This window comes from Astatotilapia calliptera, chromosome 23 (genome assembly GCF_900246225.1).
Source record: "Astatotilapia calliptera chromosome 23, fAstCal1.2, whole genome shotgun sequence".
In the NCBI taxonomy this organism is placed as follows: Eukaryota; Metazoa; Chordata; class Actinopteri; order Cichliformes; family Cichlidae; genus Astatotilapia; species Astatotilapia calliptera.
Window position 1 is genome coordinate 13,881,466 of NC_039323.1, and position 144,179 is coordinate 14,025,644.

The following is a 144,179-nucleotide window of genomic DNA, read 5'->3' on the forward strand; positions in this document are numbered from 1 at the left end:
CTATTTTCATCTAACAGACAAACCCTGTTTAAAATAACTTTAACGCTTCTGCCCATCCATCTACTCATCCAAGTTCACAAACCCATGTGTACTGTACTGTAGCAGTGTAAGAAGGGCTGATCTCCCACTCAAAGTCTGTTGAGTTCCTCTGCTTGAAGCCCGGCCTTTGCTGCTCTCCTGTCTGGCGATCTGCTTCTGACATCTGACAATATCCACTTAATTACTTCCAATAAGAAAGAAAAACTCGAAACAACACTACCTTCCACTGGATAGACCATTATGGACTACATAAGACAATTATGAATGGCTGCTACACCCAGCAGTGCGCGTATGGGAGCCAGTGACCCGGCGAGACTAGTGAAAGAAACAATCTGCTGTATTAAAGCACCTGACAACATCCACGATGCTTATTACAGCATTTTCTTTCACCCCCTTCACTAAAGTTTTTCACAGCGTAGCAGCATCAATGCACCGTGTGCTTTCTGACAACAACACCAATGCGTTTGTGGAGAAGATTTCATGTTTCAGAATATTTTCTGTTTGACGGTGTGCTTTGTGATGATTCTGTGTTCGGGCAGAGACAGAAAATCATTGAGATTTCAGGAACAGGGATATTGGAAGTGGATTTGAGTGAGTGTTACGGCTACATCTCGGCAGCAGCTCCTAACACATACTAAATTACAGCGCGTCCACGCCCATACTCGATATAAATCCATCAAAGGGGATTGTGGTGGTGGTGTGGCAGTTACATGGTTTCATTCAGCCACTGAGGGCATTTAATGAACAATTTGGGCCGTGTCTCTCCAGTGATTTCACACATGAATCCTTTAGGAAAAGCAGATTTTAAATGGGTGTTTACTCAGTAAAAGCGGCGTGTTCTTCACTCCTGTACCGCCGGCTGTCAAATGACAGCACACTGTGCTCTTGAAAAGGGCAGGCGACCCGTGCAGCTCAAAATTTAATGACTTTTAACTCGTCCTGATGGATTGATAGGTACATACAAGTGTTGACATAAGATTTTAAAGAGGAGCTTCACCTATTGAGCAGAGTTGCACTCAAGGAGCATACATTCATGCAAATGTCACCTTGTGTGAGTAGTACTTCCCCCACCGACCCCCAACAACAGCTGCATATTCTATTCAAGAGCAGGGCAACGGGGCATCCATATGAGCATAATATCACCGAGCAGGCGATTCCCTGCATGGACCTGTCGAGCATGATGTACGTAGCAGACCGGTATCTTCCCCAGCAGAGCTCAGATTGTTTTGATATTTTTATTAACATGTCCTCAATCATAAATCACTCTGAGGGGAAGTGAGGCCGATCCCTCCTCTCCACGCGGCATCAGATTACAGGTAGAAGACAAAGCTATCGGACACCTCGCCACGTGTCCTGCGTTTAACACTTCTTCCAGCCGCTGAACACTTAAATTCAGTTTACTTTCAAACATTAGGACGCAGCGGAATACAATATACATAATATTATGTAAATCGACTCTCCAATATAGCGGCCGGGACTCAAAAGCAGCGTTCTATCCTTCATCAGTTTTTATCAAAGCTGGAGACAAAACCAGCCGGACGGGCAGTAAGCACTTCTCGCAGTGTCAGGATGTGATGTCATATCGCTTTAAATAACCTCGCAGGATATCATTTTGTGTTACTGTGCGTCTTCTGATGTTATCTTCACAAATAGGGGACAGATTAATGCATTGTTTAAGCACAATACGGTGTCCATTTGCATCACAATAAGATTCCATTTTTTTTGACTTCTCAGCGAGCGCTCCGTGCCCCTGACTCAGGCCACGTGGCAGCCGTGCTGTTCTGCAGCCACACACATTTTCATGTCATACTAACTTGCCAGTGTGCGCAAAACTGTCACACTCCCTTAGAGGCTCTGGATGCTATGCGTAATTCCTTTAACACAAGGCCGTGCAGATATCCTTATCATTGTTGTAATGGCGTGCTCATGCCACCCTGCATCCTGCGAACTTGCACGAGGCAGCTGGTAATTCATTTAATTTATTCAAGTCGACCCGCGGTGGATCAGACCGCGCTGGGCTCCTGTTGTGTTGATGGCTGGAGTACACGGACGGACACTCAGCAGCCTTCGTCCTTCAGAGGTGATCTCAGGGCCACAGAAACATCATTCAGGACTTTCTATCTGCAGCCACTTGCTCAAATGTGAAACTCTGGAGGCTCGTGGAAAGGTATAGAAGCAGTGCGTCACAACAACAAATCAAAATGTTCTACTTTAAAATGATGAAAGCACTCTCCTGTCATCATCAGAGCAGAGCCTGCCTTTGTTTGCTTAATATGTAAACACCATCTGTATTTTGTTTAATCCTCCTCAACAGGTAGCCAGCTCTAAAGCGGATCCCCTGTCACTTGCAACCTAGGACATTTGGCGCTCTGACACGCTCATTCGAATCCGTGTGTTGGCGCTTCAAAGCAAATATCTTGTTCACATGTGGTCTGAAGCGCTGCGGGTGTGTTTGACTGGATCTCAGTCAGCGAAGAGCGGGAGCTTTATCTCTCCTGATGGATCTGGCCACTCATAATGAGGTGGACTCTTCTAATGAGCTCTGATTTCACAAAGCCCTGGGCTTGAGTTCAATCTAATGAGTGAGGGGCATTAATAAGTTTGGGTTGAGTTTTGCGAATGTGCTCCGTGGAAAATTTTTATTAGGAAACAGAACGATTCGGGTTCCCCGATACGTGACAATATACACATCTTGGATATATTATGGTCTAATTAGACATTTGTAGGTAGCTCTTTTTAACTGCAACACATATTGTATCAGTGTCATAAGGTGATTATAGAGGTGATGCACTTGTTAACAAATCAAATGCCAGTATCAAAGGCAAATCCTCCTTATATTAGTACAAATTTATTGGAGTGAAGAGTCTGTCCTTCTCACGCTGTAATTAGATTGCCTACCTATGCACAAAGGAGTCACAAGAAATGAAATGGCAGGTAATCGAGTCACTTTCTTTCCTCGCTACTGCAGTCAGTGCAAACGCAATATATAGAGTATGCAACATATGTCACACAGAGTAACTATAACAATATATTTTAAAAAATGTATCACATGTAAAAAATCATGTAAAAAAAACCCCTCCAAAATACTGCAATACAACTTCTTCAGATTAGTCAGTCTAAACCCTAAAGACGTTTGATTTGCAATACTGAAAAGCAGCAGCACCAACTGTGTGTAATGTGAAAGACATCCCTAGAAATCATGAACCCACAAATACACTGCACTGCTATTCCTCTCTGTGTTGTGGAGCATTTTAGTGTCATTTGGTTTACAAGCTCAGATAAATCCAATTACACAGCAGCAAATGACACAAAGAAAATAGCAAGTGCACATAGTTGAGCATCCACAAACTAGACCTAGACACATTTTCATGCAATGGTGGAGACCAAAAGTGAGCTCAGTGTAAAATGAATATTGGACACATTAGCTGTTAGCATGCTTTACAATATCAACTTTATAAAGTTGCATTATCCCTTTGCTACTATGGTAATTCAGCAGATTTATGCAATAAATAATAGTTAAATTTGTTGACTAAAGTTTGGAATTGTGCAATTTACTATATTCCATAAAATCTCTTGCTGTGTGTGTGTGTGTGTGTGTGTGTGTGCGCGCGCTCTACACGAAATATATTAAGTCATTAAGTTACTTACCAACCATTTTAGCCTTTATGCATTGTTTCATGCTTATTTCACCACAATAACTTGTAATAATTTGTATCCACGAAGCTTCAGTTACTCATGATACATTATAACGCCAATTAGGTTACCTGGCAACCACCTAACAACAGGCTAGAATGACCTATTTTTAAAAGATTGACGTCTACCACCTCATCTTTTTTTTTTTTTTTTTAACTTTTCTCAGGGTGATTAAGAAAATGAACTCACCAACAGCTCAATCACACAATAATCATTAATTAGATTTAAATTTTTATTAATCTACCAAATTACTGAGTTGTTATTTCAGCAGTGGATTTTCCTAATGCTACACAGCATATTGCTCCCTTACTGTTATCACATGATCTTACTATTTCCACCACTGATAAATACTGAACAATGTGATAATGTGCTGATGGTGGTGGTATGCTCCTACAGTACTATGGGCAGCTGTAGCTCAGGTGGTAGAGTAGGCAGGCCATTAATCATACGAGTGGCAGTCCATTCCCTCTCTCTTTTTGTCCATATGACAAAGTGTCCTTGAGCAAGACACTTTAACCCAAATTATTCCCACTATGTGGATGTGGTGAAATATGTTTTGGACAAAAGCGTCAAACAGAAACAAACTAAGAAAAAAAAAACACAACCTGAAGTCACCTGGAAGCAGCAGAATGCTGATGACACACAGGAAGTTAAGGACAGAAGAGGACACCGGCCAGGATTCGGAAAGGCATTTGTCTTGCAGGATGGTCTCGTAACCTTTCAGTCTGCCATTTGCGGAGATGTCTTGTCGGTGTGTATAGATGTAAGAGAGCCCACTGGAGGTGTGCCCTCCCCATGTGCCCACCTGCCTCTCTTACTGCAGTCTGCTGTGCCATGTGGAGCCCCAGATGTAGCCTACAGAATAATCCACACTTGTACACTCATGAAGGTGTCCATCTGGTCCCACGCACTCAAATTAAGTCCCAGAACCCATACAGGCGTCGGGACACTGTTGTTGTGGCATTTAACAGATTCGAGAGCATGAGATACTGCTGTACTTCTTCTATTCTGTCTGTAGGAATGCCCGAGCTGAGGCGCTGCACAGCTGAGAGTCACTTGGCTGTGACTGGGAGGTGAAACGGAAAGGGACTGAGCAGGATAAGCCTGCAGAGCTCACTGCTAGCAGAGCAGAGCGAGGAGGATCTTTTTACATTAGCTGAGCCTCGGGCACATGCAGATAACAGCAAAGCTCCTGCCTGGCAGGAGAGGCACCAACACTGCAGCCCTGCATCACAGCTGGCAATGTTTATCCAATCAAAATAAAAGAGCGCTTTTTATACTTCAAGGTTTTGTCTTCACATCTGAATAATATCTCATGTCTTTGCTTTTGACTAAATATAGACTGACCTGAAAACAACTGAATACAAACATCAGATAGAGGCCCGCCTCAGTTTATAATAACTCTCATTTACTTTAATCCCCCCCCCCCCCCACACACACACAGTGATTTAACAAAGGACAACACTCACTTATTTGACTGTTTAATATACAAGACAGTTTCCTATGAAACACATTTATACAGGAACACCAATTTACAGCACATTTGAGCGAATACTGAAGGAGAGCTCCACTCAAAACCTGGATGATGTCATCAACGTGTCATCACTCGGGTGACAGCTTGGAGGTTAAGAGTCCTTCTGAGTGCAGGTCTAATTCCCTCCTGGGAACTTCAGTTTCTCCCCCCGTTAAAAACATGTAAACGAATCCCGGACAATCTCCCAAAATTGCAGTATATTTACTTCCAGCAATAACCTTTATATAACCTTTAATTAACCCCCTCCCCCCAAAACCAAATAGTTTCCTATTGCAGGAACTTGCCATAACACTGATGTTGATATTTTTTGTTATCAGTTTGCTGATTATAAGTTATTTGATGCTATAATAAGATTATTTGTCCTCATTACAGATCGCTGTGACTGACAGCTGCTTTGAATAAAGAAGGAGCAACTGCTGATGTCTGAGTGGGTTGTTCTGATGTAAACTATTCAAAGTGAACTATTCAAAGGTTTTGTGGGAAGCTGCTATGGGAAACTTTATTTGAAAGTAATGCAAACGTACACCAAGCAAGGTAATTGTGCAATCAACATGTTAGGTCTCTCCTCCAGAAAAGCAGTTTATTCACCAGGACCCACTGGCTGCAACCATGGCAGATGGGAATCGGTACTATTTAATATTTTACATGATTCATTTAGCAGCTGCAAAGCTGATTGGTAACAGTCATCAGGAGCTGTAGGCTAAAAAGATGCACTTGATAGATTAATGTCTGTCTTACACCATTTTCAACTGCCCACAACGTCAGTTTTGGAAGAGACCAAAGACACAACATATCGGGGGTTGGTGGCGAGCTTCAGAGCTCACCTGGTATGCAGATTTCATCAAAGCCAGGCTCTATGTTCCCAGACTTTGTGCTAAGCTAACCTAACCAGCAATAATTTTATATTTAATAAACAGATGTGTGTTTGATTATCATTCCTCTCATCCATCTCTTTTGCTGCAAATGGCCCAAAATGTTAATTCCAAGCAGTTATAGGTGAAAATAATGTGCAGACAGTGTGATGGTAATATAACATGAGAGCGACTTGTTAGCACGTTTTCTGTCTGTATAATAATGGTTTATGTTTTAAGAACTAGTGTCTCTCTGGGAAGCTTTAGTCTCATTTCTGAAGCAGCAGCGGGACAGACGTTGCTCTCGCCCCCGTCCTCGTCACCACTTCACAGGCTATTCAATTAGCAGAAGAAGCATGGGAGATGGAGCCATAATGGAGCTGATGAGATGCACAAGGACAGGTGACACTAATCAGAGCGGCGCCCCATTGTCTCTGTGTGGGCATCATTAAGGAAAGGGAGTAATTTCAGGCTTTTTTCCCCCTCTCTGAGCCTGAATACACTCATGCTGCCTGCGTGCATTCCCTTCCTTGTTATCAATTTGCAACATGTGTGAATATATCCACTGAAACGAGTGAGAGTGTAAGGAAAACAAGAATATTTGACACCTCAAAAATAGGTTTTAAAGTGTAAGTTCTTATAAATGCCACACTGATATACTGATGTGTTAGCTTCAATGGCTCTCAGACACATCTAATTCCCCAAGGATTTACTCTCACCCTGTAATCTGTAAACTCCTTCTGTTGTTGGTTCAGAAAAGGCTGAGGCATCCACTCTTCAACACATCCACTTTCCTCTCCTCCATGTGAGTGGATGAGGCTGCTGATGAAGCGCGATCTGCCGAGGCGGCCTCAGGCCGATCCCAGAGGCCGGGGTTGCTTCTGTCTTCTGTCGAGTCTCTGGGCTGGACTACGAGGGAGTTCTGCGCCGCCAGCCGGTACCGAGAGCTGAAGTAACTCCACAGACACCTGAGAAAATCCAGCCAAAGCACAAAGATTAGGAAAAGACTCAAGGTTTGACTGCTTCATCCCACATAATTTTGCCGAAAAAGTCCAATTAGCTACATTCGCACTTTGGCAAATCCCAAATAACTTTGTTAGTGTAATAACATAATCCTAATCTCATTACTAAGTCCCTCTCCTCCCATTAACTTAGTCGTTAGAGAGCGTGGAAGCCTGCAGCTGAATTCAGAGGGCCTCCCATACAGCCCAGTCTTAAAATATTCACGAGCTTCACCGTCTCATGCTGACATTAAAATTCTTTTGATGCATCAGTAAACACCGATAAGCCAAACTTTTACGACCACTAACCCAAATATGCTGTGGTCCTCTGCTTGCCGCTAAGCATCTGAATCCAAGCTGAGGCACGATCCCTACACGACTCATCGTTAGCAACAGATTCCTTAAGAGCTTGAGGGGCCGCAGATCATACTTTTTTCATTATATTATATATTATATAAACAGCTTGTGGCTGTTTGTCCCTCCTCACCCTGCGGTTGACCCACAAATTTTTCCACTTTGGAAACAATCAGTCTTAGTCATCAGTCGTTATGTCTGGATTACAGGGATTAACACCTGGTCGTGTCTCCCAAATCCAACATACTGATTACACAAACCAACTGTTCACGTACCCTTTGAACATGCCATGAGCCAATCATCATTACTCACTTCCTCTGCGAGTTCTTGTAATCATTTGGCTAATTTGTGTAAATCAGAACCTGCTACACTGGAGTGAAATTACACATTTTTCTATCCAGCACCATCTCCTGCAAAAACATCTATACAAGACGTCTTTGCTTGGTCAAAAACATGTTGGAAGAAACTGCTCGGATCGTCTAAGCCAGGATGTTTAATACTCCTGCACTGCAGAGAAAAGGTATGAAAGAGGTCAGTGTGGGCAGTTAAGATTCCAAAGAACAGGACTCCACAGAGAGGTCAACAAAGCTGCAAGAGTGTAAATGATTAAATACCGTTTCTGTGAAAGTCCACAAGGAGTGTCCGGATGCTGCTCAATATTTACTGTTGTGAACTTCTTGTAAACAGGCACATGAAGATGGAAATAAGTATTAACAGAACCAGGTCTGTGTGTTTTAGAGTACATCAGGGCCATTAACTCCTTAACATTCACCCTCTTTATTAAACAGGGATAAAAACTTGGAAGCACTTTGTTTGTTGGACTCTTGCATGCAAACAGCACATGTGACCTAATATGACCAAAACCTTTTTGCCCTTGTGTTACAAAAAACTGTTGCTGCTGAACTGAGACCAACTGAACTGTGAGGATGTTTTTTTAAAAAACAAACAAACGATGTACTTCTTTGTGCACAGTAGCTCAAAATGTATCTGAAAAGATCTCACCAACCACTGCGCTCACCTTTTAGTTGCTATGCACAAACAGTTGTTACGAGAGCATTGTTGTATTGTTGTGCGAGCATCTGGTGCCTGTGTTGTCCTGCGGGCGGATTTTGCTTACATGGTTTGAGTCCGCTTATGAACAAAATGAGATACAAGTTGAATTTTGTTTAAATAAAGGTCAGCACAATAAATACTACACTCTTTCCTGAAGGGAGAGATCGCTTCCAGGTTGACAATCTCCTCCGCCCACAGCACAAAACTAGGGTATAAAAGATGGACAGAGCTCGCGGGTCTTAAAGGTGAATCCAGTGAGGAAGTGCTTAAACTTTCATTCTTTTTAATGACCAGTGGGGTCCTTCACTAAAAAAGACTTCCGGTTGCATAAAAGTCTCTGGGATTTCAGCCCTCGGCGCCCCCGTTTTCTGACTTCAGTAAATATAAATTATCCTCATTATTAAAGCTAAAAAGGAGGATTATTTATGGCATGCTAACTAAGTAATAACTCAATGACAACTCTTTAGTCAATACTCCTGCACTGCAGATTGTTGAAGAATTCCTTTGAACAACAATTAAATCCAACCCACCAAGATACTAATGAAAAATAGACTCATAAGAGGTCTTCACTAATATCTCAGTGGCTATGTTCATCTTCTATAATGTCTGTGGACACAACGGGTCACCGAGTGGCTTGATGAGTATAAAAAAAATGATAAAGCTTTTAGATTAACCAACTCTCAACCCAGAGATAACGGGCCAGTGCATTGGACTGTGTTCACCATCAAAACACCAAATTAAGAAATATGCTTTGGTAGAGTGGCATTTATAACTCGAATTGAATTCCAGAAACTCAACAGAGAATCAATGCCAAAGAAGCCATCAGTGGTCTTTTCTTTAATTTTTAATTAATCTGAATATAAAATGTTAATGGGTAAACCTTTGAGGAGTTGGTGATGGGAGCCAGACTAGCTCTTTCCACCTTACCTCCCACCTACACATTAAGCATCAGCGACTCAGAGAATGTTTGACAAGTGAAAAACAAAGTGTCCCATGTCTGTTTTGGAGTGGATGTGGTGGACAACAAATACATACATTCATACATACAACATACATAAAAAGAGAGAAAGAGAAAAAATGCTGAAAATGTAAAATTCTACTGTGACACTGGAAAAAAAGCATGTTTCAGTCTTGGGAGACCTTCCATGAGTGTGTTCTTGTAGGCACAGTGCATACCAACTATCTCAGTAATCAGTTACTGATCATTGGGTTCATGTGACTGATGTAGAAGCTAATCATGATAGCTTGACTCTGACGTGGCCAGGCAGCAACACACTGTATCATTTCCTACAATCAGCAGCCACTTAATATGAAGACATTCACCTTTCAGCGCTGCCTTCAACCTGATCGAAAACTAAGCGAAGACTGCTTATTTCCACCTGGATTTTTTCACCATTAAAAAAAAAACTGTTTTAATTTAGCATTTTACAAAATAATAATAGGTGAACAAAAAAAATCCTTTTCCCAGTACACTGAATGCATAACCTCGGTCCACCACAGTAATTGGGTGCTGAGGCAAATCAATGCCTCAGATCAGAATTGAAGCCTTCGGCTTGTTTACAACATCTATCATTTGTTCTTATCAAGAGTGATCAGAGCAATTTTCCCTCCCTTAATATAGGTTTGATGGGACAAAGAAAAGCTCAATTCTCAGAGAATTGGAAAACACATTTCTTGTGCTTTGTGGTAACTAAACTGTCAACAGATAAGAGAGTCCATGGTATCAACTCGTGGGTAATTCATCTTACAATTGTGCTGTTGTGTTTTCCTTTGGAACGGCTTGCAAATTTGGTTTGAGGCCTTTTGCTCATATGTCAGCGCGAATGCTTCGTCCAAACGTTCACAAAAAACGAGAATGTAAAGCAGAATGTACGCTCAGAGCACTCGTCTCCAAATCTGCTCAACTTACGTGCAGTGGCCACTTAAAAGCAGCACATTTGTAGCCTTGTGTGCACTTCTAAATCTGTAAAAGGGCGATGAGCTATTCGTCCTCAGGCAGCTCTGCAAACTGCTGTAGACAGTAGCGTGAGGTGAGAGAGCAGTGTAGGCCACTTTGTATCATGTCAGTGCTAGCGGTTAGACGCCATCTCCACAGTGTCCCTTGTCACCAATCACATCCTTTTAAACCACCCAGGGAGCTCGACACCCCCCCTCACACACACACATACACACTCCCTTATCTGTCAATGCTGCTTAAATAATGTAATTAATGACTTAATTAACATTTCCATAATCTATTTTAATAAATCTAACACGGCATAATGAGAGTTTCTAACCTCCAGGCAATGGCATATAAAAATTCACAGCGCAGAGCTGCATGGTCAGGGCACTGTCGCAGCGCCGCAAACTCTCACCATGACAGTAAAGGAAGGAGAGAGCGCATACTGTGTGACAGCCCTCTGAAAGGCAGTTCAAGTCTGACAAATATCATGTGACTTCGTGAATGTGTCCAATAACAGACCTGCAGCACGAGGAGGAGGCAAGAAGATTATTTTGGAGGGTCAAAATGCCGGAAGGAGGCCAGAGCATCGCTGAAAGAAGGATTGTTCGAGTTTTTATGAGATGAACAAAAATGTATTCTTGAACTCAACTGTGAAATAAAATTATTATTGTCAAGTTGAGCTAACATGTGGAGCTGGACCTGCTGCGTGGTTTCGTCTAAATAAATCTTACACAACAAAAGATGCTGTAGCTGACACACAACAACTACACAGATCTGGGTGATTAATCAGATTTTAATCTCAGTTCCATTTTGCTTCCCAGTGATTATCCTGTTTTCCTTCTCTCACCCCAACCGGTCGCAGCAGATGGCCCCGCCCCTCCCTGAGCCTGGTTCTGCTGGAGGTTTCTTCCTGCTAAAAGGGAGTTTTTCCTTCCCACTGTCGCCAAAGTGCTTGCTCATAGGGGGTCATATGATTGTTGGGTTTTTCATTCTATGGGCAGTAAAACTTTTTGTCGTTCAACATCTGGCGAGTCCGTCCGCAGCTGCCTTTGTCTCTGGATCATCCGGGGTCTGTCACTTTTGGTAGCAGGCAACAAATAGCTTCTGCCTTTTGTTGTTCACCCTGTAGCTACTGAGTAGGACCCTCAAGATGTGCAAGTCCACTCACCCTTGAGTCTCTCATTGGTGTCATAATCTACCAGGGACTGACTGGTGGATTTTCTTGCAAGACGAGGTTTTATGGTCAAATACACCCCCTAATTAGCACTTAACCCCATAGAAGATGAACCTGTGTCCTGCACTTATTTTCTCCCATTGGTTTTTTGTTGTGAACTCAAATTAAGCAAATGAGTTCACAACAAGGATCCAACATGATGCAGACAATAAAAGGTCATTCTGAGCGGTTTGCTTGTTTATCTTCATCTTATCCCTGTCTGTCAGACTAACGGGCAGAGTCGTGGGTGGGGGTGAGTTGGGGTCGTTCCTTACTAGAGCTCCCACCCTTGGGGCTGAAGTGTGACTGAGATGCACACTGACAAGGGGCAGCAGGACACTGGCACATCCCAGGCAGCACAAGCACAATGAGACACAAGGTCTGTGTAGACCACCAATCCTAATGAGGGCTCCCATTAACCTTCTTACTGTACCAGTAATAATGTACAGTTAGGTCATTAACTATTTAGACAATAACAACTTTTGCAGTTTTACCTCTGTACACCACCACGTGGATTTTAACATTCACTTTTAATTAATTCAAAGGGTTTTTAAAAAGTATTTTATTAGCTTTCTTTTTTATACACAGTGCCCCATTTCCAGAGGCTCAACTGAAAACTCGATGACTGAAAAGTTGATCCATTGGGTTGAGATCTTATGACTGACTTGTCCATTGAAGAATTTTTAAATTCTTTGCTTTGAGAAGCTCTTGGGTTGTTTTTGAGGTTTGCTTTGGATTATTATCTATTTGCACTATGAGTGCCGTCCCACCAGTTTTCCAGCACTGGGGTGAACGTGAGCAGAGAGTGCTGCCCTGTACCCCTCACAATTCATCCTGCTCCTTTTATCAGCAGTGACATCATCAATAAAAACATTACTGACCCAGTTCCACTAGCAGCCATACATGCCCATGCCATAACATTACATCATGTTTTACAGATGATGTAGTATGCTTCAGGTCCCAAACTGTTCCTTTTCTTCTCCATGTTTTTCTCTTCCCATCATTCTGGTACATCTTTCAGTGCCAGTTTCATCTTGGCTTCTGTCCAAAGGCTGTTTTACAGAACTGTGCAGGCACTTTTAGATGTTTGTCTAATCTTACCTTCTTTTTCCTGGGTGTAACAAGTTGTTTGCACTTTCTTGGTTGTAGGCTTTCAATCAAAGCAGAAAAATATAACTAGTAGTTCAACTTTAATCGAACTGAGTTTTTTCACACCTGTTGGTGTTACTGAGCCGGTCAGCACAGGCCTCTTTTTAAGAAGGACCCAGATTGTTGATTTGGACACTCATGACGTTTTTACTAAATCTATGATAGTTCAAATGCCTTCCTCACTAGCACTGATATTTCTTTAGGCCTCAATTTCAACACTTGAAATCAACTACAGATTGTTTATCTGCATACTTTGTCATGAAAATACAAGGCAAGCAGGCTCACTTGGATATCAAACTGCTTGTCCATCAACAGTTTAATTTTTTTTTTTAAACCTTGGAAAGTGGTTTGGCTGTGTGTAAAAATGACTATGATTGTTAAACCACTTGAGTTAAAGTTGAAAGTCTGAACTTCAGTCTTATTTTTGATTGATTTTTAATTTAACATCCACTGACTGTAGCTCTGTACAGGGGCGAGAATTACAAAAAAAGACAATGCATCATTGTCCAAATACTTATGGACATTATGGACCTAAACAGATCATCTGTTTAACTTGTTATGTAGACACATGGGAACATGAATAGCACAAAGGAGATGCTCCAATGTGCTACTCACTGAAAACCACATGTCAGCATGAATGGTTCCTGTAAGAGTGTGAGCATTTGAACTAAAACATATTTGAACCTCTTTTGACTTAATTATCGAGCAAATACCTGCAGCTGAGATCTGCTGAGAACGCAGCCCATCTGACGCTGCCAAACATGCTGTAAACAAACCAACTTCCTGTCATAAAATTACAGCTCATTACTAGTGTGGATAAGGGCTTCAACAACATAATGATGCAGAAGCACATTACCACCACTATATTTATTAATTACCAGTTGAGTAGCCACATTCCTTGCAAGGGCGGTTAATGGAGAGAGAGGAAGGGGAAAAAAACGTTAGAAGCCTTGTTGAGTTAATTACAAACAGCCTGCCTTTTTTTTCCCTCCAAGTTAAAACAAATACTAGAGGAAGGACACATGTAGAACACAAAGTTTTAATTTTGCTACTGGCACAGAAAGCTGTTTAGGGTGATTGGAGGGTCACTTCCACTGCCACCATCATATTTTAGAAAGTATGTTATTAAGCAGGGGAGCTTGTCTGAATCCCAGCATCCAGTTTAATTAAGCAAAGTCGGCAAAGCCACATTAAAAACATAGCTTGATTTTCAAAAATATTATTAGGAAATATAATTCGAAGTAACCCATTATATATTTATCACTAATTTAGGCAATTACAGGTTACATAACCTGTATCTGTAATCTGATTACAGGACCTGCCATATGCTGCTTTCTAATCAGAGAGTAGTTATTGTTTATGCCAGAAATCTAATGCATTATTTACAAGTAAGATGTTAATAAAAACAGACTGTTCATTTACTAATGGTTTACAGTACCGCAGGCATCGTTCCAATTAGCAATATAGAGATGGAAAAGGAGACTAAGTGAAAACAAGAGAGGTGGGAGGGTGCTGTGGGTCAGACAACAACATGTTTTCAGAGATGATTATTTGGATGACACAGGCACTCGCTGCTTCTTGTTTTTAAACTCACATAAAAATGAAATGTTACTTGATAATATTGTTTTATGCATTTAGCAGAACAGAATGTGGAAAGAGTGCGGAAAGAATGTTATCACCATTTTAATCATTAATCATTCTGACCGTGTTAGACTGAGTTCAGCCCAAGGGCACTCCATGGTGGGAAAAAAACAGTACACATATGAGTTAGTTAATAAATGCACAGTAAAACAGAACACACTCACTTGATGAACAGGGTCTCTGTCAGTATACCGAAGAAAATTGCTGCCACTTTAAAGGTGCTGGGAGGAGGAGGGCTGGTGAAGGCCGTCATCATGCAGTAAACAGCGTAGGGCACCAGACTCATCAAAACGGTCGCTGTGATCAGCACGAGCCACGTCTGCCACTGGAAGCTCACCGACCGCCACGGGGAACTCCTCTGCAGCTGGTACTGGACGACACAAAAGAGGAAGCCTCGTGACAACGTTCATTCTACATGTAGAAACGCAGAAATGTTTTTGATTCTGACCTCCGTGATCACGTTTGGATGAACCCACTTTAAATGCTCAAAGCAGTAAAAAAAGCTCAAGTTGCGTAAACTTCATATTTAATGCTACAATAACGTTCCTGCGACACTTTCATTTTTTAATTTAGCACCCTGATTATTTCGGAACAACTTCAACTACAGTGTGGATGAAAAGCACCACTTAAAAGTACAATTACCCTGTGCTCATTTCGACTGAATGTGAGCTTGTGTGTGCGTGACATCAACATATTCATGCTATTGGTGAGGGATAAAACGAAAGCATTAAAATGAGTCCTGTCAAGCTGAGAGTATTATGCAAGAAAGACAGGAGAACATGAAGTAAAAGCAAAGACTAACCGTCAACCTGTCTGTCAGCGTCACTCTGTTTATTAATAATGTCCAGACTGCCCGCCTGGAAAGTGAAGGGTGTGCATATTATGCATGCGTTATGTCCTTCTAAGTGGTTTGGTAAATTATATTTTTTAGTCAGTAGCTCAGGTTGTTTTGTTTACCTGAATATGAGCTCAGCAAATCTATGACACGAAGAGTTAAGTGAGCTGAGCCGATGACTATCGCCACGTTAGCGCAGACAGGTAAGTGCAGAGCGCTCTGGCTCAGTGTGAAATCCTCCAAAGTCAAATTCAAGCTGTTTCTCTGAAGTTTGCAAGATTGCATAAATAGAGACTCACAATTTTGAAACACAATAACATGATCTGCATTCTTATCTTATTGTTTGTAATTTAAATTTTTGTCATTTAATAATGTATACTTTATTGATCCCTGTGGGGAAATTACTTTCTCTGAGTTTACATGAAATGTTTGACTTGAGTCCATAAATTCTGGAGAGCACCTAAACAACACTGTACTTTCTTTATTCTCCAAAAGAGGAAATAAAATACCCACATTTAGCATACTTTAGACATCAAACATCATTCAAGCTAATTTCATCTATTGGTTAATTTCAAGAGCCAATAAAGGCAAAACGAACGTTGAAACATGTCTTAATAAGGTGTTATAACAGCAGGAGCGCTGTGAAAGGACATGATATTAAAAAGAATATTATTAGCATAAAAAATGGCATAAAAAACAGGTTCAGGCACTCCACAGATTTGGATTAGTTTGTTTTTAATTTCTCTAGCTGACTAAAATAATGGCCTGTTACTGCTTGTCCAAACCTAACTTAAGTGCCTGGAGTGTGCTGACTGATTCACTGGAGAACATACTTCATGTTAAAACTACCAGCTGTGGTTAACGCATTAATATTAAAACACGAACAGGAACAGTGAAATCCCAACAAAACTAAGAGACGGACCTTTAATTGTCTGAAGATAGATATCCTTTCATTATTTCTTATGTTTAACATGGAAACACTGGCAGATTTTTGTCATTTCAATCTCCTCCCATTCTGTTAACTTCATGGATTAAAACAACCCAACCTTTCCTGTGCAAATTCACATCAAAAGCTCTCAGAGAAAACACTTGTATTGTGAAAAGTTTGCAGTAACTTGTGTAAAAACAGATTTAAGAAAAACTGCGCATAACATTGTTGACATCTAGCGACTGATTTATGTGTCATTTGACCACAACAGAGAATAAGTGAGAGAGCAATACCATCCCGAAGGGAAAGAATGAAGGATAAATCATCATTAGACGATAGGGAACGGTCTCAAGATAGCACTGCGCGCCACTTCTGCAGCCCACATGGAAATACCTAAATGCAGCCAATGCTTACTCAGCTGTGATTGGTCAATACAACTTGGACTACAAATGGAAGTACAAAAATGTTGACCCGATCGCCACAGATCTGGTATATCCATACAAAGATCTCAGTTTATAGAGATTAATAGCTGTCCACCTCGTAGAAATTAGAGGCACTCTAGCTTGTAAATGTGTCCCCAGCTTAAAGCAGTCAGCATACACTGAGCAGCAGAACAAAGTTTCTTCATATCCAAATCCTAGTACAGTAACTGCACTTTGACCCTGTAATAGAGATTAAACAAAACCTCCTAATATTGGAAGAAACTCAAACTAATGCTTTAACCTCACACCTGCTCTACACATTCAGTGCTTCATTACTTCAGGCTTGGCATGGTTGTACATAACACCTGAAAGCAAGATAAAGCACACACACACACACACACAACACACACATATAAGCACTAAAAAATGCATGCAGTCATTAAGTGTGCATGCAAACAGTGCCTTAAGTCCTGTCCAAATATTGCCTCGCTCTGGAGACAAACCAAACCACTTAAACAGTGTTTGATTAGCGTCTGGAATTCATCTGCAAATGCACACTTGCCTTGTCCTCTTTCATGGCTGTTATTCATTAATTAGATTCTTTGTGCAACTGAGCTATCCTCAATGTTTAAGGTTACATCAGGCCCCAGTAAGTGGCTGGCTGATAACAGAATGCATCCATCTTCATTACTCAGCCCTTTCTGTCGAGGCTTGCTCCTCCACAAGTGAGCAATGTCAGTAGGTTCTAAGAAGCTGATACATTTCATTGCATTCAAATCCTGAACTTTTGCCTCCTTTGATTTCGGTTGATCTGATTAAATTACTGGGTTATGGTTTCCACTCGTGTTCTCTCGTGGTTCTTTTGTGGTGTTTTTTTTTCCTTGTCAAGGTCGAGCAGTGTCGCAGCCAAATGAAAACCAATCACCTTTTGGGGTTTATATGTATATATATATGTATATATATACATATATATATATATATATATATATATATATATATATATATATATACACACATATATATATATATATATATATATATATAGTCAGTGAATTTAGTTATTCAGAAATGACTTCTTCTGAAATTGAATTTTCTTAAATATCTGTTGGTGAAAATGTTTTTATTAATACAAATAAAAAAAGAAAATACTGCGAGCCATCGTTCTTGCCAAAGAAACTCCAGACGTTGAGATAAATGTCTGCATAAACCGAGACATGACTGTACTCCCAAGGCTATCTTCTTTTATTTTGGGAACCTTATAAGGAAAGCTATTAAAAAAAAAACCCCAGTTGTGGTGGTCAGTCCTTAATGTTTGCGAGACTGAAAGCATTTGAACACAATCCTAAAAAGGCAGACTGAAATGAAGCTGTTAGCGTCATATCCATCAACCGGGCTGCAGCTTTTAGTCACATCAAGGCCAAACCAGTCTTAGTGTGTTTTATTGTAAGCTCTCCGTCAAATTAATTATCTGTGAAGACGCTGAGTAAGGCGACAATAAGGAGACAGCCAGTCACATCTGTCTCACCTCCACGTAACTCTGCATAGAATGAAAGCAGGTTTTGAGTATTTTGGGGAGGAGAGAGAAAGGAGACGCAGCGGTGCATCGTCTTCGTGAAGGGAACTGATTACAAACACAGTACATAAAGGATATCTACCCCCAGGTCTGCCCCTTTATGGAGAGGAACGCCGTCTTGCCAGAAATTACATTTGCTCTGCAGCCAATCCCAAATTCAAATAACACGTGGTAATCCAAACACTACACTGAGAAGCAATAATTTAAAAACCCAACAAGCAATACATTAAAAAAAAATCAGTCTGTTATTTACTCCTGATGTTTTATGACTATGACCTTTAAACACTATACTAATCAATCAATACAGGAGGGAAGAAGCCTATTGGGAATATTTAGATTCTACAGATTGTGAAAGTAGGGCACTATTTATCCAAACACAATCATTATTAATAGCCCGACTGTCAACCCAAATACATTTTCTACATATTTTCCACATTAGCCCCTCTCCCTCCAGAAGTACTCATACACAATGTCCAGCAAAGGAGATAATTAATGAACCACAGCTGTCACGTCAGTGTTATACAAAAATATGTTAGAATCCTCATAAAGTCATGGTCAGAATGTTTGGCCCATCATTTAAAGGACTGTCATGGCGATATTACATCACATAACTCCAATAATAACATCAAAGTTTTAATATAACGTGTTGGAGAGGAACAAACCGCTACAGGTGATGTAATATGGCAGAAGATAATCTGATCCAGGTCTGTATGTTTTTCTGTTTCATCGAGGTTTTTACGCAGCGTTTACATTCAGAAAGAGGACAAGAAGCGAAATGAAGTCTTTGATTTCACTTACAAGTAGAAAAACAAAAAAACTTACAGCCTTAGAGCTGCTCTAGCAATATTGCAATTTTTCATGTTTTCAGTAAAATCACATAAAGATTAAAAAAATGTAAAGTGCACTTCTAGTTGTTAAATACTGCAGAAAATGTCATGATGTGTTGGTTAGCTGAATGCTAAAAGTACAGGAATGAGTATCCATAAAATGCTAAATACATTATAAAGTGTTTTGTTTTTTTTATACTGTTGAAACTTTTTGTGAGGAATCAAATTTTTTCAAGTTCTAATGTGTTTCTAAGGAATCAGAGATTTTTTGGGCAAAAACCTTAATATTAGGAAACTGACTGTCAAACACACATAAAAAAAGGCTTATGCAGCTAGTTTTTTACTGGTGTCTGGAACGATACAACGAGCTACTACTGCCAGAACTACAAGATGTTTGCTGACAGCCATTAGACAACAAAAATCAAACGACATGCTTTCACCTACCAGACACTGGGCTGTTAAATACGTTACACAGAGAGATGGGATGGTATTATACAGTCAGGAGTAATATGTTACAGTTATTTTGCTTGGAAAGGCCAGTGTCTAATTAACATTAAGATCCATTACTCTTGCCACAGTAGATATCTAGATTGGGTTCCCCAAGCTGCGTCAGTATTTAGTAACCTTTAACTGGCCTTTATAGGTGTATCGACAAACTCTAGTTAGATCTCCTAATTTCAGGTGTGACACAAATTAACTCTGTAACATGGAAATGCCAAGCAGCTCCTGAGACCGTCTCCCGTGTAAGTGCTGCTTGTTTGCAAGCAACAAGGATGAAGTTCTACTTAGCATGACCAAACTCGAAAGTCTATTAACTTATTGAGATTAAAAGCCTGATGCCTTCCCTCCCCACTCACCCACCCCTCCGTGGCCCCATCCCCCGGCCGACATCACACATCCAAAGGAGAAAGGTGATTGATGAGAGCCATCAGGCTGCTTGGAATCTCTTCTCTCATTAGACTCCTTATGCATCTGGGCCTTTTCAACACACACTGGGAGAGCAGGGGAGGGGGATGGGAGCAAAGGGGGTGTAGATCCTCTGACTTTTTAGAAGATAACTACTTATACTAAAATATTTACCTTGTACATTAATCTCTGGGAAATTAATTTGCCATTATACTTTCTCTCTGGGAAAAAAAGAGACTTTTTTAATTGAGAAGTTTGAATCCCGACTCCCTAATCTTCATGCTTAGTGAGCGCTGTCTCTTTTGACTCACTCATTGGACTGGCTGGAAATTAATGTCCCAGAGGGAGCAGTGTTTGGACAGTCAGGGTGGATCCTATCATCGACCACTGAGGTTCTCCTGAGGAGGGTTAGCTAAAGAGCCGAAAAGGGAAGCAAAGACTGTTATGTATGCATATCCCCAACAGACACGATCAATCACATTAATGCAAGTGCAGCACATTATTATGTACTTAATTTCCAATGGATAGTAACATTACTATAATGTGCTGGTGATTGCACTGCAGTAAACCAACTGGGGTCCATTCTGTCCAGACAAATAATCTCATTACATCAAAGACAACAACCAAGATAAACAGTGAGAATCAGAGCCTTCAATTTAAACTGCAGCTGACTCTTTTCAACTTTTATGTTGCAGATATTTTAGGTTTATAAAGCAGCACTTGTAATGAATTAAAAAGGAGTGTAATTCTTTAAATAACAGGAAAAAGTATGAATTTTACTCATTAATCTTTATTCATTTTATTTTCTGATTTTTAATCAAGTTAAATTTTTGGTTGCTTTTTTCAATAGTTTCAGTTCTATATTAATAACAATATGTGTATTTGTCATGTGCAAAACAAGTTCAGACCAGGTGCTACAGTACAAACAGTTTGTGAACACAGTTTACTCACAGTCATCCCAGTACCAACAAATATATACACCAAAGCCTTCTTAGGCAGGCAGATAGATTTTTCTTAAATTTCCTAACAAAGTGTTTTTTTTATTTCTACGCTACAGGGTTTTAACTGGCTCAAGATTAGCCTTTAGGAGGTGCACGGAAGCAGGACTGATGCACGCATAGTTTAGCCACTGATTCTGTGCAGACATACTTCTTTCTAGTAATTAGATAAACAAAATGCATTTTATTCCCAAGTAAATTAAACCCTACAATGTTAAAGATAATTATTATCACAGTCCTGGTGATTTTCCTTCAGCGTGAGGTCACCACCTCTTCAGTGTTAAATTAAAAGTACGGCAGTTGACAATAATGATAGAATCACTACACTTGTAGGATATTCACTCGGCTCTTTTATTTTGTAGGAAACAATTAGATCAAAGAAAACTATTTTTATTTTATTGATGAACATCCTGGCTTAATCTAACATTCCTGAATCAATTTAAATTAAATTATTGTAATTCAGAAATCTTTTCTAGATCACATGAAGGGAAAAAAATACTGAATCACTCAGTGTTGAGGAAAAAAATGACAGCGTTACATTGAAATGTGTTTTTCTAATCTAAATACCTGAATGTATATATGATAATCTCAGAGACCTTAACATGATTTTGCACCAGACTGAAACAATGGAAAGGGTTACACAACTCCTTCAAGAAGGAAATCCAACACAAAGTGTGGCAAAAAACTCAAACTTAAAGCGACATGCCTATAAAAAACAAGCACATTTACCCGCTCGTTTATGATATGGGTTGGATGTCAAGTGAAAAACCAGGAGAGATGGCAATCATTCGCTCACACTGTTGCTATGCCAGCGATAGAAGTTGGTCTCAAGCAAAGAGTGTTAAAGCTGATAGTGATGTCTTTCTTGATGATTCCATAATTTTTCCTCTACTTAATCTGTAAAACCAATCATACCATTAATTGAAATATTATAATTGAATTTGTTTGAAGTCCCAAATAGCTTTGTGTCATTTCCTATGAAGCAAAAAAAGTTGAATGAACATCCTCCAAATTTTTTGCCAGGGGTTGTAGTACGATCACTGTGTGAGAGCCAGAACTGCAATGCAACCTGGTCTTTTTACCTCCTCCTGTACTTGTTACCTGAGATTCGAACCCGACTGTCTGGTTCTTTAAGCCTTTTCTCTTGTATTGTGTAAACCCGACACGTACTGTGTGAGAATGCGAGCAACAATGCATAAATCTAACCATGCAGTTTGTACAGATCAGCCAAACGGCATCACGTTACAATGATCTGACATTTCTTTCCCATATTATAATAGCAGGGTTAATTAGGCCCAGCTTTCAACAAACCCACTAATGTATTTCCCTTTCTTTTACCTCAGCAGCGCAGTATCATGCATATTTAACACCCTTTCATAGACTTGGTGTGTTAAAATGAGTAGAGAGAGACATTGTTTTCAAACAATTCATCGAACGAGCTTTAGCTTAATTATGGTATTGGCTCAGGTTGATGAAGCCTGTCTGTGATATTGGTCATATAAGTCTCCAAAAAAAAAAAAGATGTTGCCTGCCTCTGTCTGTTTCTCATATTCATTTCAAAATGCCCTTGCTAGTCTCAAACTACTGATGAGTAACTTGGAGACTGGTTGATTGTGGCTGAATGTGCGTCCTTGTGGGGAAGTGTAAGCCACCGCATGTGAGTGGGAAAACAGAGGATGCATTGTGTGGAACAGATTGTGTGTCAGAGAGACAGAAAGAGGGAGAGTTTGTCTATGAAGGGTGGGGTTTTGGTCATCTGCCATCGGATAAGATATCCTGACAAGGCAATCAGAGAGAAACAAATTCTGCAGCCACACGGGTTCAACTCTCTCGTTCTTCACCCTGATGAGCTTTTGAAAAATGGAGCTCAGTTGAAATTGGTTTTGTATGAGAGGCTTCAGATCTGTCGCTTGTCAGGATTATTGCCACCTGTCTTCATTGGCTGCAAAGGTCTGTTAATTAATCTGCCTCTCCTTCTTAGTGGCCAGAGAGGACGGGGTGAGCACTGTGCTGTCTTCCCTTCTCAGCACTGATGTGTCAGATGTGGTATTGCAAACAAGCCTGATTTAGCATAAGACTGCTGCGATGTTAAGCAGCAATCCTAATCAGTATCATTAAAGTACTGCATCATGTCCCCTTCCTCCCAATTTTATCGGGGAGGCTCGTTAATTGCATATTTAATTTAATTTGGTTAATGAAAGTCATGAGAAAATTTATTTGATCGATAGTAATATCTCTTGTGATCAATGAAGCTGCAAACAGAGCTCTTCATACATTCTCTCCTGACTGATCATGTTAAACCAAAATGAAGTGCAAAAACATCTATTTGGTGCCAAAGAAATTAACGCAATGTGCTCTGTTCTATTAAAAGTAACATCCTGATATCAGTAAATGTAAGTGGAAGCCTGCAGCTAAGAGCATCAACATGTAATCCAGCATTGATTAATTGGACATGGACAGATTAATATGCCAGTGGATACTCATGCCAAGCTTATCAGAGTAAAAGTGTTATTACACAACCATCAGCTGTGTGGCTGTAAATGAGCAGAAGAGTGGAGATGGATTCAACCAGCCAGGTTACTGCACAAATACAGGGAAGGGTTGGGGGGGCATCAGTGGACTTGTTTCCTTTGTTACGTGGGCCCCAATCACACTCCCACAGGAACTTGCCACTGGCCCTGGCCCTGCAAAGTGTCAAACTGATCAAGTGTTGGCTGTGATTGTCTGCTGCTGAGTGTCTGCACCTGTGCATTCCTCTAAGTGTTGAGATCCCAGTGATTTCTTTGAGTGAAGTTTGAACTTGGCCTGCATTTTGCAGTCCGGGCGTACCCAGACTTGCCTGGCTGCGAGCGGTTTGTATTGTACACACACTTCTGTCACTCTCTGCCGTTCCTTTGGAATGCAAACCGCCAGTGTCACAGCAGAGCCATATATTGGGGCTGCGTGTTTTTGTTGCGGTGCAGGTGCAGTTTGGGATGCAGGGCCGAAAGGCTTTGCCAAGTCACGGCGTGCAACTGATTGGAAAGAGCAACAGTTGGAGTTAACCGCATACACAATGAAGTTTCTGTTTCAATAACAAGTCTGAACAAAGAAAAAAAATCATTAAGTAATGTTCATTATACATTTCCCCTCTGAATACATGCCACTGTATCCATAATCAACAGTACTTTTACATATGTTTGATTAAACTAAAAATGAGCTGCTGTTTCTCCAAGGACATATTTTCATGTGAAGAATACTTTTTCATTTAGCAGATGCTTATATGCAGAACAGCGTTGTTGCCGCCCACAGGTATAATCAACCAGAAAATTAATAATCCTACTGCAGGACTACAATAAATCATTATGCTTTGGACAATTAATAACGGAGGCGAAGCTTGGGGTGTCTGATTACAATAGTTACGATGCATATCATCAAGATTTAAATTTAACATTTCACAATGGAATTTCAGACACCAGTGCACATTACTGATGTTTAAATTTGGCATTAGGGCGGGTCATGGGGGCTGAGGGATGGTGTGTGTCTTCATCCATTACTAACCAAAGTGCTGCAAAATTACAGTGCAGCACTTTTTATAGCTATAAATTTACACTTAGTGCACAGTGATTAAAGGGAAAAGTAGGAAAAAAGTGCTCTGCTCCATAATTGGGAATAAACAAGTTGAACACCAAATCTTTAATTTAATTCAAAGATTTAAATTTAATTTAATTCATTCATATTCCAGCAGAGTTTCAATTAATGTAATCAGTAGTTAACGGGTCAGACCTCGCTTTCTTTATTGAACTTGAGAAACTAATTATATGATGGAACACGACCTTTAACTTTTTTGCTTTTCTGAGTGAAGTATGCTACAGTATGGTGTTCCACAGGGAAGTTGTCTGGGGCCACAGTTTTTCTCATTTTTCTTTTAGGATGAAATCCCTCTTAATGCAACATCACCTTGAAAAACCAAAAGGATGAAAACAAAATGAGGTTACTGAGTTTTAATTCTGTAAACTTTTTTGTTTCAAGTGTTTGGACATTGAAAACACTGGAGGGTCGTTTTTTTGTATGACCCTCCAGAGCTTCTCATGGCTCCAAATGGGCCTTTGATAGGTTACTATGCACATACGAATATTAAGATTGGTCCATATATGGTTAAGGGGAATGAGTCTTTGCTACCTCACATAAGAGAAGTTTGTGCATTTTACCGTTAATCCTGTTTTGTTGAACAAGAATAGATTTTATGCTCAAACAAAATGCTTTAGGCTTTATTTCAATTTAAATTCCCTTAGGGTAAAAGCTATTGTTTACAGGAAAAAGATATCTTTCTATTTTATAAAATCAAAACCTACTTTAAAAAGTACTTATTTCAAAAGAACTAGGTTTTTTAAAAAACTCTGATTAAATAATTCATCAAAAAGAGGACAATTTCATATTTTCTAACCCTAACTGGCATCTGTAAATGATCCTCATCTACCAGTCCACTATTTTTTTCCCCAGTGACCTCATAATCCAGGTGTGTAGACATCTGACACACTGGAGGCAAAGGAACACGGGCTCCTCTCAGTTTTGACATCGAGCTTTCAAGAGTCGAAGAAGAAACAGAGAGGGGGAAAAAAACACCAGGGTCCAATACCTGAGCAGGGTAGTCAGCTCATTGAGTGGACATAAACTTCCTCCACCTGACATGTGGTGGGAAGAGGATTAGTTACACAAGCTCAGCCTTGGCTGACTCACAGTTTGTGGAATCACAAAGTAATCTTGAGGCACATTCACTTAAGAGGCAGCTTGATGATCCCAGGCCAGTGATTTATACATCTTAGGAACGTTGCGAGGCTGTAAGAATTTGTCAAGTTAGAATCCTAATTAAAACTGTTAATCACAGATTCCTGTTTGTTCAGCACTCGGGCGAGATGAAAAATGTGATCAAATTATTCATTGCTCCCTTTTAGACAGGTAAAGCTAGCATAGCCTTGAGCTCCAGAAGTTTTTTTTTCCTTCTTTTTTTTTTGCTTCTCCTGAGTTTTTTCAATTAATTTGATTTACATCAAAATTAAAGGTTTACATTAGCAACTTTCCCATCTGGTCAATTCGGACTTACCCGTTCATGAATATTGGCATACATTGAGAAATTCCGAAAATTCACTCAGGGCAGGTTTTCAGTTGACTGGATCAGAGGGCATACTTAAAACTCACAGCAGTATATTGCTCCTCTTAAGAGTGAAGCTTGGTGCTACACTGCACTAAGTCAATGTGTTTGAGTGAATTATGTTTAATTTTCTTAGCCCTAAGATTTCATACTAATCACTATGCGTTTTCATTCTATTGCAATTAAATTACAATTCGAATTTAACAATTACCTGTTGACCCACAAAATGCTTTTAAGGGCCACTTCACCGATTTTCCTCTTGTTTCATATCAAGAAGGGACAGCTATGCATGCAAATGATAAATATACTATATTTACCTGCACTGTAAACTGGGAATTATCTATACTGGCTGCAAATAAAAAAAGCTTTTTATTATTAACAAAAACAAGTATTGTATGTGTTGTGATCAAGTAATTAAAAAATAATCTACAAAAAGTTCAAAATAAAGCCCATTTCTGACTGGCCACAGCTATAACATCTCATCCAGAAATTGTTTTGCACTTCCTGTCACTGTTATGTACTGAGAGCTGAAAACGTGGAATGGTTTATCATCAGAAATTACCAAGAAATACAAACACATACCAACGCATGCTGCAGACTCTTTTATTTTTGTCTCTTCAAGGCTCAAAACCAACCACAGGTACTTGTGTTATAGTTTTGTTACATTGTTTCCATTCATCCATCCATTCTCTTCCGTTTATCCAATTCAGGGTCACGGGTGGGCTGAAGCCAATCCCAGCTACATAAGGGTAAGAGGTAGGTACAGATATGGGTGCACCCTGGACAGGTTGCCAATCTGACCCAGTGCTAACACAGAGACAGAGGTAACCATTCCCACACACATTCACACCTATGGGTAAGAATCAAAAACTAACCCACCCCACTGATTGCATCTCTTTGAACAGTGGGACAAAGTCAAAGTGCGTGGGGATAGCACGCAAACCCCACACAGAAAGGCCACAGCTAAATGGTGGCGTTGAACTCAAGACCTTCTTGCTATGATGCAGCAGTGCTAACCACCGTGTCATCATGCTGCCCATTTCAATGCTTCCTTATTGTATATTTCTGCTTTGGACTTTATCAAAACCCCCATAACTATTTACTATTAACTATACAGTTTGTTTTGCTTTGATGTAACAGACATGAACAAGACTCCTGATCAAATGGACTAACGCAGCCCTCTAGTAGGAAAACCTCTGTATTCTTTCAGTTTTAGTTACAGACACAGAACACAGGAAGCATCAGGGAGTCGAGGAGAAGGGCCGAGAAACACAAACGGTAGTATTGCTGCCCGCTGCGAAGAACCTATTAAAAACAATGTGGACACCAGCAGGCAGTCAATCTAAAGACCAGTAGTGGCCCCCTTTGATGTACTCTAGCCGCTTGATAACAGCATCAGAAATGTATGAAATATTACATCAAATAGTTTGACCACAAGATACTCCTTGGTATGTGGACAGAGTGAAGATGATCTGAGACCACAGTGCTGTTTTACTGTATTCCAATTTTAAAAATGCGAGTTTCAGTTTGAAAACATATTTAATTCTCAAAGAAATGCTATACCAAGAACTGTCAATCATTATGATTTATTGTCCTGTAACAGCACAAATGGGAGCCACAGGGCAGTGAGGGCTGTACAGGGGCAGCTCTGCTTTGACTCTAAGTGAAACCTTAGAAAATGATGAAGAAATAAATCTTATCACTGTTATGAGAAGTTACAACCCGTTAACCTGGATTCCCATTCCCATTTTCTTCACATATAAAGAAATGATATGTTATGTTAACCTTAAAAGTAGACTAGGAAAGACGTGACACCCTGGGTGAGTTGGGTAGTTGGTATGATGACCATATATTTATACACAGAAATTCGTTGCTCTTATAAAAAAAAAAAGTTTCATGCACAGGCCGACGCATCTTTTCAATTTCTAATCTAAAAGAGCTAAAGGAGGTGTATCAGAGTGAGGCTTTCTACTTAACCATGTCCATTTATTCCAATCAATGAAATGGACTTAAAAGCCTGCCTCTCATACAAACCTGGTTCAAATAAAGGTCAGCTGCTTTCTGAAGTTGAGGTGAATAAAGGCCAAACTTCATGAAAAATTATCCACATAGGTCAACATTTCATAAAACATAGTACACATACATTTAAAGCTTGCTGCATGTGTAAAGCACAGCCTAGGTGATGTTAAAGCATAATGTGTTCATAATGGGACGTATTCAGTGTAAATTACAGGTGAGACAAAAAGTGATGTCCGATGGCAAGTTCCACGTCCAAGCATCTAAAATTCATACACGATGGATGTCTAATATTTAGATGTTTATTTTATGTGTTTAAATTTGGCTGGTATCATATAAACGTAAACATATATTTTTCAAACAGTGCACAGATATCGGTTTCGAGTACCAGTGAGAAAGCAAACAAATGTTTACGCTGAGTATAATTTCAAATAGATCAAATGTACAGCCCTGGGCAAATGTAATTACTGAGATTATATCCCGAATTAGCAGCATTTTTGTTTGTGGCTGGGCTTACAATGTTTATTATGATGTAAAATAAGACCAATCTGTTACATGAAAATATATATATATATATATATATATATATATATATATATATATATATATATATATATATATATATATATATATATATATATATATATATTCGAACCCTGAAACTGTTTGGTTGAGGGTTTGGACAGGAGACAGCACTAGAACTCATACATGCCTCAAACCAGCGCATCAGGATCCTCCCCCCAAGCAAACAGCCACTACAAACTCTCCAGGGATTCCACTTTGAGAAACTCCTGGTTAGTGGGTAACAGTGAAAAATGTGGTGGTGGGTTCTGGAGATTAATTGGCCTACTTCCTCTAGTGTGACACCCCACTTCTCATACTTCCACCAATGAAACAAGGAAACTGTAAAACTGTACATGATAAGGCTTGTTGGAGGTAACACTGCCTCATCACCACAATCTGTAATGAAGCCAAACACACACAGTACAGGACACAAGGGGCCTCATGCTGTACACTAAGTGCCTATGATAAGACAGAAAACATGACATCATGCCGTGGTATATCTCTGTGCACTATCACTATGCAGGTTAATGCCTCTAAGCTAACAGCTGTTTTTGATCTCTCCCTGGATGAGCTAAAAGCCATTCCAGTGAAACGCTAAACTACAGAAAAGGATAGATTGACATAACTAGGTAAACCTATCTAGGCCATAGCATCCAGACCTATAGAGCATGGAAATATGAAACTAAATACAATGACATCAGGCCTATTGATGCTACTTGTGTCTAAAAAGCTTCTTAGATCTACTGCAGAAACAATAAAGTGCTAAAGTTATCCTGTGAATACCACTGTATATAGCAAAAAGGCATTGTTTGTTGAATTCATATGAAATACAGAAAATGCATTGCTTCTAAGAACTAATGATAATGACTTGTAGTCATTCTGAATGACAACAATAGATGTTGATATACCGGCAATGACAAAGAGTGTTCAAAATGTGGATAACGCTGCACATTATCGATGGGAACGATCTGGGACACTGCTTCAGTTCACTTGCATACTAATTCTGATTCATTCACCAACGTGTTCAGTGTGTATACCACACAAGTAGAGGATAAGGTTTTTCTTTTCCCTGTCTACACGTTCTGACTTGTCTCCATTCCCAGTCTTATTCCCATATCCCTATGTTTATTCCGAGGCATAGATAGTTTAAAAGATGGGCATAGCTTCTGGGTCTGAAGTGAAACCAAATCAGAAATGCTTAAATTTGAAATTATTTAATGGTCAGTAGGGGGAGACTCTTGTGGTTGGAAAAAGACTTAGAGAGAACTTAAGGGAAAACAGCCCAAAGGGTTTCTTCCTCCATAAGCATTTTACTGATCACTTTATGGTCTTAATTATGGGCTATGCTCATTAGCCAATGGGCATGCTTTTAAAAACTCATCAGTTCCCCCCCTGCACGTCATGTCTGGTTTCAAAACACCATGATGGTGACAGCAAAAATGCTCAAGGGGTAGCAGGGAGAAGCAAAAAAGGCCAAAATCCAAATCTTTAATCATAAAATAGGCCAAGGCTATCAGGCAGTAGGGCAAACAAATCCAGTAAAGTACAGGCAGAAGGCAAAATCCACAAGAAGTCCGAAAAGTCAAACACAGAGAGATAAATAATATCACAAAGGAAAAGCCAAAGTATGCGAAAAAGACGATCTTGGAGAGCAAAGCTGATTATGACTGAAACAGCACAAAAGAACAAAGTATGGAATTTCAGCTAACTGAAGTATACGAGAAATGGAGATTTCTAAATAAAAAACGAAGGGACTAAGACGAGGATAGAGAACTAGAAAAAAGTAACTAACTAAAATAACTAAAACTCCACATTGTGGCATATATATTACCTTTAAGAGTCTTGTACATGAACACTGCCACACATTTCAGGCAGCTTTCTGAGGCGATGATAATAATGTAGCACACAAGTGCCACAAATAGTAGAGCAACAAATGTAAAACGTAAGAAGTGGGGGGAAAAGGAAAGTTCAGTTCATTGCTAACTACAGTTCATGCCAATGCCAATTCCCATTCCCCAAAACTACAGATACTTTTTGATACAAACAAACTAGCATGGCTTACAATGTCTCCTTTTTTATTTTTGTGGTGGTTCTACAAACACTTACAAGGTCCTGCTGCTCACCTACAAGGCTTTAAATAGTTTGGCACCTCTCTGATCTTTTGCAACCTTATGTTCCATCCCGTGCTCTCCGATCCCAGGATTCTGGCCTTTTAAAGATTCCTAGAGCCAGAAAAAAAATATATCGGGGAACGTGCTTCTTCTTTTCGTGCCCCGTTTTTGTGGAACAACCTCCCTCAAGATATTAGGCAGGCATGCTCTGTGGAGGTTTTTAAAGCTAAGTTGAACATCCACTTGTTCACCCTATCGTACATGTCTTAATTCTTTGCCTTTTAGTTTTTTTTAAATCCTTTTTATCGTTTTTGTATTGCTATGCATCACTTTTATTTATTTATCTCCTTATTTTCAAATAGCTGTACAGCACTTTGTCTGAAAGCGCTTTATAAATAAATGTATTATTATTATTATTATTATTATTAATATTACAAAGTATTTGGCCCTGCATCAATGTGAATTACATATACATACAGTCTCTCTTTGTGAAAACTTAGCCACAAAGAAAGAATGCAGTGAAATACAGTACAGGAGTATCTGGAGGAAATGAGTTATTGCTGGAAGTTTGGTTATTTTTCTAAACGCAGAGAAACACCAGACATTTTTAACTGCATGTACTATAGAGAGGATCAAAACCACAGTCGAAAATCGCTGCTGATTACTGCAAAAGACTGCCAGTCTTCCTTTTCATGCATGTGACTTTATGAGTCAAAACACTATGCCATCTTGGAATGATGTGGTGTTGGTCCATTATGTTCTGCTAAAACGGCTGCCAGCAGCTGAGGCATGGGCTCTACGAGACCTTTGACCTTGTGGTATCTGGCAACAAAACATTAACAGCACATCTGTTAAATTCTAATTTGTGAGTTTGAGTTTAAGCTATTGTAGAACAAACCTGCTCCAGCACATGTTCAACCATACTGCCACAGGTTCATGGTTTGTCAGACTGCTGCTCACAAAATCAAGCCCACAAGCCTTGATATTTAGCAAATTCCCAAACCTGGAGATACACATTTTGGCATTGCCATAGTTGCTCAAGTTTAACCCCCCCTTCCCCCCCACATCTGATATTCTGATGGAGAGAACTGACTGTTCATTTAATGTCCAATAATGTAGATATTCCAGGTCTCGAGATGAACCACTGTTAGGAGACAATCTTAATACTTTGGGTCTGGACATCTGGAAAAAGGTTTCCTTGGAGATCAAGTATAAATAAATATCACATCTTGCTACAGGAAAGGGACATCAGATTTAAGGATGAACTCTTGTATTGTTGTTCCTTTAAATTCTGCTTATCATATTTTGATGCGACACACTTTTGCAGTGTCATTGCCGAAAAAAATAACAGTGACCCTGTTGCTTACCATTTTCACTCTTTCCTGGGCCCCCTTATCAGATGATTGGATAACATACATTCTGTTCATCAATAGCAAAAAGCAATCAACAAACAAATCTGTGATTACCAGAAATGATCAGGTAAATTGCTTCTATTGCCTCCTTAGCTTTATTTATTGCATTGGTTCTGTGTTAATGTGATGTTAGTGATGCATTTCAACCTAATGAGCTGAGACAACGGTAAATTAGCAGCTAGTAAATTGATACATTGCTGTTGTTTTCAGTGAATTTCCCTATGGGAAGCTGCTGCTAGGCCCTGGTGGGCATTTGTGTCACTTCAGTACAAAACAAATGGAGGCAGTTATTTTCTGTGGAAACTTATATGCTCTTAAAAATAACTTAACAGTTTAATTAGTGTTTAGGACATTTTTTCTTATTATTTCAAGTATGTAAGTGGTTCTTGTAGTTCGTAACAGGGGTTTCAAACATATGCCCAGGGGGCCATAATGTCCCTGCCAAAGGTTCCAATCAGGCTGTTTTCCAAAGCACATGCTATTACATCATGATAGTATAAAACCTGTCTGTTTCATAATCATCTGCTTCATCATCACACTTACATGCTTCTTACTATCAAAGACGGTGCTCATGGCCTCACATGCCACACAAAAATAAGGACCAGTAGCATTTCTTCGTAATCCGAGAATGTGCGTAGCAGACCTCAAACACACTGTTCAAATTTCTCTTGTTCTTAAGACATCTCACTGTGTTCATCTGCCTCTAAATGGATGCTTCATTAAATATGAACATTTTTAGAATGTGCTGTTTAGCACAATCGCCTCACAGCAAAAAGGTCCTGGGTTTGAATCCACCAGCCTGTTTAGGCCTTTCTGGGAAGAGTTTGCAAGTTCTCACCATGCCTGTGTGGGTTCTCTCCAGATACTCTGGCTTCCTCCCTCACCCCAAAGACAAGGATGTTAGCTTAATTAGTGAACCTAACTACAACTTGGCCAGAAGTGTGAACATGAGCGTGAACCACTGTGACCCTGAACTGAATAAGTGAAAGACAATGGATTGCCTACATGTGACTCATGAACTAATATGAGTTTGACACCCCTGGTTTACGACATTCTAAGATAAACATTGTATAATATGTGTTAATTACTGATTCTCAGTTATAGCCAGTTATAATAAAAACACATTTTTTGTTAACTAGACTATTATTTCCTGGAAAAAAAATCTATCCTACTTCCTGTAATCAACTGTCTCGCCCTGTGACTGAATAAGATGATCCATCAAACTTTATGCTGCACTTACATTTACACTAAATACTGACCAGTGGAAACTGTTTGAATGACGTATATATATTTCTTGTCTCTGAAATTAGGAATTTAAAGGCAAGTAAATGAAACTGAAAGGTTTGTAAAATTATGTATAACTACAATATTTTTTAGATGCCAGTGAGGGTGAAAAAAACATAATTCACCAGTTGCAAAAACGCTCATGAGACAAACATCTCTCTGAACTTCACCATCCTATTAACCATACTGGGACCCCAAATATTAATCTTGGACCCCCGGAAGGGATCCCAACCTGCATGTTGGACAGCGCAGTGTAATAACTATGTCCTCTTATATGTTTAATGAGGCTGAAAAATCAGTGACATTTTAAAATAAGTATGGTAATGTTAGTCAGGTATTGTAATAAAGTTCAAGCCATATTGAAATTCTGAACAAAGTGTTTAATGGTTGGAATAATTTTTAAATGGAAGGTGTGGTTCAACATGGGGTGCGCTTATGAATTAGGCACAGCAGCTGTCACTCAAGTCCTCATCTGTTGCAAATACCCTCGTCCTCCAAGCCATCTCAAGGTGTTCATTCTACCATGTGACAGCCCCCTTTGTGAGTGGGCCCCACTCTAAAAGCCCATCCAGACATAGATGCGCAGCACTGGTGACCTTTAATTTCATTCAGACTGTGTACAAATGACTGCAGCATAGCCCACTTAGGAAAAAAAGCCTGTGAAAGAAAGTCTTTGCGAGATTGTAGCTACTCTGGGTTTCGGCTCACTGGCATTATCTACTCCCTTGCTTTAATGACTTCCCGCCGAGAGGAGCCACGGTGAGAGCCTTGGCAGTCAGACTAAGAATAGCATTAGACACAAGGTTATCTGGGCATTACACTCACTGTAACATGCAATTAACTCTACTCGTCCATTTTCATTATACAATTATTCATTAATGTCAATTTAATTTTATGCATTGTTCTACATGACCAAGGCCTGATTACGAGGCCCTTGCACTCCAATATCCCAAGTTAACTGGTGCCAGCCTCACTTGCAGGCCGACTAATTGCAATTTAGCCCTAGACAGCACCTCCCTCTTTAGGCCCTCCATAATGGAGCAACTGATTCACAGACAGGTAACGATTGGAAAGACAAAGTGCTTCTCTCGCTGAATGGGAAAACAAATGCACTGCTGCTAAGCTGTTTTCTTTGTGATAGCACTGAGGTCTGCCCTTTGTATTCAGAGAGGGACAAGAGGTAATATGTTTCCTTAAATCCTATTTGTCTTCCAATTCTATCTCCATATAGAAATAAGACCCTATTAAATCACACAGGAATGTCTATACTGCGACTGCAACAGAATTAAATTTCTAGACAGATAATTTGCAATCCCCATGTCAAGACTAAGAGGCCCATATGTAGGTTTTTCATTCTAAACCAGTCAAAATAGTGATGCGGAAAAGAAAGTATTTCTGAAACATTTATTGGTTCTTTGGGCTGTTTGCAACATACTGCATGCCAGAAGAACAGCCAGAGAAAACTACTGTCACCGTGTCAAAGCCCGAATCAAAGAAGCAGAAACGTACAGTAGATAGACCAAAGCAGGTAAATCTGAGGGTGAGTTTATTTCCTGTTGCTTAAAACTTGTGGCACAAAGTTAGATAAAACAGGATCAAATGCTCTGAAGAACACAGAGAGCAATGAGGGCTAATACTTTGTTGTTTGTTGTGCTACAGAACTAGAGTGCCTTCACTGCAAGAGTTTCTATCATTATTCCAACTGTAGCTAAGTTCAGCCCAATTGTTCTTTGACAAACTAAAATTGCAGCAATTTTATTTTGGAATTTCGAATTGTTTCTTACTGCGTTGAAGGAGTTGGTGTGTCAGATATTTTTGGTACAGCGTTGTTGATAACTGATTAGGGAGACTGATTGGGGAGGTTAACCAGACCAGCGCATGCTGATTTGTTTACTTGTGTGAGCTGCAGATTTGGATTTTATACCCTGGTTACCCTGCGACTCAATTCTTATGGAGGTCGGGAAATAGTGTAAGTAGTGGGCCTGAGTTGCCAACAGTTTGGATGACTTCCTGGAAAAACTTTCTGCACTTAGCTCATTAGGTAGCTTAATAGCGTTGCTGATTCGGGATGTGCACAACAAGCTGAAAATATCTCAGAAAAGCAAGACCCCTGCGGGAGCCTGGGGTTGCCTTCCTAGGAAAAGTTGTTGAGGTCTTGTTTTGGCCAATCGCTTTACTCAATATATTACCGACAATGATTTATGTGTTGCATGGCAGTGAAACCCCAGACCCAAACACAAGTGGCTCCAATGCACATTTAGTGAGCTGTACGTGAAGCTGGACATCAAGGGAGAAGATAACACAGGTATGTCCAGATGACATGGAGAGTTATGGAGATGTCCAGTTGAAAAGGCAGTGAACTTTTTACCTGGACTGTTTAACATAGTCTTAGAGAGTGAGAGGATGCCTGAAGAATGGAGAAAAATGTGTACCGGTACAGAGCTATAATGTAGTAAGTGGGATAAAGCTGTAGAGACATAGCATGAAGATATGGGAGAGAGTTGTTAAACTTGGTTAGGTAAAGAGGTGACAATCAGTGAGCAGCAATATGGCTTCATGCTGATAAAAAGCATGAAGCCATATTGCTTTGAGAGTGTTAACAGAGATGTATAGAGAAGGTCAAAAGGAGTTGAATGATGCCTTTGTTGATCCAAAGAAAGCATGTGATAAGTGATAGGTGCCTAGAGTGGATTTGTGGTATTGCACGAAGCAGTCAGAAGTGGTAGAGAAGTATGTGAGAGTGGTGCAGGACATGTATGCTTCTTAGTTTTAAACTAGTCAGTTAGTCTAATTTTTTTCATGGTTAGTCAGCTAAGAAAAATCGCCAGGAACATCCCTAGTTATGATTTTGATTCCTTATGGTGAACCCTAAAGGGAGTAGCTGAAAGAAAAGTGTCAATCCATGATGCTGAAGGACAGGTAGCCAATGGATGCAACAGCAAAAATAATAGTCCAAAGCATGATTGTAGAGCAGGAATGGGAACGTCACACAGCTGGGGCTTTTTCTTAGCCTTCCACATCTCCTCCCCTGTCCCCTGGCATCGGGAGAAACCAAGGACTGGAAGCCTGGCACCCACAGCAAACTAAAATCATATAGATTCTCAGAGGACAACCATGCAAAATTGCCTTCTGGATCATTTATATACTGTTAAATATCTATCAGAATAGTGGTTGCTTTGATATTTATGTGTCAACATGTTCTGGAGAAATTCAAGGAAATCAAGGTAAGAAACAAAAATAGCACCACTTTGAATTCAGTGTGGCCTCTGTGTCCCTGCTGCCAAAAACCAGCAAACCCCTATAGAGCAAAGTATTCAGCATGATGCACCTTTGAAGTACACTGTAAAGCAGCATTTTTATTTTTCACATGGGTGGGAGAAGGTGAAGAGTTTCAAGGACACTATAAAAAAATGGCCCTTTTGAGGCCAGAAAAGGTTTGTCAAACTTTAGCTTCAGCCGCACTCTGATTATTTTAGCTGTGCTTTCTTTGGAAGTGCGTCAATGTTGCTGCCGTTGCTAATTTTGAGCATAAATGGCCACATCTGAGTTTTGAATGTGTGTAGCATTTACCTCCTTTCTTTGCCTGGAAGATATCACCTTGCTGCTATATGTGTGTTTTTCTTCAGGTTGAGCGTTTTATTAAAAATGATCAGCACATCACTAAACAACAGTATTATCAAACTCAAAATACAAATGAGATGATGCACACTCCAACCTGCTGGAAGCTTAAGAAGAAACATCAGGAAGAAAAGAAATTAGAATTTATTCTCTGTGGACTGTGAATGCCTAAACAAATATCACAGAAATCTTTCCACATTGTTGAGAGACTTTAATGTGGACTAAAAAACTGGACTGAGAGACGGACAGACCAACATCGAAGTCCCTAGAGCTGCCTCGGTTGTGTAGCTAAAAAAGGCTATGACTGACCTTTCAGTTCCATCCATCTGATGGTAATTAGGTGCAGCGATCCCAGTGTTTATGAAGGTATTAACACAACAACTGTTTGGGCTTTTCCTCCCATCTTGTCTCTGTCCTCTTTAATGTCTTTCACAGCACGCAGAGCTTTGTGCAATAGCTAAAACCATATTTAAGGCCAGCAAATGCTTTCGCACTCGTCTGACAGGAAATTTGCCTCATGCAATAATGGTAAAAAGGAAAAATCATAAACCACGAGGGGCTTTTTTTCTTTTTTTCATACACCTGACATAGAACACATGATTAAAGAGTGCAAATTTGAGGGTGACCCCAGGCCAATTGGACCTGTCTTTCATGCACTGATTCACATCAAAGACTCTCAGGCAAGACTCCTCAAGGCATACAGTATGTGATCAAAGCGCTCTCCTCTTTGTAAATTCTATTTTATGCTTGTTGTTCATATTACGTTTCAGAGTGACCATACAAATCTCACGTGTAATTGAGAGGGTAAAAGACATTTTAATTCTTACAGAGCCATGTTTCAGGCACAAAACAAGAAACTGTAATGCAAGATAATGATTAATGTACTTCTTTGCTGATTGACCATTGAAAAGACTACTCTTTTATTCTTCTGTTCGGCAGACTTTGTAAGCAGTAGGGCAGCAATTATTGTTCATTTTCAGACGGGGAATAATCAAGGCCTTCAAAAGAAAATTAGATAATAAGCATATAAAATATGAAAGGAAAGAAACAGCCAACTCGAGTCTTCAGTTGGAATAAAAGAAGATGTGATTAGCGTCGCCAAAGGTTTACAACATTTTGTTTGAATATAGCTGATATAATTACTTTCATGTTGAACTGAATTCACTTCATAACAATATATCAGAATGAGGTGAAATATGTCTGGATTAAAAGAGGGATAGTTTTTTTTCCCCTTCTGTCTGGATGAGGATAATGTTGCAGTCTATTCTTTTAATTTATACAGCTATAGTCATTACAATTAGAAATTAGAAAAGACAATTTTGTGCACTTTAATTAAGTCAGTTCAATTCCATTCAATTCAGGCAATTCGGGTTTATTAATAAATATATACACATTATGTGGGCTCTGCAAAATGATTCAATATCTGTGATGCATGTAAAGACTTTCACTGACTTAACAAAAGCTTCAGAGCTACTTAACAGTAGTGCTCAGCTTTTCAGCACTTTTTTGTGGCTGCAGCAAGGCAGGGAGTGTAAGCACAAGCATGTATACACACAAAAGGACCAGATCCCATGTAAAGACAGCACAGAGGCACTAATCACGGCTGCACAGGAACAAGCTCTGAGCACAAGATCCATAAAGGCGGGGGGGTCTACCACACCAGGCAAGACCCCAGGTGCAGGCTGTGTAAAGATGCCCCTGAGACAATCCAGGATGGTTGAGAATGATCGAGCTAAGATCCTGTGAAACTTCCAGATACGGACAAAGTGGTGATGGCTAACCAACCGGACATAGTAGTGGTGGACACGCAGAAAAAGATGACCATAACGATAGATGTAGGTCAACATCAGGAAAAAGGAACACGAGAAGCTTGAGAAGTACCAAGAGCTCAGAGAGGAAGTTGAAAAGATGTGGAGGGTGAAGATAACAGTGGGCGCGAGGCTCCAGCAGATCCCAGGAACAACATTCAAGGTCTTTGTCGAGAAGAGAGGAGTCCTAGGAACAGCAAAGGCACTGCGCAGGACCCTCAAGATCCCAGGCCTCTGGTAGAGATCCCGCAGGGCGAGACAGGATTTCTTAATATTCACTCAAGCATAAAGCACTATGTGACTGACACACAATTTGATAAAATCACTTTTTAAAGTAAGAACAAATTTTACACTTTAAAATATATTCATTCAGAGCCCTCTCTTTCCATAAGAATGGAATTCAGCAGCATTTCATTGGCTCTAAATCTAGTTTCAAATCTGTTTATTGAATCAGAATCGTTTGGAATCCCTCCTCCCATCTATGAGCAAAGTAGCAAAGAAGAAGAAGAAGATTCTATATGGGATGCAGGAATGAATAAATCTGTGAATTTTACCAACTTGGAACTGAATCCATGCTGCATTAACTCACCTGGAAGAGCATGGTAGCTATGTGCGGATGCTCTTCGTGGATTACTGCTCAGCTTTTAACACCATCCTTCCACACAAACTGGTGGCCAAGCTACAAGACCTGGGGCTTCCATACAGCACCTGCATGTGGATCAATAGCTTCCTCTCGGGCCGTAGACAGAGAGTCAGAGTTGGCCATCACACATCCTCAGCCCTGAGTCTCAGCACTGGCTCACCCCAGGGCTGTGTGCTCAGTCCACTGCTCTACTCTCTCTACACACACGACTGCACTCCTCGCCACCACAGCAACATCTTTGTGAAATTTGCAGATGACACCACAGTGGTGGGGCTCATTTCCAAGGGATACGAGTCTACGTACAGAGACGAGGTGGAGCAGCTGACGTCATGGTGTAAGGCCAATAACCTCCTCCTCAACACTTCAAAAACCAAAGAACTCATAATAGACTTCAGAAGGAAAAAGGCAGAGATCCAACCACTATTCATAAATGGGGACTGTGTAGAAAGGGTGGCAAGCTTCCGCTTCCTGGGAGTCAATATAGAGGAGAACCTTTCCTGGAGTGTGAACACCTCCGAGCTGCTGAAAAAGGCCCAACAGAGACTGTACTTCCTGAGAATTCTCAGGAGGAATAACATCACACAGAGACTGCTGGTGTCCTTCTACAGAGCCACCATTGAGAGTGTTCTAACTTACTGCATATGCATCTGGTACACTAGCTGCACAGGGGCTCAGAGGAAAGCACTCCAAGGGATCATTAACACCGCCCAAAAGATCACTGGCTGCCCTCTCCCCACACTGGAAGTTCTACACAACGCCCACTGTTTTAAAAAGGCCCAAAACATCATAAAAGACACCTCACATCCTGGCCACTCCCTGTTCGAACTGTTGCCCTCAGGCAGACGGTACAGGGCAATCAGAGCAAGGACTAATAGACTCAAACACAGCTGTTATCCAACTGCAATAACACATCTGAATACTACAAAAAAATGTCCATCACGCCACTCTTGTGTTAATCTATGCACGGTCTGAAGCATGTGTGTGGGAATGTATGTGAATGTTTTACTGTTATATCTTATTAGTATTTTAAGTATTCTATCTATTTTATTTATTGAATTTTATTGTTTTATTTATATTTTGATATTGCTAGGGATGATGCAATGATCGGGGACCATTCTTAATTTCGTTGTTCTCATGACAATGACAATAAAGTTTCTGATTCTGATTCTGAATGAAACCAGTAATCAGAATCCATTCCACAGTACAAGCTTAAGGTAAAACAAGAATCCCAGTGGGAATTACTGCTCCACTGTCCATAATTAAGTCGATGCCAGTGATTTCCAGATGCTGGTCTTCATCACAAAATATATACAAACTCTATTTTTGAGGGATGTTGCTTCAAGCTGCAAAGAGGAGTTGAAGAAGTCAAAATAAGAGTCCATGGAGACACAATACCGTTCTTCTGAAATGATTATGGTAAAAACAACTACAGCACCAACATGGTATTCCTGCATTTATTGAATGCATCTTTTAAGAGTTCATTTTCTTTAACGTTAAATTAAAGAAAGTGAAATGAAAAACAAATACCACACAGATTTAGGAGTGGAGATCTAGGAACATAAGATGATGTGGAGCCAAAGGAAGATGTGGCCAGTGAAAAACCATTCCATTGTTTCAGCTATGCCTTTTACTTCTACATCGATCGTGTTGACCAAAGGCTCTCTTTTACTCGTCTTGGCTCGAGTGAGTTTGAGCTTCTAAGGGAATAAAAACATTTCAATATAAAGGAAAAGCTATCACTGGAAGAAAAATGAGAGCTTTCTAGGGAAAATGAATGCAAAAGAGTTTCTTTTTTCTGAGTAATCGCCCAGCAGCAACCACCAACACTCTTTTTTCTCAAATGGTGCTGGGTGAAATAGCTAGCTAAGTGAACAACCGCCCATCCAGCAGATCACACAAACCCCCTGGTGTACGAAACGTAGCTTGTTGCGCTTAGTGATTTAAAATATCAAATCCAATTTCAAACAGATGATTGTAGATCAAATATTTAACAGTTTCCTATGTTTAAAAGGCCGTTTGAATTTCAAATGAAAAGTGACAGCCCTAGTGTCCATATTAATGTCAATAAAGAAACATGTCACTCAGTGCAATGGTGTGGTTCACTGGTGTGTTTGTAATAGTTTTGGGACCACAATAGAGCTCTGCAGCACAGAGGAACAATCTCAAATACAGCAGGCTTTAGTTTTTAGAAGCAATTCAACTGTAGTTCAAGTCCTTCACACAATTTCTTCTAAAAACAACTACAGACTATAACTGGTGCTCTCTCTTCAACTTGATGCAACTTTTAACATTTTACAAGAGCCATGTCTGTGACAGGAACATCTGTAATATAATGAGCGCAGTGTATTTAGAGAAAAGGCCTAATTTAGGAAAATAAAAGCTTTAATAACAGAATGCATGCAAGTAAAAAGAAAAAACAGTTATCAATCATGATCGTGGCTGATTGGTGGGGACTGATTAACAGCTTTTTGCACCCCCTGCTTCTGTTTCTTTTTTTGTCTTTTAATTAATCCTTGTTCACTTCACCTCTGGGTGTACTGTGCATCAGTATAACAAAATCGAATGAAGTGCATCCCTAGGGGGGTAAGAGCAATCCTCATAAGATTATAATTGTCAAGATGAAACTGTCCAAAATAAGCTGGAGAAAAACAAATGTTCAAACATGAATTAGATAGTGAGTTCCCTTGTACAGTGAATACATGCATAATATTTTTGTTATTGTTGCATTATTAATCCATGCTTTTAAATCATAAATGCCACAGTAAGTGTCTTTGGAGAATGAGACATTTTTCAGTTTTTTTCTCTCCTTCTTTCATAATTTACAGTATTTGGCAGAAAGGAGGTCCGCCACAAAAAAAAAAAATCTTGCGCTAAAAATCATCTCAGATTGGTTGCTTTTTAAAAATGTGACATTTTTGAGATGGAAAGCTCTCGTATAACCGAGCTGAGTGATTTTCTGGGTAATCATGACAATAGGATAATTACAGCTTGAAGAAAACATGCTGCATTTAACGTGCGGCATATCAGCCTGTCTCAGCATGCAATTAAAGGACATATGGGAATACATTAGGGTGGTAACGAGAGACCGAACCCTCTCTGTCCTCGGCTCTCTGGTCGGGAGTGTTGAGATGGGCCCTCCGATTGTCCACTGAGAGTTGTTTACATTTCCTCAAAGGCTCCATTTAGTTTCCCCTGACAAGGTGGAATAAGTGACTTGGCCATGATGGATGGAGGCACCTGTCCTAATGGTGGCTCAAACTGTGCCCACTAGTGCACGATACATTGATAAATTGACAACAGTTGGGACATGCTCTGCTAGCAGGGAGAATGAGGCTACTAGGACATCCGACTGCTCACCATGCTTCCACGTCAGTGCAAGCGACCCTCACAATGTGGAGGTCCCCAAACAACTGCAACACAGGAATGAGTATTCAGAGTAGGGGGCTGACGACTAATGCTTGATCTTTGCCAAAAAACAAAAAAGCAATAAAAATAGTCTTGGTTACATTTTTAACTATTGCTGAATTGTTTTGTTTGAAGAACAAAAGTATTTTTGATTAAAAGTTAGAGTAGATCAGTCTTGCTTAGAGCCAATTTCACTTTTTTTATTTGTCTTTAAAGTGCTACGAGTATTCCTTTAACTTGAGCTTGAGCATGGATTTCTTCACAAATAAAACTGGAGAAAAAAATATTAACAGTTGTATCACAGACATATAATTAAGTACAGTAACCCTAATAACTCCTGATATTTACTTACAGTTTCTGTCCTATCAATCTTTCCAAACTACAATAATTTCTCCTTCGTCTCTTCCATCATAAACATATCAGCGTGTCTTTAAGATCCCACTGCTGCAAGACTGTTTAAGGAACTCTCACCATTAATAAAGACAACAATTCCAAATACGATCAGTTACATCTACCAAAAGGATATGTACCACAGGCTTTTGAGGTGGCTGTCTTTGTCTTAGCTAATTATAGACCAATCTCCAACCTTCCTCTTATTTTAAAAACACTTGAAAATAGTTGTCAAACAGCTAACTGATCATTTGAATAGAAATGGTTTATATGAAGAGTTTCAGTCAGGATATAGCGTTCATCAGAGCACTGAAGTATCACGAGTGCAGGTTACTAATGATCTTCTGTTCACCTCTGACACTGGTCTCATCTCTGTGCTTGTCCTGTTAGACTTCAGTGCAGCATTTGAAACACTGATCATAACATTTTAATAGAGACACTAGAACGCACTGGTGGTATTGAAGGACTTGCACTGCAGTTACACTGGTTTTAATCAGATCCATCTGATGAACTCCAATTTGTGCATGCAAATGGGGAGTCTTCTTCACACAAAAAAAGTTAGTCTCACTGTTCCACAAGGTTCTGTGATAGGATCAATAATTTTTGCATTATACATGCTTTCCTTAGGTAATAGTATTAAAAAAAACTGCATGCATTCTCACTGATATGCCGTGGATATCCTGCTTTATTTATAATGGAGCCAGATGATGCAAACCAATTAGTTCAACTACAGACATGCCTTAAAAACATGTATTAACTCTAATTTTCTATTTCTTGCAGCAAACTAAAATGATAATACACAGCACTAAAAATCTGAGAAAATCTCAGAAACATGGTGTCTTTGTGTGGCATTACCTTGGCCGACAGCAGCACTTTTGATCAGCACATTTTTGATGCACTTTTGATGTATCCTTCAACGTGCACAAATGACTGCTTTCTTTTATCCATGCAATATCTCTAAAATTAGAAATCTCCTGTCTCAATGTGATGCTGAAAGACTAGTTCTTGCTTTTATTACTTGTAGTTTCGGACCATTGCAATTATTTTTTATCAAGTTGTTCTAAAAGTCCCCTAAAAAACACAGTTAATCCACATCACTGCAGCCAGACTAATAACAGGGATGAGAAAGAGAGATCATACTTGCTCCCATTCTGGCTTCTCTTCACTTCTACTTGTTAAATCCAGGATTCAATTAAAAATTTTCTCCTCATGCACGCAGTCTTGAATAATCAGGTTTCATCATATTTTAAATACCTCATAGTATAAAATATTATCCCAACAGAGCACTTCTCTCTTTGCAGGCTTTCCTATAGTTTTAAAGAGTAGAATGGGAGGCAGCCCCTTTAGCTATCAGACCCCTCTCCCACGGAACCAGCTCCCACCTAGATTCAGGAGACAGACACAGTCTCTACTTTTAAAGTTACACTCAAAACTTTCCTTTCTGATAAAGCTCATTCTTTGAGCTGGATCAGGAGACCCTGAATCCTCCCTTTATTTATGCTGCTATATGCTCAGGCTGCTCCCGATGTTCCTCTGTTGCAATGAACACTTTTCCTCCTTCTTTCTTCTACCTATGTGTTTATACACCACTGCAGCATTTCCGATTTGTATCTTCTCCACCATAGTCTTTGCTTTGTCTTATCTCCCTATGCACTGTTTTCTTTCTTTTCCATAACCCCCTCTGGTCATGGCAGAAGGCTGTCCTTCCCTAAACCTTGTTATGAAGAAGATTTCTTCCTGTCAAAAGGGAGTTTTTCCTTCACACTGTCACAAAGTGCTTGCTGTAAAGGATTGATTGTCAGGTTTCTTTCTAGAACAATGTAGGGTCTTTCCCTTACAGTATGAAGCAGCTTGAGGTGACTTGTGTTGTGATTTGACGCCACATAAATAAACCTGAATTGAATTAAACTGAATTACCAAAGCCAACTTTGCAGTTCATCTCAGCTTTGTACCAATTCTATAGACTCCTAAGTCAGCTAAATACATCTCTGTTGAGTTATGTTTGCTTCACTTCTGCTTTTTATGCAATACATTACATTTTGTCTTTGAGTTCTTTTTACTGCTCTGCAGTTTTCTACATTTAATTAAAACACTGAATTGCTTTAGATCATTTCTGTGAAGCACTTTGTGACCCCTTCCTGTGAAAAGCTCTATACAAATAAATACTGCTTGTTATATGAAAGACTTTTTTTCCCTCTTTTAAACAGTCTCTAACTTTGTATGAGACCAATTTGCATGGTTACACAATAACATGGAAACATATTCAGTCAAAACAACCTCCGCTTACATGACCATAAGTTCCAATATTATCTGGAAAATAAGCTTATAAAGCTTTAAGGTCTGCTAGGGGAATTAGTTCCCTGAAGTATTTAAGACAAATCAGGTAGTATTAGTAATAAGTTGGTAACATAGCAGAGCACTGTCAACCATTTGTGGAATACACACTTTTGTGTAAAAATGACCAGTGTTTTTATTTTTACTGACTGTTTTCCAGGGCTGATTGAATGGGACTTTAGCAATCTATTTCACAGCAGCTCCTAGCAACCTCCAGCAAACCAGTCGGGGAACAACAAGTGCTTACCAGATGTTCACCAAGGTCACCAGGTCTCTAGGCCTGTGTCACTGGGGCCTTACTTTAGTTCCACCATTTTTACAATTTTCACTGATTTTATGCACTATTATTGTTCTCATCAACCTTTTTTACATATCAAAAGCAGCATGGAGGGAAAATTCTGTGTGGCTGGCAAAGTTACCAACCGTCTGCTGAAAATAATAGTGCATTTAGCAGTTAGCTAGAGATGGGGGAGCAGGTCACATTGAGCATTTTAGATCTATCCTGCAATTATTCATATGTAAATACTGTTAAATATCTTTATGGGAAGATTGTCAAGTTTTATGCCACATTTTAAACTATATACTCAGAGTACTGTAAAGAATTTTAATCTTGGGACATTCTGTCTGATCTTAAGTAGGTAGTAAGTCGCTGCTAGCATACATGGCTTAAATTACTTTGCATATGACGACTCTCTCCTGACTCACAGGAACCTCTCTGTGTTCCAGTGGCAGCAGACCTTTACTCTCCTGCTCAACAGAAAATGCATTTTGGCAGTGTGGAACGACACTGCATGTCTTTGCATTTTGCAAGAGATTTTTTGAGGCTCATATACACAGAAAATGCAGGAAATGGCTGAAGATTGCGGTTCAGATTTATTTGATTATTTTTAAGTTGTATTGCAAAAACTCAAAATGTAAAGGTTTCCCACATAGCAAAATAGGTATGGCCCGGATCTGGCCCACACAATGTCGTTACACATTGCCCACATCCCGCAAAGAATGACGGCCCTTTGGTGGCCCAGACAGAGGTGGCCCACACATGGGCCAGCAGCAGACACACTGGTGGTCCTGTGTCGGCCCAGAACAGTTTCAGCTCTGGCCCCAGATGTCAGCCTATTGTGTACCTTAATCAATCCATGTAATAACAACATATGCCGGAACATAATAGTGCAAAAGTAACTTGAGGAAACTCTGTTCAGACAGTGAATGGATTGATTCTTGTATAGCGCTTTTCTACTCTCCCAGAGTACTCAAAGTACAACATTTACTCATTCACACACTTTCTCTAAACCGAGTGCTTCCTAACTAAATTCATATACATTCACACTCTTGACATGCAGACTGGAGGAGCCAGGGATCGAACCACGAACCTTCCGATCACTAGGTGACCTGCTCTACCTCCTGAACTACAGCCACCCAGTGGTAAACATGAGTAAACCCTCAATAGGTTTTGCATAAAGTGTACACTCACAAACCTGTCAAACCTACATGGCATTTGGGTCTTCTAACTAAAGTAGGAAAATAGGAACATAAATAGTGCCATCATTGCCAGACCTGGCCCACATCTGGTTGACATACACCCTGCCATAACACTAGTCAGTCAGAAGTGCCAGCTTGATGCCAGATCCGGGCCAGACCTGTTTTCTATGAGGCTGGATCACATAAACCAAACCACAATCGAGGCAGATGTGGCATGCCGTCACATAAACAGTGCCATCTATGCCAGGCCTGGCCCATATCTGGATGACATACCAGTTACCATGCCAGAAGTCAGCCACCTGTTTGCTATGTGGGTTAGTGTTATGTCTATGAAAGAAACAACTTTTTAAACCCACTACTGTTTAAAAGCAGTATCTATTATCTAATATATTACATATATTAGATAAAACATGCTTTCTTGACTTCCAACTTCTGAATGGTAGTGTGCAATTGTAATGAGCAGATGAGTTTGGGGGAGTTTAATTAATACAAGGAAAGAAAGAAGAGCAAAGTGTTTTCAACTGGGTTTCTTAACCTTCCGCTTCTGGGTTTAATTCAGAGAACAAGGAGCTGTGCCCATTGCTATTTAGTTGGCAACAAGCAGAAACGTCAGCCCAAATGATTGTTCCTACGGGATGTGTAAACAGCCAAGTGTACCTTCATGAGGTGGTATTATTTCACATTTGTGTTTACAGCTTGTTCCACTGTGCCAAAAAAGAAATGCACTGCTGCTTTAACCAGGTCAACAAACAAACCATGCTGATTTTTCCTGGTAAAGTCTTTTGATTCTGCATTCAGGGCTGCTCGCGGTTTGAGACATCACTGCGCACAAGTGTTTCCTTAGAGATATTCAATTCCACTAATACCAACTTACAAAGTGAAAATGGTTGTTTTAAAAGCTCCAGATAGTTATGTAATCTGTATGGCTCACAGAACTCATACAGTTTATAATGAGCGTCAGTTCAGCTTACCTCAAATGAGACTCATAAAGCTTCCCTTGGCATCCTCCCTGCTGTCTGTTTCGCCTTAGTGTGATATGGGGTCCATAACAATCAGCACCACCCTAATTATTTTTGGCACTCCAAACTTGTTCTGAAGGAGAAAAGACCAATTTGAGGCCTTTAAAATGCCTTAACCTTATTTTAAAGAGCCAATTAGCCAGCATATCTACCCATGAAGCCTGCCATTACACCATTTCTGTCACTTTGTTGGAGAGAAACCCATTTTACACAATTAATGAGGATTCCTTGCAGCTTGCACTTCAAAGTCCAGGCTCTATTGTTTGTGTTGTCTGAGCAAGTTTGTCTTTCAAAATCCTCTGCATGTGTGTCAGCACACATTCTCCAGCTAACAACAAAGACCCAGTTTTAAAGTGTGTTAAATTAAATTAGAACATCAACACAGAACTTTGAACATACCTTTGTGCTCTGTAACAGCACATATCCCTGCACCCCCGGCAGGTCAAGTTGCACTGAGGGGAAGGAGGGGAACGAGATGGGTCAACTGCCTATCACCACTCGTGCTGACAGAATGACTTATGAAAATCTAAATGCAGTTATTTCGAGAGCCTGCATCTGCAATTATCTCACATCTGCAATAGTTTACTCGGGTTACTCAGGTGATTAGTCAGAGTCCTCGGGCCTTATATAGATTAAGTCCAGATGTCTGTTTGTTTGCAGCTATGTGAATTTAAACAACCCATCTATATCTTGAACTCTGCAAAAAATAAAACAGGGAAAACATTATCTACTCATATTGATTTCTAAATATGCTGCCTAACAGCCTAGCAGCCATGGTTTTTATAGAGTAGCACACTAACATCACATTTCGAGGCTAAAGCTGGTGTCCAACACATGTGACTCATGAATGTTAGTCATTCGTCTCGCAGACATAAATGTCTTCAGTGGTCCAAATAAAGCTGCTGTCTATTGATTATGTGCAGGAACTGAATTTCACTGAACTCAACTGCGTCACACACACGTCACTTCAGCCTGCTAAATCTTTGAAAACTTTTCAAACTTCCTACACGATAAAATAAGAGCAATCCAAAGGTGCATATCTCCGCCAAGGGTGATAGTTTCCCCAATAGCATGCATTTACTGAGTGATCTATACAAGATTTAAGATATTTCCTCAAGAACATCATTCTTAATGCCCCATTTTTTCTTCTTGCAGTTTGATGTTCATTAGCAAAGCGGTGATGTAAAATGTACATTTCAAAATTTCCTGGACCAAGATGTGGGTTAACTTTAAAAGCTGAATACTACTAAGTTGGGCCTAAAATCACTTCCGGTAAAGTTTTCCCCACAAAATTTGACACACCAAACTGACCGCATAGTGTCCTTAATTAACTGTGTGACAGAGCAAAACTGTGATAAGCGTCCCATTTCTAAGACTTTTTTGTGTTCCAACACTTTTAGTCATTTTGTCAACAGTGTATATTTAGATGACAAAGTCAGTAAAGTAAAAGATTTGCACAAAGAAACCAGGCAGAGAAGGGTGAATATGACTTGATTATAATTTAGAATAATTTTCAAAGTGGTAGATTTCAAGCTTTGATTTATTTGTCGAGCGCATTGTTCACTACTCTCTGTGTTGGCAGTCCTAGAAGGTACTGGATCTACAGCTAATTGTAAGCCCGCTACTTGCTTCTACAGGTCTGTGAGGGAGGTTTATTAAAAGCACTATATGCTCTGTGGACTTTAAAATGTGAGCGTTCACAGTGACCTTAGTAAATGTTATTGTGACTTTTATTATAGAACTTCATGTGCATTTATATATCAAAATGCAGGTTAAACAAGAAGCTCCTTTATATTCTATAAATTGTGACCCTGTTTAACCAAAATGTATCTTTCTCTTAAGATATATAACAAAATCAGTCAAACACTAAAGGTACTAATGTTTGTTTCTGCCATTGTTTCTTGTCACTGTGAATACTTAACAAGGACTAGTGATTCTTGTGATTTGTGGATGAACGGGTGGACACCTTGCCATGGAATGAACTCATTGGTCTTTCAGCTGAATGAGCTAATAACTGTGCTGAACAAAAATGATATTTTAACTTTAGTTAGTTTAGTGCCTCATAGAATGGGTGTAAAATTGATTTGGGCGCCGTTTAAATATATATTTTTCCAGCCCAGAAAAGCTCAGATGAATATCTAAGAAATGACTGAGCTCAGGAATGTCAGAAAAAAAGTCAATTTAAAAGCACCACATTTTACCTAGCTCTATGTTTTTCAAGAGCTTGCAACTGAAAAGGGAAAAAAAACCATTACATGAAGGTAAAACATGGCCTTGGCTTCATGAAATATACTACAGTGATTCTATAAAAACAGAAATCAGCTGATTCTGAGGGCACAGGTGGGATTTGATTGATTTTATATGGAATGACTGCAATGACCCAAGTTGGCATGAATTCAAATGTGAAAATTCATAGTGTAGCAGGGCTTTTTTTCTAGAATTAAGAACAACTCTGGCTAGCATGATGTAGTGTAGTGATGTATATTCTAACCTTACTGTAATGCCCCTACACTATATCTTAGAGCAAGTCTTTAGCTTTGTGTGAATTCCAGCAAATTGTGGTGTCAGTTATGCTTAATAAGATGCAGAGAGTCATCCAAGAAAAATCTGGGACTATGTTTCGCATATTGGAGCTTTTTAAGGGGAATGTGTATTCGCACTGTGACTGACACGTATCAGGACCGCCTCCCCCTCTCCCTCTGAGCCTAAAATCATTTATAGGCCTGTAAGCAGGTTGCCTTGACTTTTGTCATTTGTGTGATGTTGTCATCAGCTTAGCCTAGATGCCGGGAATTATTGGAAATTTTGAAACCGTGCGGCAAGCTTTAAAGCAGCACTAATTCATCCTACGAGCTTATCACACCTTTCACTTTTGTAAAGCAACATAACCTAGGCGATTTATTCAGCATGTCAAACTGTTTAAGCTTCGGCAATCAAACAGCAAATGCAGTGGGTATTTTACTTTACGCTGAAAAATGGGAAACAGTATGTGCGTAAGCGAGGAGTCTCGGCTTTTTAAACTAGCACTGAATCAATCAAAGAGTACAGGCAATCGGCTATTTCGCCAATAGCTGGAGGGCAAAACTTTTGCAGCACCGGGCCACACTAAAACAACACCTAAAGGCTGATCTATTTTCTTGTTTGGAAGTAATATGAGTTCCAACAAACCTTCTTGGGATTTAAATCAAGGTCATTAACTGTGATGTGCTGGAGGATGCAGAAATTGGGACATTAATCCTGAGGAAATAGTTATCTGCCTGAAGAGGTGTGATCTGAATGCAATAGGACTGGATATCAGTGGATGAAAAATGTGACAACAAGTCCATGTCACCAGACATTATCTTCCACAACTTTTGCACATAACTCCTGAACTACTCAAGATGTCACCAGGGAGGGAAATCTAGGGCCGGAGCCGTTGTTCCCATGAGCCTCATCGCCTCCACTATTTATTGTGCATTGCTCAAATTCTGCCTTTTTTCAGGGCCTACTTTTCAAGACTAAAGACATTAATAACCGGCTTTACTTACATTTTAGATAAAAGTAATGACAGCATCCCAGGCGTAAGCCTCGCAACAGTCTGGTATAACAGAGGCCATTATTTCTAATTTCCTCTGTTTTATCTCATATATTAGTAAGACAGTTCCCATGTTTCTAAGATATGGTCATATTCTGATTTGCTGTTGATGTTGGCAAACTAGACACTTTCCCTGTTATCTTGATAAATTCAATGTAATATACACTTCCATAGGCATAATTAAAACGAAATCATGTCATACTAAAAACCTCAGCAGCTCTGTTTCTCTTCTCTTCGGTTTTCTTTCTTTTTTTAAGTGAGGTTAAGTTACCATCAAAGAATGTTTCACATTAAAAGCATTCAAACAGCTCTGAGGATAAAAATCTATGTTTGAAGGGCTTTTAATTTCAAACACCTGCACTGACGAGTTGAGTTGAAGTAATCAATTAGTGATTTAAAAATATTGTTTTATTTGAAACGGGCACTCAAACCACTATGGTGAATACATTTTGTGGCCAAGTCAACTAATTTCATTGGAGAGTTGCACTTGGTGGGGTCACTTTTTAGGACAAAGTAAATATGTGCAGTTGGAGAAGTCAAAACACAGGATGTTGTCATGGCTCATTAAACTAGACTACAAATCGTCCACCTCCATATTTTTACTCCTGGAGTTCTTCTACAATAATTGTTTTGCATCACTGACAATTCAAACTAATCAGTAATTCTCTTATACAGAGCCTTGCAGACGTCGAAACAATTGCCTGAAATGAGTGAGATGGAGAGTTTGGAGGAGTCTGAAGTCCAGAATTTATTGAGTTTTAACTATAAATTAAGGTTTGTTTATTGGCTTGTACTACACAGAAACAAGGTGTTATCAGCATCGTGTATGCTATATATGGAAATTCCAGATTTCATATTAAACAGAGTGAGTTGTCCAGCAGTTGTCATCATGCGCTTTTTTCTTTTCTCTTCTCTTTCCGCTCTCCCCCAACCAGTCACAACAGATGGCCTACCCTCCCATAGCCTGGCCCTTTTGGAGGTTTCTTCCTATTAAAAAGGAGTTTTTCCATCCCACCATCACAATGTTTGCCCATAGACGATCATCTGACTGCTGGATTTTTCTCCCAAATACCGTTGGGACTTCACCTTATAGTATAAAGTACCTTGAGGTGACTGTTGCTGTGATTTGTTGCTAAATAACAAATAAATAAACCTGAATTGAACTGAACTGAATCATGACTGGAAGAATTTAGGCTGTTCATATTTAGCGTTTGTTGCTGCAACATAGATAGAATATGAAAATTTATGATACAAAAACGACAACAGAAACTGTGCCAAGATAATGGATTTACTCTGCAAGTGGTGATGATGAAGACAGTGGCAAAGACGCATAAATATTAAAGGAGTGAGTGCTTCATCGTGCTCCTAAATGAACTAACTGAAAACTCAATATTTTTCTTATTTTCCAGTGTTGCACGGTTGACCTTTTCCAGGGCTTATCTAGTGGCACAATGCAAAATTTCATTTGAGTAGTCAAAAAAAAAAGAAAGTCATCATTTACAACTGTACAACAAAACAAAAATGTAAACGTGAGCATTTTACTTTTGAATATTTTGCTTATTTCAACTGGGATTGGGCAACATGCAGGGTACACCATGGACAGGTTGCTACAGTCTATCACAGGGCTAACACAGAGAGACATAACTATTCACACCTACAGCCAAATTAGAATCATCATGTCTTTGGACTGTGGGAGGAGGCCCAGAGCAAACCCCCGCAAGCACAGGGAAAGCATGCAAACTCCTAAAGTATTCTTCAATTCAACGACTGGAACAAGAAAGGAAAAGGATGGAGGAGGCAGCAGGAACAAGATGAGACTTTCACTACTGAAAGTTACTGTGTGACTGAAGTAAATTAGAGAACAATAAAACATTCATATCATCAGCTTCTTTCCAGTTCATTTTTATTGCATTATCAAAGCCAAGTATGAAACAGTATGAAAGCAAAGTACGCTGCGTAAGACATCATGTACAAAGCTGGACTATTCATCATGCACCTAATAAATACCAGAATTTGATGCTCATAGCTGGAATTATGTTTGTTTTATGCACACAGTGCCAGTGAACAATACAGTTAAGAGGTTTTAATAGTACATATACATTTTGCAGTCTTGTACGGTCTAGGAAATTTGACTGTTATACATATTAGGGCAAACATCTTAATGCAAATATGATATTGACAGATTGTGTGTTGACTGACAAATATTTTGTGTGGTCTGAATATGGTCCATCAAATCTGGGCTGCAGACAGCCAGCTCCTGGGCAGATTTCTGCCATAGGAGCTATCCCCCAGCAGAAGCCAATGGAGCAATCACTATATTAATACATTTGTATTTAAATTTAAATAGCAAGCCATCATCAATACCAAAATATATGAAATTAATCAAGTGCATGGATTTCAAAAACTTCTATTCTAATGATAGTATGAAAGTAACCTCTAGGCGAAAGCACAGTTCATCTAATGGCTACTTGAAGCAGGCTCCAATCCCCAAAGACTCCCATGTTAAAACACCCAACTTTGCAGGAGTAATAACAATGTTTACAGCCTGTTTCAAAAACATTCATCTCTACAGCCATTTTCATCCACTCAGGATGAATGAACTAGCATGACATTTAAACAACTCACCTTTTTAAATAGTACTTCAAGCCTTCAATTATGCAGGTGTGTACTAAAGGACACTCTGAAGAGTCTTTTTCTGTAAGTACTTTTTGTTTTATGCCTCTTTTTCAACATATAAAAATTTCTATCCCATTTAAAATTACAGTAAAAAGATCTAAGCTAGCTAGTGAATCCTAACATTAGTGGAACACTCCGGTATGAAAGCACGGTCACACTCTCACAATGGGAAGTTATGAGGGCAGGGGAAATGGGAAAAAGCTGCTTCACATATCACAACACCACTGTGCCCCCTTAGCCTCTGTGAAGCAGTCATGGAATAAAAAAAATAAGGGGAAAATGAAGGCCGTAGACCACATGAATACACATACCTATAGTGATTTCACACTGATGACACATTTGTGGTATTTTTTGGTCCAGAAGTGACCATATTTGGATGACAGAGTGAGACACCAAGTTATCAGCTAAAGCTAGTTTGGTTAGAACTTTCATTTGTAAACTGTATGGGTGCAACTGCTTAATTAATGCTAAATAACGTCCAAAAAACATTCTAATTTTCAGACATCGACACTGATGCACTGACTACTTGTCTGGTAATTGCTCATCAAGTCATATTGGGAGTCAGGTATTTTGATTAAAATATTCCAAAAGTCCAGATAGTCCAAATCTGTGAAGACTGACTCACTTTTGGAATTCAGCATCAAGTGGTCAGTAGAGGAAGTGGAGTTTCTGGAACATTTCCGTCCTGGAGGTTGCTGCCTGACGAAGGCATGCTTTAGGAATCTCTTCTTCAAGTAAGAGCACGCTACTTGACAACAAACACTATAATCTGACAGCCCTGATGCAGATTCCTTTCGCTCAGTGACTCAAAAGTACCGCTGAGCTCAAACCATTTAAATTCAGAGTACACCGAGGGGTACATGAGGCCTCCCGATAAGCAATTTTCAGACACAAGTGGTTAATCAAATTAAATCTGCTTTTATTTCTTCTTTTTTTATCTACGTACTGCTTTCCAAAATCTCTTGATCTTATGTGTTGGATCACATGCACGTCTTCTTTTGTTGCTCTGTTAAAGGGAGATTTCAGTATTCTGATCATGATTAATTAGGCTGGTGCATTTGTAGCAGGTGGCAAAGGTAAATCCCTTTGTTTGGAAGTGGCAGGTGGGTAAAATGTCTGAGAGCTCCTGCCCATGTGCTAACATCTTACTGTACACATTTTATTTTATGGTCTTTCCATTTCCTGCCAATGGATTCTATACTGTAGGTTGGAGAGTGAGATTAGATCAGTGTGTATAAAATAAGATTTATTTCAACATTAGAGCTAAATTGTGACCAAAGAAGATTAGTTAAGCTAAACCCAATCTAATTTCAGCTTTGCTCTCGACAGTAATTTGCATATTCTGTGGCTATAAGATAGGATGATTCATCTTTTACACGTTCACAGATGGGATCATCGAGGATCAACTGATGCATCAGTGTATTTTGATTTTCCTTTTTTCCGGCATTAAGTAGCTTTTGATAAAGTCTTAATTTCCTTACTACATCATTATTAGCTTTTGATACCAACGTGCCATCTGGCAAATGTTAAAGCACCAGCAGATAAGAATTCATAATGAATATGGTTGACTCTATGACAGATTGTAATAAAAGAGTGGGGCTGTGACAATTATCGCAGAGACGGAGCATGAGGGCATTTGACAATGTGGCAGGCCTGCACTTGCTAATTGCAAAGCTGCTTGTACATTTCCACTCTCCCACCGACCATCAGAATTCAGTTATGTGCAATCACATCATCTTTTTTTGTTGTGTTTCCACCTCTGAAATCCCACTCTCCTACGTAAGTCAGATTGTGTATTTAAATGGATTTTATTTGGCAGTTAAATTGAATGCAGCGATATATAACAGAAGACCTATAACACTTTCCCACCTACACATGGTGAGAATGAATCCAAATCGTTCTATTTCGCAGCCGTGTCAACTCCTCCCCAGCACCACCTGTCATCAGGATATTTTGCAGCAATATCAGAGGAAACACTTTGGAGATTGTGTGAGCTGTGTGCTTTCATCAGTGTCCCTTAATTAAATCTACCTTTCCCCAGGCTCTTCCATGATCTCTGCAAATAAAATACAGAGTAAACACACCTAATTAAAGAAGTTAAAACAGCCCAACCTGGTTCTGCCTCAATGTCAGCAGCTGGCATATCTGCAGAGGCTCTGCACTGCACTGTAATTCCTCCCCGGCTCGCAGTCAGCGCAGGGCTAAAATCATGTGTCATTAGTAAATTACACAGGTGCCAGAATGAGTTTATCATCTTGAGTATGAAAAGCTTCATAATAACCTAAGGAGGTGCTTCTAAAACGGTCCTATCTTCTAAGCTAAATGAACACGCCACACTGATATGAGATTATCCAGCTTTAGAGCAGACACTGTTGCCCTGAGGCCTGCAGCCAGTTTATGATGCACTATTTTCCCCTAATCTTTTCTTTTTTCAAACCATTCTCAACAAGCACAAGTGCAAGAAGAGAAGAGAGAAGCATGTGTAATATAGGTGATTTTTTTTTTTTTTAAATGTGCTCCTATTTTTGTTTCCCAGAAGAAAAAATTCAAATCTTGGAGACTAGTCGAGCGCAGTGAGGCAGCGGGGCTGTGCACCCTTCAGTCAGATGCCTTTAGAGGCTTCTAGGTTTAGGGTCCAAGTTACAAAGTTAATTTCCCCACCACAAATAAACTGATTTTTATGGTAGAAGCAAATAAAAACGGAAAGCAAATTATATTCACTGAAATAATAAAGGATTATTGTCCCAATGACAGCAAACTCCACTAAATAACTAATAATTATACATAATAATTAATATTGATTCTCTCTTTACTTTCCCCCTGGTCATCCAAGCCTGTCCCCTGTATAGGTACGGCTCCTCTGAACAGGCAAACTGCTGCCCGTGAGACACACGAGAGAGGAACAGCAGGGGGTTTATTAACCACCTCCCTCACTAACAGGAAGCAAGACTATTACAGAGAACAGCTAAAATTAAACCTAAAAATAAGGCAAAGTGTGAAAACATGCTAGTTAACTAAAAAGAAAAAGAAAAAGAGTAACAGAAACTAATAAACACTAAACTGAAACAAGCAAAGCTACTGTGGAAACTAAGTGAAAGTAAACAGAAAAGGATAATAACCCTGATAGGAAGTATAGCACAGGGGTGGAAGAAAACTAACAGTTGATATCACTGTTTTTTTGTGGGTTTTGGTCTTGAATTCTGAATTAATCTATTTAAGTTTAGGTCATATTGTTATTCTTGCATCTAAAGTTTGCTTTTCATGTTTGTTAGGCTTTGGATTTCTGTCCTGTCGTCTTCATCAGTCTTGTAAATGCTGAGCTTTTGTTTGGCTCCTGTTTTATGGCTTTACTGTTCCAGTGTTCATTTTGAAAACTTCCCATTTTAAGTTTGTTATTTCTCATTTATTTGGTTCCCTCAGTGTTTCTGATCCCCGTCTCCTCTTTCTGCATTCATGTTTTTTCCCCTCAGTTCTTCTTTGCCGCTAGTTCTTCTTTTCTTTTCTTGTCCGTGTTAGTTTTACTTCCTTTTCCCATCGTTTCCTGATTGTTTTTCACTTGTGATCTGCTTTCTAGTGTTCCTTGTTGATTATTCTATCCTCAGTTTGTCTATCTATCTATCTATCTATCTATCTATCTATCTATATATATATATGTGTCTGTGTCCTGTTTTCTTATGTTTCTACTGCCTTGTTTTTGATTTTGAACTCAGCTATTAAAGTTCATTTTTGCTGGATTAGTCTGCCATTTGTGTCCTTGTCTCTCAAATCTCTACACTCCACCTTTTATAACACATGCATTACTTTGCTGATGGTGACTGAACATAATGGATACTAACTGAGCTGTTTTTAAACATGTTTACAGTTTTCAATCTTAATCTTATGTGTCGAAATAGCAAACGTGAACTATAGGCGAACAGAAAATTTGCTTTGAAAAGGGCGGAAAAGTATCCCGGAAAAGTATAACATGCTTCAGAAAATCTCGATGTATGATATGTTAAGCCATTACACATTTTAATCATCCTTTCTTTCAATCAAAACTTGAAATTTCTGGTTGTTCAATCAACCATCCAAAATATGGAGCTCACAGTGCTAAATACTCGCTTTTTTCCACTGAAAATCCCCACAGTGTCTAATCAAGCTAAACGGCTGCTTCCTCTGTGGTGACAAAAAAGTGACGAACTGCGCATTTCTACTTGTAATGGTTCGTATAATGCAATTATCAACATTCTAAATGGACGTGTAGATTTTATATGCTTTAATCTTGAGAATATATCAGTCTTATGATGAATCATTGTTGATTTTAGTGTCATTGTTTTGTTCATTTTTTCCCCAACTGAGAGCACTGAGTGCTTTAAATGTTAGAATTATGGACTGTTTACTTTAAAAGACCAATTGTTCATAACCTTTTGTTTTGTTATGTTTTCCTGAGCTGTGGCATTTTACTCTTGTTAGCACTCATTATCATCTTTAGGAACAATTCAATTCAGCAAATAAAAACACAGATTGCACAAATGGAACTTAACTCCAGTCATTTGAGTTCCCCCCTCTACAGTACAATTTATTAGGTATACCCAGTGCAAAATACAAAGATCTCAGGGGTTCTCGGGCTCCTCAATTAACACGTAGAACCTCTAAAACTGGAAATTTGCAGTCTTAAAAAATGACAGTTATTTTCAACTTTACAGTTGCAGTATAATGCAAACAGTATAACACCACCACCGCAAATTACCGCGTCAAATTCTACAAATTCTTAACGCCTCTCAGCCAAAACTTTAACAAACTTGTGACGTTTTTATCTTTATTAAAATGTCATTTAATGTATTATGTCAACTGAATTGGCAGTTACGGCGTTTAAACTTCATGATATCTAAATGGAGGACAAATATGACCATATCCTAATTAATAGATGATGGTGGCATAAATGGGACCTCTGAAGGCAATGCTATGATTTCTGCCAGAAATGTAAATGGATGTGTCTCAATTATGACTCCAAAACTATTGGTCGATTTCTAATGTATAGTTATAAAAATTTAAATATATCTCATTGTAAAATGTAAAGTCTTAATAGAGGGATGAATGGATTAAAAATTGGATTAAACTAATTTTAATGTGTTGCTTTTTAACTTAATGCTGCATACATCTTGGTTTATTGACTGGCATCTTGATCAAACTTATGCTGACAGCTGTGTCTACTCTATAGATCTGAGCTATCTGCATAGTAAACATGACTTTAACTTGGCATCCAGATGAATATCTAATATAGAAGAAACTTTGAATAAATCTTCGTAGTGACGTACATGGAGAAAAAAAGGGCTGCTTCCATCCACGATAGCGGCTTAGCAGTATATAATTCACTCAACAGTCCTGACGGTCCAACGGCTCAAACATTGTCAAACAAAAAAGATATTTAATCAAGATTAAAGGAGAAAAGAGTGTATGAGGTGACAGTGAAAGTACCCAGGACAAGATCTGGTCCTCATGACACCTCATCAAAATAACCGTCTTATAGCGAACAGTTGAAACTAAAGATCTGCAAGCTGCTGCATTTTTAAGTCTAGACTATAGGTGTCAAACTCTGGCCCGCGGGCCAAATTTGGCCCGCAGCCTAATTATATTTGGCCCGCGAAGCCATACCAAATTACTATTAGAGCTGGCCTACTGGTATTATACAGCTAATGTATATATTGTTTAGTATTAAGCTTTGCTTGTTCCATATTCAGTTTTTCAGCAAAACGTGTTTGAGTCCATAAGAAAAGACTCATTCTTATATCTAGAGGAAGATTTTTTTTTCAATAAATATTAATGTTAGACCGCGACTTTGTTCCAGTTTTGAATTTTGGCCCACTGTGTATTTGAGTTTGACACCCCTGGTCTAGACTGTTGCTGTTTTTAAGTTAGGAATCTTACGTAGACGTAAATAAGGGAGCTTTCAGTTAGACTGTTAGCAATACAGACCAGATTTTATTGGGGTTTTGCCATGACTAATAAAATGATGAAAATGCAAGAATAAATATAAGAGATGTTATCATACTGTAGTAACTGGAAACACAAAATTAATAAACAAAAAGATGAAATATTTGAAGAAAGAGGTCTGAGTTAATGTACAAAGTTTTCAAAGGAATCTAGGATTGCTGAACCTAAGCGCCTCACACCAAGCTGCCACACATTTTCAGGTCTCCAGTTTACAAGAACACCACAAAATGTAAGAACAGAGAGCTAGTTCCACTCCCTTATTACAGCACCTTAGTAAAAGGAATAAAAATACAACCACCTCCTACGCCCCACACCAACACTGTAAAGAAGCTGTAGCAGCAATAATAATTAGGAATTTCTCATTTGAATTCTGTTTTTTCTAAATGTAGCACATCAGCTGTTAGCATGAGAGCTAACATAGCATGGAGGAAGCTAACAGCAAAAGTACAGCAATTTAAAAGCAATTCAAACCGCTTGCCATATTTAGAGATTTTGACTAAACTAAAAACCTTTCTCATTTCTTCTGTGTCTTGTCCACTCTACTTCATGTGTGAAGACATATCGTCACGATAGCGAAGAAAGGAGAAACTAATCAGAGTACAAAAAACAGTAGCACATAGTAAAGACTCCCACACTAAGCTGAAATGAGACCAGGGCAAATAAATTAGATAATTTTTTTTTTTTTTTTGGTTTATTTTGTTCTTTTTGTCATTAATATAATACCAATTCAGTAAATTTATACTGGATGCATTTTACATAGTTACATTTTTTCCTACAGAGAAAAGAAAGAAAAAGTGTATTTATCCAAAGCTAAGGAACGTTATTATTATTATCACATTTCTTCTACTTTAATTAATATATCACATTTCTCAAATACAACTAAATATTATAGTATAAAATATTTTACTTAATATAATATTATATGATTTAAGCAAGATGTATTACGATAGACACATGACAGCCTAAATTTTTAGTCATATTTCACTCACAGCAACTCAGCTTGCACTAGAGTATTTCTAGCACCTCGACAATTAACTAAATAATTAATTAGTGAATTAGGATTAGATAAATTAAAAGAAGTTTCATTTTAGTCGGTTTCTTAACAAAACCCTGCTGCTTTCAGTGTCTCCACCATGAGGGTTTCATGTTTGTTTTGTTTTTTGTATCTCGACAGTAAACTGAATATTTTGGGCCCTGTGACAATATCAATTTGGCCTGTGGGAAAATATAATGATAGATTTACGGCATATTTAATTGGCTGAACAGTAGCTATGCTGCATAATAAAGCAGTCAGGAATAAATTACAAAATGCTTGTTGGAACAGCACTTCATGGGTAAAAAGTTGCCTCCAACACACAACTATAAGTTGCTCGTGTCCTTTAGCCTGTAAACGTGTTTGTCAGTCCGTTGCACTTCCACTTGTAAGGCCTCCAGTGTGTGACTGTCTGACGCTTATCTCTCCAGGAGTTATAGGAGTTAATGAGAGCAGCTTGACAATGTGAGACTACCTGGAGCCCGAGGGCATGTCGGGGAGTGAGTAAACCATTAGCCATAGCCCGGGGGTAAACGACTCCTAAAAAGTAGAGAGTTCTGCAACACCATTTTCCTACTTAGTCTCAATGCAAAGGCTAAACTGTGCTGGTGTTTACTGCCACTGCAGATATCTAATGCCATTTACTGTCCTGAACCTGAAGTCCAAGCTGGTCAAAACAAGCCAGAGATACAGAATATTACTGACATACAGTAATCCCTGCAACCAACTCACATGCGCCAGGCTTTTTACAAAGGCACTGAGAGCTGATACAGACAGGAGTAATGGGTTTCTCCGCCTGTAACATGATTCTGCCTTTAGAACGAGGCCCGAGGACGGCTGGGTGTGCCCACCCTCAGTCCTCCCAGTTGGACACCACTATTCTGCAGCTCATTGTCTTTGTGTGATGGGTCAAGAAGATAAATCCTCTTAGCTCTCGGCTTTCGCAAACAGGCACAGAAAAATGATAGTCCTGGGAGCATATTTTTGGCATCATATAAATAAGAAATGAAAAAAAAAGTGCTCCTGAAAGGAATATCAAGCCTTGCGGGGATCCACAATCACACACCACAGACACAACTTATTTTAGCCTCCTTATTATGAGCAATGTACATGCAATTAATAAATAATAACACACATCTGAAAACAGAAAAGTTGTGTTTTTAGTGTTTTTAATCCCAAAGCACCAGAAGTTGTTGTATTAGTTATAATAATATCCGTTATCTTAAAAAGACCTATAGTGTGAACCTGCAATACATATATATGTTTATGAAATAATCCTATGAGAAAGATTTACTATCAGAGGTATTTTTAAATTTTGTATAGCTTTCTCTTTTAACATATTAGATCTTGCCAATGCTTTATATACAGATTAGTTAGATATTTATTGTCTTGAAACAGAGACTAGAGCAAAGTCGGTAATTTAAGTAATTCAATAATAATCCTCACACATCTTTTTAATAGCAGTGCTTAGTACTTGCAAATTGACAAAGACAAAAAACCCCACATATTTTCTTTTGTCTTGAACACTAATTGTGTTTCTAAAATTTTAAAAATAGTTTTAATTTGTGACAAAAATATTTTGTGTAGTTGTCTGCGTCAAACATTTCATCAAACCGATTCACAGTGGAGGGAGACTTGAGAGTTAACAACAGAAGGGTGAAGCGCTGGAAACTTAAACAATTAAACCCGAATGTGGAAACATTTCCCCAAATATAAATATACACAGACATGTAATATCTGCTGTTAAAGAAACAAAAAAAGTAAAGCTGCAGATTTTAACTGGAGAGCTCCACATTTGAATTTAAACCAATGAAAATAAATGAAAGATATAAAAGAGATAATGTGCTCTGTGGAAAGAAGGAGAACAGAATTTGTATGAAATCTTAGAAAGATGACACCAGACACTGCCTCAAAAGTTGATGCTTAACGGACCATAGAGGTTTGTAGATTTTTGTTTCCCATTAAGTCAACCCAATCTCATTTTCCATTGGAATGTGTCCCCTTATGCAGACTATACAAATCTCAAAAGTTGGAAGTCAAACAGTGCACGGATCAGAAGAAATGAGATGCAAAACTTAAGGATAAAATAAAAGAGAGACACTTTTTCTTATTATCAGTCAAGAGAGAAATTTGAACATGTTACAAGTTTACTTGCACAAAATTAAAATGTAGAAACGATAATGTGGCACCTGCTTTAAAAAATTCTGCAACTTTACCCAAATTTTTGCGATATAGAAAATAAATCCAACATTCATTTCGGAGTAACAGGAGCAGCAGTAGCAGTCTCTTCTGTCAATGTGCTGCGCCACGTACCAAATGGTAAAGGCTGGTTAATTCAGATTAAATTACAGTTTAACTAATTAAAAACTAGTGTATGTTTAAAGTGAAACTCTTCTATATTTAATTAAGCACATTTGGGAAGTTATGCCAAAACTAAAACTCTTTATTAGTCATTAAGTCTTTTCAAACTGTGTGTGTGTGTGCGTGTGTGTGTGTAGAGACGCATGGATGGTCGCACATGCGTGGGTGTGTTTTTAAAATCCCACACAGCCATAGTGCAGTGCCTCAGCAAAGCCCTTGATTAGTTGCGGTTTTATGTTTGGATGGTCCATTTAATTAGGTTATGTATGAGATAAAGGCCAGCCAAAAGTAATCACAAGGATTATTTACTCTTGTTAATTGAGGTTCCATCTTAACACCACAACTAAAGGTTAATGTTGTCTCGGTATATTATTTACTGTCCACACTGTCTGCTGAGGCTGGCTCCCACCACGCACAGCAGGGGGAGGACGGGAGAAGCCACAGGTACAAGTGATTTGTGGCGTGATATTGACAGTAGTTGAACTTTGTAAGTCTTCTGAAACACTCTCCGTGCTTCATTTTCATAATCTCACTTTGGCTGAAGGTGTGATGCTCAAGTTTCCCAGAGGTGGGTGCAGCCCGACGTCACTCCTAATCTCTCCTTTAACTAACTGCAGATAATTCTCCATGCACATGTAAATCACAGAGCGAGCTTTCAAGAGAACTGAAAGGTAGATTTGAAGTGACAATGTGTGATTAATTCAGCTGCTCTCTAAATGACCCATGGTTCTGTCTTCATAGGAAAGACGTTCTAATAGTCTTTCCAATAGTGATTAAAATTACAAAAATATGAACCTGTAGGTTAATAAAAATGGTAATTTAACTAGTATCTGATTTAATTGACTCTGAAGAAGTACTTAAACGTGTTTGCACTCTGGAAAATCTACATGGCTCAGCGGCAAAGAAATTGGAATATCCAGCTGTCAAGATAATAAATTTGACTATTTCATCACTGTAATCTTCATACAATCTCCCTTTGTGCTGGTCTCCACCACTCGCCGCTAATGTAATAAATCACCTCCGTGTTTGGAATAGTTTCATGTGATTTAGAGTAATTGTAATATACTCAAAAGACCCCGAGTGCTGTGATCCGCTTGTGTTCTTAACCTCTGTAGATTGAAAATTTTGAAAAGTTTAACTTAACCTTCCACCTCCGTCAAACTTCTCGAGTGTTTGGCAGGTTTGATTGCATCAATCATAACCACTTGTAGATAGCATTTACGAGCTCTTCCTGTCTCAAACCTACCTTTGTGAGTCCAGGATTAATTAAACTAATGATTAAAAATGTAGAAGTTTCATTTTTATAAATTCTATGAACATCAGAATGATCTTTGGTGCTCTGTGATTTTTTAAAAAGAAAGTAGAATCATTGATTTTGGCCTTCAAAATAATTGAAAAATCAGGGGAGTAGATACACAAAGACCACAGGAAATTCGTAGCCTATGCTTATAATTTGGAGAAGTACTTCTGTGTAATATACGGACACTATACAGGCTTTTTGAGTAAAAAAAACCCAACTAATTTTTTCACATTGTCATGGTATCATCCTTTTCCAAGTGGTGCTTAGAGATGTCCTCAAAGAAAAATACAGTCTACATCCACTCGCATGCAGCCTGTTAAACCCCCAAAAAGGATGTTTAATATTTAAACGTATTACAAAATATGTCAGAAGCTTTAATTGTAATTAAACTGGTGTGAGAAGTTCTATAAAATGTAACACGAATTTACACAATTGAGCCATGTATAACGGAGAAGCTTTACTTTATTAGGAATAATATTCTCCCTTCCACTGTGCTTCATTTCTCTCAGCGTTTTGCTTCCACGGCCTTACTTGGTCTGGTATGACCAGCAGCTTCTGGTGGTTTGAGTTAGCTAACGTCAGAAAAATGCAGTAGCCAATCTATAAGACTTGTCATTTGTTTTATTTTCAAACAGCTCTAAAGTTCAACCTATAAGCGATTAAACATCCTTATTTTTAATAAACAGCACAGTCTAATAATTACCTTCCAAAAATGAGCTGCTTCACATGGATTCTTCCAGTAAAGTTATCAGTATGTATTTTATTCTACGTGAGCTTTTTTTGTATATCATTAAAATAACAAGATAAAGCTCATTAAAGTCGTTTGGCAGATGTCAACTAATTGCTAATTGTTTAATATAAAATTATAAACATGGAAAAAGCTACAGTGCAAATGTTGTAATAAGAGACAAAGTCTTAGCCTAGTTTAAATTTCACCTTCACCCACTTCCATGCAGTAGCAAAGCTCCCAGCCTTCCTGCTGTGGTTAGAAAGTTCTGTTCAGTATGAGCATCAAGGGCCATCTAAGGCTCTGGACTTCCTCCGTGGTGGCAACGTGGAAGCCCTTGAGCTTTTGGGGGAAGAACACAAAGCCACAGGAAACCAAATTTAGGCGAGTGGTGGACAGCAACAGCTGTTTCGGTGCAGCCAGCTCTTCTATGGCAAAAAGTTTGCCGTTTGGACTCCAAACTCTTTGCTATGAAGGTTGGATCATCCCTGGGCTGTAAATGTGCACAAAAATGCTTGTAACACAACTCCTGATGTTCCTTGCGCAATATCATGCTGAGTTGTGAAACATAAGCTACCGCTGCCAGAGATGTTCCATCTCAGAACTTTTTCTGATTTTACCTTGTAGATAACTTATCAGTAGTTTGCTCACTCTGTGGATGAGTACTTCAAATTTTAACCAAGCAGTCTTTGATTAGTCCAGGAAACAATTAAAACACATTCTATCGCACATGTAATTAGATCAGGGCTGTCAAGAGGAGAGGAAATAAAATGCAGAGAAATGAAGACATGTGACATAAAGGACTTAGACTTCATTTTAGCAATTACCTGACAGCTAAAGTTAAACGTCCTTTAAAAAATGCAGCTGTTTGGATAAACAATTAAATGCTGGTACTTGTATTTTAAATCTAGTCAGGTGAGTTTTCTTTTTTGTAGGATTCCTGACTGCTTCGGATCGGAAGCTGTGGACACAGATGCTTTGGACAGGTACCAAGATTCTTGTTTTTTTATTATTTGTGAAATAAAATGACTCAAATGAAGATTTATTTTACATTTCTAAACTAAGATTATCTCATCAATGTGAAAAAGATGACTACATGAACATGTTTTAATGCATAAACTCATAACTTGTTAAAACCTGAAGCCTGTGTGCGTTAGATAACAGCGTGAAAATGATTAAAGGAAAGTAGGAAAACAATACCACGCTGTGCCTGGAATAAAGGTAATTACCGTGTTAACAAATGGGAGCTGTTATGTAAGAAAAATGCTGTCTTTTTGAGTTATATTAAATTTCAACTTCCACTGCATTATTTGACTAAATCATTTTCACTTTGGTTTGCATTTCCATGTGTCTAACATTACCTTCCAATGCTTGCTATGCACATTGTCAGCCAGAAATGTTTCTCAACTGTTTCTCAGTGGACAGTTGAACTTATTTGAGGTCTTAGTTCAGTAATATTGGATTTGGTTTCATTATGTTTGCAGGTTGGATTTGGTTTAAATAGGCCATAGGAAATTGACTCTATTTAATCTGAGCATTGAAATGTAGACCGTGTAATCAGTTCTCGTTCACATGTGGGCCAAGATAAGACTGGTTTTATTTGTGTGTAAATCTATCCTGAGAGGCCTCATTCTTGGCTGTGGCTATAGTAAGCCATGCCTCCGAGCAATAGCAGTGTGTGTGTGTGTGTGTGTGTGTGCGCGTGTGTGTTTGAGAGAGAGAGAGAGAGTGAACAAGAGTGTGTGTGGACATAACTGGTCCTTTGCTTGGGTCCCCACCCTCTGCCTCGGGATCCTTGTGTAATTGAGAGATGATCTGGGCATCGCACACAAAGCGTGGCCACACCGCCTCAGGAAGTGAACACAATAATCTTTGTAACAAGGCGAGGACACTTCTCTTTCTCTCTCACTCACTCCTCCCGTGATGGAAATAAGGAAACTCAAGGGGGAATAATTTAATTATTTCAGCGTATCGTTCAATCAGAAGTTCAGCAGAGGTTACCTTTAAGCAAAGTAAAATCTGACATGAATTATGCATCCCCGACACCTCCAAAGTACAGTAATAGGAGTGCATGTGAACAGCGAACTCTTTGTTTCAGCAAAAGATGCGGTGTAATCCAATACGTGTGTGTATTCCTAATCATTTGCATCCGTATCCGTTACCTCAGCTCCATAGTGGCACAACACATTACGGAGAAAACTTGATTGCGAGTTGTCACCTGAGCCACATTCCCTTTAATTACAGCCTCTACATGGACATATATGCATACAAATGGCTTATTTGAAGAGTGCATGAAAAGGAGTTCATTTGAAAAACTACAACAAAACCATTTGTTTCCACCAAAACAGCACTCGCTGTATGACAAATGATGCTTTAGTCTTATGAATAATTCTCAAATTCTAAGCAATCAAGTTTTAAAGATATCGTAAATCCTGTCTAAATGGCCTCATTCATTACACGGCGGAGATGGGAGGGATACTAATAAAGTGTTACGTCTGAAATTGTCACTGACTTCATGCGTCTCTGGGAGATGTTCGGCGCTGAGCTGATGTATGGTGCGACTGACTGTATGGTGATGGAAATGTCGCCGTGGCCTCGTTAGCATTCTGCTGTAACCCTCGGGCAGGGGTGTCAGATTCTCTCAAAATTTACAGCTCAGTTTGGAACCAAAAGATTCGGTGCATAATCGCTGTGGGGACCCTCATAATGAATATACTGATCCTCACTAGCAAGGTCCGCTGTGAGGAAAATGTTAATGAACAAGTACATATGTGAAAGGTTAGCGCTGGTCAAAAGCAGCACAAAAATAATGCTGAAATAGTTCAATTAACTGCAGTTTTCTTTCGATCGCTTTTAGTTGCTAAGGTAACTGCTCTCTCTTATATAGGCTTTGGGCCTTCTGCCCAAGTGTCAGCTTCAGTTATAAGGAGGTGTTATGTGTGAGTTTTTAATGCCAGCAAATCACAGTAATGAGGCCACCGCCAAATGGTCTCATATTGTCTGACTCCAAGTTGAAAGAAAACACAAAGGAAAGGAAACTGATGCCATATTTACTATATTATATTTATGATTAACACACCCGCGCGCACACACACACACATAACCAGGACACAGCAATCTGACCGAGTCCTCGGTATCTTTATCCGCAGCCAAGCTGAGTAATTGCAGCTACAACTACAGTGCCCTGATTTGGTAGTACTAAAGATTACATCAGCTGTCGAGTCCATGACTGTTTTTTTTTGTATCCTTTTTCTTGTTGTAATTTGCTAATTTAATGGTCAGCTTCACTGAGAAAACAGCACAATGAAAAGTGTGCCCCAACAGAAATTGGCAGTTGGATTTGGGACATATTAGTAGTTTGGTTAATGTGTTCATGGCAGCGGTGAATCGCTCTGGTCATCGTTCCTCCGATGGCCAGAGCAATAAACATATTTAGAGCTTGTTTCATATGAAAACTTAATTGAAAGGCTTTTAACTTTGATTTTGTAAAGGCCAACAGCAGCCTTGCAGGTCTACACTCATCAGAGTCAATGACAGGACTTCTTGAACCTTCTTTGTGTCTCTAAGGCTACGTTCACACTGCAGGTCTTAATGCTCAATTCTGATTTTTTGATCAAATCCGATTTTTTTGTCTGCTTGTTCACACTACAATACTACTAATAATTATCCTTATTGCTGTTTTAGAGAGGAGCGGTGCTTCAAAGGATAGCTGCAGATTTCTGTCAGAATCTGCAGATTATGCAGTACAAATAAAATGTTCAACGTTGTCCAACGTTGTCTTCCCAGCAGTTTCACTAACATCTACACTGGATGGCCAGGAAGCGTTCGCAATGTCTTCTCGGGCGTTTCTCCGGAGCTGATAATTGGCTTGTGTCAGTGACGTAAAAGACGGATTTAATGCGACGTGACCGTTCAAACAGCAGTCGCTTTCTAAAACATCGGATATGTATCGGATTCAGTACCACATACGAAAGTGACCCAGGTCGGATTTGAAAATATCGGATTTGTGCCGTTCACACTGTCATAACATGATCGGATATGGGTTGCATAGGGTCAAAAAAAATTGGATTTGATGCGCTTTCGCCTGCAGTGTGAATGTAGCCTTAAAGTATTTTAATATCTGACAAATGAAATTCCTGTATTAAATTTCTGTGCTAACAAGCCATTTTGGCTACACACCTGGACACACCCTCTCATTGGTTACTGGTTTTTCTGTACATGTGCGAGGAAAATGTAAGTCAGCCCTACGTTCCCAGCCTTTCATCAACGATGAAAGTACACGGTGTGCTTTTAAAGACTTCAACAGGAACTGTCAGACAAGGTAGGAGAGTCAGAAAGCCCTCAGAGGGGGAGCAATGAGTTTTATCCTGAGCTAAATCATTAGTGCTGCAATTAAAGATTTTCATTCCTGATGAAAGAATTTGTTTTCTCAAGTCATCTAACGAGAACACGAAACTAGTTGATTTGAATCAGAGGAATCTGAATATTTTGCTATTTTTGCTTTGACAATTACTTCAGTGTGATCTTTTATCAAAAGCGTCGCCAATTAATTTTACATTTACACAGGCTATAATTGCTCCAACTGAAAACTACATGAAAGATTTGAAAGCTGCAAGCTGATGTTGACATTACGGGATAGGAATGATTCCAGATCTGGATTTATGTTAAAATTGTTAAAATTAGATACCAGAGTTAAACAGAGAGACTGCAGAATGTTTTTTGTTGCCTCCCAAATGTCACTGAATTTTCTCATGTATTTTAGACAGTATTTAAATGAATGAAGGCTTTAAAATGTTCCTTCATGCGGTGCTCCCATGTCCTGCTTTAGACGTCTCATTCCTTGAGCACTCTGCTAAGACGGGTAGGAAATGTGAATTACAACTAAGCTACTTAACCACAATGAATTAAAGCCTAACATTTGAAAATTTGATACTGAAATTACTGTCATTATGGTGCATTATGTCTGAGCATAATGATTGCTTTGGCGCTGTTTGAAGACAAAGGCAGACTCTGGGGGAAGAGTACATTCAGAGGAAAAAGTTGATTTCATGGACGTTAATGACATGTGAACTTCAAACCTTCATTTTAGCAGCCATCATTTCCTGCCATTTCACAACAGTTCTTTTGTTAGCTACCTAAATAGTAACGCATCTGCGAGTGATTTCTCTTTCTTTGGACTCCAAAGAGAGCCGTACCCACGGAGAGGCAGAAATATCGCTGCTTTTCCATCTTGTGTTTGCTGTGTACAACACGTGCTTAAATGAATAACAAATAGGAGAGAACGTACAGCGAAGGCTTAAGAGGAATGCAGAGATTTTTTTTTTTCCATCTCACGTCGCTAACCGACTGATTTGGAGCGAAGTAAATGTTTTCAAACCACATGCATCTTTTAGGTCAGGGAGGAAAAATAAGATACACTATACTTACGCTGAGCTTTCTTTGGCATCTGCTTTGTTTTTATGGGTACAAAGTTTGCACCAAACGTCTAGGGTGTTGACAAAGAGACAAAGTGCATACCGAGAGCGAGGACCACACAGCAACTGTGACCACGTTTTTGCAGCTGCATTATCAAACGTCCAAAACAGACACATGGAAAATGGGACCAACTCAGGCTCTTAGAATGTTTCCAGGGTTGCAAACAGTTTGGAGACCTAGTGGAGCTGTTATTAATTCCCCATCAGTTTCAGTTTAGATGCCTGAAAGCCAATTAAAGGAGAACATAATTAAATCACCCTCCTGAACAGGAACTCAAATGAATTGTGTTTGGCGACGGATGGCAGGAGAGAGGAGGAGGGGGGCACGGAGGTTAAATAAGGAGGGTAAAATTACCAAGAGTCCCAGTCTTTGCTCAGAATAATGGTTAGAATCTGACCCTGCTATGATGTGAATTAAATTGCATTTGCAACTACATCCTGCCAAACCACATGCTGTAGCTGTCGACAGACGGGGTCTACAAAAAAAATTCCAAACTCGTATTAGCCTCTATTAGTTTGTTACCTGTAGTAGCTTTAGTATACAAGCGTAAACCTCAACAACGATCTCGGCGATGAATTGACAAAATTGAAAATGTCCACCTTAAAGTCCTCTCTGTTCCTCATGTGAGCAAATCCGGAGAAAATAGTTATTGACAGCCAGGGAGAATGAGAAACACAAGTTGCATTTCAGAGCGAGAAGTGACAAAATGCTTCACTTTATTTGCTAATGAGTAAAAACTAAATGAAAAAGTAATTACAGCCTCAAAAATGAAAATTCCCCACTGCTGCCTCTGTGTGAGAGATTATTCAGAATTTTTAAATGCTGACATACCGCTTCAGATTTTCCATTTAACAAATATGATTGACAACATAAAAAAATCAAACTTTTTAAAATTTAATTTTAAATTTCTGTTCACATTACGATATAAAATATGCCCAGTTATTTATTTTAACTTTCTTTTGAGATACTGCACTGAGCTTTTATTGATAAAATGCACTGACATTGAACTGCAGTATAATCACCTCTTTTCCCCATGCCTGCGTCACGCTTTAAGTCTTTTATTTTACACAGCTGGAGATGGAGCTAATAAATGCTGAACAATATGGTTTGTGTATATAGCATATTGGTTCCAAGCGGACCAATAATAGTTTCCATTGCAGCAATAAGCATCTATACATTTATAGAGATGTGTATGTCAGGCTGCAGTGCAGGCCAATCTGAGGCTGACTAGCAGGTCACCTGTCAGCATGGTTAACCAGCTGTTAACCTGCTGACTGGACTGGGAATGTCTAAAAACATGATCTCATGTTAGTTGAATATCTGTTTGATCTGCTGTATTGATGTTATCAGGAGCAATTTACTTGGCACAATGATTATAAAAATTTCATATATGAACTAAATCTGCAACTTTACATCAAAATTCTGTCTATTCAAATTTACCATAAATAGGAAAAGTAGCCACAGTCCTCAAAACCTACTATATGACAGGCTTTAAACATGTTTTTGTGAATACCCTGCTGAAGGTTTATGGTTTTGATTAAAACACTTTTTAAAATTATTTGTTTTGACCTGTTTTTGCTGCCATTAATAAGAAGCACACAGATTTAACCCTGCAGCGAGTATTTTAAAGATGGTTCTGGTCTCTTTTACCTATGATTCATGTTCCAAAAGTAAGTAATCTCATTATTAGGTTTTTTTCATGCACAAAGCAGTTAATAGGCACAAAAATGACACTTATTTTGACTGCCTTTTCTGTTACTTCTAATAAACCAATTTATTTGGTTAAGTAATCGAAGAAAAACAATTTCATTTATAATGTAAGATATGTTTCTGTGAACAGGTTTTACAGACTCTAATATGTTGATCAATGAAGTCGTAGTGGGACATCTGGTTTGTAGTAATCTTTAAATATTTTGTGGAGAAACCCTTAACGGCAGTAAGTCTTGCTACTTTTGGTTTAGTACAATGTACTGACTACAAGTGGAAAATTACAATGAAATCAAACCCTATAATGTTTTTTTAAAAACCCAGTATATTTCCACACAGCTTTCCATTATCATTGCTACACCAAAGGGCCAGTTCCAGTGAAAAGCTATGAAAAGCTGCAGGAAAAATACATTGGCGAATTCACGGTTGGAAAGATTTTTATGATTAAGAAATCGTAACTGTGCGCATGAATACAAGGGTGGGGTCTTAAATGACTCCAATTGGTCACTTGAAGGTTAAATAGATTTATGAACTGAACTACATTCCAATCCATACTTATTAAAGCAATTATCAAAATTAAAGAAAAAAGAAAGTGTCTGAAGAGATTTACAAAGAAATGCTGCTGTGTGCTTATTCTTGGCAGCTAAGCATGGTGTGTGTGTGTGTGTGTTCACATGCGCACGCGTTTTACCTCAAGGCCATACTCCATTGTCCTGGGAGAGCCACAAGGAGGAATTCCTTTCATGTGTCATCTCCTGTCACAGTGCTGTCCTGACAGAGGCTTAGTGACATACGAGAGGCCTCGGCACAATGTCCTGCTTTTAGTCAAATGAAGTGTCTGGCAGCTGCTGCATTCATCAAAATCAAAGGATAATCTGCTTTCCATATAAAATCAAGTGATGATTAACTTTTTTCCCCCCCAGAGGGGGAGGGTGGGAGCATAAATGCTAGCACCTTTAAGGAGACACTTGAGAGACAAGAGGCGGGGAAGGTTCGCTAAAAGTGCAGAGTGGTGCTGGAAGATTTGAGGCTCTCAGGTTAGAGAGCGGCTCTGTTTAGGCTCACTTCTGAATTAGGAATTTCATTTTATCGTAATCAGGATTAATTTCAAACAAAACACCAATCACACAATAGGCTCCTGTACATGATTCAAACTGAGTGCTACCATTACCCACCTTTGCACATGTGAAAAGCATAGATAATGACAAAGAAGCAGAAGCAGAGAAATGTGTAATGTCAGCATTATACACAGAGGGAACGTAAAAATGTATTTACACTGAAGTCATTATTTCATATATAAATGAAGGACAACCACAGCAGAGCAGCTTTTTTATATCAGGGTGTAAAAACCAAACTAGAAAATTTAGTATGGCTGGAGGAGCTCTCTACAATCTGCTACAGCTTAGAGCTTAGCAGGTTATAGTTTGGCCTGTCCTTGGTTGATGATAATTACTGTTAAAGCAATGGAAAAATCTAATTTTATGAAGGACACAAGCTCAGTATATGACAAAATTGCTCTATATACTAGAAATGTTGCTGGAGAATCTAATTTCACAACATTTCTTAAGTCCCACAATGTTCATGCTGATTTAGCCCTGTTTTGGAAAACAAAACCTTTTTCCCACAAAAAAATTTAATGTCCATTTAAACTTATGCTACTAATGAGTTGTAGTGAAAAGCGGGATATGATAGTCAATCTGGGACAGGCGATGGAAGCAAGCTTCCTCCGAAGGGCGCCTGGGCTCTTCCTTAGAGAGGAGCGTAAATAGCTGCTCCTCCACATCGAAAGGAGGCAGTTGAGGTGGTTCAAGCATCTGAACAGGTTCCCTCCTGGGCAGGTGAGGCGTTTCGAATGAACAGGGAGGAGGCACGATAGAAAAATTATGTCTCTTGGGTGGCTAGGGAACATCTACACCACCAGAAGAGCTGGAGGAGGTGGGCGGGGTTTCTGCTGATTTATGCTTGAGCGGGGTTAGTGCAGACGCAGTCCAACTGCAGAGAGTGTTTGCTGTCAATGGAGTGGACAAAATATGCAGTAAATATGATACTCTAGTTTGTGCTGTTGGTCCATCAGTCCGCCATGGAATAGAGTGAAGTTATAGCATACAAAGAGCTGAAGTCACACTGAGTGCTAAAACAATAAAAAGTATTCACTGCATTCACTTTCTGTGATTTTCACGGTGTAAAAATATTTGATTATGTTTTGCATTTCTCCCATTCCTGGTGAACTCTGTTGCTCCCTTCCTTATTCCAAACCACTTGTCAACCAATAAGCATTTGACCGACGCGTAGGTCATCCACATCCAGCACTGTGCAGCTCGGATTTTGGAGGACTGCGCTGGAGCTGTCCAAATGGCAACGTGTATGCAGACGGACGCATTTGCAGGACCATAAATTTAGCTTTTGACTGCTGCCTCCGTGACCCAGATTGAGATAAGCGTCCAAAAACTGCTAGACATAAAAAATGTGGCATTTTAAGTTTCGAAGAGGATTCCTTAAGTTATTAGCGTGCACATATTTGATTAATATGCACTGTATACCTCGTGCATTTTTAAAACCTCTGAGTCACCCTGCATTTATGTGGCATCGTGGCCTCAGAGAGCATTCAGCAAGAGACTCCAGTGTTTGTTGAATGACTTAAAACCACTTTTCTAAATGGTCCAATCCTTGTCATCATGTACTGTGCATTAGTTGCCATGGAAAAACCCAACTCTTGTTCCAAGTATAAAGCCACAGCATCTCACAAAGCATGCTCTGTATCTTTATTTCTTGTTTTCTGGGGTATTCATATGTTTAAGCAGCAAATAATTTGACAGATATTTCAAACACATGCATCATATTTAAATAAAATTGATAGACATAAAATATAAATAAAGATATCAAACAGTTATATTGGATCCATGCAATGAATTAAAATCATTCCTGTTATAATCAACACAATCAAAGCTATTAAGAAGCTTCATACTACTGATTTAAGGCATCCACATACACAGAAATATTATTTGCTTTTGTTACCCTGTATTATTCACATGCTGTAATAAAGCTGTTATACTTTACTGTTACAAAGCCTTGTAACACCCCAACAGATCACTACTGCCACAGTGAAGCTGCAAATATATATTCCTGATCCAATTTAGGACCAACGAAGTGAGCTGTGAATCTGTTCATCACAAGTCATGACCAATATCATCTACACTGGACTGCAATCTGACGGAGCAGGGGCCATTAGACGGCCTGGAACTACCGGACCTCCTTTTCTTTAAAATTACACGCTCCTGGATTGACCAAGCACCAGCTAACCCTCTGCTATTTGTGGTAATTAGTCCAGAATGTGAGCTGTCAACATGCAAAAAATCGTGCCAGTAGGCCCACAATGTCGCAGACACCCCCACTGTGTTCAACAACAAGCAGCTAGCCTCGGCCACTGGAATGCATTAACTTTCTCCTCTCTTTTTTTTTTCCCTCGGCGACTCATGTCAAATTCAGGTCCCTCAGAACAAAATCTTAATAATTAACTGGCAAATTTTAACATGATTGCTTCTGACACACCTACTCTGGTAATTATTGCTTTGAGGCCATGTGCTAATGAAATTAATGCATTCATTGCCCCAACAAATTAGCATAACTCATACAAATGGCCCACATTTGAGACCCCGTTGCAATAAGGGGAAAACAACATACAGGAAAAAGAAGCTTGAAGAATAAAAATAAAGATGCAAAATGAAATGGCTGGCGCATTGAATCGGAGACTATGATGAGCACTGCTCGCTCAAAGTCGTAATGGCTAAAGCCTCTTAATGTTAACCAAGGGTGATTGCAGTAATGCATTATAGAGCGATAGCTGCGCAGGACAAAATGATTATCACCATCATTAGAGTCATTGCAGATCTACATATACATCTCTCTGTGGACAAATATTAAATGCCCATGCCACTGCAGACATTAAAATGTTATTATACTGATGCATTAACTTACTGTAGCAGAGTTCATATCAATATATAGTAGGAGCTTCCCAACAATCACTCTCTAAATGGTGCAGCTGCCACTCGCAGCACTCCCTGGCCCTGCCACTAACCCCTGTTCGTGGCTGTTTGGTCTCTCAGTGGGATGTCTCTCAGACACTTACTCCTCGGCATTAATAATTGACAATGATGCCATCGGTACAATAGGCGAGGACAAATGCAACAGTCAGTTGGAGATGCTGCAGAAGTGCGAGAAATGTCCCCTCGTAGCTAAAAGAAGGGGAGGGATGGTTGTAACACCTAAAAAAATGCGTTTGCCTGCAGCCAGATACTGTCAGGGAAGAAGGAAAGTAATGAAAATGGCCTCAACACTGGATTACATTATTACAGTCAGGTGATAGTCTGCAGGGTAGTGTGACAGCTCGCAGTAGTGCTTCCATAACTTCTCTTTATATATCATGGCGACTTCATTTTATACAGCAAATCGGTAACTCACAGCCCCACAGTCAGGTGCATGATTATATCTGTAGGACAACAGAGCAGCAGGATTTGTGCTAAAGGATAAACTGAAATGAAAATGTAATTGAAAGTGTATGAATCAGCATGTTTAAATAGGTCAGAAAGGAGAAGTTCCCCTGTTGTTGGTGCCACAGCAACACTGACAAGTCGGAAAATAAGGACACTTGGTCTTTAAGTGCCGTGTTTCTTTGACCAGGGAGTGAAAGTCAGAGTAAACAGTGAGTGAAAAACGCAGAGCTCCCAAATGGGACTTAAACAGCCATTGCCTGGTTAATAGTCATAGAATTTATGGCACTGCCACCTTGCCAATCTCCAAATACACACTGCAAAAAGTGTACAGTTTGCTCCCGGCATGTAATACTGCTGATGACAGAGGACACCTTTTGTAAAAAAAAAAAAAAATGGCAGAATTCGACCCTTTGAAAGCTAAAAGGCATTGGGACAAATATGGTTTCTGTGATACTGAGTACTTTTATGTTTGTTCTAATGTTCATTTTCCTCAAGTCAGTCTTGTGTTTGATTAGTTATTTGATGCCAAAAACTGCAACATTGCTGATTGAATGAAGTACACCTGGAGGCATCTGCAGACCTTTGAAATTAGACATAAGAACATAAAGGACGGCTCCTTTTTTGGCACCTTGTGATTTGTCACCTCTCTCCAACCTCCAAGAAAGTTGCTCTGCAGCAAACTGCACTAACTGAGACTCTGAGGGATTTTGCTTTTTTCTTCTTTTCTTTTTTCTTCTGTTTAGAAAGTTAGTTTGACTTTTGAAGGCCAGCTGAACTGACAAGATAATTTTGCTTTAGCTGGTGAGTCAGGAGCACAACACCTAAAATCAGAAACATTAGCAGTTACTCTAAGAGTTCTTCATTCAAGGGACTTTCCAGCAAAAATAGGACCTCAATACCACAACTGCAGTTTGTTAGAAATCGCTTTACCAGAGTAGGGTGACAGCCCGTCGACATCGACCATCTTCGTATACAATCTCAGCTCGAAAATGCTTCAATGAGAATTCCTCGTTCAGAAGCAAGAAATGCTCATTTTTAAGGAGAAAAACAAAAGAAATAAGAACACAATTCTTAAACCAGCCTTATTAGATTATCATCTTCTTTTACGTGAAACCCATGAAAAGACCTTAAAAACATACTCATCACCCCGCTGCCAAAAAACAACATCTCACTGTTTTTTTAGCCCCACAGTGGCAACGACACACACTCGAGACTTCCACCCCAAGCTAAATGTTTCATTTAATTTGCTCAGAGTGAGACTGTGGATGTGCACTCGCACGATTTCATGTTTAAAATATCTTCGACACCTGAAAGGTCGTCGTCAAAGTTACTGTGACATTTTCTCCCACAGAGTGGATCCTTCCCATACGTACACACAGGACCAGACAGCGAATCCGACACTGGAGAGCAAACAATGAATAAAACACTCAAGAGCCAGCTTGTGATGCTTTGACCCACGACACAAGCATGAATACATACAACACATCAACGGCATACTTCCTAATCTGAGATGGTTAGTAATGCGGCCACCTTCTCCAGCATGCAGGCCCATCTGTGATGACACATCAGCTCCGCCGTTTCAAACGAATAAACTCACAAACACGAGACACAATGTGTTGACAGAAAATTTGCATTAGGAATGTAACACAGGAAAGCATGATTAATTTCTGCTCACGAAATGAATACAGATTTTGTCATTACATGGCTTGTATCCTCTGCCAAATATTATAATGCTTCGCCCTCCTTTTCCGCAGCGAGTGTTCGGCTGCAATAATAAGGAATAAAAGACAGCTTACAGCTCATAAGCAACACAACTGCTGGCAAATCAGCTAAATCACAGAGCAAAACAAAGACCTGATTGCTCATTAGTATTATAGATCTGCTCTCTTTAAATCTGCTTGTGAGATGCAGACACTGTTTAATGGCTTAACTGGGGTTTGTTTAAATGTGCACCATCTACATTTCACACAGTAAAGATTAAAAGAATGAGACATAACCAGATATCTCACTGAATTTGATATCACGGCCCCCTTTTCAAAACACACATGCTCGTCGATACACTTACCTTGGCCTTGCAGATGATGCATCGCGCTCTGTCTTCACTCCCACATCCCTGTAAGGAAAAGGATATTTAAAAGTAATTTAGTGACAATGAGCCGTGAAAACAGCGGCTCCAAAGTTCCTGAATGACACGCATGAACAACGAATCATTTGTTTGTTGTTTTGATCAATAAACTAATTAAGTTTGTTGGGGAAATGGTGCACTATTTTAAACCCAAAGGTGCACTATGCATAACAATGCTAATTTAATTAAATTGCTTAAAAGCCTTTATAGTATGGTGGCCTTGAGGAGCAAAAACACAACTTCTTTTTTTTTTTAAAATAAGCATTAGCCAAAAAAAAATCATACAGAAAACCAACACTGTATAAAAAAAAAACCACAAATCGTAAAAATAACACTAACAAAAGCATTTCACAAGACACAAGGACAAAGGAGAGAACACAATTCAAAAAATGCATTAAAAACACAAAGGATCAGAAAACAACCTTTGACAAAACAACAAAATATGAAACATCAATATTTCACAAAACTCAAAAAACACATCAAACCGAAAGCAACATTTCAGACACCGCACTCTTGTTGTTTTACTGATTGTGGTTTTTTTTGGCTGGTTTGCACACGAGGCCTCCTCTAACTACAATAAATAGCATGAACACGTGCGCGTATTTAACGCTTAGACTAAATGCATCACTTCATATGACAGAAGCACGCATCCAGTAACATGTTTAACAATCTTTAAGCTGGTGCTCGCTCGCTAAACACGCTAATAACAAGAAAGCATTTGTGCGTGCACAAACCACTAACATGCATGGCATGCAGGAGCACATTTTGATAGATGTTAATGGCATATAATTATAGAACACTGCTATTAGGCAATGTGATTTTATAAAGAGGACCATTGCCCCTGGCACTGTGGCCTGATTGCTGCAAGTGTTGGTTTGATGAATGTAAACCAGGTCTGTTTGCAGAGATGTCAGCCAATGAGAGTGAAAGGGAGAGAAGAGGGTTAGACGCTTAACTCGCAATTAAAAGGAGACATAGTCATGCACCCAAACAAATTTATCACAAATGAGAAACATATCTAACGTACGTCAGAAACTAAACTCATTTTCTGCACATCTCATTATGTTTTTCATCACTTCACACATTCTCCATTGAATCGGTTCTATATTTAACTCTTCAGCGTGACTTCTTTTTTCCTCTGCATTTTTTCAAACGGTTGGAATTACAAATTCTAAAGAGCATTTTTTTTCTGATTAACCTCAATATAATGAAACCAGATGGATAAAAAAAATAAGAATTTATTGTAGAGATCCTAGTCAAGTACTCAAGCTGTCAGTGAGTGGGCAGGCAGTGCTCACACCAGTCCACACTCAGCTGGTGCTATACAGTCTACTCATGCCCTTGTACTTCGTGCTTTGAGGGGTTTCACCCCTCTAGGAATGCACTCCCTATAATGAGGGTCAGAGGTCAAAGTGCTGCCGTGCCTAGAGGCCGGGATCTCCCAGGCACACTCAGTCACTGACTCTGTCCCTATATTTAAATCCTGCCTCAGGACATGTTTTTCAAAGGGCATCTCCTAACTAGTTCCTGGTTACTAATTAGTTCTGTGCCATGCTATTTGTCTTTAGGAACCTGAGTGAAGAGGAGGAGGAGGAGGAGAAGGGGGAGGGAGCCAAATGAGGCAGCCCTAAAAAAAGATAGCGTATGTTTTGCCTCAGTGGAGACGATAATCACTCAGACAGTCCTCTGCTGCAAACATGCTGAAGTATGTATCAACAGCTGAAATGAATGCCAGTGGTGTTTCGCCGTGTTTGAATTCTGCGTGCCCACTCTTTAGTGACAACATCTGTGTGATACTGTTGTGGCTGAAATTAAATAAGGACGTGGATTTTTTTTTTTCCCCCTCCCCGTACAAGCTGCTTTTAGAGGAGTGGTAACTGTGCATGCTATCACTCCCAGCTGGCTAGCTCTGTCTCTCTCAAGTCAAATCATTATTGGATTACATTTTCTGGCTTCATAAAATGCGGTTAAGAGGCACTTTAGACATATGTGCATGACCTGCTTTCCAGAGATGGCTATCAGAGCAAAAGTGACAGGTCAATTGCTGATTTCTGTTCCGTAAAAAGAGAAAGGGGCTCCCAACCCTGAGCACTCTAAATGGATGCATGTTCCCCCCTCTCTCTGTGTCTGCTTCTCTCTCTCTCTCTCTCTCTCTCTCACACACACACACACTCACGTTAAAAGTACTCGGCACACACACTCATCCCAGAGCGTGTAGCATGCCCGTTTCATAAGCCTGTGTGTATGTCTGTATATAATTGTATAGTGGGAAGACACACACTTAATGGAAGAGGCTCTTCACTCTGACAGCTGGGTGGTGCAGATGAAAGGTCTGCTGTAGCATGTTGTCTACCACTTGTGGAGTATCCAAAGAGACCCAAAGCTCTCTGGAGTGGACGACACAACAAGCTTACGCACATTTTTCTTTGATTAATCTACAAGCATCAGTATGCTGTGAAGTGCATACATTATGATGCAGAATTAGATCTTGATGCATTTATATACAGCTGGAATTTGTTTATACCTCAAATGGAATCAAGCACTATCCAAACGTGCATTAGTGACACAGATGAAATTACTTTTCAGTTTATTTGCTCTTTGGCTCTACAGTCAAATCCGAAATCAGATGGTTGAAATTTGTGCCAACACATCCTCACATTTAACTCTCTAGAAGGCGTAAACGCCACACAGACTGAAGCCTACTACATTTCCCACCATGCAACTGTGTAGTCTTTATAGTTGTCCGTGTGTGTATTTATTCAACTTGAGAATAGATTTTATTTGAAAAAGCAGAAAACGTGGAACATTTTAGGAAGATTTTTTTCCACCGTTTGACTTTCTAATTTATTGAAATTATCTTCTGCTTTTTTTTGTTGTTGTTGTTTTTGGGAGCATCCCTAATGGTGACAGAACTTCATGACAAGGTTAAACTTACATATTTAACTTAAGTTTAGTTATAAAAAACGGTCCGCATCATTGTGCTCATGGTTGCCATGGTGATGTCGTCCCTACACAAAATATACTTTTTCCTGAAATGCATCACTCATCAATTTGTGTGCATCAGATTATTTTCTGTGGCTAACGTTAGCTGTTAGTTGCCTTGTCTTACTGCAGACTAGCATCCACACGCCTGCGCAGGATGTAGTTTATGGAGTGTTTCAGTCAAATGGTTATGTTCACTTTTGAAATCCAAATACTGCAGCACTGCACCGATTTGCACAGCTGTCTGCTTACTTTCCACCGCGCTCATTTACAACTTCCCATTAAAGCCGTCTGTGGGGGCTGCAGACCCTGTTAATGGTGCGTGGCATCATACCATCTTAATAAAGTAAGAATACTTTGTTTAACTGATTAGCTGACTAGCAAAAGCAGCCCCTAGTTGCCACCCACAGTTTAGGAAAATGTGGCTCTTTAACTGCTAAATGCTTAAATATATTTACCAGCTTTTTCCTAAAACTGTCAGTCTGCATGTTGGTGACGTTCAGGGGGTTTATCAGAGCTACCTGCTGCTACAAGGTTGGTAAGACAGCTAAATGGAAGCGCTAAAAATGCTACATTATAAAACCACAGCTCCTAGCCTAAGAGAGAGTCATTACACACAACACATAGCCATTCAATCTGTTTTTCACTTCAAACATTAAATTAGAGCTTTAACTTTCACAGTGCCGTCTGCTACGATTCTCAGAGCTAACAACCAGTACTTTTAGAGTCATATTGTGATTACTGCTGTATGACGCCCTTTAAGGCAGTTGTACAGTGATCACATTATGTAAAACTGAACAGTGCATCAGTGCATCTGTCCAAGCAAAGTAACAAGCTCGTAAAGTGCACTTTCATGTCCTGTGACATAAAAACTCATTTGCATACAGAGAAGGTTTTTTACTTCTGTGAAAGACTGCAGCTGAGGTGTTAAAGTCCGCTGCTGAATTTACATTTTCACATCAACACACCTCTTCACTCGCTTTTTAGCTTTTATCTTTTATTTCTGGGAAAATACTTGGTACACAGCGGTAATTATACATTCTGGCAATCCAATTTCTGGCAGCGACAGCAGCAGCAGTTTGTTGGGAATTAATGGTGGAAGAGTAATTAGCATGAGCAGAAAGAAGCTCCATGACTGAACAGAAAGAGAAATGTATGCCACCTACGGAACCTTAGATTTTATCAACTGAGAAGAGTGTAAAGTGAGCTTTTGGGAGGTGCAGTCCAAAAACACCGGCTCCCCGACCAATGTGTTAGTACAACTGCTGGTTCAAGAAGGACTACAGATGTTAATGAGCTCCTCTGTGGTAGGTGACCTGTGCTGGGCACTTGATAGCTTCCTGGATTTCAGCCAGTCCATTAAGAGGTACTTCTCACTGTCTTGGCCTCCGTGTTTCAACTGTATAACGATGACGCGTCACCATTGTTAGCAACCCTCATTAAAACTAATTGGTATTTCTATTTGAAAGGTAGCTCATTAGGCAAGCAATGTTTTGTCTCAATAAGGCGAGACGGCAAATACATTTAGTCAATTTTGGAAAACCAGCACAGACGTTTCACCGCTTACACTTTAACAAACAGCTGATGGCAATTCAAAAATATCACAGTTCCCTACATGGAAAGTCTGTCTTACCCTCTGGATCCATGTGGACAGACACACGTGATGGGCAAGTAAATTCTTGCAGTCGCAGAAATTCCTCAGCGGGTCACTGGCTTTAAGTTCACCATCCCTGCATATAAAGCACTCTGATGTCTCTGTGGAAGACGAGCAGAAGATGGAGATTATGAATGGTTTCACATTGGATCAAAGGCTAATCCCTGATTCGCGTTAAGATTCATATCAAATATTCATCCATGTATAGCGATACTTATTTCCTATTACAGTGTTCAACACACACAGTACGGTTCCACAGAGCATTAGACATTCATGTTATTCCCAGTGGGAACGCAGAGAAGGGAATGTGGGCTTATGATGCTTTTTCATTATTTTCTGCCACATATAAACTATTAAAATAGTGCATGCTCACATTAAATACGGCCACAGTTTCAGATAATGAGGTCCGAATATTTACAAGTCATCCCTGTTAGTTAAAAGTTCAGGATTGAGACTGCTATAAATATGAAGTTTCAGAGAGTTTTTTGCATGATGTCAGTGTTAGCAGATATCCTAATATGGTCAGACACAACTGTCTGCTTTCGAGGGGCAGCCAATAAGGAGTAAGAGTTAACTGTGAACTTTAAAAAGCTTCAACTGTACAGGGAGTGCAGAATTATTTGGCAAATGAGTATTTTGTCCACATCATCCTATTCATGCATGTTGTCTTACTCCAAGCTGTATAGGCTTGAAAGCCTACTACCAATTAAGCATATTAGGTGATGTGCATCTCTGTAATGAGAAGGGGTGTGGTCTAATGACATCAACACCCTGTATCAGGTGTGCATAATTATTAGGCAACTTCCTTTCCTTTGGCAAAATGGGTCAAAAGAAGGACTTGACAGGCTCAGAAAAGTCAAAAATAGTGAGATATCTTGCAGAGGGATGCAGCAGTCTCAAAATTGCAAAGCTTCTGAAGCGTGATCATCGAACAATCAAGCGTTTCATTCAAAATAGTCAACAGGGTCGCAAGAAGCGTGTGGAAAAACCAAGGCGCAAAATAACTGCCCATGAACTGAGAAAAGTCAAGCGTGCAGCTGCCAAGATACCATTTGCCACCAGTTTGGCCATATTTCAGAGCTGCAACATCACTGGAGCGCCCAAAAGCACAAGGTGTGCAATACTCAGAGACATGGCCAAGGTAAGAAAGGCTGAAAGACGACCACCACTGAACAAGACACACAAGCTGAAACGTCAAGACTGGGCCAAGAAATATCTCAAGACTGGTTTTTCTAAGGTTTTATGGACTGATGAAATGAGAGTGAGTCTTGATGGGCCAGATGGATGGGCCCGTGGCTGGATTGGTAAAGGGCAGAGAGCTCCAGTCCGACTCAGACGCCAGCAAGGTGGAGGTGGAGTACTGGTTTGGGCTGGTATCATCAAAGATGAGCTTGTGGGGCCTTTTCGGGTTGAGGATGGAGTCAAGCTCAACTCCCAGTCCTACTGCCAGTTCCTGGAAGACACCTTCTTCAAGCAGTGGTACAGGAAGAAGTCTGCATCCTTCAAGAAAAACATGATTTTCATGCAGGACAATGCTCCATCACACGCGTCCAAGTACTCCACAGCGTGGCTGGCAAGAAAGGGTATAAAAGAAGAAAAACTAATGACATGGCCTCCTTGTTCACCTGATCTGAACCCCATTGAGAACCTGTGGTCCATCATCAAATGTCAGATTGCTGCACGCAATGTTGATGGTGAACAGATCAAAACACTGACAGAATCCATGGATGGCAGGCTTTTGAGTGTCCTTGCAAAGAAAGGTGGCTATATTGGTCGCTGATTTGTTGTTGTTTTGTTTTTGAATGTCAGAAATGTATATTTGTGAATGTGGAGATGTTATATTGGTTTCACTGGTAAAAATAAATAATTGAAATGGGTATATATTTGTTTTTTGTTAAGTTGCCTAATAATTATGCACAGTAATAGTCACCTGCACACACAGATATCCCCCTAAAATAGCTAAAACTAAAAACAAACTAAAAACTACTTCCAAAAACATTCAGCTTTGATATTAATGAGTTTTTTGGGTTCATTGAGAACATGGTTGTTGTTCAATAATAAAATTATTCCTCAAAAATACAACTTGCCTAATAATTCTGCACTCCCTGTATCAGCGTTTAAGTATACGTATATTTAGTTGGTAGAAAAACGGCAGCTTCTTTCTAAAACAATAAAAGCTTTACAAAGTTATTCTACAGATTGGTTGCCCCACAGTCGGCAGTCAAAAGCAGTCTGGGCGTTTTCAACTTTGAGAATTCTCAGGACGTAAAACATTGTCATACCAATGTGTGCATGTTAGGTGGTAGAAGAGTCAACTGACAGGCCTTTATCAAACGTCCTGGTGGCTTACCTCTGAACTTTGGATTATTTTTGATAAGCTAGAGACAATATAGAAAGTACAGAAAATACATCAAATCCAACTCAATAAAGAGATGAAAAACAACAACAATGTTGTTTTCTATTTAGTCATTAAGGGAACATTAAAGGGACAATCTATTTAAACCTGTATTTCTACACAGTAAACTGGATTTTAAGCATGAACTGGGTTCACTGGGTTTACCATGATGACACTGCAGTGTTTATTCAGTTAGAGCAGCTTTTACAAAGTTCAACTAGTGCGTGCAAATAACAAAAACAAAAGGTAAGAGTAATTCTCATTCAAAAGTCAGTTTGGAAGTTTTCACATTGCATCAAAGCCACATTTAGCCTAAAAAATTCATTTAAAAAAAACTGATTTTAGCTTAAAAGTATACAGAAGGTGAACACTGGCCACTTTCAGAACTAACAATATTAGCACTGCTGGAAAACCGGGCTGAAGTTGAAAAAAGAAAACACTCACCTTGAAGAACTACTGAAAGAAATATCTGGAGAAACATTTCAGTTTTTAAATGTTCCACAAAATTCACCAGCTAGCTGCTAAATCTGTCTGCAGTTTGGGGCTGGGCAGTTAGCATACACTGGGGATAAGGGAGGTTTTTTTTCCACTATTTTCCTATTGGCAGCAATGCGCATGAGAGCACTGAGGCATAAAACCAAAATAATGAGCTCACACATGCTAAAAACTCCATTAATTGCAGTCAGGTGACAACTCTGTGAGTCTGGCATCTTTTGCATAACCTCCTGTCACTATAAAAATCCCGATGCAGCTGTAGCTATAAGTGTGATTATACCACGTAAAACATTCACGGGTCATTTCACGAAAACCCGATCCCTCCCACCTGACCCCATCAGAATCAGCTGATGTTGTTTTTGTGTAGTAACTCAAGTATAATAAATGAAGCCATGCGTAATATTCCTTTCATACTGCAAATATGTTTCAAGTTACATGTCCCCAAGGTACGTAAAGGTGGGTCAAAATGTAGCATTTTCCTGTATTTCTTTCTGCATCATAACTCATGACATGAAATTTTCAGGGCTTCTAAAACCAGATCGATTTTACACCAAGCGTCACATTTGTTTTGTTTCTTGCATTTTTCTTTCTGACCAACCCTGAGCATCACTGTCATGGAATACCTCATAGCTTCAACAACAAAACCGCACCAGTTTAATCTCTATGACGTAGAGGAACAGAAACAAGCATTGGTACCCTGATTGTTTGATCTCACAACTCACTGGAGAAAACTTGAAAAAATGTATTTTAGGTAAACTTTCAGGGTTTGCATCATCATGTGCAATAGGCAGGATATGGAAGGACTCGTTTTACCCTATATTTTGATAGCAGGCTCATCTTCTAACTTTGATTCCTTCTTGGTGAAAAATAATCATTTCATTTGTGAATGTATCTTAACTGCTATGTTCATATGTTATATATATATGTTTGCAACAACCACGGGTCCTTACAATCTGAAATCTGAACCGACCCTTATATAGAATAGAATAGCCCTTTATTGTCATTGTACATATACAACAAAGTTGTGGAAATATACGTTAATCTAAGCTAAGGTGGTGTTTTGCCCCCTGTAGTGCCGAGGTTAGTACCACACATTCTAAAACCCCAAATTTCCATTGCTTCGGTCCTCATGCAAGACTGTGTTAAGCAACAGGATGTAAAGAAAGGTCAGGAGCTGCTAATTGTTAACAACAACACTTCATCTGCTGCCATCAAAACTCCTAACAGCTGCTTTGAGCGCACAGCTGAAGCAAAGCCTAAAGTCTCGCAGTAAAATGATCCGTCCCGGTTCAATTAGGGGTGGGCATAAAAGTAGAGAAGAATACATCATGTGCGAGCTGCCAGACATGCGGTCCTGGCCCTAGGCTGGGGTTAGCCACAACATCCATCCAGCGCTTTAGGCCCCATTGTGCTGCAACCAGCACCTCTGATTTAACAGCACACTTCGCCAGGACCGTCCGTCAGTGATGATTCCCAAGCAGCAGCTTTGAAGCTAAATATTGGACAGTAGCTAGAAGCCAGGTCCGCTGGTTTCATCCCAGAAAAACACTGAGAGACGGCAGCGAGGGCTAGCTGTCATCTGTGCTCTCGCCTGATAGGAGGATGAACTGCTGCCTCAGAAGCTCCTGTCTCTTTTGGGCCTCTCACTGATCTGCATTGCTTCAGGTGAAAATCTATCCTCAGATGAAAAATCTTTTAATCAAAGGAAGAGTCTTTAATGCAACCCATCACGATCTGCGTAAGCAGATTTTATTACTGACCATGCATATATTTCACTTTGCATTAAGATCTCTGAGACAGGCTGTGTAAAGGAGGAAACCCTAAACTTTTATTTTTGATTCAGTCCCAAAGCTGGCACTTCGAGATAAATGTCTGGTGTTTAGCTGCTTGCTTTAACTCGCTGTTATTGACAACAAGCAACTGGCCTACTGCTTCCACTGACACACTTTCCACATACTAGTATGTCAACATTCATCTGTTTGCTCGCCTTTAGTCTGCCTTCCTAACAGTATAGCAAGTTTAGTTGGTTTTCAGTCACTGTCAAAATAAGTTTGTATGTGCTGAAGAGTTTGCAGAAAATAATGGAGCCATGTACAGACATACCTATAGAGAATGACAATCTAGCTAACAGGCAGTCTGAGTGATTCAACAGCCTGACCAAAAATATTGCCAAAGTTACTGTGATGGCAGGTTCACCAATTATACACACAAGTCCTTTTTAACATTTCACTCCCCCGAATCTGTGCTGCTTTTACGATCATTATGGCAAGCCCTGGGGCACTTCTGGAGCTAAATAACAGCACTACTGCTGGGAAAATAACTAGAAAACAACATTACAACAGAGATGTAAACATGCAGTGTGTCAATCGTAGTCGAGCTGGAACGTCTGCGTGATCTGTGACTCCCATAATTAACTGTCAGTGGTGTCAGCGTTCAGCAGAGTTTCACATGAAGGTGGGTGCTCCACTAACTGGCTGAAGTCCTCCTCTCTGCACGATTTAACAGCCAACAAAACTTGCTCTGTACAGCAGCAGCAGCTCTCAGCTGTGCGCTTCCATACAGGGTGATGATCTTATCACAAAGCAGAACGTACCAACACTCTGTCAAAAGCTCTGTTTATGCTACTTGACTGTGAAACCAGCTTCAGTTGCAAGGCATGTCAGTGATGTTTTAATTCACCGCTGCTCAGCATCACACATGAAACCTGAGAGAAAACGACAGAAGGATGGAAACCATAATGTCAACAGAGGCAAACTGAGCAGTGTTACTCGAGGTTGAAACACTGTACAGTGCACTACAAAGTAAACAAATGAGGAAAATGCCAGATTGGGATAATTTAATTGTCCACTGCATTGCTAACGACCTCATTAACAAAAGAATGATGGGAAATCAGCATGGTCTGGGCGAGGAACCGCCTGTGTGACAGCCATCTGGCTACAATGGTTAGGGGGGGTTGCGATGGGGGTTGGGGAACTTGTAAGCTAACACCACGACCATCGCAACTTCCAAGTGCAGACCTAGAGCACCTCTAGATGGAAGTTAGTGGTGTTTTACTAAACAAGTGTAAATTCGACATTTTTCTCTTTAATTACTGAAAATGTGACCAAAGTCTGAAAATGAGAGAAAATATTACTAATACTGGACAAGAGCTCAATGACTTTTCTCAGCATTTAGGTCTATTTGTAGGTAATTGCAATATACAGTATAATATCCATTATACATCAAACACAGAGTGCATTTATGCACACCTAAAAACACTGTATCGTCCTTAAACACCTGACATTGTAGTGTTTTATGACTGGCCTAAGACAGGTAAAACCAAAATCTTTGCAATGGGAAGACCACCACCTCACATAGTGTAATAATTACTGGCTGTTGGACTCTGGTAATAAAAATTCAATGATAAATTCATTTTGCAGTGTCGTTTCCAACACTGCTAAATGGGTGCAAACTGGGTGTGGCCATAGTTAAGTTAAACTAAACCAAAAACTAAAATTAGGTGGGAAAAAGCATTTTGGTTAACATTTATTTTTACATTTTTAAATTTAGACAAATTCCTCAACACAACCAGTGCAAGGAGGCTTTGTTCAGTGAGGTGGGATGTCTACATGACTGAGTCAAATGCTGTGCTTGAAATATATTATGGGTTCTGAATTTTAAAAGTAAAAGTGAAACCAATGACAGCTCGCCATTTTCAAACAGTAAACACTTACCGAAACAAGCAAAAGTGAAACCAAATCAATATCAAAACTAAAACTCAAAAGAAAACTAAAAAAAAAATATCACAACAGTCAATAACCACTGATGCTTCGAGGTATGTAAAATTTAAAAAACAGCCATAAAACTTTGGCTCTGCTGTTGTTCAAATACATTTTCTCAACTGCAACTCCTCCAAATTTGGTAAAAGAGAAATCAAGCACAACATCCACTGTAGTTATACAGAAGGCGGCCTTTCAGTGAATTTGCCCACTACACCTCTATACTCCCATATAAATGCTAACTGACGTAGACTTTTGAGCAATCAAATCGATGTGAAGGACCTGATTTAAATCTCCTCACTGTGACCTTAAGAAGCTGCCCACTGTTTACTTACAGCCCTCTGTGCCAATAGCTTATTATTAAATGTCAATGATATTTAAGCTCTTTATTTGTTTTTCATTTGCTTTTTCCGGCAAATTAGAAAACTTATCTCCAAAAGTCTGATAACAGAAGAATGAAATTCATGTTCTTGCTGCTTCAAACATTTGAATCTGATGTCAGAGCAGGACAGAGACAAAGGCAGATCCTGACTTTGTTTCACACACTTATATGCAAACAGCACATCATATATGTGTGTATCATACATATATAAAGCTTAGAGAATTGCATTGGTTAGTCACTGTCAGTTAGCTATAAAAAATGAATCTGCACTTTATTTTTGTGTTTAGCTTAGGACAAAGTGATGATAGATTTCTTATAATGTTTAAACCAAGAAAACAAGCTTTACATGCTACATGCTCATTTACCACTGGTCCCTTGACCATATTGATAATGTATTTCCTTGTTATTTTACAGTCAACCATAATGCTTTAATTTAGACATTGCTAGTGTAACTTTGCTTAACATACTATCCCGGGTTTGTTTGTGGTAGCAGTAGTTACATCCATCACATCCATGCATGCATCCATGTTTTTTTAAAGCAAATACTATTAACCATCAGGTCATTTGAATTTTCTCCTGTTCACAGGCAAATGTCTGGTAAATTATGTTTCTTCGGTTATACTTACCATGTTTGTCCATTTATTCAGGTCCTGTATTTAAGGCAAGTATATGGGAAGGGCCGCCTCAGTACTTCCTGTTTATATAGGGTCATGAGGTCACTGCGCGCATCACTGGGTGCAACCAAATGAAGGGTTTTTCATTTTGTTTAGTATTGTTTATTTTCTTTAAAGTAGCCTTTTGAGTTGTATTGTATGTAGTGTTTTACTTTTCAAACCATTTAGCTGAGTAAATGCGTTTGTCAGTTTCATGCATAATCTTATTCCTGTTCTTTGTTTAGAATTGTATTGTTTGGTCTGACCTATTTCTTTCAATGGTAGAGACTAACGAGGTTCAGGTGTGGGTAACGTCCTGTATAAAGCAAGTGGGATTTTTGCGTACCAGGTTGATTGTTTTGTGGTAGATGCCAGAAATAAAGTATACTTAGTCTGCTGATGCTGTTTACGTTATGCTACCTCACACAGTGATGCAGACTGAGACCAACTGTTTTTTTAAACAACCTGAACCTATTATCTTTAAAGGTAACTTTGATAACTTGGTTATAAAAACTTGTATGAATGTGTTCAAATATGCGCTTTGTGCCAGCGTGCTTTGACAACAGCACATAGACTCCCTCCAGCCCAATGATACAGGCTGTGGTTTCTGTTCTGAAACATCTGGCTGTCAGAAATGGACAGCCAGCTGTTTCATTTCATTTCCAAGAAAAAAAGCCAATCTATCATTTCTGTTTGAACGCATAAACTGAAAATTGTAACATATCATCAAACGTCAAGCACATACCTATAAACAAGCTTCTACATGACTCTGCCGGAGACAGAGGTCGGTACTCGGAGCCCATGTCTCACTCTGTGTTGAGAAACAACTCCTTCCACTCTCCTCTGACTGTTTTCAGATACCAGCAAGTTGCTCTACTTCCTGTTGGCATTCCTCTTTTTTTCCCTCGCTGAAGACGGATGAACATTTAGAGACGAATTGACATGTCAGAACAGAAATTTAGCACAGCATAGCTCCACTTTCTGCTGCTGCACTCGGTCAGCTGATAAGCTGTGTTTTTGTTTGAACGGAAGTTGTGAAAGTGAGCAGCCAATTACAGCCGTGAGCTGCAGCACGTCACGACAGGAAGCCACATGAAAGAAAAAAAGGGGAGAGAGAAAGCGGAAGAGAGAGAGAGAGCTGGAGAGGGGGGCTCTCCGCTGGATTTCATTGTGTTGCTTTCAAGAAGGTCTAAAAAACAGATGCTGCTGGCGATAAAGTGATGACTCGCACAGCACAAAGGTGCTTGTCTGTTTGCTTGTTTAGAGTAAAATGATTTACAGTGAGCATTGTTTCATGGTGAGGGAGGAGCATGAAGTGGATGAGACTTTTTCCAAAAAACACCAGAGTTGCAACAAACCGTCGTGTACAGTCCCTGCTGGGAAATGATTAACAGGTTCTGGAATTTCCCCACACGTCTTTCTGCATTGTGTCGGAACACATTCATCGATGGAAAGTTCCTCACCAGCAGTTTGTGACATTTACTTGTCCCTTTACTGCTGCATTTTGATAGATCTCCTGCAGTTTCCTTTTTGAAAGTGAGGCCAGGCCATGAAACACACACAAAATGTTACAGCTGTCACAGACACAAGGGAATAAAGATTTTCAGTTTATCTGTCAGTGTCTCTGGGTAGAAGCAAGTAAATGCAAGGTTATAACATTTCAAGTTAAGAAGCACATCAAATGAATGAGAAGCAAAAACTCATTATAAAATGAGCTAGTTGTTGTCAGTGTGTTAGTAAAGGTTTTCTAACTGCTTATTTCATAATGTATGAATGAAAGGTCAGCAGGACAAGTACCAGACAAAGCACGACGTGATACAGAACATCCAAATATTCACTGCAAGATGCAGACACGATCCAACTCTTCCCAACTTGAATCAAGAAGAAATAATAAAACTTAAATCGTTTATAGCTCACCTTTTCTTATTTCTACTTTCCCAGTCTAAACCTGGTAGAAAACAAGTAGTCTGGGGTGTTGTCAGATGACGTTAATGCATTCTTGGCTCCTAAATGTCTGGAATATGTTTGGCAAAAAGACGATTTTTCTTACCAGCGTTTATATAGTTTAAATCGTGCAGCCGTGTTTTAAAACACCAGATCACACAGTTTATTTCTTTATACAGAAATCTGAAGAGTCTCATACCTGTTATAACGAAGCACTCAGCTTCAGAAATAGTAATAAAAATATATATATGGAAAAAAATAAAACACATTGGAGAAGTTGTGAGGATGAGCTAGGTCTACACTCTGCCTAATTAAATGGCACGTCTCCTACTATTCATGAAGAGCACTTATTAAAACAAGCATTCACATCCAATCCACTAGATAAATGACTTTACACCAAGTGCCATGAAGCCCATTAAATTGCTTCTTTAGAGATGGATCTGGTCCAAACACACAATCAAAGGATTTGACTGGGATTATCTCAGATTAGAAACACTCAGGGACAAATGAGGAGATGACAGGATATCATACATTGAAAGGATAAATTAGCAGTCACATACCAGACCAAATTTGCGATGGGTGTTAGGGAATAAAGAGCGTGGAGGGGGAGACTGAGTGCTAAAAAGCAAAGCAGCTCTTTAGTTTTTAGTAAGCCCAATGATACATGGCCAACGTAAACCACAGTAAAAGCTTTTCCCTCTCCCTCTAAAACCCCCTGCCATGTAAATAAAGACCACATCAGGGGAAGAATCAAACACCAAAGTCTAAGAAATGAACGCTAAGTAACTTTTGAGAAATTAATATGTTCATTTGTTATGTTTCTCACGCAGCTCTCTTACCTAACATACACTTTGAAGTGGATTTGAAGCCCAAGTGCCCAAAGTGGAACATAATTTTAAAAATGCAGCCTTGGTTTCATGAAGTAATGTTGGCGTCCAAATATTTCACAAAAATGATCATTAGAGACATTTTTACTGTGTGACTTCGTTTCAGCTCCACTTCAGTCTAAAGTCAAACTTTAACTTTGTGAAAAACGTGAACAGTTGTCAGTACTTGACTGTATTTCAGAGGGAAAACTATTGATTATTGTGGAGCGCTGAGCCTTCGGCAATTCCTTTAATAACTGCGGTGCTACAGAATTTGCAATGCACCAAACTGTATTTTAACCAAATATATGAGAATTGTGAGCTTAATTTTCAAATCCAGAGTTAAAAAGCGCTGATTTTTGCAAGGTGGATATTTTAGTTCTGCTCTAATTTGAATATTTTAAAGTGAAGTAAAGCAGGCCTAGTGCTGATAAAACACTTTTCAGGAGGATAAATAATGTAGGCACTGGTTAATGTTAGCATGTACTGCTTTGCATATTTTAACACCGATGAGGACCTCAGTTCTGTCGCATTAAACCGAGGCTTTCGCTTTCTCCCAGACAGCAATAAAAAGGTATTCTGGAGGGTTTGCGCATTAAAGAACTGTGACCTATGAACTCCACATAATCTTCTCTGCCTTATGCTCAGTTGTCAGGCTCGTTTCCCCATTGTGCTAGGATTGGGTGCCACGGACAGTGGGAAGTAATACCCTACCTGCTCTGCTTGTTAAAAGTTGAAAAGCTCGATTCATCTACTCTTTGATCTGTTTTATCGTCTTTAATGATGAATAACGTGACTTACAGGTTGTCTTTGTGTAAGATTTTGTTTGAATTTCTCCACCGGAGACAAAAAGTTCACTCTCGGTTAAACTTTAGCTCTGGATCTGCAAATTGAACCTTTCAAGAATTTTGACAAGAAACTGATCGGTGCAGTTGATACACATTTATGCTATTATGTTACACTACAGCTCAACTGAAATCTTAATTCTCCACATTTTTATTTTTTTTTAATGAAGGACACTATTTCATCTAATGCGCGTAAGTTCCAACTTCCATTGACCAACATTTTGTAAAACCTGTACATGCTATACAAAATATATACTATACATAACGGTCACTAAATATACATGAAAAAATAAATATACACTAAAAAGTATTGAATAAATAGAGTAACTATGACTGTGTTTGCAAAATAAAACCATTTCAAAATTGGTGACAAATTAAATGAAAAACATTGAATTTTTGGATTCCAGTGATCCAATGAGAGAGAGGCCTCACAGCAAATCAATGTGTAATTGTTCTTCATGATCACCTTTATCTTATGACAGTTCTGAAGGCACTGATAAACTTCTGAAGCAAATGTCCCCAACTCCAGCCACCTTAGCAAGCCTTCCCAACATTGGAGCACAATAAAAAAAAGTATAACAACTATTATTACTAATGTTACTATTTTAAAGGAGTTTGCACTGAAACTCTGGTTTCACTCTCCTAGCTATACCCTACATCACAATAAAATGCCTACAGCCCTACAGTACACAGCATGACTGCTGCTTTTTCGGAGTAGTACAAGAAACTTTCATAACAAAATGGCACTCCACATTCAACATGACAATAAAATAACATGTGAAATAAAGAAAATGTTATCTTGATGAAGGTTTATGAAAATCAAACAGCTAGAAAATGACGCCTACGTCAAAGTAAAAACTGCAGTTCCTCCAATGGCCACATGACAAAGCATCTGACGGTGATCCAAAACGCACGGTATGTGTGTAGAAGCTCTCAGCTCTTATTTGCAGTTTATGTGTCAGAAATTATTTAATAAACTACATTTTAGAAAAGAATAATTACTGGGAATATGACACAGTCCGATTGGTTTTTGTAGGTCTGGTTTCTGTAAAATTTTGTGATATTTTATTTATTCTGTGGTGATATCTTCCTATAAATAAAGAAATACAGTGTATGGTAGCATATAAATTGTGTTTTCCAACATGCTCTCATTAATATTAAGAAGTATGCTCATCAGTGAGTGCTATAAGGACTGGGAGCTGCGAAATAAGTCTAATTAGCTGTCAGTTCAAGCTGTTGTCACGGGTGATTGGCAAAAGTTCAAAGTTGAACAAATTCTAATATTGCTGCATTGTTGTCACACACACTCCATATACGATAATTAGGAAAGGTGCATACATTAAAAAAAATCAAATCAATACTCTAACACAAAGAGTGCTCATATCACAGATGGGACTAAGCAGCTGCTAACAACATCACCCCTCAAGCTGATTAACAGCCTGTGTGCTCTTGAAATTGCTGTCAAACTATTTTTAGTGCTTGCCCACACAGACATTGCATCAATAAAACTACCAATTACCAGTACCAACATTGTCAGATGAACTGTAAATTCAAGCAGAAGTGACAAATACATTCAGAATTCCTCTTTATGGCAGTCACAGTTTTGACCACGAGTGCACAAACACGACGAGTTTGTATGAAACGAGCATAAAGTCTCGGTCTGACATTAAATAAACCTCCTGACACTGTCACCCCGTTCTCACGCTCACACACACGCAGTACCTCTAAATGCAGTACTGAATGCCTTTGATCATTCCACTTGATCACAGCTCTAAGATGTCAGCTGTGTTTGAGATAGGGAGAATTTGTCATTGGCTGCAGCCAGCCTTCTCTCCGTCATCCAATTTCACTGCCTTGATTTACAGCAGACGCCAGCAATTTAAGTGTGAATGAGGGTGTTTCGCAGACACATAACTCCACATCTAACACCTTCTCATAAACAATAAATTGCCGAAGTTATTTTGTTCTTGTCTCATCCTTCTCTATTAACGAGGCGTTATTAACAAGCGCAGCAGGGAACAAATTCTAATCTTTCGGATTGCTCACAGAGGCTTTTGCTTGCCGCTGAAAAACAAAAAAAGCATTTTATTGTCACAAAGTTCTAAAGCAAGGTCAGACGTTCAAGGTTGCCGCACGGTTTTAATATTCAGACTTGACCATGTAAAGCTTCAGGAGGTAGAGCATTTTCACTCCATTAGAGAAGGGACAAGCATAATTATGAAAATGAGATAAGGGAGAATCAAAATGACCTGATTGAAAAAAAGAGAAAAAAGTCCTCCAGTGCAGAACTTAGTTTGATTGATTCAGAGCAGATGAGCCCAGGGCTCCACTGTTGGCAGCCCAGGGTTCATGCTGTAATGATAGCTTTATAATTAAGATTAAAGACCACAGAGCACAGACAAGACACTCGAGTGGTGTTGGGGGCTTCTCTGATGATACTGGGAATAATTGGAGAGAAGTATCTACAATCCCTACCTCCCTAAAGAGCAGGCGAATGTGGGTATCACTATATGCAAACACTGGGTGTGACTGACAATCGGAATGAGCTTGAAATACCACAATCGCTGAGGTCTTTCAGAAAGCGTGATAACTCACGATCTCTGTGTCGCTTCAGGATGTTAAAAAAAAGGGAGAGCTTGATTTATGTATTACTGTACTAGTTCAGTTCAAAAAAATGAAGCAAAAGGCATGTGTTAAACAGAAGATTATGTATTATTATGACTATTCGCTCTTTACACAGGGCAGATTGGAGAGCCATCTGGGCAGCAGTTACGACTGAGACAGACTGACTTCTGTTGCTAATGAGTTGGCCAGCATGAAATGAACAACCACATTTTCAACAACTTTCTCCTTTTGTGATATTTGAGGAGGTGGCGACACTTTCTGCTCAACTTTTTTAACAACATTTTTTTTCATAACGTCAGCACGGACGGGTCGGAGGCCCTCCCCCCTCCGCCCACATGGCCGTCCTTTGTTAAATAACGTCTTCAGTCGCTCGTCTGATTTTCACCATTTTTCCGCAGCTCATCAAGGTTCGTGTTCAAAGTGGCCATCATTTCTCACCTTTGCTGACACCTTCTATCTGATGAGGGTGAAGTCAAGTCGCTTAGATGACTAATAATCATATCAAAGGTGCCATGTCATGCAGCAGATTTAAATAAGAGGGTTTGAGGGAGCATTTGCATGCATCTGTATGCCTGGGCTAAGAGGCTAATGTCATAAAGTACGGCGCAGACATGATTTAATGTAATCTGTCATGTCATATGCTAATCTTCAGTCCTCTCGGTAACATGCAGCATGTTAGCACGGGGAGCTTTCAAGGAGCACTACAGTAAGTCAGAGGTGTGCTATGAGACGGCCTACAGCGTGTGTTTGCGTTCTCCTACAACTCAGACTGCCTACAGTTTGGGCTGTCATAACATTACATGACTGAAATCATAAAAAAAACACAATGACAACATTTTAACATCTATAAGAAAATAATACGAAAACACAAAATAATATATTTTTTTAAAAAGCCGATGAAATTAATTGCAACCGAAATAATAAACAGCACAGGGAAAACCATATCTGTATAATATGATGTGTATTATACACATGCTTTGTTGGTATTTCACATCAGTGTATTGGTACATTAGTTCCGTGTTTATTTCCCAGTCGGACAGACGTTATTAGCAGGGATGCACAGATTGTGAAATTCGTTGCCGATGTTTAAAATAACAATTTGGCTGATAACCAACACCATTTTTTCCCCAGTATTTAGATTTTTTTTTAAATTTATTTAACTTTTTGTCCCCGGGAAACGAGCAAATTGTCACTGTAAAAAACAAAACAAAAAAACAAAACAATTCTGTGCCCCTGGTCCAGATCCAGATCGGGGGATGGGTCGGGGCAAAGATGCCCAGACCTCCCTGTCTGGAGACACCACCCCCAGCTATAATTTTGGGGTGGGGGTGGGGATGTGGGAGGCATTCCCAAAACAGCTGAGAGAGATCATCTTTCCAGCATCTCCTGGGTCTGTTCGACAGTTTCCTTCCAGTTAGACGAGTCCAAAACACCTCACCTAGGAAGCATCCTGGCCAAATGCTGATCTACATCTATCACCTCCTTCTAATGTGGAGGAGTATCAGCTCTATTCTGAGCTTCTTCTGAATCATCAAGCTCCTCATCTGATTTGTAAGACCGACCCCAGACACCCTTTCGATGAAGCTCATCTATGCAGCTTGTACATTATCTTCAGTCTTATCCTTTTGGTCATGAGCCGCAGCTCGTGGTTCGTTGCTTTAGTGCTAAACCCTATCTTTACCACAAGAGAACGGTACATTAGAGTGGTACAACGGGCTGGTCTAGAAGTTCTTCTTCACACATCTGTCAATCATTTAGCCAGCACAAAATTAGTGAGACAAATCATATAAATATTACACATTCACATCGCCAGTGTCATCAACAGGACCAACACTAATCCATACCAATGTATGGATTGGTATGGATTACTGTTACTGTTAAGCTTTAACAGTAACAGCTTAAGTTACTGTTAAAGCCTCAGATTGACTAAAAAACCTACAATAAAGTCACTTCTGCTATGTTTTATCCAGATATTTACATATTCTAGTCTCCATACAGGCAAATTATTTGATTTGATTTAGTCTCTGTGCTTTTGTATCTACTTTCTGAGCATTTGCGTCCAACCCTGACCTCCTCCAACACTGAAAGCGTTCATTCTAATGAATCCAAGTTGATCCCTAAGCTGGTGACAGGGCAGCCAAAGGTCAAACCAAAGCAACAGATAAGACCCATAGTTAAAACAAAATCATCGTCAACTAACTAAACAAAAGAAAAACTGCAACTAAACCTCCTAGCAACTCAAAGAAAAGAGAAGAGGGGAAAATGGCAGCGCTCCTTTCAAGCTTTCTCTGGCAAGGTTAACACGAAAAGATGAAAACAAAGGATGAATTAGCATAAGAGAAGCAAACAAAATAATACGGTAAAGTGGAACCTAAACTAGACAATAGCATAACACAGTTGCACAGCCTCACAAAAGCACTCTGACAGATACAAAAATAACCAAAGCTCGTCTATCCAGTTTGCTGTTCTTTGCTGCTCTAGATTTTTGCATGTGGAGGTGGATGCTAGTGACTCAGGTGTATGATCCAGCCTTCTTCAGGATGATCCCAAGGGAATGAGTTCAACAAAACTAAAAACAGCATATCTGTATTTAGTATCACCGTTATCGTTTGCCTTTAAAGACAGGTAATTGTCTGTTATGATGGTTAGAGGTTGGGATCTGTGTCGTGGACAATGCCTTCTTTTATAACCAAGGCACACTTTATGCAACGACAGCTGAAGAGACAACACATCGTACACGTCCTTCGTGGTTTTGGTTGTTTACATTAAAAGGGCTTTGTGGGAAATTTGATTTTCTTCAAACCATAGTGTTTATAATTTTATGCCCATTTCTATCTTGGATAAAATACACACACACACACACACACACACACACACACACACACACACACACACACACACACACAGACATCTAAAGTGATGAATTACAATCTCATAAAACACTGGTGCATTTGGCCGCTCATCAGTTACACGATGTGACCTTTTCTTGATGAGGGTAATGCTCTCTTTTCATAAAAAGTGCAATTTTCACACATAGTTTTATCACTGGCTCACAGTGCACATGGTGAAGAGGGGAAAAAAGGAGCTAAATTTGGTCACAAGTGGCACAACTGCAAAAATACCAGAGAATGAAAAATAAATTCTTTGGAGGAAAATGTCAGGTACGAAGCTGTGAGAGCGACTCTGGAGGTCTGACAAGACACAATTACAGACCAGCCCCCTGCTGAGAACTGGGATGTGGTATTTTCATGTTGGTAGTCTCTCAAGTAAGCACCATAGCAGCACGGCACACCCCACTTTGATCTGTGTGGAAGGGGTGGCTGCTGCCTCCCACTTTTGTTGCTGATATAGTGTGAGAATGAACGTGGACAAAGTCAGCAAAGGGTCAGCCTCTTCCAAACACAGAGCCAATGAATGACTATATAAAAGATATATAAGAGCATGAAGCCATAACCTATTACCTGCCCATCTGTAATGCATTTTATACTATAAATATAAAAAGCAACATACATTGTATCTCCTTAAAGTGTACCATATATTCTTCTGCATACATATGCAGCTTACTTTGATATATCCAGTATATATTCTCATCTAATAATATTTCCAATTATTCATGCCCTGAAGACAGCCTGATAAATTGCCTGTGGTAATTAAAATGATTAAGTGAGAAGTGCAAAATGGTAATTTATCCTTGCATGACAGAGTTAAGTAAACCTGGTTATAAAACCAGCCTAATTAGCTGTCGTAAAACAGAGCTGAACGGTAAACCAGCGAGCAGGTAGTTACAAAGAATTAAGGATTTTATTTCTCACTCTCCAGATGGCCTCCTTGCATATTTTTCACTTTTATTAACTAAAGATCTTTATGTGTTACATTTATTTGACCTAATGCTCAACTGTGCAGCAAAGAAAAATAATTTTTTATATTATAATATTCAAAGATTTTATTTTTTTCCCTATTTTGAATTAGAAAATTCAGTCACCAATTATTTTAAAAATTCTAATGAATTGTACTGAATTTTTTTTTTTAAATCAAGTATCCAGAATTACTTGGGTTTTTTAGTGAATAATAATAATTATTATTATTATTCATGTTACCAATAATTTATTGGTCACATGATCCTAGTATATTTGAAATCCCTTTCTAATGCTAAGGTCATACTAGGGAACAGTTGCTGGAGACTGTGGCACCGTCGAAATTACTTTGACCATGTGAAATGTGATCTTCTTACTTTTGAAATGGTTTTATTAAAAGATGTGAACCAGGCCTACGACCAGCTGCAGTTAGTTGTTGTCTTCAAAGCAACTTTAAAGCAACTTTGTCTCAAAACATCAATAAAAGAGCAATAACACAGAGTCAGTTTAACTCATAATAATCTGCAAAAAATTGACATCATTCAAAATTTCCTTTGACTGACTTTAACGTGTTGGCAATCTGTGGGCTTTTATAAATTAAACAGAAATTATTTGCAAACCACTGCCAATCTGTCAGAGTGATAGCAGTGATAGTCAGTCCAAGTTGGACCTCGATTCTTTAAAGATTGTTTGTCTCCCGTGACCAGACCTGTGCAATTGTCTTGCAATCAAAAGCGGTCACGGTAACTACTTGCAATTGGTCACCAAATACAAAAAACGTCATTGCAATCACCAGAGAACAACCGATTGCACAATCGTAAAGAGTGCTTTGTCCTGTTTCTATTCTAGTGTGACAGAGCCATAAAAAAGAGACGCCAGTTACCATCTTCCAAATGTACAACGTCTCCAATTAGTCATGCTACTGTTTTTAACTGATAATAACCTAACCTTCATCCTCTGTTTTCCACAAGCTAAAGATTTATATTGACCATAGTACATCATTACACCCAACAAACTTTGTTAGTATTTAGTTTTTTGTCTTATTTTATGTCTCGAGTTTTAGCAGTGCTTTTCACTTGTCCAAATGCAACAAGGTTCAAGAGTTTTCTGACTGTTTTTGGAAGTGTTACAAATATGTCAAGGCATTCATGAAAACTTTACTTCCTATAGTAAGATAATTTAAAAAGACTAAACTAACAGTAACACTATTAAAAGCTAAACATAATCTTTTCAAACAATAAAAACCACATGAAAAAGGGCCAACAAACTCAAAAATGATTAAAAAAAACAAAAACAAATTATAATAATCTGCTACTTCTACAATAAAAGAACAATGCTGTGCCAAAGTAGACTCAACTTCTAAAAAATATTTCTTGTTGCTTTAGCCAGTCTTTATCCACATATTTTTTTTTACCATGGCAGAGCTTTATGATAGATGATGGAGCCTGAACAGATGATTGAGTCTATTTAGGCTCTGTCTGCTAAACTATTTCTTCAATTGCATTTTAGTCTCTTAATTTGACCTTATTTATCTTTTAAAATTGATGTGAATTTTTGCTTTTTAAATTTGAACATGAATCAGTGGCTGTATGTTAGAAGTTCACTGTTTGTACTCAATTTGGAAGTTTTATATGAGCAAAGGATAAAGACTCATAAGCACATGCATATAAATGTGTTTGGCAAGGTAATGTTCTTTTAGGCATAAATGTTTATGGCCTATGCTTTCATCCACGGCAGGTGTTGTAGTGAGCTTTTAAAGGCAAATCAATCTAAATCGTTAATTAGATGACTGTTTAAAACTTGCAGTCATTCTTAATGCTACTCTTAATACATCGACTGCCAAATTTACTTGTGGTGTGTGAGGAAAAAAAATTTAATAAATTCAGCAGGCTGTAAGTATTTCTCTTCTCATTTATGTCCTTTGATATCTTCTGTCTCAATTTGGCAGGCCTGTTCTCAGTTAAGGTTAGTCTCTCTTCTCCCATCCTGTCTTTGATATGAAGTTACACTGGATCTCCGACAAACAACATGTCGCAACCAATGCACAGCCCACAGAGACACGCACAATAACCTTTCCCAACATCGCCTATCTCAGCACAAGTCTGTCACATGCTCAATGGCATTGCATGTGACACTACACTCGGGGGCAGATTTCTCCCAAATATGATTTGAGATGATTGAAAGCTTTTTGATTTAGAAGTGTATTCTCTTAAGCTAAGTGCTCTCAGAGACCATCAAGGAAATTTAATTGCCTCACTTAGAGAAAAAAGCAGGTTTTCTGACCCAAATGATATCAGATCTTAACATCTCAATAGAAACACATGGAATTGGATGGTCAACTGGGCGCCTAATGTCATTGGGAAATGCAATTTTCTGATGGCATTTCCTAAGTCTGTCTCACCGAAAGCACAAGATTGATCAAAATCTTAATGAGCCATTTTCAGAAGTGGACTTTGGCTTTGGCTTTATGGTAGATTATGGAGCCAAACAATCATAAATGTTGACCTTATAAAAGGAAAGTTTCTATATTTGAAAAGCAGGCAGCCTGACATGACTACCCAGTAACAGGGCCAAGAAGAAAGGCAAAGCTTCACAAGGAACGCTGGTAAGATAGTAACTGTGTATAGAACCCACAACCTGTATATTAAAAAAAACACAGACAAACACATCAATGCACAGCAGGGGAGTATTTTGTTGTGATTGTGATGCAGATCTGTGCTGATTTGTCCTGTTCTTTTCTCTAATATTATGTTGTATAATATCTATCTAAACAGAGCATCTAAATTTCCCACAGCGATCTCAGCTGCCCAGCAGCCTTTTGCTGGATAGCCTCGATCTGTTAAAGCCAAGTCCAATTGGATCATCCCAACCTCTTCAAACAAGGTGGAGATAATGTCTGAGTTGAGAGGGTAACACATTTCAAAGTGAGAAGGAGAGCCATGAAAGATTTTTGCATAAACAAGGACGAGATTTGTTTTACTAAGCTAAAATCAAAGAAAGTTCATAACTAGGCATTCAACGTGTACAGTGCCATACTCAACTAGACTTTGAAGACAAAAATAGTTAATAATAATAAATATTTCCCACAGAACTGAAAGAAAGAGATACACTGTCCAGGACAAAGCCTGCACTTGTACGCTAGTGTGTGCGCCTGTGAAACAGATGGCTGTAGTCATGGTGACATGCATGAGCCATTTCAATGCCTTGAGCTAAGCATTTTCATTGTTGCCATCTTGGCGTTTAGAAACCAGTGACAAGCAAGGTTTAGCAAGCAAGGCCTAAAGTAGTCTGCGTTTAATATGGCTTTTGTGTTGTTAACATGTTTAATGTTTTGTATTTTCTTCTATTTAATCTAAAAAAGCTCCTAAAACAGTCAGTGATCACTGTTGACCTCCCTCGGCTTTTATTACCACTAATCATTTATTTAAACTCAGTTTTTAAAACCTTAGGATGTAACTACAGCCCAGCCCATGCAGCAGTATATGAATGACTAACCTCGTATTGTGGATGGATTATCTCAGTTGTTCTCCTGGCTGAAGTTTGGTCCTTTTACAGCATCCTGCCATGCGATTACTTTTGTTCCTGACCACCGAGAACACTCACGTTAACTTTTATCGAGTGCATGTTTGTGTCTGTGTGTGCCTGTATGTCTGTGTCTATATGTCAGGTTGGGTATCAGACGCCACCTCTCTGGGGACACCTCAGGCCCTCCAAGGTTTGGAGGCCTATCTCCGCCCACCACCACTTCCCCTGCCAGTGGCGGACTCCCTCAGGTGTCGGTGCGTTGGTGGTTCTTTGTGTCTGGGGGTGGGCGTCCAGGTACACACCGGCTCACTCCTTGGCGGCCGCTTATCGGGGCCTGGAGCCTAGGGCTCGCTTGGGCCCCTTCGGAGGTTGGGTGCCCCCGGCCTCTCGGCCTGGGGCTCGGTCACTCAGGCACAGCTGGGGGCCGGCGGAGCTCATGGGCGCGTCACTGCAACTCCCCCTGGCTTCTGCTCCGCGGCTGCTGAGTGAGCCCTCATCTGGGACTCTCCTCAGCTCTTACTGGAACAGTGGCGCGGCTGCCCCTCTGTTGGTCTTCCATGGTCTCTTGTGTTCTGGGGGCCTCTGGATGTCTGGAGTTTTGATCTCCTCCATACCCACTTCACACCCCGGAGGACCCCCACACACTCCCTAGCAGATCATTACATGGAGAAACCTTTGGAATGCAAGCGCGCGGATCCACACAGGTATCCACACAGGTATGCACACGGGTGTTCACTGCTCGTAGACCCAAATTACACCTTTCTTGGCTGCTACTTCGAAGCACATCTGTCCTGCGTGCTGCACAACAACATTGAATATTTAGTATTTACTGCTGTTTACACTTAGCTAGATTAATGCGATGGTGTTGTGTTTAGTATGTTGCTTTGTTTTTTTTTTCTGCTTGTTTTCTATTCTTCTCTCAACAGGTGATCCAGGAGATTTTTATTTTTTTTCTCCCCCCCTTTCTCACTGTCCCTCTCCCCTTCTGTTTTTCCTTTCCTTCCTCTTTCTTTCTCCCTTTCCTATCCCTCACTCATGTCTGTCCCGTCTGTAACATCTGAAAATAAAATATAATAAATAATAAAAACAAAGATCGACCAAATGGACCAATACGGCAATGCCACGATGATCCATTTGGCAAAGTAAATCCATTGGGTATCCTTGTTGGTCTTCAGACAACAATTCTGATGGCTAAAGAACCAAATGGGACCAAATGGGACAGGCAAAAAAAAAAAAAAAAAAAAAAACTTTTATCGAGTGCAAAAAAAGTTATCTTGTTTATATTATGCTAACATAGCTGTGTCGCTAGCGGTCACGTAGCACATCATTATATACCAGCTAGCCAAACTTCAGTAACCCTACAAACGTCACTGCTGTTTAGTTTTCTGTCTTCATTTATGCTGGAAGTGATAACAGAGCTGTACGTTTTAATTTGTTTCCAAAACCCCGCAGTCAGGACATGCTATATTGTATTTAGATAGAAGCTAGTGAGCTAACTTCCTGCTAACTTCTAATCCGTTAAATGTCATAAATTCCGTTTTCATGGATGCCTGGATGTTAAACTCAATTGTTACACCTGGTAGAGCAGAACGCTGATCATTTTATTAAAGATGAAAGACATTAGACAGTTTGTCAACTCTCAGTAATGCCATAGTGATCGTTTGATATATGGACCTGCAGCGGAGTGACGTCAGACTTAACGACCGGATAGACTTCCACACAACCAGAGGTCTTTCTGCAGCTGTAGGAGTCATCACCCATGTCTATCTTTAAATATTGTCCAAGGCATGAAAGGAAGTTCCATCATACTTCATTTTATGTTACATGTTGGACAACAATGTTTCTGTTCTTCAGCCTTGGTGAAGTAAAGCTCTGGTCTCCACCTCCTTCACGTTCTGGTTGGAGTATCGCCCACTGCAGTCCCAAATGTCCTCTCTGAGGACTGCCACTACAGTGACCAAACCAGAGTGCTAGTAAGGAAACACAGGACAGGAAAGACAGGAGCTCGCTTGCTAACAGCAACTGAGCTTTCAAAATAAGAGGGAGGGGATTGTCCAGTAGTAAACCACTCATATTGTTTTGTCAAACTGAGTAAAACGTTAAAATAAATATCCACAACATGCTTCTGTAGCACTACCAAGTACATGTACACATGCATACGCCATTTATCTTCATCTATTGTATTTTCTCTTACACAGTCACCCTACTGCAATTACAGGGAAACTTGAAGGTGCTCGGTTCATATCATGTCTTCATTCTTATAATGTTGGTAGTTGAGAACCCCTCTTAGTCTATAACAGTTAAACACCCACCTATAAAATGTGGGTGGTCAGTGTTCATCCTGGCAGGCACACACTTTATGTGAGGGACCATTATTGCTAATTGTGCAGCCACTAGTAAAGGCTGGCAGTGAGCTGAGGAAGAACTAGGCTTTTAGCTCCATATTATGAGCATTTGTAGGAGCGCTTTTCCACTCAGCTTTCTGGCACCGAGTGAAAATTGTTTTACAGACAGAGCAGAGTGAGACTGACCAATGAAAACAGCACTTTGAAGCATTTCTGTGCATAACTGATGTGGTCAAAGGTAACATGCAGCCATACAGCAGCTCTAGACTCCTGCGTGCTGGCATGTTCAGCAAACTGTATAATCAAAGACAAAACTGTTACTACAACGAAACATCAACACTTTAAACTTTCTTCAACCATTTTCAGAAGTTGCTAAATAAAGCGACTGCACATTTTAAGAGTTCTGCACGTCTTTTTTTGTTGTTGTTTTGGATCTTTTTTTAGCCATTCATTCAGGCTCCTTGTCACTGCTGTTCTAAAGCTCCATTTGGATAAGATTTTATGGGGTGATTTTAATATTGCCTGCCCTGGACAGTGATTGTAATCCCGTATGGGGTGTGAATGCAGGTAATTTTTCACTCCCTCCCCAGCAATAATTACAAGCGAAATTGCCTACTGTTTTTCAGTGTGTTCCTCCTGTAATTTGAAAACGGTGTGGAGCTACATCTTTGTGTGTTAAAGTGAGGCGTTCCTGTAGGAAGAGCTTTTTCCATCTCCTCATTTTATCACCTCAGTGTGATGGTTTTTTGGCCTTTGTGTGAAAATGGAAGATATAATTTTCACACAATTTTTTGCCAATCTAATGTAAACATTCAAACTAGAACATACAGACCTGTTTGGTAGGCAAGATGACCACAGAAAGATATCAGGAACTACAGCCTACGAGCCCATTAATGGGTAGATGTACCGGTAACAGCAATTAAGGAAGATACAGCTTTATATTTGTCATAAAGCTGCCGTCAAAGTGCGCTGAATGAGCCAAATTGTTTTTGTCGCTTTGCAGCTTCACTGTTTGCCACTGGAAAGCAGTTTTTATAAGCCCAAACTGAGGAGGCCACATCTAAGGCAGAATAACTCCACAGACAAATTGAAACAGTTATACGTGATTCAAAATCTCATATGGACTGTGGATGTTTCCTTGGAAATATATTTGAATAATTTTTGAATTTCTTGAGAATCATTTTGTGCAACACAACATTTTTTTGATCTCTGCATTATGTTGTTTACAGACATCTGTGCAGATGAAGATAAGGGGGAAAGTGCAATCTAGTCAAGCTCATCTCAGACTGTCCTTGAGGCTTTGAAACAAGATCCATTTAGATTGTATGGCAGAGTAAGGAATATGACCTATAATATCTACACCGGCTTTGTAGATAATAATCAAGTGAAGAGGTCTTAGGAAAATAGATTGAACCCCAATTCTAATTAGGATCCAATTATAGGGTGGGAAACAAAATCTAATTAATTTTAGAATGGCCTGTAGTTCCCATTGTTTTGTGATTTGATCTGGTTTGGAGGAGAAAGGCAGGGGTTTTTCTCAGATTGTTTTTATTTTATTCGGAAAAACCTGATTAGGGCTAACTGCTGAAAATACTATTTTAAATGCATACTTTATTTTTTCCACATTACTTAAATGCATCGTTTTTCTCATTCACTTGAGAAGATAGAAAATTCTGTCCAAAGAGAGAGAGAGAGAGAAACTGAGAAAGACTTGGATACTTAAGATGTACAAAAAGTAATGGTGAGACCAATATGAAGAACTACAGATGAAAAGAATTATAGAAACTCAGCAAAAGAAGTAAAGAAATAGCAGAGTCAATAGAGAGTGTTTTTCATGGGCACAACCCATATAGTCAAGCTTATTTTTAAAATGCAGGCTTAATATAATGCAATAACATAATAAGTATTATAGATATGATATATAATATATATGAACATGTCAAAGGAGCTTGCAAAGGAGAAGCTTCACAGACATATATATGAACATGTTATTTATTCTTGGAATTTTTAATTTAAAAAAAATAAAATAATTTTTTTACATCAAAAGTATTTACATCAAATGTTGGAAAAAGTTACATTTATGCATCCCTGTATTTATTTATTCAAAGAAGCAACTTTTAAAAGTGTTCTATTTCCACAGTTTCTTATTTTATAACACCGCTAAAAGAAAAGTAAAATGAATAATGACAACAAAATACGTGGAACAGATATATGTCTACATAAACTATTCCACATACTTTGACGGTAAAAATAAGACAGATTTGATAATGTGCAAAGACTTAAAAATTAAATGTTAAATGCTTCAGATTTACATTAAACTGAATTTTTGTCCGTATCGAATCTTATAACGCTATATTCAATGCTAGTCCCAGTGGATTTTTGTCCACGTTCACATGACATCCTCACACAGTTGCTGCAGATTTGTTGGTTGTATATCTGTATATATATATGAAGTGGTCTATCAAGGTGCTCTATTGGATTGAGATCTGGTGACTGTGGAAGCTATTTCAGTACAATGTTTACACGTTCAACAAACCAGTTTGAGATTATCCGACTTTTATGGCATGGTACATGTGTGCTTACATTCTTGTATTTGCATAAAAGTGTTTAGAAACTATGATTTTGGAATATCTTCTCTAGATAAAATATAATGGATTTATAAACAATCTCAGTCACTTGGTTGCTTGACGGTAAATAAGATTTGATTGTCAGCAAAACTGACCTTCCCATAAATATTTCCTAATAACCACAAAGGTATCAGGACAATCTCACCTTACAGTACTATACCATACAGCTGACAAAAGTTATCAGCTCTTAAAAAGAGCTAAATCAGTTTCCACATGGATAATATCATATCAAGGTGTAACAAATAGGACAGAGTTAACACCAGCGTGTTCCTTTAGAGTCATCCTGGGACTGTACGACCTACTATGGTGTTTGTTTGCCATGTAGTAATGAACTTGCGCGATTCACTAAAACCGAGCCGCTGCCATCACACTGTGACGGCAGAGCTCACAGCTGCCTGGGAAATAAGATAAACTATTAGCAGATGAAACTGAGCTATCAGTTCCATCTCACATGAATCAGGAACTTGTTTGCCTCTGCACAACCTTCAGGAAATACGCAGGGCCTCGGCTGGTACCACGAAATGACGGCCAGACACCGCGCGCAATTAAGCCCAATGTGGCACGGGCAGCCATTATGCATGAAATCAAATTACCTTCATTAACCTGCCAAGTTGGCTGAAGGCGTCACTACCCACCAGTTCTTTCTCCGCCCTCGCGGAAGAAGATGAATGACAAACCGAAAGAGGTGTAGCATGCTGATATCCCTGTGGAGTTCTAATACAACATCCCCTCCCAAAATTTTCTAATGCATTCATACTCATGGAAACCATTTCTGCTGCCTCTACCACGTGTGTTTTAATGTTGCAAAATGAAATGCATGGCTTGAAAACAATATCACACGGTATGAGATAATTAGTTCTCCTGGCTTGACAAATGGGCCAATACCTATGTGCATACATGCTTTTGAGCACTGCATATGTTGCCTTCATGAATAGGCATTGTGCCGCATCCCCGGTCGTAATACATATATTTATTGCCTTAACGCCTGAACAATGGCGGCGCAGAAAAACAACCATGCTAAATTACAGCAGACTGCAGTGAATAAAGATATCGGACCACAGATAGGGATTTTGGCCACAGCGGTTTTCTGCCTCTGCTTTTACAAAGTATCCTGCCTTTCTACCACTGACCTCATTTTCCACCATGGAGGATGTCAAACAGTGTTGAATTTACACTCTTAAAAGGGAAAAAATCTCCCCCACAAATGGTTATTTCTCACAGGAAAACAGGAATCAAGTTAACAACAAAATGCAATCCTGTCTGGTTTCACATATAATCATTTGGCCTTATGTAAAACTGCCGGCAGAGGCACCAGGGGAACTGATATTTGTGGTGACTGGCTATCAGAGGCAGCATCAGAGGTAAGTGATTCTATTTAGATAGATAATAAATATGCGGTCATGGGGAACCTATACCCAAAACCCACATAATGACTTTCTGCTGTGGCTGGAAGAGGAGGTTGCCAATCAGTCTTTACAATATTTACATCAATTTGCTCCCGTTCATCCTTTTCAGTGCTAATTCTATTTCCTCTTCATTACGAACACCATATTTTTAATGAGAGGGGCCTTTTCCCAGTCGAAATGTCTCCTCAATTCTCCTTTTTATCAGTCACACAGAGGCTTTTAGGCTGGAGGCACACGGGTATCACATGGTGAAATCAGTCTTGAATTCCACTTAGCCGGTGCTCTGACTGATTGAGGAATTAGCTTGAATGCTATTTTGAATGATGGCACTGCAACAGCCAAGACAGCTATACGAACAAAACTAAAACTGTATACTATTTATAAATTAAAGTGTGTAATGTTTATTTACATTTCACCCCTGGCCACTGAAAAGGCAGACATTACCTGCATGCTTTTCAACGTGAAATTTTCCCAAATTTTTTGATCCCTCAATAACTAATAAATTATGTATGAAAGCCAGTGATGCTTTGTCTTAATAGAGTTATTGCTATAATTTTTTTGTGCTCATGCCACCTGGAGCCTTGCGACTTAGTAATATAATAGCCTAAAATGAAAGTAGATATTATCAGGGATTTTGGCTGTTGTAATATTGCGATGTATCCTAAATGTTGCCTTTTCCTGGTACTAAAGGCTGCATTACAGTTAATGGAACAATTTTCCTTATTAGACTCCTCTAGCTGAGTCAAATGAAACACGAATCCCTCCACCTGCTTGGCCATCATTTCAATTCCATTTTCCTAATGATCAGTTCAAAAACCTTTAATATCTTACAAAAGCAATAACATCTGTCCTCAAAACACAGTCGCATTAATTATGCGAAGGTGGTAATATTGTATTTTGTCAATATACGGACGAAATTGCTTTTCTTGATCAGAAAGTCTCTGTTTGGGCATAAAGCCACAAACATACAGACAGAAATACAGAATATCCTTCTGACCAGAAACCAGTGATGCCTGCACTGAGGCCTTTGTGTAAAAAATCATTATACCTACAAATGTTCATTGTCTGTGCATACTCTTATATAAAGCAGAAATATGTCTTTTTTTAAATTAACGTTGTTAACACTGTAGTTAATATTGCTTTTATGTTGTCGATATTGGTCTACAGCCAAAATGCTTCTGAAATTAACATAATCCCAGTTCTGGGTCACTGAAACTGAGAAACTGAATAAGGTTGAAAACTATTGGTTGGCTTCAGTTTCTGTGATATCGTAATAGGTCAGTTTTAGAACCACAAGTTTTATAACTGAAATCCAAATAAATAAAATATATTTTTAGCCCTGAAATTTGGCAAATAGGTGTGGGGGCTCATTTTCAGATTGTCATTCTTCCAAAACTATTTCTCTCATTTTTATATATATATTTTTTAAAAGGGCTTGTATTAATTGGAATTCAAACCAAATAAGAAATGCAAGTGTGAAATTCTAAACCTATACTATATCTACTTGAACTTTTGGACTCTATTTCAACATAGATTTGTTCTTTCTAGAAGGTCAAACATGTTTTCAAAAACTGTGTTAATATATCCAACAAGTTTTATATTATTTTTCTTTCACAACATGCTGGCACTGTGACTTATAAAAGCTCTTGCATTCTTTCAACTGGTGCCCTTCGTTGTTAAATAATTAAATAATATTATGTTAGTGGTAACAGCCAGAGGCAGACATGTAGCCAAGTGATGAAACCAACATATTCAGATGCTATAATGTGAAATGAATGAAATGAAACCAGTGTTTGTCCATGTCACAGTGTATGTTTGGACTGAGCGTGATTGATAAATACTACACTGTATTTCCAAAGTAGACGACTTTTGAAAAATTGTAAACCAGCGTTATATCAACTTAGCTTTGTGTAACTCAATGCCACCATCTCAGCATGTTTTATAAGCCTGTTAAAGCCACAGTTTTAAACTGAATCTGCATCAGATTTTGGGAGGAAGAGTGATGCTAAATACAGGACTGTCCAAAAATCTTGAGCAAACCTATTTGCACCACTTGTGGCCAGTTCCTTCAGAAGAATATTGATAAGACCAATATTATTGTAAAGAACCAACTACAGACTTTTACAAAGTGCCTTGCATATTGTGGTTTAGTGACTGTTTTCAAAATGCCTTATAATCAGGTATGTCCTACATTTGGGACAGTACAACTCAGCAATACCACTCTGAAGATGGGCTTTGTAAAAGCATAACATTTAAATGCATCACTGAAGTAATAAAGTTACTTCCTGTTTGAGAAACAGTAGAGGAAATCTCAGCTGGGAGACTAAGGAATTTTAATTTTGTGTAAAGAAAAAAAGAAAGGTTCTGGAAATTTTTGTCGGATGCCCTTGTTTAACAGTCAAAAAGCAGGAACATGACTTTGGAGTCGGTGGTCCTGGCCACCTAAAAAAGTACAGGATTCACATTCTTAACTCTCCTTGGGTCTCCACCTCCTTAAAACCAAAGAAGTCCTGGAGGAAGAATCTGGCTTTTCAGCAGCTAAATGCCCCAGAAACAAGCTGTCTAAAACAAAAAGTTGAATAACTCTTCAATGCTGCATGAACAGCTGAGGTAACGTTCAATAGAGGGTATGTGCCAGTAAGAGGTAACAGTCCAGAGTTCAGAGGGAAAGGGTTCAACAGTCTGGGGAGGGGGGCACTGTTCCAAGAGCTCTGTCTCCTTTACCTTTCAGCCTGGTATGATGTACAGCCAGCAGGCCCTGATTACATGACCTCAGGGACCTGCTGGGACTATATCGATGTAATACTTCACTGACACATTAAGGCAAGTTTTCTTATATACAGTATCTTGAGATGCAAGACCAGCTATGATGGTGGCAAAGTGTAAATTACAAAAATAAAGTTTTACCAAGTAACCAAAATACAAAAATCCACAACTACAGGTTTAATTTTAAAATAGTAAAACTAATTTAAAAAAAAATAGTAAAACTAATCCAATATTAAAAGTCAGGAGGAGATAGAGGTTAACCCCTGTCGGCATCCCTGGGGTTGTGGTTAAAGCCTCTGAGGACCAACTTCCGCTTATGAAGCGCCTTGAGGCCACTTTTGTTGTGATTTGGTGCTATATAAATAAAATTGAATTGAATTGAATTGGTAGGGCTGTTCCACCAGGCTGTTCCACTTCTCCCTGACTCGTGCCACCGTTCCCACCTGTCTGAAGGCCACCATCATCATTCCCATCCCTAAAAAGACTGGAATATACAGCCTCAGTGACTACAGACCTATAGCCCTCACATCTGTAGTCATGAAGTGTTTCAAGTGGATAGTGTCTCAGCACATCACAGACTCTTTAGCCCCTTCCCTCGACCCCCACCTGTGATAGAGCAAAGTGCTGAGCCATCTGGAGAACAGGAAGAGCTACGTGAGGATGCTCTTCGTGGACTACAACTCAGTGTTCAATACCATAATCCCAGACATCTTGGCCAACAAACTGGACCACCTTCAGATCCCCCCAGTCACCTGTTCCTGGATCAAAGACTTCCTCACAAACCAACCTCAATCAGTCAGACTTGGCTCCCACCTCTCTCCCCCCACTGTCACTCATCACCGGATCCCCAAAGACCTGGACACCCACATCGCCGCTGATCTTACCTGGGCCCACAACACCAACACCCTGGTAAAGAAGAAGTTGGAGAGCGTGCTCTCCTACTGCCTGGGTGTTTGGTACAGAGGTGCCACTACTGAGAACAGGAATGTTCTGGAGGACAGAACCTCAGGAAAACCAGGGCCCTCCATAGGTGACCCCTTGCACCTCGCCCACCATCTGTTTGACTCGCCGCCCTCTGGTAAATCAGGTCCCACAACTTCAGACTCACAAACAGCTTCCTCCCCTGGGCCATTTAAACTGTTAACAAACACGATCACCCCACACTTTACCCCTGCCCACCTCAACAATCTGAGCCACGGTCTGAGTAACCCCCATCACTCAGGGCACTCACACACAGACTGTATTCAGACTGTTCAAAAGTCACCCAGTGCGATGGTATGTCAGAGTCGTGATACACATGGCAATGGAAACTTGCATGTCTGTGAAGACACCATTAAAGCTAAATGATACATATTTGGAGGGACATATCCTATGGCCAGAAAACCTTGCTTATGCCAAACCACACTCAGAACAGCACTGCTTTCTAGCAAACACTCAGACTAAAACAGTCAAGAGTTTTAAAACATTTGGAGCAATACAGATTAAAAAAATACAATAAAACAGTCAATAGTCAATATATATATGTGTATTAAATGACTGGCAAGCAACTAGATTTTTTTTTTTTTATTTAACTTTATGATAACAACTGTAACATTTGGGAGGGCAGGGTGATTTTTCTGAACTACTTCCAATGTAAATAAATGTGTTTTTTAATTAAAGATCACTTTGCAAATATAGACTGTATGTAAGTATAAAAAGAGCTCAACAATATTTTTTCTATTTAGGTAAAAAAAAAGAAATTATATAAATAATCTTTGAGTGTTTTTGTGGGGTTGTGTGGAAACAATATACATAATACAGCTTTTTTACCATCTCATCACAGTTCATTTCACTCCTAAAATGAACTTCTTCAGAATTTCAGCTGACATGCAGCATTAGGGTAACTAAAAGAATCCTGGGTGGTATGTCACTGATTGACTCTAATAGGTTACGGTAAATCACGTTTTTTCCCCCTCATCAATTACTCTCATTTATTTAGTGGACCATAACTCTATTTGTGAATGAAAACCTTATTCAAAAGACGAGAAAAAAATAGCTCACGGGTGCTGGATTGTTGGAAAAGGAAGAAAATGAGGTGTCTAACCCAAAGTGACATTTACAAATTACCTGTTAATTTCAACTGGGTTGAGGGATGATAGGAGTGAATTACACTGACAGGAGGGTAACCGGGTAATGAAAGTCGAGTCTGTAGTGGCCAAATAAGTAACCTGCACTTAGAGAGAAACTGGGTTTATTCCATGTGAGCACCTGAAGTATTTCCAGCTCTTATCTGAACTGTATTCTGTCCACACCCACCTGAGAGACTCATGGCGCCCTACATGCAATCTACTTTTGGTCCAATTAAGCAGAGGCTGGATGATGAATAGTTACAATCAGCCTTGTTTTAGGCCTGTGCTCAGGAGGATACTAACAATGCAGGGAGAAACCGTCCAGGTGTCAGAGTGCAAGGTGAAGTGGCGGGACTTACAACAGTGTCACCTTGCATCTTTTCCCTGCTAATGTCTGTGAAAAGTCCTTCCCAAGTGCTGAGAGAACACTGAAAAACCAGTGCCCCTCCTCCCTCCCACATGCCCCGAGCAAACATTAGGGAAGAGAAAACAGTGCCAAGTGGAAACGGGTGACATTTGAATTGAATACCTCAATAATGGATGCCATCTTCCTGCAACCTCCATTTAGCTGGCAGAGCCGTAGCGGCACAAAATCAAGACAGGATCCCTCAGGTCAATGGAAACAGAGGACGCTGGTTAATGATGCCTGTACTGGTCTGAAAGCGCCATTCGAGATGCAACAGGGAAGATAAAAGCCTTGTAACTATTAGCAGTGAGGACAGTGCACATTTCCCAGAATCTAGATTTAAACATAAGTATAATACCCATGTTTGTGCTGTCATGTTTATTGAGTTTTCTCATAGGTCAGTAGTTTCCTGCATGTGTGAGAGAAAGAGAAAAGAGATATGGCTGCGTGTGCGATTGGCCTTAAAAAGGTCGCCCGAGTCTTCACAGCAATCTTCCCATTGTAGCATACTGGCTGAAAACTCCTTAACAATCTCTACTGTGGCTGCACAAGACTCCACCCTGACCTCTTTAGAGAGGCCTTCCCAGCTTCTCCCTCACTCTCGTCTGACCGGAGAAAACTAATGAGTGCGAGGCTGTGGGTAAAACCTAATGGGGCTCAGTAGTTTTTCGCTCCGGGCTGACTGCTGAAAATGAACATTTAACCACAGCTCGAGTAATTGAAAAAATGACAAGCAGTACATACAGGCCATCGCCCCACACAAACACACACAGAGTCCAAATTATTCTGATTATTTGCCACCTCCGGATTAGAAGTGCCTTTCCTCGCTGTCACTTACACTACCAACCAGCAGCAGCAGCAGCAGCATCGGAGTACACAGGAAGAAGCAGAGATGTGGAAGTAACATCAATTAGAATGAGACTATTAGCCTCTAGTTATAATAGATATGGGCTAAGTGTGGAGAGTGGAGGTCTTGATGTTACACAGACTTATCTATGTGGAAGAAGGCTGCGCAGTAATAATCTCTCTCTGAGGAACCTTCTCAGGAATAAAGCACCAACACGTCCCTCTTCAGAAGAGGGAAAAAAAAACCTAAAAGTAATGTTGCCGGAGGTTTTCTGAGCTTTACTTTGCTCACAGCTCCACCTGCTTGTCATTTATCGACACTGACATCTTTTGAAAGTCAAACTGCAATGGTGTATGTCTGTATGTGTAACCTTTGACACCCTATTATATATACCACGCACAGTGCATTATGTTTCCTGTGACAAAGAAGTCAAAGAGGGAAATACGAGCACTGACGCAAAAGAAGAAAATGCAAAGAGGTAAATGATGGATTTATGTATACTATGAGGTTTGATGCCTAAAAGGAAAGTGTGTTTCACTGCTCAGCTTTGAAATTTAACATATAAATCAGACAGAAGAACTGAGACGCTCAGAGCTCCATCAAATACACACTAAATCAGTAAGTCGCTAGTGCTTTTCCCCCTAAAAGTAGGCATTGATCCTTCACATGAATACAAATCTTACACTTTAACATATACAACACAGCTTCATTGCAAGTAAACAAACAAATGTGTGTTTTATTGTTTTTATTTTTACTGTGATTTTTGAGAAATAATCTACTGAAAGTGGAAAGTTTCTATGTGTGCTCTGTATTATTTATTCAAAAATAGTAGTTGATTAATACTTTGTGATGAGAATGATTTTTTTTTAACACAAACCAAAAGTTTAAGGTGAATGAATTGACATTAAGGCAATTCAGAGGGACTTACAGCATGAGTGGAAGTAATTTCTTCTGCTTACCCATTTATCAGAAGCATCCTGCACTCAGAAGTATTCTCTCTATAAAACTGACTGATGTCACTGGGTCTTGAATTGTATCATTCATTTCAGGTTTTGTAACTAAACTTAGATAAATTGACGAAAAGGCAGCTACAAAATACCCCAAAACACGTAGGTAGACGTTTCTCTAACTGAAAACGCTACGTCCAGATGAACAGAATCAACTTTACGGGGGGTGATGCAGGCAGGAGTTTATTCAGGAGTAAGTTGAATTATCAGGCAAAGTTACATTTACTTGTTTTAAAAGCTTTCACGTTGTAACCAAAGGAATAATTCACTTCCAGGTTTAGTTGTTGCGCACCATCAAAACCATCCATAAGACATTTGCAAAAGAAATGTCACTGCATTAATGTTGTTCATGTTCCAAGGTTCGATATAACCTGCGGCCAGTGAAAAAGTATGCAGGCCAAGTTGATTGGCCCCTTCTGGCATGTTGGGGTAAGTGATGGATTTTCTGCCAACAGCAGTTATGAGTTCACCTGTTAAGCAAACTGACTGAAGGAAAACATTGCTAATAAACACCATTTTTTTTGTTTTACTGTAATTATATTAAAAGAAAACACTGATAAGAGTCCTATAATCACACAAGCTGATCAACAAGCTTTAGCGTAAACTTGCTCCACACTAACAGCAGAGGTCCATCTTCCTGTCACCTCGAAGCCGACAGCAGGCAGGGGTAAGCTTACAGTCTGATGGGGTGTACTATGGGCAGCACAGTGGCATGGTGATATACCCTGTATCTCGCCCTATGGCAGCTCTGAAAGGCTCCAGCCAAATGTGACCCAGAATTGGATGACGATGGATGGAATGATGGATGGATGGATGGATGGCATGTAAAACATGGTTGTAACACAAACAGATACTAAGTTTGACAAACAGTCTCAGCTGTGGGCAAAAGATGACAACCGCTAAAATCCTAAAATGTAAATTATTAGTTAAATTGTGCAGATCAAAAGGAAAATAATCATTCAATAATCTGCTACAATAACCATATCCATATCCAACTTGCAGAAAAAAAAAAGAAAAACTACAGGCCAGGGCCTGCTATGCCACAAATCAGTTACATTTTGCATGTTGACAACTTCAACGGGGAACAGCAGTTGTCCTCCAAGACTCAGTGCCCCTGTAAGTCAGGGGGGTGTCCAAACTTATTTTCAAGAGTGCCATATTTATTAATATCACCCAGGGCCCAACAATTCTTTGTGCCTTTTTTTGAAGCATAAATGTTATGCTTTTTTAAATTTTATTTTGAGTAACATGAGAGTTGTCATTATAAAATAAATCTCCTTTTCATTCACATATGGAGAAAAAAATAACAAAGATCAAACTATCCGGAATGCCTGAAACTTCAGTGAAGCTGCTGAATATCAGTATCACAGGTTCATTTTAAACGAGATGTACTCTTGTGAGTGTGTATAGAACTTTTATACATTCATTTGTTATGCCACATGGTGCTGCCACCATGAGGTGAAAAGACAAATTACACTTTATTAATTGTTTTTGTGATAGCGGGCAATCCGGTCGTTAAGTGATGACGTGACAAATCCTACTTCCGGGCCTAAAGTAGTCTGCGTTTAATATGGCTTTTGTGTTGTTAACATGTTTAATGTTTTGTATTTTCTTCTATTTAATCTCAAAAAGCTCAAAAAGAAGTTTGGTCCTTTTTGGTCCTTTGGTCCTTTTACAGCATCCTGCCATGCGATTACATTTGTTCCTGACCACCGAGAACACTCACGTTAACTTTTATTGAGTGCAAAAAAAGTTAGCTTGTTTATATTATGCTAACATAGCTGTGTCGCTAGCGATCACGTAGCACATCAACGTCGCTGCTGTTTAGTTTTCTGTCTTCATTTATGTTGGAAGTGATAACAGAGCTGTACGTTTGAATTTGTTTCAAAAACCCCGCAGTCAGGACATGCTATATTGTATTTAGATAGAAGCTAGCGAGCTAACTTCCTGCTAACTTCTAACTCCGTTAAATGTCATAAATTCCGTTTTCATGGATGCCTGGATGTTAAACTCAATTGTTACACCTGGTAGAGCAGAACGCTGATCATTTTATTAAAGATGAAAGACATTAGACAGTTTTTCAACTCTCAGTAATGCCATAGTGATCGTTTGATATATGGACCTGCAGCGGAGTTTAGGCCCAGACACGGCTAGTGATGTTAGACTTAACGGCTGGATAAAAAAAAAACAAAAAAAAAAAACATTTTAAGATAGGACTAAAGGGGCCATATAAGATCTGACCTGTGATTGGCCCCTGGGCCGGACTTTGGACAGGCCTGCTGTAAGTAGTAGGCTGGCAATCAACCCGGCCTCAGCAAGCCAACTCTGCCTGTGTCTGAATACAGACAATGGAACAATGTCAGTCTTAGTTTTACTGGATCTCAGTGCAGCATTTGATTCAGTTGACCACAACATATTACTCAAACGACTGGAGAACTGGGCAGGTCTTTCAGGAACTGTACTAAACTGGTTCAAAACATACTTAGAAAACAGGAAATACTTTGTATCAATAGGTAACTTCACATCTGAGCAGACAAGTATCACATGTGGAGTTCCCCAAGGTTCCATCTTGGGACCCCATCTGTTTAATATTTACATGCTCCCACTGGCACAGATTATAAAGAACAACAAAATAAACTATCATAGCTATGCAGATGACACACAAATATACATCACAATGTCACCAGGGGACCGAGGCCCTGTACAGGCTCTTGGTAAATGCATTGAGGAAATTAATGACTGTTTGTGCCGCAATTTTCTCCAGCTAAACAAAAACAAAACTGAAGTAATAGTCTTTGGTGCCAAAGAAAAACGATTACAGGTCACCAGAGAACTTCAATCTATACAGCTAAAAACCACAAACCAGGCGAGAAATTTGGGTGTAGTGATGGATGCAGACCTAAACTTAGAAAAACACATTAAGACAATAACAAAATCAGCTTACTATCACCTCAAGAATATATCAAGGATAAAAGATCTGATGTCTCAACAGGAACTGGAAAAACTAGTCCATGCATTCATCTTTAGGCTTTATTACTGTAACAGCATCTTTACAGGTCTACCTAAAAAATCAGTCAGACAACTACAGCTCATTCAGAACTCTGCTGCTCGAGTCCTCACTAAGACCAAAAAAGTGGACCACATCAGTCCAGCTCTGAGGTCTTTACACTGGCTGCCTGTCTGTCAGAGGATAGACTTTAAAGTTCTGATGCTGGTCTATAAAGCTCTGAATGGTTTAGGACCAAAATACATCAGTGACCTCCTGACCCAGTATGAACCTTCCAGATCCCTCAGGTCATCTGGATCCGGTCTTTTATCAGATCCCAGTGTCAGAACCAGACACGGAGAAGCTGCATTCAGCTTTTATGCTCCATATATCTGGAACAAACTCCCAGAAAGCCTCAGATCAGCTGAAACACTCAGTTTATTTAATTCTCAGCTGCATTTGAATAAAACACCAAATCCACACTTTTAAGCTTAAAATTCAAAACTTACATTTTAACTACTGATTTTATCTACTGTTCTGATTTTATCTACTGTTTTTTTAAATCAATTTTAAATCATGCTTTTTATTGTTTTTGTTTTTTAATGTCTCTGTAAAGCACTTTGAGTCACCTTGTTGTTGAATTGTGCTATATAAATAAACTTGCCTTGCTTTAAAACCAATAAACCTTTTGTCCAAAATACAAAATTAACACTTAATACTTGTGCTGTATGTATGCCCACAAACATGATAAGTCTGAAGCCAGTCATGGTCTGATACGCAACTTAGACCAGCATAATGTGGAAAACTAAAGAACCCATATACTAAGAATTAATCGGTGAGGTAAACACGTGCATCCAATGTTTGAAATGAACAATTTTTGCATATTGGACTATAAGATTTTTCCAGGGAGGAACAAGTAGTGCTTGTAATTAAATGTGGAAAAAGCTCAAATACAAATTATATTAAAACCTGTCTGGAGGGGATCCTTTGCACATATTTAAGTGTAAATATTCTCACTATAAAGGCAAACTGACCCTGTGTACTGTGTTCAACATTATCTACTGCATTGTCATTTGAGATGTATTAACATATATTATTATTTATCATATCAGGCTGTGGGGGATCAAATTTCTACAGCAAATACCGAAGTCCATTATGTGCGCTTTAAGCCATTGCGTTATTAGTGGTGGACCACAACTGTGCCTCAGGAGGTGGTGGGGATTTCAAATATACAAAATGAGACTGATTAAAGCCAAATGATTATCTCAGACATTAACCAGATTGAACACGAGCACTGAAACTGTGATCCATCATAATAGTTGAGCATTATCTTAAATGTCCAATGGCTATTCCATTTATGAATGTTATACTTGATGGATGATGGCAATTAACAAAATTTAATCTCCAAAGAGTTCTCTGAATTCTCCCCCCACATTTAAACATGCGCTCATGGAAAAGGTAATACCTTGTTTGGTGTGCTGTCCTTCAGTGCTTATCATTTCACTGATGCTTTGATAGTTATAAAAGAATTACTGTGCTTTAAGAGTCATTTTTAAATATTACCTGAACCCAGTTTGTTTGCTCTAGCAAAGCAGATATTTGTACAAGCCAAAGTTAGAAACGACCGAGCCTACAGTTAATGAAGCAGTCTCACGTTTTGCACCTTGTGCCAGTGAAAACAGCTTTTCTGCTAGTTTCCATCTCAGTCATATAAGCCCCTTCATCTTGCAGTATGTGTCCAGAGACACTAATGGTCTACAGTCATTAATCAACACTCACTATACAAAAACAGTAAATTATGTTCAATACTAAAGGTGCAGACTGTAACATAGTGTATATGCATATGTTTTTGTTAAAGATTAATGGCATGATCCATTCATCCATCCATTTTCTTTGCCACGCCAGTGCATGGCAGCATGCTCCCTGGATAGGTCACCAGTCCATCACATTCTTTATGGGATTTTATATCTACAGAAACCAAGAATGGAGACACCATCAGAGTAAACAAAAGTATTTTAAAACAGGCAGCAGGACATCATCGCAGCAGAAATCATTCACAGGGTTAAAATTTGTTGTTCTGCATTACAAATGCATATTTGACAAAAAGATCTCTTAGGACTAATAATCAAACTTTTCATGCAGATTACTTCAGTTCAGCGTGCCTTATACATCAGTGACAAGCTAATGAGACAAATTTAAAACAATTTGAACCTATTAATAAATAAAAAGTTACATACCAACAAAACGAAAAAGTTTAGGAAAAGTAAATAATAAAGCAATAACACAAAAACACAATATGCATAAAACAAAGTGCTGAGAGATTAAAAATAAAGAGAAACCATTAAGAAAACACTGTCTTATTTATCAAATAAAAAATGCACATGTGCCTCTGGGTGAAGAAAAAGCAACCCAACGACTGCGTATACTTTAAACAGTTGGGGCTAATTATGAACTTGAGTCTTAACACTGTGATTTCAAAAATCTATTTTATTCTCTCTTTAATAGATTATAAAAAGTTTAAATGCTGCAAACTTTCTTTGTTATATGATTCTAGAGCTGCCACAAATAACACCGTTGCTACGCTAAACATTAATGTATCCTGCCCAATTACAGTTCCACTATAATCAATGAAGGGTGCTAGAGCAGCGCACATGTCCGTCTTGCGTTGCCTTATCACTGCTGATGCACACAGGCCACATTTATGAACAATGATGGAAGAACATGAAGGTTGAACACCATTTTGACAGATTAGAACAAGGACAGATTAATTACTATAACAATAAATTCACATTCAGTACTGGTAAGCATTGTTGGGTTAGAAGTAGGACGAAAAAGTCACCCATTCGAAGACTTTTTATGACTTCTGATCATATTGCAGGAGAAATTTTCCCAAGTCTGAAACTCTGGCTGAAATATTGTGGGAATAAAATGCAATCATAATCCAAAATAATATGTTTTGACCAAAAATATACATTACCTAATCTATAAATATCTTCGGCTGTCGTAGCTTGATTGGACAGGTGGTGTCTTGTTTGGTCAAGCTTTGTTGAGCATACAGGCGTGTTTTTGGTCATCTTTTCTCTCCGTGTCCTCATGAATTCATTTTTTTCTCTATATTAGTTATTAAGAAACAGTTTTTGGAAATGTAATGCCATTAAATGTCACTATCATTAAAAAAGAAGGAAAATGAAACAACATTGTTTGTCAAAGTAAAAGACACCACTAAAAAGTAAATGCTATGTGTCTGACATACAAACGATTTGCATTTACTGCACATTTTCCGTAGCCACAGTGTAAGAAGCAGCTCAATCGTCAGTACCCAGCTTCAAATTATGTCCTTTGTTCTTTGATACCAGCCTCTTATTTCTGAGGGTTTAAGATTTTTTTTAGTTTTATGTGATTGCAAATAGAATATTTGGGGGTTTTGCCCAGTTTGGTCCAACAAAACAATACATTTGAAGACAAATATTGAAAGATTAATCATTGACAAAACTACCCCTTAATTATGAATCTACCGTACACACAACATTTTCTGTCTCAATACTTTTTGATTTCATGCAAAATCGGAGTCTTCTTTTATCAAAACTAATATCAGCATACTGTACGTAACTGTGGTGCTGAAGAGCCAATCCTAAAGGAGTTTCACTTGTCAGGAACTCTTCTTTGGAAGACTGGCTGAAGTGTAAAACTAATTAATTGCCCATGAACCACAGGATCCTGCCAAATGTTGTAAGTCTGCACCCAATGCTAACAACTGCAATTTATAGCTATAGATTGGAGCTTTCAGCTTAATCTTATTTGAAGAAATACAAGTTATCTTAGCCAGATGATTGGCTAGGCACTGATAATAACTCACACAGATGCATACTGATGTTCAGGGTAATGCCCAGGGTACTTTAAAAGGCTCCAGCAGTCACTGTGTATTTGAAACTGTTCAGCAGATGTTATTTAATAACACTGATGTTAGTTCTTTTCATTATTCCACTTCAAGTATTGACCTTGTTCTCCCAGCACTCCACCTGTTTTTGCTCTCCTCCTGCTCTTCTGTAGCCTCATCCCCTGGCCTCCGTGCGGTCATTTAGATGCTGCTCCCCTCACTGCCTGCTGTAATGGGAGAGAAGCTTTTTACATCGACAACAGCTCAGTGGGAAATGTTTTAAACGAACGCCTCCATCTATAGTGACGAGGGTAACCCGGGATCAAGTGACTGGGTGTTGAGCCCATAACACAGATGACGGAGACTCATTCCAGTGCTCTTTGAAACCTGCAATTGCTCCTCCTTCTGTCATTGCCTTAATGCAGCAAGGTCCTCATTCATAGCTGTCAAGAAGCTACTCATCTGTACCCCCGGCTTATTTGGGGGAAAATCACACATAAAATGTATTTTTCCACCACAGAGAGGAAAGACGCAGGAACTAATCTCATTTCTTTGACACTTCCATATATGTATTTTCTTCTTTTTTTTTGGAAGGAAGGAAGACAGTGGAGGATAATCCTTGGATGGATATGAGCCTATCCCGTGTCGGCAAGTCTAGTAAAAGCAGGAGATGCAAGCTGACTTTCAGATGTACCCTCCAGTTTCTGCAACTGATGAGGTTGGAGGGGGTGGTGCAGAGGGGAAAAGTAGACACTAACAAGATCATGCAATATTAATGAGGCGTTGAGACCCATGCAAGGCAAATTGGCCAGTGCATGTAGACCAAAATCATATTTTAATCAAGAATTTTGATTTCACAAAAATATGTGAGGGTTTGTGTCTCCTGTTCTTGTCCAGCTTGCAAAAGAGGGGGGATTATTTTTGTGTCTGGATCTAGAGAAACTAGGAATGATGAGGTAAACTATTAAGCTTTAAGCCATTTCTGAAATGAGGTGTGTAAAGGTGCATTTGCAACAAACATGAAGCAAAATTTCACCTAGTGTTACTAACATAATTTCAGTCACACCGGAAACACAAATATTTGCCCTTGATGGCCATCAGCCCGAGGAGGAGCACAACCAATAGCTAAAATCAAGTTACAGAAACAGATTTTGAAAACTTGCAATTAAGTCCTTCAGTTTTGCACACTTTTCTCCAAGACATCTCCTTTCACCTGTCCCATTCTAAAAGTTCAGTTCAACAATTCCAGCTGCCCTCAAACAGCAGTTTCTTCTTCATTTCTGACTTTAGGAAATAATTCCATCTGATGGGTTGTCACTGCACAACAAGAAGGAATTTTTTTACTAGTTGAAATAGTTTTGAACTCCGCAGTGTTTGTTTGACTTTGGCACCTGAAGCGGAGTTTGGACCTGGAAATGGCTAATGACGTCAGACTTAGGACCGGATAGCAACTAGGATAGACTCCAACCCCACCATGAAACCAGGATTGGATAAGCAGAAGAAAATGAGTGAATGAACTTATTAGGGTTAAAATTTTATTTTGCTCAGGTCAAAAATCAAGATAAATTTATATCAACGTGGTTTTTTTTTTTCTTTGAAAGGATGAATTCAAAAGAGATGTGAAAACATTCATGAGGAAAGAAGATAGCAGATAGCACAGAAGCATGCTTCTTTGTTATCTTCCCATTAACTCCATTCACTGTAGAGATCTGGTGAAAATAATAATACACGTTACAAGAACATATTCTTTTCATGTGTTATTTATTTAAAAATTAGAAAAATTTAAGGGAATGAAACGTTGACGAAATGTAGATTTTGTGTTTTTTTAGATCCCAAAAAAGTTTAATATGAACTTTCACATGAAAGTGATGTGTTGAACAGAAATACTGCATTAACACACTAAACACTGGGAAACACACAAACAACAATTAACAGTTGTGGGCATGAGTGACCCGGTCAGAGTAAAATGAGCTGGTCCCAGGCCAGTCCACAACACTGTAACAGCGGTTAGTGTTTGTGAAAAACAAAATAACAATAAATCTCCGCACTTCACTGTATGTTAAATTATTAAAGCAATGCAATTCTAAATCAAATATAAGCATAAAGAGGTCACAGGCAACAAATACCAGCCTAATAAAACAAATACCGTGGTGCAGACAGGAAGCTGAAAAACAATATCACAGCAGAGTGCTTCTTTACTGCTGGGGAACATACGCTCTCTCTGAGATGGATATACTTGCAGGTCATGTTGCTGGCATGCAGTATTTTGTGGGACATACCTACAACATTAGCTGACTTGACCAACAGCCTATTTTTTATGCTTGCCAAAATAGGTCAGCCCTTGCACCAACTGCTTCCAAGTCCATTTTCACAGGTGATACACAGTCCAGGGAATCCATCAAAACTGTAAGTTAAATTATTTGTTCTAAGCAAGATTTCGCAAAAGAAAGCACCGCAACACTGCCGCACGTGAGAGAGACTATCCCAGTGGGAGAAATGAGACCATCTGCCCCTCTGCAGGTGACTGTCCCCAGATAGAGGATGGAGTTGAGCTGAGACAGCGAAAGAGAGCTGCAGGGTAAACTGCCCTGATACGAAGCTGCTGTAGCAAGCAAAGCACTGTAATCAGCACACTATTAGCAACCTTACAGCTGGCACCAGTTTCCTCAAGCCTGTTTATAAACTGTTAGAGTGATACATTTCACTTAGAAGCAACGCATGCTTAACCACAAAGACAATGTCTTGAGAGCTGAATGGCATTCCTGCCCGGTATTTCACCAGGGATGACACTGTGGCCATGGAGTTTTAATACAAAGGCCAAGGATTAATTAATAAACACAAACTACTGTCTGATTCATGGTTTTCACTCATGAGAAGGACTCCCACCTGAAAGTGGTCAGACATCATGGGGTGGCTGTAGCTCAGTAGGTAGGTAAGAAGAAGGTCGGGGTCTGTTGGCGATTCGATCCCTGAGGCTCCAGTCTGCATGGCAAAGCATCCTTGGGTAAGATAGTGAACCCCGAGCTGCTGTCTAATGCGCGTGTATGAACTGGTGTGAATGGGTAAACAAGGCTGTTGTATAAAGTGCTTTGGGTGCTTGAGTAGAGTGGACAAGTGCTATATTTACATTCCACTTACATCAGTCTGTCATCCCAGATTCAACTCTGATTCTTTCCTTCATTTGTTTGTTTCTGCCTGCCTCCCACAATCTTTCTTAGATTATATCAACACAGCACAACAGTAAAGGTTTGCAGCTAACAAGCGAGGCTTCTGAAGATCCTTAAAGTTCATTTAACTTCCGAGCAATAACTGGAGTACCATTGCAACCCTATAAAACACTGCAAACAAAAATGTATTTCTCCTTTTATTTTTTCATTTGTTTGTTTATGCATTTAAAAATTGTTAAAGTGAAATAAATTGTTAGTCTACTTGGTGGCCTAAAACTTATGTTGACCTGCAAGGAATGAGTAATTGAATCATCATAGTGAAAGGCCAAACCTAATTTAGTTCTCCCTAATTAAGTGGAAATTTAATTAGCAAAAACAGAATGAGCAACTACTTCAATAAAAAAATGTTTTTTTGTTTTCTGTCATGCCAGAAGATCTTAAAAATGTAGTCTGTAAAACAAAACCAGGAGATTATGTTCCCTATTTGTGCTCTTTTGAGTGCCCCCCTCTTTTAAAAATGATATCCAAGGAGGGCACCGTAAAGTTCATCAGGTTGAGGAAGTGACCTATATGCGGTCAGACTATTGCCTTCTCTCCACTGTCCTATCTCAATAAAAGCCTTACAAAAGCGATGTTGGCCTCACCTCTGTGCACTTCACTCAACAATGCAACACTCCAACTCCAAATGCTCATTATGCAAATATGTAGCCTGAGGTAATGCAAAGCCAACAGCCAGAGCAAATTAGACGATACAATTCTGTGGAGACGCGACAACATCCTACTAAACCCCGTTACTGTATTTTGGATTAAAGGAGTGAAGGTTGAGATAACCTCGCTTTGCTTTCATGCTTAGATATGCTGCTTGGACACATAACATGTAATTTGCCCAGAGGAAAATAACTTGCATAGCATCGGAGTTGCAGCAAACGTTGCTGATAAGGAAAACTTATAGCAATTTGGCATGCTTGTGTTGTCGCCAAAAATAATCATAAACTAGGAAAAACCTGGGCCAGTTTTATACTAAATAAATTCCAGGTATCTGTCCAAAGTAAGGCTTCTTGATCTTGATAATTATTAGGAAAATATTGAGATTATTTAACATGAATACTTATGGACCTGGAGAAAATCATGGATTTGGCTTTAACTCTTGTTGACTAAAGGTTGTCTTTCCACTATTATGAATCAAGCTAAATTACACTTGCTATAGCATCACAGGAGCTGAGTTTGCAATCTTTGTGACATTCCACAGTAAAGGAATGAGACAGAAATATCCCACAGAGTTTCACTGGGTTTTTGTTAGTGTAACTGTTAATGCACTGCAATAAGAAAAAACAAAACAAAGCCAAACTAAGCCCAACATCCACAGTATTAAACTGAAAGACTCATGACAAGCACAACATATTTCTATACAGGAACATGACCTTTCTCCTTTTTATTATGGCCACATAAGTAGCCTGATTGAAACATGCTGTGCGAATCAACATGCACACACAGCACAAGTAATTTCTGAAGAAGTAGTACAGGCTTCCATCAAGACTTCACTGATGCACTGCCTAAAAATGTTGTTATGCAATGTGATCAAACGGTGCAAAAGTACCATATCTGTATATGGACATGTTTTAAATGGCCTGTATTTGTATAGCGCTTTACTAGTCCCTAAGGACCCCAAAGCGCTTTACACATCCAGTCATCCACCCATTCACACACTGGTGATGCCAAGCTACATTGTAGCCACAGCCACCCTGGGGCACACTGACAGAGGTGAGGCTGCCGGACACTGGCGCCACCGGGCCACCAGTAGGTAACGGGTGAAGTGTCTTGCCCAAGGACACAACGACCGGGACTGTCCGAGCCGGGGCTTGAACCGGCAATCTTCCAATTACAAGGGGAACTCCTAACTCTTGAGCCACGATCGCCATCAAAACATAGTTTGCAATAGCATAGTTTGGCAAAGAAGATCAGATTTGTTTTTTTCTGTGCAGCTGTAAAAAGTTTATTTTATTTTTTAAATTAACATATTTCTTAAAAAAGGTTGAGGGGTGCAAACAGAACTGAATCTACTATTGTACAGACTAAATATCCTTTACCTTTTTGCAGGCTGATGTCCTGACTCAAAGTCACTCTACTCACTCTACTAATGGACCTCAGGAAGCTGGGTAAAAAGGTTTGGGAATCCAATATTTGTATGTACTGGATATTACTATTGGCAAACTATGGATTTAATAATGGTGTGTCTTTTTATTTCTCACTCTTCCCCTTTGTGATGCTTTTATGCCCATCTCTCTATTAAAAGCACAACTCCATTAGCTAAAAGCATGGTTTTCTGCACTTGTTATAACTTAATGTTCCCTATTTGACTATTATTAGCTCCAATCCATCAACACTAATATTACTCTAATATGATAGCTTTTACAAAAGTCATCCCAGACATCTCTGATGACAAGTGATGCATTTTTCCCAAACAGAAATCATCAAATAATGTCTTGATTGCATTATAATGCTATAAGGAGATGAGCATGTATTGGGTAAACGGAACACGAATGCACAAAACAACGAACCAAAAGCATATCATCCATTGATGGAAACATCTGTGAATCATTATGCAAACTTAGGCTAATTCTTTAGAGTTCGATTCATTAAGGAGTATTGTTAGTTTCAGTGGCTGAGCCCCTATTATCATGCATTTAGGAAATGAGGCAAATAGAAAAGGCATAAGAGCCCAATCAATAGCTCTTTTCATTTTGCCTTAATGGCCTCGTCTTTTTTTCCCCCCTCACGGACTAAAAAGAACACAGGGGAGGTTGGTGTTACAGCCATAAAATGTAATTTCTCTCCAGGAGAAAACACAATAATGCTTCCTATCCCTTTCTGCATATTCCTATAACATTCTGCAAAATTGAGTATGGATTTAACATCAAAAGGTTACAGGAATTTTTCAAATGAGATATTAAAGTCAATATTTCAAGCAGAGGATATTTCAATTCGGGGGCTTACATGATAGAGTCTGTGTGCTAAGACGAGCTGGCTTGCAGGCATGGCTACAGATGTGCCACAAAATTAACTCACTAGGAAAAGTCAAACCCATGGATTTTAATGTCAAACATGGCAGGAAATACAGACATGCTCAAAGCTGCTCCCCTCAGAGAGGACGGCTAGCCAGCTAAATACAAATTGGTATATTAACACACTGCAGCACAGCTTTTATTGTCTGCTTTACTTACTTTGCTAAATGTCCTACTTAATTAAAATATGTAAACTAATCAGTACACAAACAAAAGGCCGGTGGACTGCAAACATTATCGTCTTGATCTTGGTTTTGTTCTGCAAATGGTAATGAGCCTTCTGACTGTACTAATAAGGCTGTACAATGAAGTATGCTTAACACAGTGCTTGGAGCTTTTGCTCATGGCTCTAAAAGACACTTAAAGGAAAAGTGGCCATTGATGTTCTCCTTCCTAACCTGATTCGTAAGCTTTGGTGCTCAAATGCCACAGGGTACTTCTTGCCTTTTCTAGCAGAGTGATAGAAAAAAATAGTTATTTCTTCGATTAGATTAGGACACATAAACCTGAGCAACAATTAGCCGGCTCCATCGAGATAATGCCGTTGTAAAATTTTAATAACACATGTTGCAATTGAGAATGCAATTAGTGCCAAGCACACGGTGACTATTAACAGTATCCACTTTTATGTGATTAATAGTGTTAAATAGCATCCACTTTAAAACATTTGATTAGGAACATGACGGGTGGTGTTGATGGAAGTCTGTAATGGGGTAACCACTGCTGTTTGGGATCATTATCCTAAAAGAGTGTGTATACAGCAAAATCTATCACAGTTCAAGCCTAATTAAGAGCTATAAGCTTTTATAAAATATGCACTTCTCTTAACAATTCATATCACTGGACAATGAGATGAATTTCTGCCACTTTATTAGGTATACCTGATGAACACTAACACAAATATTAGCCAATCACATCAGCAACTCAGTGCAGTTAGACATGTACACATGATCAAAGTTAAAGTTCAAACCGGACATCAGAATGGGGAACGTGAACGTGACATGGAGTATTTTGGAAACTGCTGATTTTTCCACACAACTGTCTCCTGGATTTATAGAGAACAGTCTGTAAATCCAGTGATGTCGTAACCTGCTATTATGTTCGAGATTAGAGATCAGTAAGTATGAAATCACTGCCTACTGACGAATCAAGTCTTTGGAAAATAGCTTCAGTGTTCCTGGAAGATCCCTCAGACCTCTGTGCACAGATAGTAGGAGGGTCTAAAGTTCTGTTTAGCTTTTTTTTTCTGTTTCATAAATGAGTATCGGTAATAATTATAGATTCTTAGCAGCTTAACTCTATCCATCCATCCATTCTCTTCCACTATTTCTTTTCAGGGTCTCGGGGGGGCTGGAGCCTATCCCAGCTGTCTTAGGGTGAGAGGCAGGCAACACCTTTAAATAGGCAACATTTAATTATTATAGAAGCTCTTTTATAGTTTTACTGTTTAAAGTGTTTAAGTATATCACACATTCATAAAGCACTTTTAACACTAAACTACAATACAGAACTTTTCCTCTCACAGCACTGATTTATCTGCAGCAGCTGTGTTATTATTATTGTTGATGACTATATCCCTTTATTACCACAGTGACCACATCATCTCATGGCTGTTTCATGCAGGATAATTCACCATGCCGCAAAGCTCCGCTTTGGACCAAAATTTCTGATTCCAGCACAAGTTGAATCTATGTCATGAAGAACTGAGGCAAAAGGCTGTCCAAAACACTATCCCCAAGGTATACGTAATGAAGTGAGTGATCGCAGAGTGTACCTGAAGCAGTTTAAGCTGAAAGCTTCAATACAAAGAGGGTGGTGGAATTTTTTATTAACTTATTCTGCCCTAGTTTGTGGAATGCACCCGATCAGCTAGCTTTGCTAGCATAAACAAAATGTCAAGACATAAAAAAACGGTACTCTAATCATATTAAATTACTTTAAACGTGCTAATTTGTTTGCCTGCTTTGACAAGAGGCTGATTTACATCCATCTTGGTAGGCGGAGTTGCACCTTTTGACTTTTGGCAAGGCATTATAAAAGATGGTTGTAGTTTCTGGGTCTGAAAAAGAAATTGAACACCGAAGTTTTTTATGGCAAGCAATGGGCAATAACTGTGGTTGTAGAAAGATTTCCAATGCTACAGAAGTCTTTAGGAAAATGACATGTAAACACTTTCCTGGGCTCAGAATTTATGGGCTCGGTCATTCATTTTGGCTCAAACTGAATAAAACATGAAACCCATTTTTTGATTTTGGTTATTCTAAGAGCCAGACAGGAGGGCTGCTCAGAGCATGTTCACTGACTAGAGACTTGTGACTAGCAAGTTGTTAGCCAATGAGTGTGCGGTTTCATTGTCTGATTGGTTTCACTAAGATTGCAATGGCAAAAATGCTCATCAAGGCTTTTTTGCAAGGCTATCAGGACTATACTGTTTGAGTGCATCAGCTAGCTTTTTTTTTTTTAGCCTGAATGAGTTATTAAGAGACTGTCAGGTACACAATTTTTCAATCAAGCAATCAAGATGTCTTTGAATTGCAGACTTTCTGCTTCAATTCAAACAGTGCAACAAAAACATCACATTAACTGTTCAGGAATTACAGCCATTTTTGTACACACTCCCAGCTCGTACTACAACGTTCTCATATTGGGCACCATGAGTTTCTACACAATCCTGGTGATTTTCCTTTCAGTGGAAGGCTAAAATGTCTTTGGGGTGCCAAATTGTTTGAATGCAGGAAAAATCCTGCATCTGTTGTTATTGTTATATTACTCTGATCTACAATATATATTTCTAGAACAAATATGATTTCAGGTGTTCATTTCGCTCAATGCACTCCTACGGGGTGCTGCAGGTAAAGCAAGTTTTAACTAAACCACCCATGTACAATTCTGATTTATGATGGACTGACTCACTGGGCTACAGAGCTGCATTGTATGTAATTGAGCTCTATGATTCAGTGCTAATAATAGAAGTGACAATCCTGAAAGCCCTAATACAAAAGCTTTAATGCCACTGCTGGTCACTTTTAATATGACAATAACCAGAGGCGACTGATTTAATGGACTTGTTATGGATCAGACCACTGACATCTGAGGAGGCATAAATTAATCTTGTTGAGCAAAGCAGAATCACCTCTCTGTTCTCCCAGATTAACAGCTGGATTTCCAATATGGCGTTAACTGGCTAATTAAGAAAGAGGAGCTGATTCTAGCAAGAAGTGACTGAAAAGAAAGTTTTATCTCCTCTCCATCGGTGGGGGTATTCTTGAGGGAGCAGGTCGTGGGGTGCCGCTCTTCCCAAAAATCCTCCACGCCTCATCCTTCATCTGCGGCTGTTCGTCATGTCCCGTCACCGGCACAGTTACACCTGAACACTCTGCTGCTGCCAAACACCTGGCTCCATCTCCCACTGTCCAAATGAAAAATAAGCATAATCTGCCTTTCTGAGTATCCAGCAAATGAGGGATTTCATGACAAATTGGGTGGAGGTTTATTATGCAAAGGAGAAGGCAGAACAGAGACAGCGAGGAGCTAAAATAAAGGGGGGCTATAGTTAGGAAAGGTAGAAAATGTGGTAATGACTTGTAAAATTTTGGCTTGGCTGCTAGCTGCTGTGTCTATATTTAAAGTCCATGCTGTGGTATCTGGCAGGGAAAACATTGAGAAAAAAAAACCTCAACAACACAAGAGAAAATTTAAATGAATGCTTATAAAGATTTTACTCCAAGTGCGTCAAATTGTGTGGCAACAATTCTCTGAAAATTCATCTCTTCGACATGTTTTAACGTCGCTTTTATATCCACAACATGCAAGTGAGTAACTATATATTTTAGAAACCTTCATTCCAGCCTAAGAACTCCACACAGAGTGATGTGAAATATATGCATCAGATTCCCACCGCAATAGTAAATTAACTGCCTCAATAGCTTGATGGATGTGTTTCTTAAAACTTAATTAGTGTGAAGTTCACTTGGGATAAGTGGGTGTTCAATTAATGTCTAGCAGTTGAATACAAGTGGCATTCAAAAACATTTCAAATCACATAAAACTGAGAGGGAACAGCAGGAGAGGTGCCTCGGAGAAGCAAGAGGAGTGAATACAACAGAGAGACAACTACATTGTCATTATATACTGATATATTATAAAATAGTGCATAAAATGGATGGACGGATAAATAAAAATAAGAAAGTGAACTTTCAACCTAATTTTTTTGATTGCTTCTTTAGTAAGTAGTAATTATATTAACCAGCACTACATGGTAATCTCAGTCCATCCCATCATTAGTAGACCTGGGCTCTAGTTTGGCTTTTGGTTGACTTAAAACACCACAAGACCAGATAGTATACAATTATCCTAATAGAGCCTTTTGCTTTTGGAACACAAGCGTACTTGTGGTTCCTACAATTTTTAAAAGTAGAATGAGAGGCAGAGCCTTGAGCTATCAGGTCCCTCTTGTGTGGAACCAGCTCCCTGTTTGCGTTCATGAGATAGAAAGCTATGTGATTTTTAAGATCAGGTGACCCTGCTATAGGCTCAGGCAGCTGGGGGACTTCCCATTATTCACTATGCATTCCTTCTCCACTTTCCTCTATTCATTAAAAATGTCACTACCTCATATCATTAACCTTTGTCTTCTTTCTCCCACAGTTTGTGTTTTGTACCTCCTGCCTCTATAACGTCCTTTTTTCTCTTCTCTTCCCTCCAGACTGTTCTTCCACCAAGTACTGCTCACAGTCATCGTCTGATGGATTGCTTTCTCCCTCTAATATTGTAGGCTCTTTCCCTTCTCACATCAAGCTCCTTGAGATAACTGTGTTGTGAATTGGCGCTATATAAATGCAATTGAACTGAACTCAATCTGGAGACAGTGAACAATTTTTACTGGGCTTCCAGGCTAGCCAACAGCCAACGGCTGGCCACTGGTGGTCACAAGCCATTCTTAAAAGCCAATAAAATGCTCATCAGACAATACATGATGGTTGCAAGAGTGCATTTTGGCAAATGCAATTACTCCTTTGCTCCCCACACTCACTGTCTACCTCCATGCAACAAAAGCCTGCTGAAACATGAAGGGTTGTAGTATTGTAGTCACTGGAAAAAAGCTTCCCCTATTAGAAATCGTGTCCCTATAATGTATTCTACATATCCATATACATATAGTTTACAGAGATTAGCTATACACAGCAACATGACAATGTTAAACACAACTGCAGAACATTTTTCCTAATGGGCAAACAAACCACCCCACTTATTAATGCTCTTATGTGACACATAAAATGTCACTTGCAAAGACTATTGTTAAAAATTGGACAAACATCATTCCTCCCAAACACATTCACTCATTTGATGTTTTAATGATGGTTGCATAGAGCGCCACAGTCCTGAACGTGGAGCAAAACCTCACAGAGGTATGTAATAGGGAAGGCCATGACATATGATACCCCTCATGACCTATGTATGTGAGTGTTGTTATACTGAAAGAAATCACTCCCATCTGGTCTGGGTGCAAGGATAACAGTGACCCAAACCACTTACCCAAAAAGAGTTTGCAATTTCTTTGACGGTTTGTGCACAACTCTCAACACCATCGACTGATCAAAGAATCTTACTGTAATAGACAAAACCTCTTCCTGTCCAAAAGCTCCTTCTACACAATCAAGAGTTAAGTAGACAAACGTGGCACAGAGGTAGATCTTAGGCCCCCGAATGTTCTATGTCTGATTTTCTGGTGTTATCATGTTGACTAGCTACACAACTGAAAATCCTTTTTTAAAAAAAGAAAAAAAAAGCATCATTTTTCTTTTCCATCCAACAATTTGCTTCTGCTTATCCCTTTTAGGGTAGCGGGAGGTGCTGGAGCCGATCCCAGCTGTCTTAGGACAAGAGACAGGGTACACACTGGACAGGCTGCCAGTCTGTTGCATGGCTAACACATAGACAACCAATCACACTCACATCTATGGGCAATTTAGTGTTTCCAGTTAACCTATACCCACTAACTGCATGTCTTTGGACTGTGGGAGGAAACCGGAGCACCCACAAAAACATGGGGAGAACATGCAACTCCACACAGAAAGACCCTGATGGTGGAATTGAACTCGGGACTTTCTTGTTGTGAGGCAACAGTGCTAACCACCTTGCCAGCATGCTGCCCCATTTTTCTTTCGGTAACTTTAAATTGCGATGGTGACGATATAGCATGGGCATGTACTAGTATATCCGAATTTACAACTTATTGTTATGACAAAAATGAAATAAAATACAATAGTTATGTTCTTTTAAATCTATATCTACCAGGTATTATGCATAAAAGAACATATTAAATGAGACCAAAAACAAAATGCATGGTGCTACAGCTTCCACGATGCTTTTAATCACACTGCCCTGCCCCATATTTCTGTATCTTCAATACAATTTAAGAGCACTCTCAAACAATTTCAACTACTGCATGAAGTGTGTCTAAAAATGTCTAACTTTGGATCAATTGTTATTTAAAAAAAATAAATAAATCAGGGTTTCAAACTTCCAAAACACCATGCAATAATAAAGAACAAAGTTAACTTCAGAGAGTATGCAAAGCCCCCTTTTATGTAGGTGACCAAAGCAGACTGTTAAGAGGAATGACGTTAAACAAAGCAGTGGTGCCGGAGTCTGACAGAGTATGTAACTTATATTGAAAAGCCAACGAGAACTGGAGATCAGAGATGAATAAATATGAAGTTAAAGAGGAGCGGTGGACAGACAAACAAACTACAAGGGGAAAATGGCTTCAGTCGCAAAATGGGACATTTAAAAAAAAAAACTGCTGACATCTAAAAGGCTATTGAATTTGCATACCGCAAACTTTCATCTGGGGGGATGTGAAGAAAAGACTCCACTACAGGAATCATTTAATATTTAATAAATTAGAAACAGTAGCTATGGCTAATTAGAATTTGCACATTTACAAATCAGCCCTGATAGCAAAACAAATTATGAAATATAACGGTGCTCTGTGGATTACCAAGGGAAAATCAGATGATAGACAAAGCAAATGGAGTATCACTAACAACATACTGTCAGAACACATCACACTGCTAATCCAGTTAGAGGGGATACCATAGAGGCTTTGCTTTAAAATATTGATAGGCTATTCCGTAAAAGCTTTTTTTTTCTTCTTCTTTTAGCAAGACTACATTCAGTCTAACACTTGCTTATTGCTCATGGGTCATTAGCCTCTCATCCTCTGCTGCTTGGCCAGTTTGCTTTGAAATAAAGGCCTGTGATTAAATGAATGTGTTTGCTCTGGTACTCCATTAGAGGAGGTCTGGATGCTCACAGATCCATTGTTTGTATTACGGGTACAAAGGCAGGCAGTGTGTAAACTGTTGTTGTATTCATTATTAGATTACTTCCCGGTGCGATGGCTTTTGGTAAAAGCTGTGGAATTCTTGTAAGGAGACACGACGTGCACTCAGAGGAAAAACATTTATCAAATGATAAAAGGGAGGCCGAGGCACATTCAAACTTAAGTAGTTATAGAGTAGATGCCACGCAAAATCTACATCAATAAAAGTCAAATGAAGAAATGTAGCTTAGCACAGAGTAGAATACAGCTATTCTGCACATCAGGACCGGGCTTTTAACAGAGCAGAGTGAGAGCATATTTATCATAATGTACCAAGCGCATAATGAAACACTTTAACTCCATTTTACTCCAATTTGACAATATTTTGTCAAGTTTTCATGTAGTGAGACTTGCATGCGGTCTCTGCGCATCCATTACAACATCTATTATGTATTGTTTAAATGCACATAAATCAAGCGAAGGAATTAACAAAGAGAAAGGTTTTCAGTTGTAATGAACATGCTAAGAAAACATTCAGTAAGCCATGCGAAATATTTACATACACTACACTGAAAAAAAGTCTTAAAGTCCATTTAAAAAGTGAAGCAGAAATATTTAAGTATAGTTGATTAAACAAAAAAGAATGGATGATTGGAGTCCAGTAATTTTAGCCTTTTTGGTGCGTCAACTGATGGGCTGCACCAAAGGTCAGCATTAGATAAAATTATTTTCAACTGTGAATCAAGTAAAGCTACTCTAGTAAAGTCCAAGAACAAAAGTATGGAGTTGTGAGCATGATGGGCACAATAATGGTTTGTGGCAGTAAGTGCAGGGTGTATGTGAGGGGGAGAAAGAATATAAAATGCTTTAGGATAACTCAAATCTGGTGGAGAATTTGCTACACTGGACGAATGTGTCAACCCCACCCTGACCAAAAAGAATGAGCAATCATATCTTCAGAGACATGTTCAACCCTCTGGTGCAGAAGAATTCATACTGCTGCAGGACGCTGAACAAAAGACCAAAGAAGACAATGCAGGGCAGGACACCTTACCTAAACCCCAATAAAATCAGTTTACACCAAAACCCTGAGCCTCAAGGCCCCCATACATGTAGAGATTTAAAACACACACACACAAACACGACATCTCAGACTTGACCCTTGACTTAACACACTGGAATCATATAATAAAGTAAAAAACTGTAACCCTGCACATACAGCTAGCTTTTCCATTTTTTAGATCTAAGACTATGAATGCAGCAATTTTGACACTTTCCATTAATTCCATTAATCCTTCATACAATAGCCAAAAACTTTGGTACAATGACATATATTGCATTAGGGAAATACACAAATAATATAGCAGAAATGAACACTATTATGAGGCAGTAGTGTTTCACTTTGTGCCTACATTTGCAGGTAAAATTAGAAGTGAAGCGATATATAGAGATAGAGGAAATGTTTATTTTTTTACTAAAGGCCACAGAGGAACCCCTCTGCACTCCTTGACGACAGGGGGTCAAGTAATGCCCTTTGAAAGAGAAATGTGTTGTGACATTGTCAGCCTTAATCTGCAACTCTGCATCGATACCCTGCTATGATGGGTCAGAGGAGGGTTACAAAAGAGGCAAAGCTGTTAGTTTTAGGGCAGGGAGTTTGACACCATTACACTGAATCTGAATCCACGATCAAATCCACCTGTCAAATCCAGACTAATAGAAATCTCTTAGCGAATCAAATACCAAGGACACCCTAGTCAGCAAAGTTAATCAAAGCAGGAAAGAATTTTGATAAGCTAATTAAATTTCAAAATGAAATAGGGATGAGCAACAAAAGACATGAAATGGTTAAAAAAAAGAGACCATTCAAAACTATGGGGCTGAAAGAGTGGCTACTGGACTGTGGGTCTAAATAAACTGGTTAAACAAGGAATATCTTCTATGTTGTGCCAACTGTAAAGCCAGGTTGTTGGTTTCCTATTAATCTCAATCATGTTTGCCCTGCATGCTCACTTGCATTAATATTTAAAGGTTTGCAGCTTTTTGGTTTTTGGAGCACCTCCCGACACTACGTGATTAAATGTTACCTTGTACCGAGTTAAGGTCATGCCATTGGCCACCTCACACAACCAACACTAAACCTGTTAAGGGGGTTACTTATGTACCCGACACATATATTTTAACAATACGACCATCAATTTAGTTAAAGAAATCATTTTATCACTTAAATCATCAAGGATTGCACAAAAACGCTTTTGTATAAGAGTAGCCTACTTCGAGTGTAGTTATACACAGCAACCATGCCTGTATTAGGGACCATCATTTCAACTATAAAGAATCTGTGGAGATCACCACCCGCTCCAACCTGATGTTAAATGCAATTTGCAATGGACCTCGTTTCATTTATCATTTAAAACACCAACTGATCATATTGAGTTCCTGCATTACCGCCACCTTCTGGCAGTATGAGCTAATGACATTTCATCAGATGCTGAAAAAAACGACATAAATGTATATTTTAGACAAAAAAACGATTAATGGATTATTTATTATTTGTTTTTAACATAGCTTAATGGCCATTCAAATATCATGTTCATCTCTTATCTGTATTAGCAAATAAGACAAAAAAAAAAAAGACTAATTATGTACTAACTAGAAAGCACAAATAAAATAGTGCAATTTGTCTTTGTGGATCTTTTTATGTTTAGTTTTTGGATTTTTATTGTTAGTCTGAGTTTTAAAAAAATGTGAGCAAAGGTAACATAGTTGTTACTAACCGATTAAAAAAAATACAAATCCTAAAAAATAATAGAAGAAGAAGAAAAAATAACACCAACTTGTACTGTGACATTTTACCATCACTAAAAGCTAATTGTAGCTAAATCCTGGTGGATGGTAAGTTGCTGGTAACTGAAGATGATTTCACTGTAGCTCTGAACTGTTTTAGACATTACCTGATGAGGAGCATGTTTGAAAAAACCTTTTGAGGTTCTTAGAGTTAAATTAAACCTACCTGGTTTCTGAAAAGTCCAAATGTCTAACAGCTAGAACAGAAAAACAAAAAAGAGGCATCAAATTATACAATCCAGAGAACTTGAGCTTGCTCGCCGATGTCTTACGGTTGATCCTCATCAATCCTCATCTATGTTTTCACCATAGGTTCCCCTCTATATTCCAGTGACAACAGACCTTTTCAACAGTGGGAGTTTTGACCTATAATAGAAGGAAAACTACAGGTGTAACTGGTACTAGAGATGTCATGATATTAGAATTTCAAACTCGATAGAGTACTTGATACCTCTGGTGACTTGACAGGATATTTTCTTTGCTAATATCAGGTAGTGTTGGTAAGGTAGGCCGCCTCTGTTTTTGCCTAGTTTCTGATGTTAGGCATAAATACAGTAATTGGTTACGGATGGACAGGACTGAAAATAAGCAAATATTGTCACATGTTTCGAATTTTGGTATTGAAAGTCACCAAACTGACGACATCCCTAATTGATACCAGTAATAATGGTTGCAGTCCTTTCCAGGATACTCATTTTGTATGCTAATGGTACACTTAATGGAACTCAGGCTTTGTTAAGGTTATTCATTACACCTTTTCTTTCTACAAGTCAAAATGGTTGGTGTGAAAAGGTCTATGGCGTAGTAATACAGTGGTTGCATTTTCATTAAGTCCTGGACAAAACGATTCAAATGTTAGATGCCAAAAGAGTCCTTTAAAGTCTTTTGTTTTAAAACCAAACTGTTAGAAGACGGCCAGAAAATGTAAAATTCTGCATTTTTCTGGTATTTACTGATGCAAGAGATGTGTCTCAAAACAAGCACTTTCTACCAAATCCTATTCTGGTGCTTGTAGATATCTGTTAGCCTCTTCACCTTAAAAGCACCCAAAAAGTTTCTAATCATCTTCTGTTCTTCATCGAGATTATTTGATGTTTAAATGTCAGAATTTATTTAAGTTTTTCAGTTGTTATACTTTTTTTTTAACCAGAGAAAGCAGCTTGTGGTTTCCTACATTTATCATTAACCTGATTCATATTGGTGAAGGCTTAATTTTACTTTCTTGCAGCTGGGTTTATTAAAGAGTATCTTTACTGTCTTAGACTGACCTCATTTACTAAGGCCAACATGAAACTGTTTCAGATCCATAGTCATCCGTCATTTAATAAGAAATGTGTGACACAATGGCATGGGCTGGATCTTCTGCATTCTCCTTTAGTGACCTGGTTTGAATCTTATGAGGCCTATTTTCTTTTTTGTGAACCAAGACTCCTAAAAGCCCATTTCATTTGATCTCTGCTACTGAGATGATACTGTTTAAGGGGCTGAGGATGAGGAGGCAGTAAATGGAGAGGACAGAGGTATTGGCCCATGTCTTGGCAAAGACTTCTTTTTGGGGGTATCAGTGACATTTCTATCCTCAGTTCCCTGAATTGGTGTTTTTTTTCCTTTGTTGATACTTCCTTTGTTCTTTAGATCTTATATTTATTTTTGGCAATAGTTTTTATTTGCGGACTGATATCTGGACATAAACTCTGAACCTTTTGGAAAAGTCTTTTGTCTTCTCAACTATTTGAACGTGTGAGACCAGTCAGTGACAGCCAAGCTCCTCCTAGACTCAAAAGCAGAAACTTATGGTTAGTAGAGCAA

General features: G+C 39.2%; 1 protein-coding gene across 2 annotated transcripts; it reads right to left on the reverse strand.

Annotated features, from left to right (window-relative positions):
• Window positions 1-5,197: 5,197 nt before the first annotated feature.
• Window positions 5,198-92,939, reverse strand: LOC113015627 (uncharacterized). Of its 2 annotated transcripts, none has more exons than XM_026157683.1 (5): window positions 92,679-92,939; window positions 84,230-84,351; window positions 79,555-79,602; window positions 14,635-14,840; window positions 5,198-7,085 (listed from the first exon to the last, which is right to left on the reverse strand). In XM_026157683.1, the coding sequence occupies exons 1-5, from the start codon at window positions 92,734-92,736 to the stop codon at window positions 6,869-6,871; spliced, it is 651 nt and encodes a 216-aa protein (XP_026013468.1). In that variant the 5' UTR covers window positions 92,737-92,939; the 3' UTR covers window positions 5,198-6,868. The 2 variants fall into 2 exon arrangements, with proteins under 2 accessions (XP_026013468.1, XP_026013469.1); XM_026157684.1 differs by lacking the exon at window positions 92,679-92,939 and adding an exon at window positions 91,907-92,493.
• Window positions 92,940-144,179: the final 51,240 nt, after the last annotated feature.

Bases quoted from the DNA above. Each gene is read 5' to 3' on its own strand.
- LOC113015627 (XM_026157683.1), bottom strand. From the start codon at position 92,736: ATGGGCTCCGAGTACCGACCTCTGTCTCCGGCAGAGTCATGTAGAAGC. The intron at 84,352-92,678 runs GTATGTGCTTGA...CGTCTTCCACAG, and splicing joins ATGTAGAAGCTTGTTTATAG to AGACATCAGAGTGCTTTATA. The intron at 14,841-79,554 runs GTAAGTGTATCG...TGTGTCGTCCAG, and splicing joins GCATCATCTGCAAGGCCAAG to TACCAGCTGCAGAGGAGTTC.